Raw genomic sequence first — 122,398 nt, 5'->3', positions numbered from 1 at the left:
CCACAAAAAACATAGCCACGGGCAAGAAAGGATGGAGCTCAAATGGTCTCCTTTCCCATCTCTTCTGAGTAAATTCTCTAAAATCTGGAATAGCAAAAAGCAATAGCTAAATAGACACTACTATCATCTCTACTCACAGCTTACTTTAGACCTGATCCCTGGATTTATCGGCCACCGTCAGAGAGGGAGGTAGGGCTGGACTAAAGGCCAGTTGGTACAATATGACTTCTGAGAAAGCCCAGTTGGTGTTTCCTGCCTGACTCACTCACCTTCCACCTGAAGTCCTGGTGGCACTGATGCTCCAAGGAAATCACTGCCAATATTTCTTTTTTCTTCCTAAACGCATAAACCTAGGGATCTGAGGTAAAGGATGCTCCCTGGAAAGTCCTCAGGATTTCCCTCCCCTCTCGGCTCTCCCAAGTCCATATTGCTAAACTGGCAGCAAGATGCTTCATATTGCAAAAGATATTGAAATGCTATCCCACGGCTTGGGGGCGGGGGGCGGGGAATGGAGGCGATAAAAAGGTGTAAATGCATTTATCTACTTTGTCAACTTCTTTGCTTCCTCAGAGCCAAGGTAGGTGTCACACCAGGAAATGACATTGTCTCTTTGCATGGCAGCTAAGCATACAGCTTTGTGCTCAGACATGCTGGGTTCGAATGCCACCAGATCCACTAGTTGTGTGACCTTGGGCAAGTTATTCATCTCTTGGTGTCTACACGTCCACATCTGAGGAGCTGGGACGAATAAAAACCCACCTCAGAGGGTGATGTGAGAATTCCATGGAATCAGGTGTGTTAACGTACTTAGCAAAGTGTCCGGTGCACGAATGGTCCTCTCATCTCAGATGGTACAAAGGAGACACGCCATGCCTGCACTGTGCAGGCGCCCAAGGCACACAGTGCTCACTGGACAGGTGTACGTGGGCCCGGAAACTAAGAGGAAAAGATCTCCCTGCCATCTCTCTTTCACATACTCATCCCCCAAAAATTCTTGTGACAATAGTAGAGATTAAATCTGTGGTAAGAGAAACCCAAGAGATTTGCGCGCTCCAGGTACCTTGCCTTTCATGTCAACACTGCAGCCAGTGTTTTAGTGTAGAAGACGTTCATATTGTCACTAGTAAGTGAGCCTAACTTGTGCTAGTGTATTAACTACGTCTTTTATTTTCTGTGCTCTGATGCTTTGACATCTGCGTCTTGTTGACCCTAGAGGGACCGCCCCTCACAGGATTAGCCAGTTCCTAGAGAGAGTGAACAACTTACCTGTCAGTGCATTTTTCAAATACAAACCAACTAATTCAGAGCCTGCACCCCATCCGCCTCCTTCAGCCATTCTCTATGTGCCCTAATCCACAGGGTCAGGTACTAGACAACCAGGAACAGCCCCTGTACCCTCAAGCCCACTGAAACTATTGAAATCAGCCAATGCCAAGCCTGCTCATCTTGCCTCACTGTTCCTCCCTGTGGAAACCACAATAAAGTCTCTTGTCCACATTTATCCCCTTGTTCTCTCTGCCTCCTAACTCACCCTGGTGGTCTCCCACGTGGCCCTGCCTGGCACGGCCTGTTCCCTCCCCTTGGGAACTGTGAGTAACAAACTATCTTCCCAGTGACAATCATCTCCTGCTCTGCTGGCCTCACCATAACTAAGTAATAATAACACCTACATTAAAATAGCTGGGCACTGAGAGTTTAAATGAGAAAAAGACAGCTCCTTGGGACATTAAGCACCTGGCCAGCCAGTCAGCCACCCTGAGCTAATTTCTAAAGGGCACAACAGCATCAATAAACTGACTCACAAGTATACTAGGGTCATCTCAGGATTCCCTACCTGGCAGAATGTAAACCCGCCCCACTTCCTCCAAAGCAGACAGAACCCTGAAGTAGAGCTGAGAGCCACCGCAAGCACTGAGGCTTGTCACCGTGTGCACATGCTCACCACACAAGACTGAGAGACACCAAAAGTTAGAAAAGACCTCAGAAATGTGGATTGATCATGCATGGCCTGGTGCTTCCTACTAGGACAAATAATTTCTGTTTCTATCTAATATTTCAGTCTTTTAATGATAATCAAGAAGTCTTTCTGTTGAAAAAGACTCCAGAAGAGAAAGTCAAAGAGAGACAGGGAGAAGACAAAAGAGGAGCAGTAGGAAGAGGGAGAAAGGATAAAAGAAAGAAGGAAGGCTAAAAGAGGAATTAGGGAAGATTAGGAAATAGCTTGGTAAATGAAACCGAGGAGACATAACTAAAGCTCACATTGAACAAAATTATTGTGTTACTTTGGTAGAGCTGTCATAACAAAATACCACAAATTTGGTAACTTAAACAATAGAAAGGTATTTTTTCACAATTCTAGAAGCGAGAAGTCCAAGATAAATGTGCCGGAAGATGTGCTTTCTCCCAAGAGCTCTCTTTGGCTTGCAGGTGACCTCTTTCTCGCTATGTCCTCACACAGTCTTCTCCCTGCGTCTGCACATCCCTGGCGATCCTCTTATAAGAAGAGAAAGTTTGTGTGTCCAAAAATCCTCTTCTTATAAAGACCCCAGTTAGATTGGATTAAGGCCCACTGAGATGGCTCGTTTTAACTTAACCACCTCTTTAAAGGCCCTACTCCAAATGCAGTCTCATTCTGATGTACTGGGGCTTAGGGCTCAAAGACATGAATTTTGAGAAGACATAATTCGACCCATAACGATTAGTAACTTTAATCCCTAGGCAAGTCCACATATTGCCAGAGGCCTGGGTTTGATTCCAGCTTCAGCCATTTACAAACTGTATGGCTTTTCGACAAATTCTTTACCCTCTCAGTGCCTCATTTTCCTGACCTGTAAAAATAGAGATAATAATATCTACCTTTTAGAGATTTTTATGACAATTAAAAAGGCATGTAGAGCAGTGACGGGCACTTGTTCGGCTTAGAAAATGTTACTCTCATTATAAGTATTATTATTTCAATGAAATTTATTCTGTCCTCAGTGAGTTGTATCACTTATACTGTCCAAAATGAGTAAAAGCAACACTGTGAAATGAAAGACAACTGCAAATAAGCCAAAATGTCCACTTATATCAGAAATATATTATCTTCTTTTAAACATAAAAAAAGATAAAATGTTAAGTAATAGAAAATCACTTTTCCTGCATTCATTTAATACACGTCTAACAACACGTAAAGAATATCAGCCCAGGCGGAGCAATGTTATTAGCCCTTCGCAGGATCTCACAGTCTCAGCCCAGAGAACACGTGGGACCATTGTATCCAAAAGCCTTAGGGACATTCACTAGTCCAACCAAGCAAGGTGTTTGGCATAACATCAAGGAAGCTGAACTAGAATGCATATGTAACTAACGAATTAACTGTACTGGACATAATTAGGAAAGCAATGGGATACAAGGGGGGGGGGGCAATGGAGAGGCAGTGAGCATGGAACCTAAATAATAAAAGCATTTGAGAAAGAGAATCTGTGGGTCTTTATCCAGAGCCACCGAAGGTACAGATATTGAATCTGTAGATATAAGTTCCCCCATCACTAGAGAGTTCTGCTTTGTTTGTAGGGCCCAGATGTCTCGTCTGAGCTCACCCTAGCCACAAAAGCAGCTCCAGTGTTTCCAGGCTTTCTGATATTCAAAAAAATATTTAAATTCTCTGTATTTCAGTTTCTTCAACTGTAAATTAAAAATGATGATACCTTCTTTACAAGGCTGTTGCGAAAATTAACAAAAAGGAACAGAAAGTACTCAGCGATGGCAAGTATTTTTATCATTATTATTGTTATTTAATTATTATTCATTTCTCTTTGCCCCATTTCCACATCAAGAAACAACTCTGGATTATTTTAATTTAGTTTACACAAACACTGATACCATGACATAGAGCACCCTGTACATCAGACACAAATATTCTGGTCTCTGTCACGACTTAGTAAATTAGCTTTCTGATGTGCATACTAAACTCCTGTGACTTTGTTTAGGTCAATCAGACTAATCGGTTTGGGAACACGAGTAAAACTAAACTTAAATATATGTAAAATTGGGGATCAGACCAGAACGTCATCCTGTGGTCCTGCCATCATCCTGTGGCTGGTCACCAGGCTGCCCTGATAGCACTTCCCTTTCTTAGTCCTCTGCTTTTAACAAATGAATCATGGAAGGTCGAAGGTTTGAGGTAAAGCCGTTATGGTTTTTTTCATCTCCACTCATAACACTCAGAATATTTGGTGAGACCAGGCGAAGGAAATGATCATAATTGCTTTTATTTTAAAGTGTAGCTTATCATTTGATTCTGATATCAACTTTGTGGATGTAGAGAGGACAGTGAATCGCTGTCTTTTTTAAAATATATAAATAAAAACTAAAATATTGAGAAATTAAAATCTTGCTCCAAAAGATACAAACATCCAGTTATAAAATAAAAAGTCATGGAGATGTAAATAGAGCGAGGAGACTATAGTTAATGATGCCGTATTGCATATTAAAATTGCTAAGAGAGTAGATTTTAAAAGTTCTCATCACAGGGGAAAAAAATTATAACTATGTATGGTGATGAATGTTAACTAGATTTACTGTGGTGATTATTTTGCAATAGACACAAATATCGGATCATTGTCCACCTATAACACAGGTGCTCCAGGCCAGGAACTTGCACCTGGGCCTTGGATATTCTGAAAAAAAACCACCAGGAGAGCCCGCAGAGTGAGACATGCTTTTTATTACTCACAGTACAAGGAGGCTTCAGCACTTGGCCAAGAGTGGGATTACCTCATCCCGGGGAACAAGACTCTTTCCTCTAAGATGAGAGCCAGACATGCTGCCTAGCTAGTGGTGGGGAGGACGGAACCAGCCATGTCGTTGAAAGGAGCAGGAAGATAATGTCCATGGAAATGGCCGAAGGGGCAGACAGTGCCCATGGGAGCAATAGGAAGTGTCCTTGGGGGCAAGCACGGCCCCAGGAATGCTTTGCTCATTGTCTTCTCTGGGGCTACTGACCCAGCAGTCCTCTTTGCCTCCTGTGGTACTTGGAGGGGCTATGTTTGAATTAACCCCACAACATCCGAAACTAATACAATGTTACATGCCAATTATAACCTCAGCAAAGATAAATAAATAAATAAGTCTTTCCCCAAATCGTTCAGTAGTTATCAGATAGTCAGAATTTAAATAGAGCATTCCACCATAACCTCTTGCAAAATAATACAGGATCATATTTATACAAGATTTAGCCTACCTTTTGAGTACTCCCTTTTTAGAGGAAATCTTTCCTTTGCAATCGTTTCTGGTACTGCAGTAAAACATTTTAATGGCCATTGACACTTCATATGGTAAAACAGAGGAGGGAGGGCAACATATGTTACAGTAAATTGGAAAAATTAGGCTGAACTCTTGACATTAAGAAGTTGTTCTGGAAATGTCTGGGTACTTCCTACTGAACCAATCTTCCCACAAATAACCACTATACACTCTGGATGAAATATAAAAACAACTACCCGAAGATACTAAGGAACAAACAAAAGCAGAAAGATACTGACAGGGGCTCGACACAAGGGAAGAGGGAAGGCGACTGGGCGAGTGTCCAATTTATGTGGTTTCTAAACCGAGGGGAGGTCCCGATCTGTACCATGTGGCTAAAGCTGGAATTTAAAAAAATATCGTTTTCAAGTTTGACTGAATTAAAGAATAAGAGAACTGAGACTGGGAAGAGCTAGCAGCTGGAAAATGAGGATGAAAATCTCAAATGAGGGCCAGAGAACCAAATTCTGTGTATAAACGTGGCCCAGAACCTTAACCAACCACTGTTACACTGGAGTGAAACAGGGAAGGCAGACTTTGCACTGGGGGTTCAAGTTAATTCCCTGCCAGATCAAAACAGCAATGCTTTTTGTAGTAAAATAGCAGAATCCACAATCTACATAATATCTCACCGAAAATATCCCAGACACATTCCAAAATTGTTTGACATCCAAAAAAAAAAAAAAAACCAAAAACAGAAAAGCGTTTCTATTTTAAAGTATGTTGCTGTCTATGGTCATGCCACCCTGAACAAGCCCAATCCTGTCTGATCTCGGAAGCTAAGCAGGGTCGGGCCTGGTTAGTACTTGGATGGGAGATGACCCAGGAAGACCAGGTGCTGTAAGCGTAAAAATTAAAAAATAAGGGATTGTAAACTGACAAGGTCCTTGCAATCTGTGAGATCAACCAAGGGTTGCCTCACCTAAAAAAATAATAAAATAAAAAATAAATAAAGTAGGTTGCTTACTGTAAAAAAAATTAAAAAGACCATCAGCAGATACTATCTTTGAGATGATCCAGACATAGACAAAGATTTTAAATCAATTGTTATGACTACACTCTAGGACATAAAAGAAAATATGCTCATAATTTCATAATTAATGCAAAGAGAGAGAATCTAGGCAAAGAAATTGAAACTATTTTTAAAAAGAACAAAATGGAAATTCTATGACTGAAAAGGATCATATTTGAAATTAAACATTCACTGGATGAGCTTAGGAGCAGGTTAAGATGTCAGAATAAAAAAGAAAAATAGAAATTATCCAATGTGAAAAAACAGAAAAGAAATATTTTTAAAAGTCAACAGAACCTCAGGGAGCTATGAGGTCCCCAGTTGAAAGAAGGATTTAGAAAGTCTTCAACACCAGTGGTCATACATAATTGTTCCAAGATCATCTGTTAGCTAAATGTCCCAAAGATGGAATTATCCCTCATTCACTTGTGGACAAAAACTCTGAATGACCTTATTAAATATAATGCATGCAACCCCAAAATTTCCAGTAGTATTAAGAAATCTGGTCATAATGGCAAGATAAGCTTGATAATGCAGACTATGTGAAAGTAAAGAATATATTATTTCTTGGAAATACACAAAGCTTCAAGAACTAAAAGCCCTCTGAAAGATATGGACTAAAAAGTCTCATTGATGCAGAAGACAAACTGAGTTATAAAAAAAACGGCTCAGCCTTTTATAGAGGCTTGCATTTAAAACCTTGGACAGCCAGTGGACACTGGGTCCTGAGCAAGAATCATTTGCTTGACAACCAGATTCTGCAACCTCAGCTAGTCGGAGGAGGTATTCTTTTTCTGTTAGGTCTTGTAAAATTACCCTGAAACTTTAAGAAGACAATCCCAGAAAAAGAAATAAATTGAACTATGGCATTGGTGTGTCCGTAACTGGAATGAGTAAGTGTAATCGGTCTTGAAAATTTTGCTATACTTTTGTGTATTTTTTTCTACTTTGTAAGGTATTTGGAGCATAGGTAAATGAGATTTGTAATGTTATTTAATGTTTAGAAGAGTTTGGTTAAATAAATTTGTGATCAAAGCTTAAGCATTAGAGTAATTTAATTTGTTGAATGTGTAAGTTTTGATTTATTCATCGTAAGTAGTATGTAAATAATTAGAGGAATATTAACATTTACATGATTACTGTAAAATGTTTGAAGGAATGTTAATCATTTTTTTAAATTATAAAATTAACATTAAATAAAATATAGGGTCCCTTTCAGTATCTTTACTCTGTCTCACTGTCTCTCTCACTGTCTCTCTCACTCTCTGTCTCTGAGAGGAGACCTCACTCTCTGTGGAGTGTTATCCCTTTTCTAATAAACTTTCCTTTTGCCTCTAGAAAAAAAAATAAAATAAAATAAAATATAAATAGTTGCTCGTGTTATTTACTGTTTGAGGTACTTTTTTTTGTTCATGGAGAAGAATCCAGTCAAAAAGTTTTCATAAAGTTCTGTAGCAAATGTGGACAAAACCCAAAAGGAAATGGATATTTTATGCACATTTCTACATCACTGTATACTACTCAAATTCCGACTTAAGAGAGTTTTAACTTTAGTGTTCTAAGTTTCATTTTCAAAGGATCCAATTTAATCTTGTTTTGATGTGAGAATAACATAATATTGTCTCAACAACTAGAGTTACAGATCAAGGAAAAGGATAATTTTTGCATCCCTGGCTGAGATTCATGCTCCACCAGAAACACATTTGATGTTCGCTCATTTTTCTTTTGAATGGTCATGTCTAGCTCATCTGTCAAGCTGGCAAGGGGCCCACACACAAGGTAATAACCAGATTTCAGTGAAAATAGATACCAAAACAAAAAGGTCAAAAAGGTGGATCTGTCAAACTGGCTGCAAATGTTATTTCTTCCTACACATACCTGTTTTTTATATAATTATTTTACTCTATTTATCTGTTTTTAGAATGCTGTAATTAGTTAATTAGCAGTATCTAAAAATGACTGATAAGTGAGACATTTCTTTTTAGCATCAAAAACATAAATTTTAAGATGACTTATTTACATATATGAATTTACTGGAATCATTATTCTTTTTGATGGTCAAATTGCCCTCTGTAGATGCCTTCTGTGTCTTTTAGAAATGACACTAGTAATCTTTTAAATGGTGAAAATATACACAGCATGAAATTTACCATTTTAACTATTTTTTAAATTTATGTATTTTTATAGTGAAATTTGTTAACAAAACCCTGTACTTTTCAGTTGTACACTTTAATAGTAATGCATATGCATATTTGCACCCACAGTTGGATTTCTTTCTGTCACCACATATTTGACCCCCTTTACCCCATTTATTTCCCTTCTCCTCTCTCCCCCAGCCTTGATAATCACTAGTCTACAGTCCATGTCCATGAGTCTATTGGTTTGTCTTGATTATTTGTTACTTTTAGGTTTATATCCCACATATAAGTGATATCATGTGATTTTCAACTTTTTCTGTCTGGCTTATTTTGCTTAGCATGATTATCTTGAGTTCCATCCATGTTGTCGCAAATGGCAGTATTTCATCTCTTCTTATGGCTAAGTACTATTCCATTGTATAAATATACCACAGCGTCTTTACCTTTCTTATTTTTAAGTGTCTAGTTCAGGGGCATTAAGTATATTTATGTTGTTGCGCAACAATCACCACCATCCTTCTGCAGAGTCCTTTTCATCTTTCCAAACCCAAACTCTGTACCCATTAAACACTAACTCCCAACCCTCTACCCCCAGCACCTTGCAACCACCATTCTACTTCTGTCTCTGAATTTGACTATTCTAGGTACCTTCTATAAGTAGAATCACAGAGTATTTGTCTTTTCAGGACTGGTTTATTTTACTTAGCATGTCTTCAAAGTTAGTGCATGTTGCAGCATGTATCAGAATTCCATTGCTTTTTGAGGCTGAATAATATTCCACTGTATGTCTATACCACATTTTGTTTATCCTTTCATTTATTGATGGATACTTGGGTTGCTTCTACCTTTAAGCAATTGCGAATGATATTGCTATGAATCGTACATGGTGGTACAAGTATCTGTTGTTGTCCCTACATTCAATTCTTTTAAGGACAAACCCAGAGGTGGAATTGCTGAATTATATGGTAATTCTGTTTAATATTTTAAGGAATCGCCGTACTGTTCTTCATAGCAGCTATACCATTTTACACTCCCACCAGCAATGCACGCGGGTTCCAGTTTCTCCACATCCTCACCAGCCCTTGTTATTTTCTGTTTCGTTTGTTTTTGTTTAAAAGAATAGACATCCTAAAAGGTGGCTTTTGCATTCCTAGCTGAAGTTCATACCTCATGAGAAAAATGTTTGATGTCTGATGATTTCTTTTGGCTGCCCACATCTAAGCTCATCTGTCAGGCTGCCAAAGGGCCCCCACATAAGGGAATGGGGAGCGAGTGTTCCCTGGGTGTGGGGTTTCCTTTTGTTGGCATCAAAATTCTTAGAATTAGATAGAAGTGATGGGTGCACGACACTGCGAATGGACCGAAAGCCACTTAATAGTACATTTTAAAATAGCTAATGATTATATTTGTATTACGTTTGTCAATATTACCTCAATTAAAACAAAAAAAAATCAGTGGAATGAGGCAAAAAATAATAAGTCACTGATGGATGAGAAAGAGACCTCTTGAGAAAAAAGTATATCAAGCAGGAAGTGTGAGGATACAGAGAAAAGCGACCCAGGTGCACTAAAGTGTCAGACCTATTTTGTCCTATTTCACACTGAGATGAGAAGGATATCAGGATAGTAAATAACTTTCAAGATCTTTCCAAATTCTTCTCAGTTTAATTTTAGATATTTGGGACCAAAAGGGGATCTGAAAATCAAAACAACCAGTAACTGTATAGACCTCAAAAGCAGACTGTTAAAAAATAATAATAATCAGCAGGATGTAATGTGAGTCTTTCTCAGATCCAGGCCATTTGTTTCGTCCCCAACGTGCGACTGAACCCTAGTAGCTTCCACATGAAATTCCTCACTCAGAATCTGATCAGCTTCCCCTACCAAGGAATCAAAGTAATTAAGCAAAAATATGTATCATTTTTGCCTAACAAATTGGCAAAATCTAAAGATTACTTATATTTGATGTTGGTAATGAGCAGCATGCTTTCATGTTGTGATGGTATTAGTGCAAACAAGATCAGCTTCTCGAAGAGGAAATCTGGCAATACATAATCAGGTTTTTAATATGCAGGCCCTTTTATCTTAAGGAATTCTGTGAATTTATCCTAAGGAAATACCTAGAAAGTATATAAAGTTATATGTATAAATATGTTCATTATGTTATCTGCAATAGTAAAAAAATGGAAAGCATGGTTTCTCAATTCTCAATAGAAAACTCATTAAATAAATTACAATACAGCCATGAAATGGAATGTTTCTATGAAGATTTAAAAATAATCATGAAGATCAATATTCACTATAAAGAAAAATGTCCACATGTTACATTTAATAAAAACGATTATAAAACAGCATGTATAATGCGATCACATTTTTTATGTATGCCTGAAAAAATATAGCAAAGTGCACATCGAAATGTTAATAAGATTTCTCTCTGAGTGGTGGCAATTTTCATTTTTATTTTACACCTTTTCTGCATTGTCTGGGTTTATTTTTATTAATGTGTTATTTTTATTATAAGAAAAAATAAAGTTATGTTTCTTTTGAGAAACAGTCTAGTAAAGAAAAAATAAAAGTAAAAAAAAAATTTTAAGACTTACAAGACAAAGATACTGATGGGCTTGGTTTGAGACGGATGTCTACGCTGATTCCATGAGCTCTGGCCCTTTCATTCCTGCACTGCCAATCAGGTCTCCTCTCGAAGAAGGGGGATTATTCGTCATGAGCCAGACAGCCTCCCCAATCGTTGTGTATTATGCAACTTCACCAAGTTTATCAACACCCTGAAGGCAACTCCTAGACCTCTAGGATTTAGACTAGGTATTCCAATTGCACCTACACATTAGAAATGCTTAGAAGCTATAAAAGAGAAACTCCTACCACCAACACACCTGCCTTTACCAAGATCCTGCTTTAACTAGTTGTGGGGAAGGCCCAGGCCTGTTGTATTGTTTAACACTCTAGGTGACTGCAATATGCAACCAGGGCTGAGAAATAATGGCCTAGGCCTAGAGCGAGAAATTTTTGCTCTGGCATTAGCCTCTGTATAATCCAGAAGAGAGGTTTTTGAAAAATGGGGAACAAGTTAGAAATGCAAATTTCTTGGCTTCAATCCAGACCTTCTTATTTAGTAGATTTGGGGTAGGGTCCAGGAATCTGAATTTTTAACAAGCACATCCCAGGTAATTCTGACAAAGGTGATAGAAGACCTACCTCGCTTAAAAAAAAAAAAAAAAAAGACTTTTTAACAAAGGATCGCAAGTGAAAGGTTTGGCATGCCTCAAGCTAGGCAGTCTCAAAAAAAGGACAAAGCCATCAGATGTATTTGTACTGAGAAAGCTAATACCGAAGAGCATTTAGATTTCAAGAAGCTACTCTAACAGAGGTTGTAACAACGCTGGCCATAGAATGACACAGAAGGGAAGTTTTGTTTAGTTTATTTATTAAGCAAGTGCATAATTTAAGTCTACTAAAGCCAGCTGTCCCCAGACTATAGCAAATTCCTACTTAACATCATGGATAGATTCTTGGAAACTGTGGCTTTAAGCAAAACGACGTGCAACAAAACCAACTTTACCATAGGCTGACTGATATAAACAAGAGTTAAGTTCCTGTGGCAAATTTCTGGTCATGAGAACAAATTTCTAAATCAAGACTCAAAATACTTTAATACTACTACACAATGAAATAAATGTGAGCTATACATGCATTTAAGAAAGATGAATAAACACAAGCAAGAGAGTGATTTTCTAAGTTGCTTATTCCAGTTCAGGGGAGCGGGTGGCAGGAGACTGAGCCTCTCCAGGCATCTCAGGGCTCTGGGCGAGACTCCAGGTGAGACCCTGTCCGGACAGGATGCCCTGCCATCGCAGGGCCACTCACACCCGCACTCACCTACGCTGGGACAACGTAGCCACACCCATTCGCCTCATGCCTAGTCACCTCACATGCACATCTTTGGGATGTGGGAGGAAGCTGGAGTCCCTGGAGAAAACCCCACGGACACGGGGAACATGTACACTCTGCATAGACAGTGGTCCCGCCGTGAACAGATTTTTTTTTCTCATCAATGTCGTAACCAAACGCGGTGCATGAATCACATCATTGGGAGACCTGCAGGACCAGTGCGAGAGGAAAGGGGTCGTACTCACCAGAGCACTGCACTCTGGATGCAGACACCGGCTTCCCTCTCACAAATGCTCAAAAGAGAGTGGCTGCCCACTCTTTAGACTCTCGCCCTTCATCTTCAGATGTCTAAGAAGCTAAAAGAGAAAGCAACACTCCTACGGTCTGATAGGAAAATCAAAACGATGTTATGAAATAGATGAGGAGTTAAGTTAGAAACTCCATTTCTTGGGATACTCTTTCAGATTTTCTCAATGCTCTCTGAATCCTCTTAGGGAAAAAAAATTTTAAGAGAAAATTATGGGACATTGCCTCACCGATATTCAACCAAACTCCTTTTAGGACCCATCGAGAGCACTCAAGAAGGAATGACGGAAGACGTAGTGAAAGAAGTAAGGGATCTACAAAGTATGCAATAAATCCAGAAGATTTAGGATTGATGAAAACAACAGACTATACATATTTACATGTATTTACCAGTAAATGGAATGATAGGCCACCCTTGGGTATAAATGATCACGGAGTCAAAGCGTTGAGATGGCAGAAAGTGAAGACCTGACAAAAATAGGACAGGAAACCAGGTAGCTCTGACACTTAAAGGAATTCTGGGCTTCTGAGCTCAGGGCTTAGAGATCATCCTCTTCAGCCAACTGCCTTTTGCTCAAGAGGCACCTCTGACGTGGCCAGCCAGAGGGCAGATGAGAGCCAGGGAAGAGGAAGCCAGAGGGAGCTGCTCAGAACTAATACTTCTATCTTTCAGATGTGTCCGCCTGTATTCCCAGAATGGCAAAAGATTAAGACTTAGCAGATGTTCTGTGGGAGAATCTAAATTATGCATTTGTCTGGACTCCCCTTGCGCTGTCTCTTTCTGAAAACTAAGCATAGATTCAGGAAGAACTTGCTGGATTTAAAGGATGGGCATTTAAAAAACGATTTATTTGAATCACATGAACTGAAAATGTGTGCATTGTTCAAGTACTGGCCGAAGCAAAAAAGAAGCCAAAGCAAGTATAGAGATTATGTTTTCCTCGCTTACATATTTTCCCTCCTTAATTATCCCCGACATTTTGAAATGAAGATTAAAAAGAAAAATAAAGATTTTGCCTCATTTTTTCTCACCAGAACACTCTCACCCCACCGTTTGTTCCTGAGAAGAAATAGCATTCTGCAGAGGCAACGAAAGAGACTTTAGAGCATCAATCAACTTCCAGAAAAAGGCATCACATGGTTCTTTTACAGACCTTCCCAATGTTTGCTGATGTAATTCAGTTCCTTCATTAGGGAAAGACTTCACCACAAGTGCCATAAATTTGTCCCACTGTAGGGCAGAGCGGGCTTAAGATAAAAGTAAGTCGTCTGTGGCATGCCAGTCCTCCTTTCTCTGATAGAATGAAGAGCGAGGGGAATGTGGTTATGTTTACTTCATGTGTGTGTCCTTCCGATCTGCTCACTGCCACAAACATTTTGTCCCCACCACACTGCAGCTCTGCAGGAAAAATTTGGCGGAATCAGCTGCGAGTCCAGAGCTGGCTCATTTGCATTCCTCCCAAAACAAGATACTCAAGCATCAAATTTAAAATCCAAAAATAATAGAAATCCTCAGCACAATACCACAAACTGTGTTGGGCCTTTTCCTGGTCTCCTCTATGCAGTAGGGAAGTCACAGTTAGCCCATCTGGGCTGATAGTGAAGGAATGTGTCCTTGTGGCTAGATATCTAACAGGTGTATCTCTCAGTCCTGGGCTCAATACCAACTCTGCCACTTCCAGGGTGTGACCTTGGGGACATCGCTTATTCTATGTCAACCTCAGGTCTCTCATCTGTAAAAGAGGATTATGAACAGATCACAGCAATTTCAATGTGAGGATTAAATAAGGTCACATGTGTTAAGCTGTTGTCATGGTGCCTAGAACAATAAAACTGCTCAATAAATCATAGTTTTCAGTGCATTATTACTGTTAGTTTATCATTAGCATTATCACTAGCCAGAGAATGGCATTTTCTAGAAAGAGTTTCCACCCAAAGGAGCATAGGGGGTGTTATCTCTATCCCATCTAGGTCCCAACAAGAAACACATGACACACTCAAATGGGGGTTGAAAAGAGACTAGTGAAAGGGACCTTGGGTTAGATATGAAAATGCTTAAAAATAAAGAAGCTGGTAATAAATGGAAAAGTGAGGAACTTCGAGATCCCCATGAAGTAAAAATAGGAATTAGGAAAATGTCTGCATGATGGATGACAAGAGAGTGTGATCGGGGTATGAAAGAGCAAAATATAAGAGGAAAAGGTAAAGATGTTCTAAGTTAGAGGACGATTGTGATCACTGGAGCAGTTGCCTGATGGAAAGGTGAAAGTGAAGGTCAAAGTCAAAGAAGTGGTGTCGGCTAAGACAGAGTCTGCAAACTGCTCTAAGTGCTGAGATGCCACAGCGAACTCATTGGTGCCGTACTCAAGGCGAGCACAGAGACGCTGGACATCTCTCAGGCACCATGCGCATTACTAGCTTAAAATAGTTTGCAGTTTCAACAGTAGATCACACTATTTACCTTTAATGGCATCATATCTTTGCAATTATTGAGACAGAAAGTAAACACCACACAGACTCTGAGTCCAAGGTCTGAGATGTTGTGTGTCACCCAACAGAACCACACACTCCATTTGTAAGTAATTATTTAAGAATAAAACTAAAATAGTATTTTTTCTCTTGGTTTATGTGTAGTATTTTTTTCGAATGGCTAAGTTGTTCAGGTACGAATATATATTAAGTTATTTAAACCTAACTATTTGATGAATGAAATTGTTAGGTATTTCTTTCAGCCTAGGTGCACCATAAAAAATTTATCGAGAAGATAAGGATGCCATGACCTGAGAAAGTTTGGAACCTCAGTGCTAACATGGTTTAAGGACAACAAAAATAAAATCTTTTTCTTTTCAACAAGTGGTGTTATTTAGATATACAATGCAAAGAAGCTGGACCTGTACCTTCCCTCATATGTAAAAATTAACTCAAAATGGATTAAAGACCTGAAACTATAAAACCTTTAGAAGAAAACTCCATATGGATGTTGGATTTGGCAATGATTTCTTGGATATAACACCAAAAGCACAGGCAACAAATGAAAAAAATAAAATAAATTGAATGTCTTCAAAATTAAAACCTATTATGCATTAAAAGACACTATTAAGAGAGTGAAAATGCCTTTCACTCTCCACAGAAAGGAATAAAATATTTGCAAATCATATATCTGATAGAGGATCAATATCTAAAATATATAAAGAACTCCTAAAACTTAAAAACAAAAAAATAAACAATGTATTTCAAAAATGGACAAAGTACTTTACAGTCATTTTTCCAAAGAAGATATGAAAATGGCCAATAAGCACATGAAAAGATGTTTATCATTAGTCATTAGGGAAATGTAAATCAAAACCACAATAAGATACTGCTTTATACCCATTAGGATGGCTACTATCAAAAAACTAATTATTGGCAAAGATATGGAGAAATCGGAACCCCTGTGAATTGCTGATGGGAAAGTAAAATGGTATAGGCATGATGAAAAAAAATTATGGTGGTTCCCCCCAAAAATTAAACCTAGAATTATCATATGATCCAGCAATTCCACTTCCAGGTATATACCCAAAAGAAATGAAAGAAGGAATTTATATATAGATATTTTCACATCAGTGTAAATAGCAGCCTTATTCACAATAACCAAAAAATGGAAACAGCCCAAATGTCCATAAACAGATAACTGGATAAACAAAATGTGGTATATACATACAACGGAATGTTAAACAGCCTTTAAAAAGAATGAAGTTACGCTACGACATGAATAAAATGAAGACATATGTTAAATGAAGTAAGCCAGACACAAAAAGACAAATATTGCATTTTACCTTTATGCAGCACCTACAATAGTCAAACTCATAGAGACACAAGGTAAAACAGTGGTCCTCACAGACCAAGGGGATGGATAATAATGGGAAGTTATCGTTTAATGGGTACAGAGTGTCAGTTGGGGATGATGAAAAAGTTTTTGAGATCAATGGTGGTGATGGTTGCATGAAAATGTGAATAGCTCAATGCCACTGGATTGTATGTGCAAGGAAAATTAAAATGCGATGTTTTATGTAATGTATATTTTGCCATGATTTTTTTTTAAAAACTTTCAAAAAATTATAGGATACAACATTTGACAACCATCACATAAGAAGTAATATATGCATCGATGGCTACTAATACTAGTGGGTTAAAGTCTAATGAAGAATAAGAATATCAAAGTACCTCCCTATAAGATACTTATTAATTAATTATAGAAGGAAAACAGTGACTGTAGAGTGGAGAAACCAGGCAGACATCATCTTAACCAAGTGATCAAGTTGACCTCAGCAGTATTCAGACAAGCAAACCCTCCTGATAGCTGCACTGAAAAGAACACAACAGCATTTCATTTCAGCAGTACTCCTGCCAAAAAAGTCTAAATTTAATTATGAAAAATATCACAATTCAAAAATATTCCCAATTCAGCTGGCTCTCGACAAGACATCCCTTCTTTCACTATGAGGTCGGGCAGCTTCAGGTTTATCTGATTTACCGCCCATCATTTGTTTCTGTTTCTGTATACTTCTCACCCTGCCATTCTTAGCCTGTCAGCTTAGCTCCCCTGTGGTTGCAAGGCAGTGGCTGTGGTTCCTATGTTACATTCCAGGTGTAACAATGGGCAAAGGAGACAAGAAGCTATTTCTTCTGCTATTTATCACTTTTAAGCAGTAAGGAAATGTTTTCCAGGAGGCCTCAATACTTACCCTCGAGGTCTTTGGTCCAAAATGGGTCAATGCCAACCCCTAAACAAATCCTTGGCAAGGGGAAGGAGATAGTCTACCATCCAGCAGCTCTCTGGGTGCCGTGTGGGGAAGGGAGGTTGCCCAAACCAACGTATGACTCTTCAGCAAGGAAGAAACAAGAATGGCTATTTCCGGATGCACAGTGGACCTACAGGGTCAAGGCCAGCTGCAACTTGCAATATTAAATGATTCATTCAAAGGACATTGTAGGGGATCCGCAATGGGTGGAGATTTGCAGGAGGAGATTGTAAATTTCATCTGGAGGTCCCGAAGACAGCAGCAGTAAAGACACGTGAATGAGGCTATAATCATAAGAAAGAACCTGAAAAGAGGCTTTTATTTTTGTTTGGTTGAAAAGGGCAAATAATAGCCTCGAAGTAGTAACAGGCATGGCAATGCGAAGTGCATAAAGAATTTTATAACCCATCTTTTTCATAAAGACTTACATCTTCAATGTTAGTGAGTAGGAAAGGGAGAAGAGAGAATACATGCTCTAATGATGTGATGGGTAGATGAGGAAGATGAAGTTTTTCCAGGAGAAAATGAATGGAATATGTCTTTTATGTAGTATTATCATTTTTTGTTAACACTCTCTGGGATTCACATTGTCCCTGTTTAGCTCATTAGAGTGCTTTATCACCTTGAGGATCAAGAAACTTAATCAATACCATGCTTGTCTCAATTTAAGGCCAATTATTCTTTTTCAGTCTTAAACACACATGAAATACAACTGTTCATTTCCAAAGGTTATTCCACACAAATTTCACAAAATCTATTTAATTGTATCCTGGAACACTTAAAAGATACCTCTTTATAGCATCTTATAATGGCAGTACCAATCAATAAAAATGAACAATTCCTAGATTCGATTTGCAGAAAACTCAATACAATACGCTTTCCAGCGAGGGTCTCTTTGTTATGCCTGGGATATTCAAGGTTAAGTATAGTCCTGAGCATTGATCTTTAGGGAAATCAAGTTCTTTTGATTTATCAATAAAGAAAAACTTTTTGGAACTGATTCTAATGTCCTAGCTAGTAGAAAATGTTGCTTGGAATTTATATACATTGGTGCATTTTTACAAATCAATTAAATTGCTTTTTTATATGAACTCAAATGATTTTTATCACAAGAAAATGTTTTAATCTTTTCATACACTTTAATTCGTTTGTTCATTTATTCCATAGCCATTAATAACATGGCAAGTATCCTGAAAGGAACCAAAAGACACAACAGTCAGTGATATAAACCATTGCTGATTAATAATATTAACAATATGTGACATGTATCCAGCACCAGCACTGTACCAGATGAGTTACGTCTATTTCGTTGTGTTTGTTTGTTTGTTTGTTTGTTTGGCTTAAGTGATGCAAGTTACCCAACTATTATAGCTAAGAAGTGGAAGAGGCGACATTCAAACTCAGTTTGGCTGTCTCTAAAACCCAAGTTCTTAACCACAGTGCTATAATGCTTCTGGCAGAAAATGTGTGTTAAGGAATTACACGTGTGACAAATGACATAGAAAGGAAGCCTAAGGCACCCACCCAACCTTGCAGGGGGATGGACAAGACCAACATGACCATGACATTTCAGTGAAACAAGAGTTAGCCAACAGAAGCCGAAGGAACAGAGGTGATGCAGCTAAGCAGAGGAAAAGAAGGGGCAAGGTGCAGAGAAACTAAAAGAAAAATAAATAAAACCTGTATGGCGGAAAGTGAGTGGTGGGAGGAGGGAGCAAGGGGCGTATTGTAAGATGCAGGCTGATTTGTGAAACTTGTTACTAACACAGCACTTTATCTATACAGAAGGGCACATAACCCTACCATCTAAACACAGATTTCCTATATTCTATTTTATTGCATAGTTTCCTTTAGTTTTACCTGAATATATTCAATTTTTTAAATTATAAATTGAATATGAGTAAATTGGTTTTTTCCATTTTTAACATATTAAAGAGAGACACATCTTGGGTTACTAGACTGTTTCTTTTAATAAAATATTCTTTATCAGATGTTTTCTACTTCTTCATTAAGGTTCATTGTGAAGTTAGGTCCTGACTGGTTTTGCAAAAGCATTTGAATAAGAAGGGGATTCTAGCATTCCAGCTACTTGACAGGCATAGACCTATCACGAGTGGATACATTCCACTCTATAAACCACACTTTGACAACTGGTTGGCAGGGTGGGGCCCAGCTCCTGTCAGTGGCTCCTAGAACAACAGTGCAATCCATCTTTGCTGTCCATAGCCAATGCTTCCATTTTCAAGAGATAAGTCCTTGAAGGCATTTACTTCTAGTAGACAGCTGTTAAATCAAAACTAAAAATAGAATACAGATATAGAAGCGAACTTTTACATCAATGAAAACAAAAAACCTCCTGGAGAACACTCGCAGTTTCTTCGTCGGTACAGGCAGCCACCCACATACCTTAACTTTGAGGAAAGAATGATGGTTCTTGCATTTACAAAAGCAGAAACATGCACTGAAGAAATCACTTCTGCAGAATTTCAGCCTTTTTCTTCAGTTTTCTTGTGTTTCCTAAGGCTTAATTTTTTTAAACTCATGAAAAAGCAGGAAGGTAGGGACCACACATGAACCATGATGCCTTCACGTTATGTTGACGCCATTCCTCCCTTTGCCAGTTGCACGTGAGCTGATAACCGCTGAGGAATCACACATGTTGGTGGAACAGGCTGTGCCTACTTTATAAGATTGTTGTGAGGATTCACCAGGTGTTGGCTGTTATTATTAAATCTGGATCCTCACTTATTTATAATATTTAAAATGAAGGCTTGTCAGGCCACACTTGGAGATTCCCCTGGCCTCAGAAAGGGGCCTGGCGCTACAAGAGATGGGATAGCTGCCGAGTAAAGTGATACTCACTGAACTGCAGACAGACAGTTATGAATGAGTATCATTAGGGGAACCTGCCATGCCTGTGGAGCGGGCCGAGCTGTGGGGACCAGCGAAGAAGAGCCTTCTGCTATGATGGGGCTTGTCATGTCTCATTAGTTAGTTATAGATTATATGCCTAGTCATTTTTTAATGTATCTGCTTAATCTCTATCCTGGAGATATCACTTTTAGATAATTTTTCTCCTCTTAACTACCACCACAGATTTCCATGCAGACCAAAAACACAGAATTGCCACTAATTAATTAATGCTTAGTTCGCTGGGAAGGTGGATGTTTACTTCAGAAATGCACTTGTCCTCTTTGGCCTTTGGGCAAAGTTCTTATAGTTCAAATTTTTAAATAGTTATGCATCATCATGTAGTTAATACTTACCCTTTGAAGACTGAATAATATTTTCTGTTCTTGGGTCTTCAGCAGAATACTGGATCCTATTATGACTCCCTAGTCAAGGGAGATGTAAAGAATGTTCATGTGTCTCAGGTCCGGCAAACTAACTAAGTTCTTAGAGTTTATCTGCAAGCCTCTTGTGTAGAAATGAACTATTGTCACACAGTTGACTGTCCAATGAGTTCTTGAGTGTCCATCAGTAAAAAAGATGGTTTAACAAAATAAAGGGTACACATGCTGTGGAATATTACACATCTCTTAGAAAGGATGAGTTAGATCTATTTCTATTCATTGGGAGGGGTGTTCAGATATGATTTTTGTGTTCTTAAATCAGGTTTTAAGATACTGTTTATAATCAGATCCTATTTGGGCATAAACAAAATACATATCCACACATGCACGTACACGGATAGCATTCCCATCTACACACACATACATTTGAATGAGTTTGTACACACATGACAAAAGAGAGGAAGGTGTTCATTGCACACCAGGCAGCTGACAAGACGAAACTCAGAGGCTCATGAAAATGTAAGAGGATATGAAGGAGAAAATCCATTTTTTTCACTTTGGATGAATTTGCTCATTACAAAGGAAGTGCTTTAATTTTGTGTTTTTAGAAATCTACTAAATAGAATTTAAAAGGAAAAAATTGTTCTAACCAAAAACTAAAAGCCCTTCCCTAGAGACTTCTATTTTCCTATTACATCTCCATTACAAAATTTTAAAAACTTCTCAGAAAGAAGGGGGTGCGATCTAAACCATCCAATGCTATGTATGTGTTTCTTGATTCGTACAAATGGGCTCACTAGTCTGGCCTCCTGTTGAGGGCTCCCAGCTCCTAGGACAGCACCTTCCTGTCTGGGTTTTACTTTTTACCTCATTTTCCCCTGGGCTCCATTGACAGCAGCTTCCTCATTTACCCCATAGCTCTCAGTAACCTCGTGGTAACTGACTTTATCCCCAAACCTCTGGGTCCTGAATTAAGAACTAGACTTGATTTCTCCCCCTTATTCAGAATTGCACAAGATCACGTGCCTTAGTTAATCGGTCTTCCCCCAGAGCAAAGAAAAACTCTTATTTCTGGGGATGGCCTTCCTCAAAGTTTCCAAATTGCGGGCTCCTCCTCCTTAAGTCTGAGTGTTTGCCAAGAGAAGTGGACCAAGGCTGCAAATCCATAGTCAACGATATGCATTTCCATCTTGTGATTTCATCAAGGTGGTGTGGCAAAGGGCGCTTTCTGCATCCCACTGCCCCTTCTTCTGCAGAAATAGAAACCTCAGTGTGTAGCTGAGCACATTGCCACCAGCCTCTCTTGCAACTAGATGTAGTTATATGAGCATGTATTGGCCACTGAGATATAAACTAAAGCAGTATGTGAAAAATTCCAGGTAGTCTTGCAAGGGTTGGGGAAGAGCCGTCTTCTGCCACCCCTACCCCCATCCCCGCCTTCCTATGGCCTGGACTGCAGTACATGGCTAGACCTTGAGCCACATCATGGACCATGATCTGATTCACACAGCAGCAGGAGATAAGATTTGAAGAATCCAGAGCATGGATTTCTGTTAAGCGAAAGAAAGATTAACTTTTCTGACACATGTAGCCAAATGTTCAATTCATACATTGAGGTTTTAAATTTTGTAGTGATTCATTGCTTATTTTTTTGAAGCTTAGAACTAGAGTAATTTTAATTTTGCAAAAATGAATCTATTTTCAATGAGGAATGCCTATAAATTCTGTTGTTGAGAAAAGTTACCTGATTTCCCTAAAGACCTATTATTCTGCATTCAATACTTTATGTTGACTTATAAAGTAAATCAAGAAATGCAAGAGTGATAAAACCATTAACAGAATGCAGAATTATTGTACAAATGACAAGAAATGAGTTGAGATGATTAATATATAGACATATGATGGTCCCTTTTGGTTAGCCCGTGTGACTCTCCAAAACTGCTTTAGTTTCACAAAAGAAATGCAGTGAGATTGGGAAAAGCCCAAGTCTTCTTGGGCTCTGAGCTACTGGTGCTCACATTAGACTGCCTGTCCTTATCCAGCCAGTTAGTACTCACCTATATTATTCTTGGTCTACTTAATATTACTAAGTCTCATCTTTCTCACTGCTCAGACCTTTGTACCAGAAGTGTAGCTTTATATATCACTGCTCCCCAGATGTATAAATTTATACCATCAAAACTATATGCTCTGGAAGATAGGATTTGTTTGGAAGTGAGAGAGAAACTCCTTACCTCTTCCCTGGAATTCCAGAACAGGATAGAAGCCTTAGACCAGTCACATTCAGTAGTCCTGGTCAGAGTAAGTCCAGCGAGAGTTGTTGGCTTATAATCTATATCTTGCTTTTAGCCCTGATCCTCTAGAAAGCAGAGCCAGAGGCAAGAATTAAGATGTTAATACTTTATTTGGGAAATACAAGCCCAGGGCAGTGAGGGTGAAGTAAAAAGAGAAGTGAGGCAAGTAGAATTGTGATGCAGTGTAATGGGATGTGTTAGCCTCACTGCTTGAGCTACTGTTTTACATTCAGTGGCAGGGAAAAACAGTTGCTCGGCACATGTTTATTCATCATCCATGATTTTCCAGAAGGGTTACAAAGAGGCACTGCATCTCAGAGTAGCCCGGAGCAGAAAGGAGGGAATGCATGCGCCCAGCTTCCACTTATCTCTTGGGTCCCCCTTGCCAGTATTAGCCTCAAGAAAAGCAAACTCTCACATGCCCAGGTAGCATCATCACACCAATTGTCGACCACTCAAAAAGGCAAGTCCCGCACTCTTCTGGGTCAGTTTTTAACAAAGTCCAAAGGTGAAAGGGCAACATGATGTAGGCAGCATGCCAACAAGGTGGGAGAAAGAAGAAGCTATTGAGGGAGTTCCCGGGGAGGGCAAGGTTTCCATCCTGTCATAGAGCCACGTGCCAACTGGGTATGCTTAGAATACCTGTACCATTGGAGAGTTGTTTTTTTTTTTTTAATTTTGTTTTTAAAAATTATAAAGGAGTTCTGGTCAAGATAATGTTGTGAGGTCAAGCTTTGGTCCTCAGTTCCGAACCAAGCAGTGACAGAGGTTAAAAATATTAAGACAAATTCGTCCTCTATGAGCCTAGACATAAAAGAATAACACTCAATAGTCCCTACTGGAAAAAAAATTTTAAAGACTAAAGAAGCTATGTAGTATATGTAGTAAATATGTGTAATTTTTGTTTTCTTTTGTTTTGGCTACCTGGAAGCTAAACACATTATCTATTTTGGAGAAAGCCAAAGTCGTGGAAATAGGGTGCTCCCAATAAAGCAGCAAACGTGACGGGACGGTTGTAATTTCTTCCCAACTACTTCACAGCTAAGGTGTGGCCACATGTCCTGACTTAGCCAATTGGACTTTCAATCTTGAGAGAGACAGAATGATGAAGCAGAGATTATTCCTGGCAAGGTTGGTAGAGCCGAGAGTCCTGGGACACAGAGCAGGAGCCCAATTTCATAAGTAAGTCCCCTTGGTGACTGCAAATTTTCCAACCCCAGGAGTCTAAGCTTTCCATTGGTTATATAAACTATCTAATATTCCCACATAAATTTTCTGCTTAAGTTAACCAGGATTAGTTTACATTGTCTGCGACCTAGAACACTGAGTGGTTCAGTGTACTCAAGCAAAAAACAAAAGTGAACCCAGAAGGACGTACAGGATTCAAGAAACAGTTGTAAGGAAAATGACATGTTGCTTAGAATGACCCCTGGTTTCCCATACATCCCCAACTCCAACAGTAAACAGCAGAGAGGAGCTGTGTGCGCTCAGACTAAATGAATTTCTTTGTCACATGCAGTCAAAAGTGGAGCCCACACACTGGGATATGATCACACAGAAAAGATAGACAAAGGAGAGGGCAATGTGAAGATGGAAGTAAAGAGATTGGAGTCATGTGGGGCCACAAGCCAAGGACACTAGAAACCACCAGCTGGAGGAGGCAAAGGCCAGGTTCTTCCCTTGTGTGGCTTTGCCAACACCTTGATTTTGGACTTCTGATCTTCAGAACTGCGAGAGAATAAATATTTGTTGTTTTAAGCCACCAAGTTTGTGGTAATTCATAATGGCAGCCCTAAGAAGCTAATAGACCTAGAAAACCCTAGGTATTTACTCAACTGAAATAAAAACCTATGTTCACCTGAAACTCTTTACAAAAAAATTTACAAGTAGTTTTATTCATAATATCCAGAAACTGGAAAAATCCCAAATGTCCCTCCACTGGGAAGTGGTTAAACACACTGTAGTACATCCATACAATGGAATAATGCTCAGCAAGAAGAAGGAATGAACCATATATGTGATGACATGAATGAATCTCAAATGTATACAAGTGCAAAAAGCCAGACCCAAAACGCTATATAAGGTATGATTTTGCTGACGTGACATTCTGCAAAAGGCAGATCTTTAGGGATGGAGAGGAGAATAGTAGTTACAAGGAACTGGAATTGGAGGAGGATTGACTACAAATCTGACACATAGAAGAAATTTTGGGATAGATGATGCAATAGTTCTATATCTGGACTCTGGTGGTAAATACACAGTGATGCATTCAAAAGCCATGGAACTGTACATCCAAAAGAGCGAATTATTTTAAATTTAAAAAAAAAAGCACTCTGATATATCATCATTCTGGAACTGGGCACCAGGCACAAAGTAATGAGGAATGTCACTCAAACACTCATCAAGGTAAACCTCGTTTCACTTCAGAAGGACATCGAGGATGAGGATACATTATTTTCATTTTCATTTGATGCCATCAATCAAAAATATTTATTAAAGGATAAAATCTGTATGAGGTATGCTAATAGTGGACAAAAGATGCTTAAAAGAAATAGTTCTTGCTCTTAAGGCACTAAAGCCCTAAATAAAATGAATATAGAACAGAACACAATTTTGACAAATTGAAGAAATGTGGCATCGAAACTTGCTCCTGGTTTATTTTTCCCTTCCCTTGTGCATATAATAACTATTGTTTCTTTTTCTTTTCTTTTTAATGAAATGGTGCATTTTGCAGTACTCAAAAACAAAGAGCTCAAAAGCACCAGAGTAAAGAATGGAAGAGAGATTTTATAAAATAGGAAGATTCAAGTAAAGGGGGGTGGGGGAAAATAACTCCGTCTCGAAATGGATAGGACTCAGTACAATGTGAAAATTCTGCTGAGGATCTCATTTAACCAAAAAGAAATAAACAAACAAAATGCAGTTTATAAATCTTGACTTGCCTTGAAGTTAATTATATCCTATGTTCCGTAGTTAATGTATTACAAAGAATTGTTATTCTAACTCAATTGTGAACAATAAAAACTGGTTGGAAAGGTGAAAGCTAAGCAAAGAAATTCTGAGCATAGACTTTCTTGACTTTAGATGAAAACAGGCATTTCTGTATTGGAGATTCTTTAAAAAAAAAAAAAGTGGCTTGAAAAGAATGAGGGAACCAAAATCTAGGTTCTTCCAATATCAGCATAAAATATGAAGAAATGCAAGGGTGTGTATCAAAACCTATGTAGTTATATAATTTGCCCTCTGATAATCTCACATTTTAATAGATCACTTATGAAAGATAGTAGAAATGGCAAATGTCCAAGAACAAGTTTCAAAATGACACATTGGCATTCCAGAAAGTGGTGGTAAGAACAATAATTAGTCAGGGTCCTCCAAAGAACAGAACCAACAGGAGACATATATGTATGTAAAGAAATTTATTGCTAGAAATTGGTTCCTATGATTTTGATTCTTATGATATGTCATCTACCAGCTGGAGAACCAGGAAAGCTGGTGGTGCAAGTTCCAGTTCTAGTGAAGACTGACGTTCCAGCTCCAAAACAAGCAGAAGGAGTGAATTCTTTCCTACCCTACCTTTTGTTCTATTCGGGCCTCCAAGGAATTGGATAAGGCCCACCCACATTGGGGATGACAAGTGGCTTTACTCAGTCTACCCATTCAAATGTTGATCGTACCCAGAAACACCCTCCCAGACTCAACCAGAATAATGTTTAACCAAATATCTGGGCGGGCACTTTGTGGCCCAGTCAAGTTGACACATAAGATTAACCATCACAGACAATGAAAGAGCCTTTTAAACAAGAAGAGGAGTCTCATGCTTAAGGCTGGTGGCCCAGGAAGGAGCAGTGTGTGTAAGTAGAAAGGAGACATACTCTGGGACAGAGATAAATGGGGATGGGAGGGGGAGAGTGGGTAGGAGGATTCTCCCCTCTGTTCCAGACTGGCGACATGACCTTAGGCAAATTCCTTAATCTCAGGAGACCTAAATTTCTATTTCTCTACACAAATGTGACCATTTCATATACTTCGTAATAGAGGTAATAATTTCTACCTCATAGGATTCTTAGAATTAAGCCGTCTATAAAGGATTTAGCACATGAAAGTACCCATGAAGTAAGTAGTAAACATTTTATGACAGAGCATTAAACAACAAATTAAAAATCTTTAATAACTAAGCTAAATATTTAGTAGCAAGCAAACACACTCATATTTAATTTAGATTTGTTCTTCATTGGAAAATACCTGAAAACTAGCAAAGTATTGAAAGCGTAAGTAGGTAGATACGAGCTGGAGGGAAAACGGCAATGGGGGTTCACGAGGTCCCAAGACCAGTTTAGCAGTAAAATGTACACAGTAAGAGATCCAGCGGCTCCCGGTGACTCCCTCATTTACTCACTTCACAAGCCAGATTGAAAGCAAGACATCTGGAGGCATCTGACACCTCCCTCGTTCCCCCACAGTTAGTTAACTACAGACGATCATTTTATGACCTTACTCTGGAGTCACCCAACCAGTACAGGAGAAATTAGTTAATCGAGCATGCGCCTACACCCTCAAAGTTCCCACGGCGCTGGCGTGTGACTGCTCACCTACAGGCACACACTGCGCATGTTCAGCCAGGAGCAGGCGGTTCAGAGCGAGGCGCAGGGAACTGATGTCATTCAAGACAAGAGGAACAGAAGGAGAACAAAGAAACCCAATTACCCACATAAACCTGACCTCAACTTCTCAACTTCTCAGGCTACTCAGTTCTCGATCCAACTGCCTGCTTGGACTTCTCTCAAGAGTACTTCACGTTGCTTGCTTTATTTAGTAAAATCACCTCTGTTTGCTACTCTTTGTCCTGCTAATCTTTGTCTTTCTTCCCCAAGGGTCAGACATCCACACAAATCTTTCATGGAGGATCCAAGGACCCAGCCCTGAATTCGTACATAACACAGACATAAAAGCGCTAGTAACAGAATGAATAAGCTTTCTTCAAAAGACTTGATGCTTAGGATGTTTGTCAAAAACCTTGAAATTTAAAGCTCTTGCACGTGACCACCACACCACACTACTCCAATGTCAGAGAGAAAGGGAAGTAGCATATAAAAAATTATGTTATAGCATTCAATCCCCTTATTAGTCAGGATGTGTAAGCTGCAAAGTAATAAAAAGTTCAGCAATTTATGTAGTTCTGAACAAGGGAGAAAGTAACTGATTCTTATCACTGGAAGTCCAGATGTAGAATGACATTGAAGGTTAACTTAATCTGATGACTCCATCTTTTTGTCCCGACAAATCTCTCTATTTGGCCTCCTCTGATGTTGACTTCTCTCCAGGATGGGAGGGTCAAACTAACAACAGATCCAGGGCCCACATCCATGTGCAATAAATCCAGATAAAAAGAGAAAGTGTCATTTCCAAGAGCTTACTCAGAAAAATTAGAATTTTCTTGAAGTTTCACCTCACCTCTAATTCTTCTCAAGTCAAAAATATGAAGAAATCAAGGGATTGAGATTACCTGTAGACCAATTGGGCCATCCCTGGAATTGTAAGTGAGGTCAGCATCCCCTGAGACATGCAGACTTCCTAGAGAAGGGTAAAATGAGGGTTTTGTAGTAAGAAGAAAGAAAGAATGGACACTGTGTAGACAATCAACAATGTCTGGTCAAAGCAATAAATTCACCTCTCATTCTCCTTTTTCAGATGACCAACTCTTTGTTAAAAAGATCTGTGATTTTTATATTTATTATAAATTTACTATGAGCCACATGATGGTTAACGCAATCTTGAGCTCATTAATAAGAATATGCAGATCAAAAGAAGAAATAGTTTCGTTGTATTCAAAACGAGTTCAGTCGTGTTGGTACTAATGGTATCAACTCCAGATGTGACATTTTAAAAGGAATATTAAACAAGGATCATAGAAGATGTGGAAGTATAACATAGTCATAAGAGTGGATATTTAGCAGGTTTAAATCTCAATTCTGCTAGTGTCCTCCTGTGTGAACTTCAGCAACTTCCATAAATTCTAATCTTTAGTTTCTCATCTGTAAAATGGGGCTTTTAATAATACTTACCTTGCAGTTGCTAGAAAAATTAAGTAAGACCAAATTCTGCAAATTCCTGGGAATGTAATGATTACTTGGTTATTATGGTCTCTAGACTCTAGTTTCTGCTGAATTTGTTTAGTTCAAGAATTGCCTAGAAGGCCTCATAAAGCTTACTTGCGCTGCCTTTAACCCACCTGGATGTAAATCCTAGTCATGTTCCTTGATTTCCACAGAAAACAAACAACTCCCTCATCCTCAACCCCAAAACCTCACTTACACCAGGCCCTTTAGTGGTCTTACTAATGTTTTGAGAAGATGGACAGAATTTATTTCTATAGAACCTTAAAACTAAAATTAAGTATTGGGCATTCTTGTTTTCCTTTATAATAAAATAAATATATTATCAATACAGAAGGATAGAAAGGAAAAAGTAAAAATTTTCCTTTCACCATTCCCATTTCCCAAAAGTAACCATTATAAATAATATTTTTTGTGTATTTTTTCCAGAAATGTTGCATAACAAACAAAACTTCTTCCAGCCCTGTGCTGAATATTTCGACCAAATTCCATCTGAGATCAGACCATCTTCGGCAAATCTAAGATCTCAACTTAGAAAAGGCAACAGATAAAGGTCCACAGACGAACTTCGCTGCTAAGAGGCAAACCCCGAGATTTTGCTGGAGTTTACATGGGATGGCGGAGTGGGATGGATAGGTGGAGGAACTCGTGTTCTCCCTTAGAGAGGTGGACCTGTTGGATAGTGGCCAACAGGACTGCCAGCAGGACTCAGGGAGCAGCTGGGTGCTGCCAGTTCCTTGGGTGGGGACAGGAAAACCACCTGAGGAGCCAGTGCTAGAGCCCATTTGCAAAAACCGGTCTACACTTGTCCAGAGTTGGTCCAAGGGCTCAGTGTGACCAGAGGTGAGCAGGGAGGACCCAACGGGTGGGTCCAGAGGCACAGTCCAGCCCAGGGAGGAACATGCTAACCTGTGGGACAAGTGGGTTGTCAGGTACCAAATTAAGTGTTAACAGGGACGCTAAAACAGTGACAGATGGAAGGAAAAAAGAAGGGTGTAGTTTGTGAAAGGTAAATGATACTGAAAATATTTTCTAGAACCCAAGGCCCAGTTTGGTTCTGTTCTCAGGCCAGTGTAGGACAGGTGTAAGCCTGGCTAGTGCAAGCCAGGAGTGAGCCATGGAGTCTTTGAGCCATGGAGCTGGACAAGTCAGGTCCACCTAAAGCAACTGAAATTTGAAATTTGAAAATAAAAATAATAAACAAGACACATGTGCAGATTGATTTGTCCTAAAGCAGCAGCATGTACCCATGCCCCAGACTAATAGTCACCTTGGCCCAGCAGTAAGTGCTTAATAAATATTCATTGAATGAGTGTTTAAAAGTGTCATCCAGATGGAATGGACTATGTTCACTCATCCTAACCCCCTTGGCTGCCCTCCTTGGACCTTTATCATTTGGCTTGCTTGAAAGCGATGGTCCTGTCTTAAAGGCATCCAGGTTCAGAAGGGTCAGCCACTTTGTTCCAAGGGCTGTCACTTTTTGCTAGCAAATCCTATCCTGTGCCATTGACTGCCAACCCCTGCCCCCCAATCACCCCTTGTGTGCATTTTACACCTTTCTCCACCCTGATCTATACCTTAGGAAGCCCTGCTGATTGCTCCCCAGGCTTCTGGCTGCTCGTTGCCATTGAGCTGGGTCAGCAGGAGGCATCGACAGGCAATTGGAGGGTGGAGGAGAGAGTAGGTAGTCTTTCCTTGCTCATTCTCTGCCTCTGTACCTTATTGGCTCACCCAGCATCCTATTCTCCAAGGTCCATCTCACCCTAGGGTTGGAAACACCATGTGTCACGGCCCTGCCCCCAGCCCTGCCCCTTCAGCCCTCAAGGTAGTGACGGGGTAGCAGGCAGTGCCTACTAGCGGTGGTCTCAAGCATCACCATCCCATTTCGTTTCCATAACCTCACCCACAGCTCTGCAGGTAATCTCACATGGAAGTCTTTGCTTTGGAATTATTTGCACTAAAATCTGTGTCCTTAGTAACCCTGAAAAATGCAGCTCCTCTTGTCACTCATAGATGAAAAGTGCACAGGTCAAGGTCCCTGGATTATGTGTGAAGCCAGAGCAATGCTGCTAAAAAGACTGAAAACAGCCTGAGAGTGAATTGGAAATTGGCGAGATTAGACACTTTGCTTAAAAAATAAGGATTTTAAACCTTATATTATATTAAGGCCTATAAATTTGTTAATTTAAACTTACATCAAAGTTTCTCATATGAGAAGAACTTTATTTTTCATTTCCACATTTAAACAAATAATTTATTTTAAAGACTGAAACGTAATGCTTTTGTCCTTTTATTTGACGAACATTGTTAGTATGTATTGTGTCAAAACTTTTGTCTGAAACAAGCACCATAAGTTTCACATAGTTTACCTCCTTTTCCCCTACTTTGTGTCTCTTAATTGTTTTATAGATCACACCCTACTCTTCCATTAACCTTTTGAGAACCAAGGAAAAGTATCTGGGTGAGGAAATGAGACAGCCCTACGCAGATTCCAAAATTTGGTGTTTTTAATTCTGTAATTTTACAATGTTTATTTTAAAATTTATGAGTGTGGTAATGGTGATGTGACAGTACATTTTTCTAAAAGACTCGATTATTAACTCTGTGCTCAATGAACAGGGATCTAGAAAGCATTCTCTTTTAGTTTAGGAATACCATGACATTCTTTCTATTCCAGAATCGAATATTTTTCTTCACATCGAGTTCCTCTGATCTCTGTTGTCTTACATTTTTCTATTCGCTCATGTGTCATTCCCTTTAAAAGTTGCCCTGACTTTTTATCCACTTGCACCTTTCCATTACCAAATTTGTTTCCAGTCCTCTAGGAAAAATCGAAATATCTTTCTAGTTATTACATCCTAAATATCTTGTCTGGTCAAACCATTTGTAAAAGTAGAAGAGCAGGAAAATGTGGTTCCTCAGAAAATTAAACATAGAATTCACATATGATCCAGCAATACCATTTCTGGTATAATCTCTGAGGAATTGGAAATAGGGTCTTGAAGAAATATTTGTATACCATGTTCACGGTAGCATTATTCACAATCACTAAAATAGGAAACGACCCAAGCAACTATCAACAGATGAATGGATAAAGAACATTTGGTCTATACATACAATAAAATATTATTCGGCCTTAAAAAGGAAGGAAATTCTGACACACGCTACAATGTTAATGAACCTTGAGGACATTGTTAAGTGAAAGAAGTCAATCACAAAAGGACAAATGCTGTATGATTTCACTTATGTGAGGTGCTTAAGAGTAGCCAAATTCATAGAGACAGAAAATAGAATGGTGGTGGTTAGGAACTGGGGGGGAACTTCAGTTTGGGATGATGAAGAGTTCTGGAGATGGGTGGGACAACAATGTGACTGTCCTTAACAATGCAGAACAGTGCACTTAAAAATGGTCGAGATGGTAAATTTTATGTTCAGTATATTTTACAATTAAAAAAAAAAGGGGGGAGTGCAGAGGAAGGTTCCTCAAACCTGGTAACAGACTATTTGCTGTGGATGGTTACTTTTCTTAGAGGACTGGGCTTTCTTGATTGACAGCTAAGACGGACAGGACTCAGTGACTCATCATTTGCTTTCTGCACGTTTGTTCCCCAAATTCAGTTGGTTATAATGATATTAATGAACTTCTGGGCATGTGCATAATATTATAATGATGGTATAATAAGGCTCAGGTGAGTGGAAGGTCGTTGGGGTCATCATTACGCAGGTGCAAGTGACTGGCTGAAACTAGCACCCAATTTTCTGCTTGTTTCCTTGTATGAGTTACTTTTAACCAAAAAATGCCATTTTGGCTTAATTGTGGACAGACTAGGGCAGACCCTTTCTAGAATAGGATGACCTCAGTGTCTTTGCAGGTGGACCCAAAACCCCTATCTAACTTTCCTGCCTAACCTTTTTCTGAACCACTTTTTTATCAGCGGATGTTGAGGGACGGGCATTCTCCTGTATCTGCTTCCTGCTGAGGAGGGCCATAGCCTATTGGGGTTTCATGGAGCTCTTGGGTCTTGGGTTTCCTGCTGAAGTGCTGCCTATGTCCCTAGACAAGGAAAAAGATAAAAACTTGTTATTTGAATCATATATCTAGTTTATGTTTCTATCATTAATTTGCCCATCAAGCGGGTAAAGGAAAATAGGCTTGGTTAATATATTTTGTAAAAGGAAAAAAAGAGAGAAAAAACTTGCATTAAAGGTCCCCTCTGTTCTCGGACTCTAAGGGCCCTGAAGACATTCCTGCCTTATAATGGGCCAAGGAGAATGCTGAGTTTCAATGATCGTTATCAATAGCCAGAGTCACCTGTTTCAAAGTAATTCTCTAATTTTGAGGGAGAAGGTCTTTCTCCAAAGAAAGAAGGAAAAAAAGACTTAACATGTTTCCTAAAAAGATTAAAAATTTTGCAAATGATGCCCCGTATTACCTCTGTGGCCCTGCATGGTATGGTGCCCCTCTCCTCTTGGGATTTATGAGTCACGAACTATCTTTTCAATGGCAATTGTCTTCAAAACAAATTGCCTCGCCATACTTAAATAATAAAACTACAAACGAATTTGACCTAATTACTTACATAGAACACTTCACACAAGACTGAAAGAGTTAAAATTCATTGTGATTGTTCATGGAACATTTAGCAAATATTGACCATATGCTGCACCATAAAGCAATTTTCAAATAATTGAAGTCATTCAAGTATGCTCACAGTGAAATTAAGCTAGAAATCAACTAAAAACAAACAACTAAGGGAAAATCCTTAAATGTTTGGAAATTAAGCAATATACTTTTAAGTTACCAAGCAATATACTTCTATGTTACCCTAGCTTCAAAAACAAAAATTAAGGAAACAAAGAAGAAAGCACAATAAAATTAGATATATTTTGAATTGAAGAATAAAAGAATGACATTAAAACTAAGATGCAGTTAAAGTAGTGCTTAGAAAGAAATTTATGACTATTTTTTTATGGAGGCATAATTGGCACATATCATTGTATTAGTTTCAGGTGTACCATATAACAATTTAATATTCGTATACACTGCAAAATGATCATCACAATAAGTCTAGTGATTGTCACCATATATAGTTACAAAATTTTTTCTTGTGATAAGAACTTTTAAGATTTACTCTTAGGAACATTCAAATATAAATGCATATATTAGAAATTTTTAAAGTCTAAAAAATCAACAATTTAAATATTCACCTCAAGAAGTTATAAAAACAATAAATTAAACTGTAATAGATAAAGGTAAATAATAAACATATGAGCAGAAATTATTGAAAAAGAAAGTAAACATAAATAGGAAGAAAATCACTCAGGTGGTGTCAGAGAATTAGAGAACTGGCATTGGAACTGTGTCGGAAAAAGACATCAAATAATTATGTTAAGTGAAATAAGCCAAATAGAGAAGGACAAATACTGTTCGATTCCACTTACGTAAGGTACCTAGAGTAGGCAAATTCATTGAGATAAAGTAGAATGGTGGTTGCCAGGGGGCTGGTGGAGTGGGGAATGAAAAGTTATTGTTTAACAGATAGTTTCTGTTCAAGATGATGAAAAAGTTCTGGAAACAGATAGTGCTGATGTTTCCACAATATTGTGAATGTACTTAATGCAGTACACTTAAAAAGAGCTAAAATGGTAAATTTTGTTATATATATTTTACGATTAAAGTAACAAAAATATAAGGTTTATGTGGGGAAGGGGGTGTTGAAAAGTTCTTTTAGTAGAACAACTAATAAATGTAGAATAATGGAGTTAGAAAATCATACTTTTGAAACCCTCATAGTAATCATTAATTCAAGATAGTCAATTCAAAGGATGCTAAAGCTAGTGGGTTTGTTTAGAAACAAATATTTACATAGCCTCAAAGTATCTCTCCAAAATTCATCCATGACAAAGGAAAAAGGAACAGAGCAGAAACCTGGTGGGCGCCATTTTAACCAAGTGATCAGTTACTACAATAACTAGTGACACAAACCAACATTATGTGCCTCCTGATTTGACACACTGGAAAAAGCACAGCATCATTTATGTAGTGTTTATGAAATAATGCATACTAAGATAAAGATTTTATATTAAGCAAGACAGGAAGCCCTGCTGTTAGTCTGAACATCAGAGAAGAACAACAAAAAGGTTTTAAGTAAAGCAGTAAAACTTTAAGTACTGTAAAAAAAAAAAAAAAAAAAAACCATAGCTTTTGCTACATTGATAATAAATATTGCTTATTCTTCAGTTCTTAAAACCTAATAGTCACCCAAAAACATTATTCTCATTCATTTTATGATCATGTACTCATTCATTCTAGAAATATTTATCAATTTTGAACAAACACTGCTCACTGCTAGAAGAAAACAAAGCTGCAAATAATCATTAATGGACTCTTCATTGAAATTAAAACATATTTAATCACATTGGAAAGTAAGGTTTTATAATTGTGGCTGAGATACGTGAACATGACTGCTGGTGAGAAAATCGGTTTAAAATAAGAAAACGCCACATATGCAATTTAATAAGAAAATGAACTGCAATTCAGCTTTACTTTTATTTTTATGTTGCTTAATATACATTACACATATCATACATACATACTTGGTATACAATACAAAAATATATACAAAAATTCAGGTAATTTAATATCTAAAAAAACGGGAGAGATACTGCATTTGATTTCTGGTACTATTCTGTTTAAATACTTTTTAAATTCAGATTTCAAGGAGACAACAAATCAAAAGCCATTAATTTTTAAGAAAGCTTTGTGTTCACATAAATTCATCACTCAAGTATATTTTTATTGAAACAATAAACCATTTGACTGGTTGTAAAGCCAAACTGAATAGCCATGAAATTGAGCAAAAGGAGAGCTTTCTATAACTCTGCTTTCATCGGCCTAGAATCAGCTTTTGACATAAGAAATGCAAAGCATGACAGTGATTTTTTTACCTTACAATGATATTTAACTTTACACTATTAATGCCATATTATAGGGTTGACAATATACAGCACACACTATATTGTTTGTCTGTAGATTCTCATTAAAAATATAATATTAAAAAACAATTAGAAATTTTACTTTTCCTAATTTCTTTTTTACTCAATTTGAAAAACAGTACACCTTTTTCATTATGCTTGGCAACCTGACATCATACCCGAAGGAATAATTTAAATATGTTATGGACAAAATATGTACACAAACTTATAAAAGACCTTGGCATTGTTTAATTCATTCAGTTATAATTTCAATTTTAAAGTTATTAATCACAGAAAATATAGAGAATTTAAAATAATATTCTTCACCACAGTATGAACATGTTTTTTAAAAAAGTAAATTGTTGAGGCACAAAAACATGAGGTGACTTGCTCAAGGTCATGAAAGGAATGAAGGGCACATATGAGCAGTTTTTCCCTAACTTAAGTGTCTGTACAAAACCCTAGGTTATACCATCTTGCAAAATTAGCTCAGTGCAACAGATATAGTAATTAGATGCATTATTTAGGAATGTTTATTTAACTAGACTGCTGTTATTAATAAACCTAACTCTAATAATCTATGTTTATCATACATTACTAGAAATTTATAAAAAGAAATGTGAGCATTTTCTGAATAATTAGGCATGAAAGGAATTATCGTTTAAAATTTGACACAATTACAAAAACAAAATTGACAATACAATTTTAAACAAGTTCAGAGAAAGATGCTTACTAACATGATTTTTACAAAAATACTTATTATAGAACCTACAAAATTTAGAAGACAGTACTATAGACACAAACATTAATAGAAATGTATTCAATCATTTCTAGTTGATGTTTTGTTTCTTATGAAAACGTTCTAACAAAGCACTCATAATGTTTCCGGGTATTCTTTGGTGCTTATCAATCAAAGCTTGAACAGCATTCTTTGTCTGTTAAGAAAACAAAAGAAAAGCCATTATTCTTTTAGTTCTCAATACAGATCATTGCTTTTGTAAAGATTTTAATGTACTACTACCCTCAAGAAGTCTTCTTTAATTTTGTACCTATCTCTCCTCAGAATTAATGAGCTCCTCCTCAATTCACCCAGAGTATATTTCTTATACTTATTTCATTATGCTTGGATCACAGTATTGTCCACAAGTCTATTTTCTACACCAGACTGTAAGCTCCTTAGGGTAGACCTTAGTTTTTCTCCAGCATTGAGCACAACGAAGCTTTGCACACAATACTTTTTAAAAGAACTGAAGAAAACAAACAGAAGAAAAAAAGTAGCAGGAAATTTTCTAGCAGGCAAATGGAAGTGTCACTCCTTTCCATCCATTAATAAACTTCTGTGCATTTCTCTTCATCACCTTACACACCAAACAACTGCATCAGGCAATACAAAAGAAAAAAGTGAGAAAAACTATGAATGAATGAGGTGATATACTTTATTACCTAAATTTCTAGACAGTTTAAAAGAAATTTAAATTGAGTCATAGCAATGGAAAAACTCAGTATATATCAAGAAATGTAAAACTATTCATTTCCCATTAAATTCATGAATTTCAATAATTTTTACTTTGAACTCGGTGACCGCTATCTAAAAAAAAAATGTTTTATGCACATAAATAGTGCACACATATGCATCCATACAACCTTCTTTTTAGATACTAACCTTACAATGAGCCTTCTTTTTACAATTTTGGAACTTCATCCCTTTTTAAATATAATTAATAAAATTTACCCCAAATATTTTAAAAATATGCTTCTCTAAACCACAAGTTTTCACATCTGTGAAGTGAGAACTATTTCATACAGTTATTATAAGAATTAAATGAAATGGAAACCATGCCTTCAGGTACTTAGCCTAGTGGCTAACACATAGGCTGTGTTCTGTTAAGTATCTTTTTAAAATTTTATTCACAGATTCAAAAAGATATCAGATGCTTTGGAAGCTATAATATTAGTAAAACAAGTCTCAAATCTCAAGGAGCTCATAACTTAAAAAGCATAATAAAGTACAAAGTAATTAAAATGTTAAGATCATTTGTGAGATGTATCATCTGAGACATGAAAGGAAAGTATTTAGAAGTTCAGACTTGTGAGTCCACGTGGTGGGCAATGACCAGGGAAGGGTGTATGAACGGGGTACTGTTTGGTCTGGGTCCCCAATGATCAGTAAAATTTCAGTAACAGTGAAGGAAGAAGCATGAGGAAAAGACCCAGGAAAACAATTGAAGGAATGGCGAATTATCAAGTCTGGCTGGAGTTTCAGGTGTGTGTTTATAGCAGGGTGGTATAAGGCTTCACAATTAGGATTCAATTGAATAATGAATGGAGTTAAATACCAGTGAAAAAGTGCAGAGGTATAGTATGAATTGAGGTGTCAAGGAAGGACTGAGGTGAAGAAATATCAGGGCCATGTATTAAGAAAATACAAGTATTTCAGAGATCACCAATGACCTTCTGTCACTAAATCCAACGGACATTCTTTTAATCTTACTTGACCTCTCAATCACCATTAATCTTGTCTCTGTAACTCTCACACTAGAGGAAAAGCTAAGTTTTCTTTTCTCAGCCTGCTCCCTTTCACTCTTCTTTAGTAGATTTATAATCCTAAAATCAGGCACTGACTTCTTCAAAGGTTTGGTAATCTTACCCATTTCCACAGCTTTAATTACCATTCATTTGCTGATGGCTCCCAAATTTATATCTCCAGCCCACTCAGTTTCAGCTAGGAATGTTCAATGTGACTTCCCTTGAATGTCTTAAAGGCACCTCAAACTCAACCTTCTTAAGACTACACTAACATTCTTTCCCCCTCATACTGCGTCCTTTCCCAAGTTCCCTGTTTCAGCCAATGACACTGCCCTGAATCTAGCCAAGAAAGTCAAAACCAAAGAGTCACCTTCACAACTCCTATTGCTCATTCACAGTAGCCAGTCAGGCCACTGGCAGCGTCCACTACTACCACCTCCCAATGCCATCCACATCTATCCGCTTCTCTCCATCTTCTCTCCACTTTAATTATACACGGATATGTAAATACGCCTGTATTTATAAGCATATGTGGATGTAGTATGAGAATGTAGAGAGAGGCACAGACAGAACCAGGCATTACAAACATGGACACACAATAACAGAGAGATTAAGACAGAGAACTTTGAGGGAATGTCCCCAGTGTTCTCTTCGGCATTAGTACAGTATATTTTAATTTAGATTTAGATAGTGTTTACAAAATGGTTCTCCACAAACACTGAATGGTCTATCATCCACTTTTAAAATGAGGTTTCACTGCTACATTAATTTGGATGCTAGTAATTCTGAATTTGTGATAATCCAGGGATCCTTATGCTATAGTTTATGTCTATATTATTAACAATGAAGATTAGAAAATCATAACGATGCATTCACAAAAGGAAAATTTCAAGTATTCTTTATTTCAAGTATACTTTAGTTCAATAATGACAATTAGGATAAAAATATGGATATGGCAATTATATATTTAAGTAAATTCCCTCAAGAAATTCTACTAAACCACTGTAGTAGACTACTACTACATAGCAAAGTACATAAAGTAACTGGAAACAAAACTGAGGTATTTCAGGGCTCCAAAGGTTTTTCCTGTCTTACTTAGTCTGAATTAGTAACGTGTGTGTGTGTGTGTGTGTGTGTGTGTGTATGTTATGTGCATGTATATATAACACATAATATATGTATAAAATATCTGACTTCACCAGTGATTTGAGTATGAAAAATCAAGTCATTGGAACTATCAATAATACATTTTCCTTAACTGAGAAAGATAAAGGAACAGGAATCGTTTAATTTTAGACCTGGAAGAAACCTCTGATAATCAGGCCAGGCTCCCTCTCCACCCCCACTTCCCCATTACCTTCTATTTTGACCATAAAAAAAGACAGTATCTGTAAAAAAGTGTTCCTAACTAGCTCTGACCCACTTAAATCCTAATAGATAGGCAGGAAAAAAATGTAAAAAGAACAAAACAGAATTCAGTTCTATCCTAAAGGAGAATGCATTTGTTAGGGAGCAGCAAAGAAATGTGCTCTATTAACAATAAAGTGTGTGTGGGCAGCAGCAGTGTCACAGGTGAGGCCTCAGCCTGGCGCAGCGCTCCAGCAGCCACCTCAGGAAGGCATCGTCTCAGGATGAGAGATGAGTCATGCTTTGTGGAGAGTGTGTCCTAATCCTCAAAATCAGTGTCACGGGGTTTTACTTTCAGGATAAAAGAGAATAAACTATGAGAGGACTTAATGAATAATTGGAGGTAAGTTTTCTAGGAATGAAGGTCATAGACAAGGCATATAATACACCATTAGTGTTACCTTTGTGAAAATTCCTACTGAGAAGCAGCTTTGAACAGTCTTGTCCAATATAACACTATAGCTGGTTCGGCCACGCATCCTTGTCTAAATGTCTGACCTTCCTGAGTTCCAGTATGGTAGAGTGTTCCTTCCCTCCGCCTATAAGGCCCTCTCTTCCGGGCCATCCCTGTAGGAGGAATCCAGGTCTTGCTGCACTAGAGTCCAGTGTGGCCGCTTTGGCCAATAAAATGTCAGTGGGAGTAAGCGACCCACTTCTAAAGAAGCTTTCAAGGCCATCTCATGGTTCTGTTCCTGACTTTCTTTTGCTAGGCAAATGGCAACATCTCATATAAGGTTCTTTCAGCCTGAGTCCCAGACAGATAACACATGGACCTCAGGGGAAACATCACATGAACAAAAAGTAAGTTTTACTGTCCTAATCTTCCAAGATTCTGTGCTTTTTTTGCTACCACAGCAAAACCCAGCAAGGTTGAATAAATCATCAATTTTTCTCATCAATAAGACAGTGATAATACAAATTAAAACCACAGTGAGATATCACCTCACACCTGTTGGAATGGCCATCATTAATAAATCAACAAACAAGTGCTGGCCATGATGTGGAGAAAAGGGAACCCTCGTGCACTGTTTATGGGATTGCAAACTGGCGAAACCACTGTGGAAAACAGTATGGAGGTTCCTCAAAAAATTAAAAATAGAACTACCATATGATCCAGTAATTCCATTTCTAGGTATTTACCCAAAGAAATCCAAAACACTAATTCGAAAAGATATATGCACCTCTATGTTTATTGCAGCACTATTTACAATAGCTAAGATATGAAAACAGCCTAAGTGTACATCAATAGACAACTGGATAAAGAAAGTGTGGTAGATATATACAAGGGACTATTACTCGGCCATAAAAAAGAATGAAATCTTACTATTTGCAACAACATGGATAGACCTGGAAGATACTATGCTAAGTAAAATAAGTCAGACAAAAAAAAATACCATATGATCTTTTATATGTAGAATCTAAAGAACAAAATAAACAAACAAAACAAACAGACAAATAGATGCAGGGAACAAGATGATGGTTGCCAGATGGGAGCGGGGTTGGGAGCGGGTGAAAAAGGTAAAGGAATTAAGAAGTATAAATTGGTAGCTACAAAATAGTCGCAGGGATGTTCCCTGGAGGGAATATAGTTAGTAATATTGTAATAATCACGTATAGTGCCAGGTGGGTACTAGACTAGTCAGGTAGATCACTTTGTAAATTATATTAATGTGTAACCACTATGCAGTACACCTGAAACTAAGATAAAATAATACTGAATGTCAACTGTAATTGAACAATCACAAAAGGGGTCGGGGGAGAATGAAGGGGAATAAGAGGTTCAAACTTCTGGGTATAAAACAAACAAGTCATGGGGATATGGTATACGGCATATAATACAATACTGTATGTTAGCTATATTTTAATAAAAATCTTTTAAAAAAGAATTACCATCAGCCTTGGTAAGGTATAATTGCTAATTAAATATATCGGTTTGAATGAGATTGTACTATTTAAATAATATTGATCTTTTTTTTTCTTCTTGTATTATAGTAAATCATTGTGAGAAGGAAAAAAACAATGATAATAATAAGGTCTACCCTAGAGGGTTGATGCGAGGATTAAATCAGACTACACATGGAAAAAAAGTAAAATTATCTTTGTACACAGATGATATGATTTTACATGTAGAAAACTCCAAAGATTTAACAGAAACCTGTTAGAACTAATAAATGAATTCAGCAAAGTTTCAAGATATAAAATCTGCACACAAAAATCAGTTGTGTTTGTACACACTAACAATAACACTGAAAAAAGAAAATGAGAAAACAATCCCATTTACAACAGCATCAGAAAGAACAACATACTTAGTTATAAACTTAATCTGAGAAAATCTTATACATTGAAAACTATAAAACAATGCTGAAAGAAATTAAAGAAGACACAAATAAATGGAGAGATACCCTGTGTTCATGGATTAGAAGATTTAATATTAAGATGATCATACTATTCGAACTGGTGTACACTTCAAGGCACTCCCTATCAAAATCCCAACAGCATTTTTTTGCAGAAATAGCAAAAAACATCCTAAAATATATCCAAAGAAATTCAAAACAGGATCTTGAAGACATATTTGCATACCCGGGTTCACTTAAGATTATTCAAAACAGCCAAGAAACTGGAAGCAACCCAAATGTCCATCAATGAATGAACAGATGAGTGGATAAACAAAATGTGGTGTGTGTGTGTGTATATACACACACACACACACACCCATGGGATAGTATTCAGTCTTAAAAATAAAAGGAAATCCTGCTACACGGTACAATATGGATAAACCTTGAGGACATTATGCTAAGTTAAATAAGTCCATCACAAAAAGACAAATACTGCATGATTCCACTCATATAAAGTTTCTAAAGTAGTCAAACTCATAGCAACAGAAAGTAGAATGGTGGTTGTCACAGGCTTGGGGGTGGAATAAATGAGGTGCTGGTATATGATCTCACTTATATGCAAATCTGAAAAAAGCTGAACTCATGGAAACAGAGTAGAATGGTAGTTGCCAGAGGCTGAGGGATGGGGGATGAGGAGACATTAGTCAAGCGTACAAACTTCCAGTTATAAGATGAATAAGTTTTGAGGATCTAATGTACAGTATGGTAACTATAGTTAACACTGCCATAGTACATATTTACAAACTGCTAGGAGAGTAGATCTTAAATATCTCACAGCAAAAAAAGGTAATTGTGTGAGGTGATGGAGGTGTTAACTAACTTTATTGTGATAATCATTTCGCAACATATAGATACGTCATATCTTCACACTGTACACCTTAATTTATATAATGTATACATTGATTATATCTAAATAAAGCTAGAGGTGGGGAAGAATCTTGCATAGCCCATAATTAAGAACAAAAATAAAGTGTTGAGGATGTACGTGAAGGAAGGAGGGAGGGAGGGAAGAAAGGAAGGAAGAAAGGGAAGGGTAGTTGGTGTTCAGTGGGTACAGATTCACATTTGCAGGATGAAAAGGTTCTAGAGATTGGTTGCATAACAATATGAATATAAACTACAGAACCATACACTTGAAAATGGTTAAACTGATCAATTTTATGTGTTTTTTACCACAATTTAAAAAACTTTTTTAAAAATCAGAAAAAGCCAGTATAAAAGTCATAACACATTCATCTCATTTTCTAAATGATTCAAAAATATGACATTTATTGCTTTTTATGTAGTTTCATACTCTCTGAAAGTATAATTGCAAGCCGAGTGGTCATTTCTCATCTCATCTTCCTTGATGTCTTTACGGAAACAAACATTATTGATTATTCTTATGTTTTAAAAAACCTCACCTGCTGACTTCTCTCACTGACTTCAAACTTATGGAAGTACCTCTCTGCTACTTCCCCTTCAGTTGGCTTTGGTTGTTTCCCATGGCCCACTCCCTAAATCTTACATCTTCTACAGTCTGGCCTCAGTCCTCTTCTTTCTCTTTCTAACCTGCCTTGTAAAGCTCATGGCTTCAGTAATTGTCTCAGTGCAGGTGACTTCTAAAATTTCATTGCCAATTCTGACTTCTCTTCCCAAACTCCAGCAAAATATTTCCCAAAACCTACGTGTAAAAATATATACATAGATATCCTGCAGATATCTATATAGAATTAGTTTTCAAGTCTGGTGCATTCAGTCTGTAAAATCTCTTAATTCTATACTTTGCTCTCAAGTACATAAGGAAATCACTATCTAATCCATTTATTTATCAAATGTTTATTGAGATCTAAATATCTAACACTGTGCTAGGAACTAGAAACACAAAAATTCATAAACCTCTGGTCTTAAATAGTACACTTTTATTTATATAATTCTAAGTAATCACAATCGCTAGCATCATCTTCACAAACCACTGCAGAGGAAGAGATTATGTATCTGCTTGCTTTGACCAAAGGAAATCGAGTGGGAGTGATATGAGCCAATTCTAAACAGAGGTCTATCCTATTTGAAATGTATTTGATAGACAAATTCCTAAGTTTGATATGTAAGGGCCCAAAAATGTAGCTCCTACTTACTTTTCCAGTTTCATCTACCAACTGTACCCCCTAAAGTAATGATTCCAAGTTTATTCCATAGCTATTCAAGGAAAAACAGGAAGAAGGTTTTGGTCAGATGAGACTGGAAAATACTCTTTGGAACAAAGTTAAATAGACCTCTTTACTGCAGGGCTTCTTAGAATCTTTAATACGTGTTTTGCAAAATTCCTGGAGAATTTATTAGGCAGTCTTTCTCAACCCTGCTATTCCAATCACATCACACTGTTCAACACTATTGGTGCATGCAATCGCCTTAGTTCCTGACATTGTTTCTTTGCTAGTACTCTCCCTCCAGCCCCAAGTCTACCTGTCCAAGTCATGCCCATCTTTTAAGACCCACCATAAATGCCCTCATTCTAGAAACCTTTCCTATTTTTTCCTTCACAAAGCAGTCTCTTTCCACTTTGATCTTCTACTGGTCTCACTCAAATTAGCCTCTGTAGTACTTCTAGTGATCTTTCTAAATGCGACCTATTATATCTTTCATCTACTTTCAATAGCTCCCCTGGCTAGCAGTAAACAAAATCAATTACAGGCCATCGTAGTCCAAAACTTCCTAAGTTTCTGGCCTCATCTACGATACCCCATCTGCTACAGCAGACCACCTTCAGATCCCCAAAGATTTCATTCATGCTGTTTCACGTTGCCACCCCTTCATAAGTTCGGATTTCTCCACCTCGTTACTCTTTGTCCACCTAATCCCATCTTGTCTTTCAAAATTGAATTCAAGCACCACCTCCCTCAAGGTGGAATCCCTGATGTAATTTAGATAACCTTCCTCTGTGCTTCCATAATACACTAACACAGCAGTTCTCTAACCAGTGGAGATTGTGCACCCCAGGCAACACACGCCAATGTCTAGAGACATTTTTTAATTGTCATATTTTAGAATGGCCAGCTCTTCGTTGTGGAGGGCTGTACTGTGCATCGTAGGATGTTTACTACCACCGCTGGCCTCCACTCACTAGATGGTAGTGGCACTGCCGCCTCCCAAGTCCTGTCTGTTCTGACAATAAAAAATGTCTCCAGACACTCCCAAATGTCCCCTGGGGAGAAAATCACCACTGATCTAGAACATGCTTGTAAAATAAATTAGCAAATTAATTTTTAATATACTAATTGAAAGTAAAAATCTATCCAAGGACTAAGAAGGAAAGAATAATTTACCTTTTCGGCTAATTCTTCTGCTGTTATCTTTGGATCGTATGGAATGGGATCACCTAAGTAGGTGCATAACTTCACTGGAAAACCTCCATACATTGGAGCAAATGGATAGCGGAATTTTTCATAAAGCCACCTAAATAGCCCTGTTTCAAAGTAAACAAAATTGCTTTAATTGGTTAATTATTCTGAGCATGTAATCGTAACCTTTCAAATTAATTATGTAAGAGAAGAAGGTGGCAAACAATATCACCTCCTGGAAATTAGCATTTTTTAAAAAAAAAGATGAGCTTTTCATCAATTGTAACAAATGAACAAGATGTTAATGATAGAAGAAATGGGGTGGGGGTTGACGAGGGGGTTAATGAGAACTCTCTGTACTTGCTGCTCAATTTTTCTGTGAACTTAAAAGTGCTCAAAAAGATAAGGTCTATTAATTTTTTAAAAAAGCATGACCTTTTAAAAATGAGAATTTTAAAAGGCAAGCCAATTACTACTGTTGCAAAACAAAGGGTAATGGCTAAAACCAAAAACTAGAAGCTAAAAAGTCTAGAGACTCACAAATACGTAAGTGATTTACATGAATAAAAAAAAAATGGAGCATAAAATAAATTCACATAAATGTGAGACTAAAATTCATCAATAAGCTAGATAAAGTCTAAAAACACTATTATAAATGAGGATAAATGCAACAAAGCAAAAATTACAAATGCTAATGAACAAGTATAAAATTTGGCAAGATTAAATTTGATAATAATATAAACTGATGGACTATAAGACTAACTTTTTAAAAAAATAAATCCAAGAAAAGCAATCAACATGGAATACATAAATTATGACTCATACTGGAAGTTTAAAACACTGTTTACATATGCAAACATGGAATACACCATAAGATCCAAAGTAATACTCAAAAAAAAATCACCCGACACTAAATTTTTTAGTTAATCAACTATTAAAGTCAAAAAAAGTTTAAAAAGCAGTCAAAAAGTACTTTAAAACCACTTTGCAATTAAAAGAGACAAAAATTAGGAGTAATTTCTGCTGTGCAACTTATTCCGAAGAAATGATCTGACATAAAATCAGAAGAAATAACTCCACAACAAAAGTTAAACATCACATCAACTTGCCTTTCCAATTTCAATTAAAAAAAAAAAAAAGACCTAAGAAACATAATGGAATATCAATGATATAGCACATTGGACATAAAAGAAGCAACAGAAGTTTAAAGCTCTGTAAGAGAGGATTTGTATGAAGATAGAAACACTGACAACATAGTACTAAGCATATAAAATAAAATCGACCAAATATAATATATAACACATAGGGCATAAAACCAAACTATGAAAATTTTAAAACAAAACAACAGAGACATTGCAAAGAAAAGCACATCTAATTGTTATCATTCCTATACTAGATTCATAGCTTATTTTGTTACCAATAAATTAAAGGTTGGTATAAAGAACTTTTAATGTCAATGTGTGTACCATGGTTCAAAATCTTTTTAAAACAAATTTAAAAAGTAACAGAAATAAACTAAGGAAAATTATTTCTCCTTAGGTTATCGTAATTTAATATCATATTGTCAGCCATTTTTAAAGCTGTAACTTCTTCAGGGGTGAACGGGAAGACAAGGTTATATGTAAATTTGTCCTAATCATGTTTTAATATAGTAAATTAGATAATTACTCTATAATAGTAAAAGGCCCATAACAAATAAGCTTCAGTATGTATATGAGATTTAACAAAAACCTACATCTAATAACTGCCATTACTCAGAATCAGTTATCATTTAGACTTTAAATAGAAAAATATCTAAATAGAAAAACATCTAAATTTTGAACCCTTATAGGGTTCAAAAGCCCAAATATTTAAAATATTACATTACAAATACTACATTATAATTAGAAAAACCATATGAACCAGAACTTACTTGTTCCTCCAAGTGATCTAAATCCTTCTCGAATATTTTGTGTAAACATAGGAATAATGGGCTAAAGAGAGAATTTGAATTAAAAAGTAAATATATTAATCCATTCAATGCCTCCATTGAGTCACTAATGTAAACTTTTGAGAGCCCATTTAAGATTATAAAAACAAGGTATTTTTTAAAATAAAGGTATACTTTTTTCACCGCTGTGATTTATCAGACTAAACTTGATCTGTAGAAATATAAATTGGAAACACTACCCTCTAGTGGTAGTATATAATACTTCATTTATCAACTTTCCTATCATTCCACATAAACCCTTGATACTCAAAAATTACAGTAATCATTAATTTCATAAATAAAATGAATGTGGAAAATTAAATTGGTTTTAGTGGGCTACTGAATAATATGCTCACTGAAGAAAACACTCAAGACAGATTCTCTCCACTGGGAAATTTATATAAATTTAAACGACAGGTTTTGCCAAGATGCTGCCATGGAATTGGTAAATCATCTTTTTGTGAGCTTATTAAATATAAAATTGTTCAAAATCAATGAAAAGTAAGTATAAGACTTATGAAAAAAAGGAAAATCGTGTAAGTTAAAGAATTCTTCATATCATTAGTTTTAAAGTATTTCTGCTCACAAGTTCATAGTTATTTTTCCACAAATACCAATAATTAATTTTTTAAATGGAGACCGTAACTATATGTCATAAAACAATAAATTAAATAGCAAGAGATCATGTCAGGAGGTTATGACAGTAAAATTGAAGTAGATTAAAAAGTGAACACTTTAAAACTCAAAAGATATACCAAATTAAATGATGATTTAGAATAGATAAAATTGGAGGAGGATATGAGTGTCACTTTACTTATAATCTGCCATCAGTATTTGCTTAATACAGAATTACCTGCCTTCGTGAGCAGGATTTAAGATATTTAAATAAGCTAATATTTAAAAAGTCATTCCTACTCAGTTTTGGAAAACAGTAAAATGTGGTGGACTGAAGGAGAGACTATAGGTGTACCTTTCTTCATAAAACTTATTACTTTATATAAAACAAACTGATCACTTATTTATTATATCTCTCCCCTCCCCCCAGAAGGAAGGCTCCTAATCACACTGACACTGTTTTGTTCACTGCTATATCCCCAGCACCTAGAACACTGCCAGGAATAGACCAGGTGCTAAAAAAAAGCATGATGGATGAAGTAAAGAAGGCATGAATAAACACAACAATGTGTCTAATGAATTAGTTTATATTCTCTGACTACAAAGGGCCAGAAATAGGCAGCAACAATCTTAAACCAGTTAGAAAAAAGAGATGTCAAGTAAAGAAAAGCAGTCAGTGAAGAATTTAAAATTTGATGGTGTTAAGTCATAAAGCAAACACAGAAGGCAAAGTACATTGACACTTTTGTAAAAACTTCAGATTATGACCTAGGAAACCACAACTAACTTTGTAGAATAAAATGACAGCTGAAGTCCTACTGTTTTAAGTAGTTATAATGTTAGAGAACTGAAAACACCCAAGAAGGAACAGAAACTTTTTTCAGCTCATGTATACACTCTCTCGCCTTCTCAGATCAGCACTGCTGGGTTTATGTCTACTGACTTGCATGAACTCCAAAGTTTATACTGCAGTACACATTATATAATAACTCTTCAGATTACATACTGTACTCTAAATAGCTAACTGTCCAGAAGCTGGACATTTCTAGAACCTACTAAACAGCAGAAAACTTACTCTAGCAGGCTCAGTACTCCAGGCTATATTTTGGGCACATTGTTTCTAAATTTGCATTCAAGCGGTAGTCAAAGCTACAAGCATGTCCTTATTACAACTTGATGTTGTAGTATACTTATTCATTCCTTTCCTTGTGCACACTTTGTATACAAGGTCTTTGCATAAGTAGCCGAGTATTAAATTCTGTTTACATGCATACATGTGTCTCTGTAGGTATGTGTGCACACATGTGTGCAAGAGAGAATGTACATTTTATTAAAACTATTCTTGGAGAATCACTTAACATGGGTTTAGAATCTTAACAACCACTAAAAAAGTGGGAACCACTGAATAACTTACTTACCATATCTAAGTCTTTGTTCTTCATGTTAAAATGGAGATAATTATCCTATCTCAAAGGTTTTTTATAGATTGATATAAAATATATAAACAATTTTATTTAAACAAATACTATTTTCTTTTACATCTGTTGTTTTCCAACTTAATAAAATGCGCTATTTTTTCCTCAACTTATTTAGATATAAAGTTACCTAAAAATTATTATTGAAGTTTTAATTCTCAATTCACAAAATAATTTATATTATGTTAAAAAGCTATAACTTTCGGGTGAACCTTAATATTTTCTTCCAATATTTTGTGAACTTGAATTAATGATCTAGATTTTGCACTCCAATTTGTTACTATGTCACCATTTAAATATAGTTAAGCCTGCAACAACAGTCTTAAACGTTTACTCTAAATTTATGATAACTCTGTGAAGCCTATGAAGGGGTTATCCAGATGGGGCAATCCAGACGGGGCACCACGTGACTGAAAGATTTCCCTCACACATCTGGAAGGCCCCTCTAATCTTAAGGTCAGCAGACTCACTGTGAAATGCAGTCAGCGACGGCAACAGTGCCAGTTGCCCGCAGTCCTGAACTGTGTGCTCTGCTCTGCTTCTGCCTTGCTGTGTGACCTGATCCCTCCATCCCTTCATCTCTCTGTGTCTGAGTTTCCTCATCTGCAACATTGGAATAATTACATATGTCACCTACTTACTGTATAGCAGTACCAACATAAAGCCTTTAAAAGCACTCAAAAGGTTGGGGAGGTACGAGATTTATCGAATTTACAATGCTATTTTGTAAATCAGCAATGTTAAACATTTTTATTGGTTTATAAAGTTGAAAAGGCTCTATATTAAATTTTTTCAAGGTTTATATAAAAACCTTAACTAGATTATCTTAATAAATTATCTGGAAATGCTTTCAAGGATTAGAATAAAAGTTCCTTTCTCTACATAATGTCTTTCAGGCCTTATTCCAGGCAATGTTCCTTAAAACTGTAAACTTAAGGAAAAGGAATCCCATGGTGAATTTATGTAATTCCAAATCTATGTATATTATTTTTATCTTAAAGCTTAGGAGAAATAATTCTCTCAAAATATAAACCTGAAAGTTGAACTATTTTTGACCAGATTTTAGCTTTTATCATTGCTTTAAAATACATTACATTGATTACCCTTAATTTTGTACAATTGTGTGTATAGCCTTTAACATTATATATTAGTCTTATAGTCCAAAATTTTGTTTTCTACATCAGTGCTTAAGACTTTTTGGAAAATAAAATACACTATAAATTAATTTTCTATATCACTAATACTATTAACATAAAACTTAATTCAAAGCCTCCCTTCCAGTAGTGTTTAACACTGTGTTAAAAAATCAATTTAATTCAATAAATACAAATAGCCTACTAGGTTCTAGTCACTGTACCACAGACTCAGAATATAAAGATAGTCTTGTCCTCAGAGAGTTTATAATCTACTTTAGGACAGTAATGTTTAAATTTTTACACTGTCTATTATTAAGCACTTTGGCAAGTATATTAACCTTCACATTAGGACCACACTATTAAAGTACTACAGCAATAACTTACTTCTCAGAGTTACATACACATATGTAAGGGGAGAACAGAGCTCAATTCATCGTATTTTATGGTAACTCTGCAATTAAAAAATAAAGAGAAAATTTCCATTCTTCTTCAAATATTGGTCTTGGGTTAGAATGAATGATCATCCATAATTTTTTTCTTTGTAATCAACAAGTCTGTATTTGCAAGATGAACAGGCAAGTTAAGGCTGCAGACTGGTCTCTTTATGTGGCATCAATGGACGCACAAAAAAACTTCAGTGTGAAAGTACTGGCAGCTGTCTCTAACTAATTGGCCTGGAAAATGAACACCACCTTGTCAAAGATACTACGATTTCTTTTTCTGATAGACAATCTAAAATGAAAACAAACAAAACAAAGAATAAACATTCCATAAGTAATAAATAAGTGTTTCATATGATAAAGTACAATATGGAGATCAAAGGGTTGAGAAATACTCTCCAAAGCAAAAGAAAAGGACAAAATGGCATTCACCTTCTTCAGTCTACTAAATAGAATAATTAGTGAATCCCAGAGGAACATTTAATATTATTGACAAATTCATTTCAAAAAGATCTAAATTATTTCATGTCTATTTCTCATCTTTAGTCATATGATTAGATAGTTGATCACATTTGCTGATAAAAAAATGATAGGAGTCATATATTATTTGAGTTCTACTGTTATATAAATAGTTACTAATAAAAGAATTGCAATGAAACCAATCAATACCTATCGGCGAAATATTCCAACTCAATTCCAACTCAAAAGGATTAAAATACACAGAAGTGGATGATTACTCATGAAAAAAATGTGTAACTGAAGGAATACAAAGAATTTTATAAATCTAATTAATATAAGCTGGAGTTCGAAATGTAAAATAAAATTTTTCTGGATATTTGCCAAATTTCCAGATAAATTTATTTTTAGACAGCTTCCCATCTGAAAGGAACATTTCTCTATTGTTACCTCATAAGAGTTATATACACTAATTTTTAAAATACTACAGATAGTATCTAAATTTTTATATACTGTGTCACTGTTTAAGCATTTATTGTAAATTCAACCTAGCTTTACTTTAATAATTAGTTTTATACAACTCACCACTTTTGCATCAATTGCAACCTGAGCGAAGCCTTTACGATTACCCCATATAATGTTGTAGGTCTCATCACTGAAAAGGGCTTCTCGAACACCACCTGGCGAAATAGCTAACAAGTGACCGCTCCTCAGAATTTCAACACATTTTTCTCTTGGTCCATGTAGAGCACAAAATACATCAAGTAATAGACTAAACCCTGTAAGAAACATCAGCATGAAAATATATCTTAAGAACTTCCTGTCTAATTCTTCAAGAGCATCTTCAAGAGCAAACATCTTCACAATCTACATAATTTGCTATCTATATTTAAATCGGTAAATTCTTTTTCACTTTTTAAAATCAATAAGAACTCTTAAGGTTAACATAAGATTAATATTGCTGGAAAAGCAACAGCTATGTCTTATTGATCAACTAATATTGATGATGTCCTTAGCAAACACCTGCAACTCTGGCTACTTTACATATTCAAACTTTTAATTAACTTACAAAAACCTTGGAAAACAAAGATGCTTATCCTCATTTTACATATGAGGAAAAGTTGGCTCAGAAAGTAAGTAGCTTATTCAAAGTCGCAGACCTAGAAAATGGCAGGGCAGAGATTCCATCCAGTATGTCTAGTCCAAAGTTCTTTTCAATGACTCTCATGGCTAAACACTGTCTACAGTATTTATCGGAGCAATCAGAAATGGTAGCCCATCAGCAATCACAAATCTAATCTTCCATTAACCCTATAAGAAAGAGAATCACTCAACAGAATGTAAATCTATCTGACTATGCTTAGCTATCAAAATTGCCAAGCTGTCATCAAATCTACTGAAATTAAAGGTTAGATGATGCTAATTCCACAATTAAATTTTTGACATAAATAATAACAGTAAAATCATTAAAAGCTTTTAGTAAAGTGAGTGTGAGATTCAGGAGCAATTCATTCCAGGTCTTACTATTATATTGTTTGTCAAACTACAACTGCTTATAGGTGCAAAAAATAATCCTGTCAGGTAGCTAAATATTTTACTACATCCTAAACTGGAACTTTAGAGGACTAATGTTAGTATACACAATTTCTTGAAAATGGTAAATATGGAAATGAGCAGTGAAAACTGTGTAGACTAACCAAACTTCTCACAGGTTTTCAGATTTGAAGCAAGATTAGAAATATTATTAAGGTCGAAATAATTTTCATTCTACATTTCATTAAAAGCTCAATGATTTAACTTGACGCATTCTCACAATCAATAAGGGAGGTTTCATAAATTATAAGACTATAAAAATCATGAAGTAGGAAAAATTTTTTAAAGCCAAATGCTAAAAAATAATATTCACATTCTATTATGCATAAAGAGAAAAGTAATGGAAGCAACCTAATGTTCCGTACGAGAAAAGTAGGTGTAAATATTTTAGTCATACATTAAAACTATTCTTAATTTAAAAAAGAAACTTTTTTTATAAAACATGATAAAATATTAATGCTAACATTAATTTTATTTAAAGAACAAAATTATTTGCATAATGTGAAAGTATGCAAATTAAAAATGAAGTAAAATAAATCAAAATGCTGACTGATTATGTTGGTGTAGTAAGATTACAATGATCTTCTTTTCTCTAGTTTCCAAACTCATTATAAAGTGATGATATTACTTTCAAAACAAAAACATCTTATAGCTAATTTAGTTTATATACAAAATACAAATGACTTTTTAGTAACATAAGAATATCCAAAACATTAACCATGTCTATGAAAGACTCTGAGTAAATTGTTATTTAATTCACTGCTTCATGTTTGTCTGGGCGATGGGTCGCTTTTGTTTTATTATTCCAGAGAACAAAACTATAAACTTTTTGGCTTGCTTCTGGTGACTTAGTGACAGAAAAAAAATAAGATTTAAGCTTAATGACTTTATTTTAGAATGATTTATTTAAAACTGTATTGTGTTTGAAACCATTTGGTTAATGAATCTTTTTAAAAAGGTACAAAGCCTTTATGAACAGATTAAAAAGAATTTAGTCCTCAATCTTAAGAGTAATTACCAGCCAAGCCAAACATGAGACACAATAGACTCTTTCTACCAATATATAAATTGGCAAAAGTTATATAATTTATTTTTTTAAGTGAAAGTACAGGATTTAACTTCAAAAAGTTATGACTAATTACCTGTTAATAAAGAAAAAAATAACAATATTTTGGCCATAATGTTTTTCTACTTAGATATTAGCTAAGCAGGATAATTAGATGCTCCCAACCTGGAGTTCCAAGTGTGTTACCTAAAAATAACACTGGAGAGCCCCAAAATAAAAACTATCACATAATTTGATTGTGTTAATTAAACATTATTATATCACTACAGTGAAAATTTACCTGGAATTTTAAAGACAAAATGATCAGCTACCACTCGGCACGTTCTGCCTTTATGGATAAAAATTTTAGCCATGAAGTAGTAAAAATCTATTGGAATAGCTCCATGATAAAAAATTATAAGTGCTGGTCCTTCTTCTGGTATTTTTTCCATTCCATGAACTTCATAACCTGTTAGACAAAACACAAATACTTAAAATATATTTACTAGTTATTTATACTAAAGAAACACAGTCTTTCGGGGAATTGACCAAAAAAGTCTACATATTAAGGATAATGTGAGCCACGTTTCTCAGTGTTGAAGGTGGTTGCAAATATAGAGCAGGAGAAAACTACAGTAAACTCAGTAGTTATGAGAGCTTCACTCCCACACTACGAACAAGAAAAAGCAGCATGTCAGAAAGGTGAGATCGACCTCTCAATCAGGTGACCTGAGCTCCAAAAGGTGACCAGCCCCGCTAATGAGAAAGAAAAAACTGAGTATGGGAGGAAGTGGTAGGTGCCCTAAAGGTGGCGCAAGGAAAACTGAAATATTAACAAATACGTAAAAGGACGAATGTGGGAGAGCACTGAGTGTATAGAGTCCCTTGGCACCCCAGATGCAGAGTCCACACCTACTCACCAACATTGCTGCACAAGCCTCAGGTGGTGCTCTCAAGAAACATTAGGGGCAGGGCAGGCAAGAGACCCAAGAGAGCCCCTGATAATGGTACAGAGAACAAAACCCTACTCACTTCCCGGAAACTTCTCTTGTAAAAGTAAATTGACACTGGGAAAGGTGCAGGAACCCCCTCCACCCCATTCTAAGGAAGAAGTGTACACAAAAGGCATCTGATGCTAGGAAGGACAGCGCTCCATTTCCCCCCTCCTCTCTCCTGCCTAGCCCCACCCCCGGCTCAGGCAAAACTCCACCATTACTACAGGAGGGGAGAAGCCAAAACATCTGCCACTGGGAGGTATGGCGCAGGCCCAGGCTGCTGAAATGACACAAAGCACAGATCTGCTACCACTGGGAGGAAGGCAGGAAACTTGCTCCCAAACCCAAACCACCTACACACGGCACAGTCTCCCTGCCACACGGGAGAGTGAAAGGAGCGCTGAGAGAGCATCAGGCTTGAACCGGGGCGCACGGGGCCTGTGGAAGAACCTGGCTGAACAAGGAGTATCAAGGAGTGCCCGCGTCACCTGCACCCTCGCCACAAGCCACACACGGAGTTGCAAGCAACGACAACCTTTCCCTGGGGGAGAGGCAGGAGCACGGGGAGAGCCCCTCCGTAGCACAGGTATACAGGATTGAGGCTGTAGTGGGAACATCAACGAAACCCTGCTGGCACTCCAGTTAGCAGTAGATTTTAAAGTGCTGAACTTAAGGTAACTATAGCTACAATAAAATCCGACCCTAGTTCAATTGCTGAGTAGACTGAATTAACCTCACCCCACTCACTAACGGTTTAACAGAAAAAGGACAATTTTCAGCGATAAATTCTATTTACTTCATTCTCTACTGTTCTTTTACAAACAATGCCCAGAATTCATTTTTAAAAATTTATGGAATATATAAAACGGCAAGAAAAAAATATTATCCATCAAGAGATTGTTTAATCAAGAGAACCAGGCAGTAACTTTAAAATAACTACGTTAATATGTTAAAATATCTAGTGGGAAAAGTGGATACATAATCATATTAGAAATTTCAGTAGATAGAAGGAAGTTATAAAACAAAGCAATGAGTCAAATGAAAAAGCTGCAAACTTGCATGAGATCTAAGGGTTAAATGTTAATAATAATCACTGTTAATTCCCTGATTTTAATGGTTTTATTGATGTTAAGTAGAATATTTTTGCTTGTAGGAAATATACACTAAAAGTGTTAAACAGAGAGTAATGTAGGCACACTCACATGATTTAGAAAAATAAGTTATTTGTATAATACTTGGAATATTAATTTTTTTGAAGACTACAAATAAAAAAATAATTTGCCTTCTATGGAAAAATCATAGAAGCTCAGAGACTTTTCTGTAAGATCAGAGAATCATAGAATCTATAAGATAAAAAGAACCTTCAGGTTCCAACATAACAAACAATATTAGAATTTAAAACTATTTTTGGTTGTTAAGGTTATCCAAGAAAATGCACATCTCTGAAACATCAAGCACACTTTATTGAATCTGCTAGCTTCTAAAAAACAATCTGGACCCTTCTGTGTAAATTCGATATCGAGTAATTGCAAAAGAGTACAAGATTCTATTCATTACAAGCAGGTTATGAAGGGGGTGAGAAAATGAACAGATAAAGGGGAGTGGGTGAAAAGGGCAGGGGTAGGAGACATCAAATAAGTTAAAACTTCCCTAAAAAATAACACAACCTAGAGTACAATTTAACAGACATTCTATAAAAATTCATTGCTAAAAATAGGAAAAACTCTTAACTCATGACCTGATGCAAAATAAAACACCATTTAAAGTGCTATATACATGTGGATAACTTAAAAATGCTGTCAATTAAAAACAAACCTATTTCATTCCTAAATTATTCTTTAGAAATTCCTATTTTATTTAAAAACAAAAATGATATTATTGACTCTAACTACTACATTCAGGGGGAAAAACTGTGATCAGAGATTTGAACTGGATATCAAGAATACACCTCTCTGGTTAATATAAATAAAATTAGAGACTCGTGCCATTCTTTATCTGTTCTTCCTGCCACATTGTAAACCCCATTCCAAGTCACCATAGGCAGGAACAAGGGTTTCAGCAAGAGAAGCAAATGACAAGATAAAAAGGGTGGTGGAGATGGGGCTGGGAATGATCTCTGGAGGCTTCCTTCTAACTTAACCCTAATTCAAGGCTGGCTTCCTGGCCATACATTTTTTTTTCCTCCTCCAGCCAGAGATTAATCTGCCTAGGTCCTCTGCACTACTACCAAACACCAAGACATTTCTTACAGCGACTGTGCTGTTGGTGTATTGTGGAGATTATAAAAGATTTAAGTAAGATCCACTTATGTTTCAGGAAAATACTTTGGGTATTTTATCACAGGAGTTGGGAACTGATACTCTGGAGAGCAGGTGAAATGTGATCATGTTTCTAGTCATAAGATCTACTTTTCCTTCTCATTTCACCATTATCAGGCCATGGCCTCTGTTGATTCTGGCAAAAAGAAAAAAGCCTACTGAATAACCAACAGGTCCAAGAAATCAAGAAAAATAAAAAGATACCTTGAGACAAATGAAAATGGAAATGCAACACACCAAAACATGGAATGCAGCAAAAGCAATCCAAGAAGGAACTTCATAGCAATAAATGCCTACCTTAAGAAACCAGAAAAATTTCAAAGAACCTAACTTTATACCTCAAGGGAAGGCCAAAGTTAGTAAGAGGAAAGAAATAACAAAGATCAGAGTGGAGATAAATGAAGTAGACACTAGCAAGCCAATAGAAAAGATCAATAAGAACAAGATCTGGTTCTTTGAAAAGATAAAATTAACAAACCTTTAGCCAGACTCACCAAGAAAAAAGGGCTCGAATAAATAAAATCATAAATGAAAGAGGCTACCTCTCAACTGATACCACAGAAATACAATTATTAGAGACTATTATGAACAATTATATGCCAACGAACTGGACTACCTATAATAACTGGATAAATCCCAAGAAACTTACTAAGGCTAAATCAGAAAGAAACAAAAAATCTGAATAGTAATAACATTGAATCTGTAATCAAAAACCTCTAAGACTAGACAGCTTCACCGGTGAATTCTACCACTCAAAGAAGAATACCAATCTTTTTCAAACTCTTCCAAAAAAAAAAAAAAAAAAAGGAGGAAGAAACCCTTCAGAACTCATGTTTTCAGGCAAACATTACCCTGATTTCAAAGACACAAGAAAAAAAAATTACAGGCCAATATCCTTAAGGAATATAGATGGAAAAACCCCCAACAAAATATTAGCAAATAAATTAAAAGGATCATATACCACAGGCGAGTGGGGCTTATTCCAGAAATGCGAGAATGGTTCAACATTCGTGAATGAACATAACCGCATTATCAAAATGAAGAATAAAAATCATATGATCATCTCTACAAATGTTGAAAAAGCATTTAACAAAATTCAACATCCATGTATGACAAAACTCTCAACAAAGAGTATATAGAGGGAATGTACCTCAACATAATAAAAGCCACATGTGAAAAGGCCACAGCTAACATACTCAATGGTGAAAAACTAAAAGCAATTCCACTTCCAGGCATTTATCTGAAAAATTAAATCTTGCCATCTGCAACAATATGGATGTACCTAGAGGGTATTCTTTCAAGTGAAATAAGTCAGACAGAGAAAAACAAACATTGTATGATCTCTTATATGTGGAATTTAAAAAATAAACAAACCAAACCAAGCTCATAGATACAGGACAGAATGGTGGTTGCCGGAGGCGGGGAGGGGGAGGGGGACGGACGATGTGAAATTAGTAAAAGGGGTAAAAGGTACAAATTTCAGTTATTAAATAAATAAGTCATGAGGACGTAATATACAGAATGGTGACTATAAAAAATAATTATGCACTGCATATTTGAAAGCTTCTAAGAGAGTAACTCTCAAAAGTCCTCATTATAAAAAAAATTTTGTAACTATATATGGTGATGCATGTTAACTGCACTTACTGTGGTGATAAGTTCCCATATATGCAAATATTAAATCATTGTTGTATACCTGAAACTGTTATATGTCAATTATACCTCAATAAAATAGAAAAAAATATAAATATATAAACTTAGATGTTTTTGTTATTTTTCATGTCATAAAAGAAACATCATAAAATTGTTTTGGAAATCTTTCTCGAAGGAAGGAAGGAAGGAAGGAAGGAAGGAAGGAAGGAAGGAAGGAAGGAAGGAAGGAAGGAAGGAAGGAAGGGAGGGAGGGAGGGAAGGAAACGAGACAGAAAAGAAAGAAGGAAGGACAAAAGCAAGAGAAGAAAGAAAAGAAAGCATTCAGAAGTCAAGAGCAGAATTAAGTTCAAAGAAAAAGGAAGGTAAAAAGGAAATATCCAGTGGCTACAGCAGAAAAGAAAAGGAAGTTCCTACAGCCATATTGCCCCACACAGAACAGCAGTCCCAAGAAGCACTGCCACTCAAATGTAAGAGACAAAAGGGAAATCTAAGGAATGAAAATCTGAAACTGTTAGTTTTTTCCTTAAGTTTTTATTCCTGTTACGCTAAGAAACAAGCATTCAAACAGTAAGATTTCAATATAAATTTTACTTCAGGAAATTCATTTTAAATTATATCTTTACCAAAAAGATTAAGTGTGCTGTGATTCTAGTATTAAAGAAATAAACTACTTAGTAATATTTCAAATGAACTCAAAAGAATGCTATTAAAAATTAAATTTAATGATATTTATCTACACATTATGGTAAATTGACAATGCATCCTTTTAGGTCTTCCTTGAGAAAGCAAATAAACTAAGCTACCTAAAAAGTCCAAATGCCTGAGCATAGCATTCAAGGTCCTCCAAAACCTAGGTTCAGTCTAGCTTTCCAGGTTCATCATTCAACATACTTCTTACCCACAAATGACTCATGTAGTCCTGAATCCACCCTGCATTTTATTTAGTACTGGTATATGTTAACATAAATGCTACCCTACTGTTAAAAGTTATGAATCTTACTTTTTCTGTTCAACAGTGTATCTTGGGAGATCCTGACAGGCATATGTAGTGATCATATTCTTCTTAATGGCTATAAAGTATTCTGTAATAAATTCCTATTACAGTTAATTGAGCCATTTCTATTCAGGGACAACTGGATTGTTTCCAATTTTTCTCCAATATCACTGCAATGAACATCCCTTATATGCATCCTTGTTGTCTGAACATGTAACTATATCACTAGAATAGGTACTAAGAAGGGCAGCTATTGGTCGTACAATGCTCCCATTTTAAATACTACCACCAAATTGTCCTCCTGACTGGCTGTACAATACTTTCTCACATGCATTGATTGAGAGTTCCCATTTCTCCATTCTCATCCTTTAATGTTATCTAATTTTGTAATTTTTGCCAATCTTTTGAGTAAAAATGTATCTTGATATTGTTTTAATTCACATTTTCCTAATTACTAGTGGGCTTATGCATGTTATACTTATTGGCCATTTGTTTGGTCCTTTTTTAAGTTGGATTCATTTTATACTAATTTAGTATTTTCTGTCATAAATGACTTGTGCTAATGTGACCCATCTTCTCACACATCTTTTAGTTGTCTTTTTTGAATAGATTTTGTCTTTTCCTGCTGATCTGGAAAACTACTTTATCATTTACTAAATTCACATGTTTCTGGACTTTTTAACCTGTTTAATCTATTTGTGATAATCTTTCCCTATACCAATACCCGAATTTTAATTATTAAAGATGTTAATGTTTTTTAATACGATAAAGAAAATACTTCCTCTTTTGTTTTGGTATTATTCTTGCTTATTTACTCTTCTATAAGAATTTTAGAAGTTGCATAAAAATATCAGAATTGAATGAACTAGGAGTGTGGCCTATAAAGTGACGATAATGTGTGGGCTATATGGTGACATCTTAACTGTGATAGGAATTTATTATGAAGTACTTTATAGCCATTAAGAAGAATATGATCATTACATATGCCTGTCAAGATCTCCAAGATACATTGTTGAATGGCAAAAGTAAGATTCATAACTTTTAGACTTTCTGCTTTCTCAACTCTTCTCTATACACTTTCACCATAAAGTTCTTACATTTTTTTGTTAAATTTAATCTTAAATAGAATTTTTATTTTCCTTTTTTAAAATGATTATTAGTGGTATATGCATGAGTGGTTACTAATTTTGTGCCCATTCTTTTTTTTGCTAACCAATCTTATTAGTACTGATAAGGCTGTAGTTGACTCGCTCGGTTCTTTCGGGTGTCTCCTTTTTCTATTCTTTATACTTATTTCTGGAACCTCCAAAACAATGTTATAGTAGTGGTGAGAACATCCTTGTCCTGTTCCATACTTACTGGAATTCCTTTACTACTTCTCTACTTCTCCATTATGGATCATGTTTTTTGAAGATTTCTGACACATTCCCTTTATTAGTCAAGGCAGAATTTCTCAGTCATCACTTGCTAAGATTTGTTTCATAAATATTAAATTATGTAAAATTATTTCCTATGAGATTGACCTACAAATCTCCTTTTTGGGTGTGCTTTCCTTAGCAAGGTATCCTTGCCTTGCCAAATAAATGTAGCTCCACATTTTTTTCTACACACTGAAACAGTTTAAGATGTTAACTTGTTTCTTAAAAGTTTGATATAACTTGCGGACTCCTGGTCCTTCGTTCCCATTAATTTTATGATTGATTAGTGGTCTTTTCTGTTTCTCTCTTCTTCGTAAATCAATTTTGATAATTTCTATTCTCCTACAAAACTGTCCATCTTATTTAGTTTTTAAATACAGTGGTGTGAAATATTTAATCAAATAGTGTTCCTACTCATTTGTCAAAGCCTTATTCAAAAGCTACCTCCTCTCTGAATAGTGCTTTTATTTTTGCCCATAACAACTGTTCTCGGTTAGTCCTCACAGAAACTATAAACTGATGAGGACACTTAAGTGAGTAAATTCCATATAACCTACTCAAGGTCACACAGTGGTGAGACCAGGATGAAAACCCACATCTAACTCCAAAGTCTGTGTTCTGCCCCACATCACAGCTCCTACTACAGGTATGTCCATGCTAACCTTCACCTGTGATACTTCGAATGCTGGTTACAACCTATTAGTGAATTGTGAAATCACTTTAGTGAGTTATGACCAACATTTTCCTTTTTAAATAAAAGAGAGTAGACTAGAAAATAGAGTAGATCATACATACAAAATATATTTACTTTTTGGTGAAACACTATACACATATATGTAACTAGGTGGCAAAATATGTTTCTTAAACAAAGAAAAATAGGCAAAAATTTGATAGAATAAAACTATATTTTAAAATAGTAGGGACCTTGAATATAGTATTTTGAATTGAACTTAACAATGATCAAGAAACATATGATGTATTTTAGGGCCTTCCATAGTATTAGAGAAAGATGCTCTATAATTATGATAGCTAACATTTACAAACATGTGCTGCATAATGACATTTCAGTCAACAACGGACCACATATATGATAGTTGTCCCATAAGATTATAATGGAGCTGAAAAAGTCCTATTGCCTAGTGACGATATACTCATCATGTCACAGCACAACACATTATTCCCATGTTTGTGGTGATGCTGGTGTAAACGAACCTACTGCACTCCCAGTCATATAAAAATTAGGCACATGCAATTATGTACAGTACATAATACTTGATAATAATAAATGAATATGATACTGGTTTATATATTTACCATACTAACTTCTTATCATTATTTTAGAGTATACTCTACTTATTTAAAAAGTCTGCTGTAAAACAATATGCCATGTTCCGCTGGCATAAGCCTCATATATTTCGTGTTTATCATGTCTCTTAATTTCAACATTTTCTCTTGTGGTTGATTTAAACTCATTGTTGTTTTACAGAGTAATCTGCTGTACAGGGTTGTAGCCTAGGAGCAACAGGTTACAATGCCATATAGATATATCCTAAGGGTGTAGTAGGCCATACCATCTAGGTTTGCCTAAGTACACTCTATAATGTTCACACAATGATGAAATCACCTAATAATGTATTTCTCACAACATATATATATCGTCATTAAGCAGCGCATGACTGTATTGAACATTTAGCATGTAATAGAAATTATGCTAAATACTTTACATGAAATTTCACTAAATCCTTACAACAATCCATTTTAAAGAAAAGGAAAATAAGGTTCAGTAAAGTTAAGCATCTCATTTGAGAAGGGTTATTTACATAGTTTTAAAGTAGTTCCAAGATATTTATCAATTAAAAAATAAACAATAGCAACTTAATGGCAGAGAAACCTGGCAGACACCTCTTTAAGCACATGTTCAAAGTTACTGTCACCAGTAATAAGACATATTAACATCAAGAACCTCTGATCTAAGGCATTTGAGAAGAAACACATCATGTTTTGTGGTATTCTTGTCAAAAATGTATAACTTCAATCTAATTATGAAAAACATCAGATCTAAATTGAGAGATAGTCTATAAAATAACTGAGTAGTATTCTCTAAAAAAGTGAAGGTCAAAAGACCAAAACGAACAAATAAAAAATTAATAACCCCCATAGGTTGGAAGAGACTTAACAATTAAATGCAATATTTGGATCCTGGTAAAAAGATACTAGTGAGTAAACTGGTAAGATTTGAATAAGATCTATAGTTTAGTTAATACCACTGTACCATTGATAAATTTGATAATTTGAGAAATGGTTATATAACATTAGGGAAAGCTGGATGAAAACAGAACCTCTCAGGACCATTTTAGCAACTTTTCTGGGTTTTTTTTTTTCAAAATGAAGTTTTTAAAAATCATAATTGTTACGAAAGGAAGGAGGAGGAGTAAGAGAGTAAGGGGCAAGGAAAGAAGGAAGAGAAAAGGAAGAAAGGGGAAAGGAGTAAAAGATGTCAGATAACCTGCAAAGGTCACCCAGCCAGACACTGGGGAGAGCCCGGTTTTGAATTCAGACAGTCAGACTGAGGAGTCTTTCACTGCAGGAAATAGAGAGGACGATAAAGGAAACTTTCACCCAACAGAAATAGACAGGTGATATTCTCTTAATACCACAAGTTGATTTTCCCATAAAAATTTTGGTACATATAGTTTAACTGATAAGACCCTTTTAGTGAATAAAACATAACCATTTCTTTAAAAAATCATAATAAAATATAAAGTAAAAGTAAGTTGAATTTTTGCTATTATAGTCCTTTCTTTAAAAAAATCACTCATATAATATAAATGATAATCATATGATCACACATTTTAATCAAAACAGTCCATTTTTCCAAAATTTTGTATTGCCAGTGAAGTGAACAGGTTATGCTGGTGTTAGGTAAGCATAATTATCATTTTCAGAAAATAAATAAAATTATTTTGTAAAACAAAAACAAAATCACAATAATATGTATACACACAATAAAATAAGATAAAACAAACAATTAAAAACCGCCAAATAAAATATCACTTACTTCCCTAAACTGAAAGGTATGGTTCTGATTACTTTCACAGCTGTCCTAAAATAATTTTCAGGGAAAATAAATATTAAGAGTCCAGCTTTTTAAACCATCACTCATATTTTCTAGGAATTTAAAAAAAAAGAAAGTCAAATTTTTATAGTTTAAAGGCGATAAGTAACTTGAGGGTAGGGATTTCACTGATCCATCATCACCAAGCAAACTACCTAGAAATGTAGGTATTTAAAGAAACATCAAATTAATGTTTCTTGATAGCATAAGCATTATATGGTACCGCACATAAGAATCAGAAAATCTTCTGAAAAATGAGTGTATTTACATTATATAGAGTATGAGGATAAATTTTAACTTCAAATCAGAAAACAATGTATAGATCCTTATACAGATACTTACAGTAAACAATTATAGATAAATGACAGTTAAATAGATAACTGACTAAATTAGTTATAGGATTTACAGAGTTCTATGTAGTCAGTAGAAGTCACTAAGAAGGCTGAGTGACATGAAAAATACTAGTCTGCCCACACATAAAAAATGATAAACACACCACAATTTTAACAAAACTCAATTGCAATGTAAATTTTTGGTGACTATGTTTTCCTTTATTTATTTTAATTTGACACTTTTCATAATTTAACATTTATATTAGTTTAAAAATTCTTTTGAAGATTCTTTAAAGAGCTTGAATTCAAACTGATTTGACACCAATACGAAATCCAAATATGCACACAAATGCCTTTGATAAATGTCACTAAAGAACAGGGTAAAGAAAATCTTTTTTTAAAAAGTACCATTTATCCTAATAAAATGCTATCATAACAAAACATTAAAACAGGCTATGTATATATATTTTTTTTCTTACTTCCTGAGTCATAAATGCGTATTTTAAAATGCCTCAATAAATAAATAATAAAAATACTTTCAAATTATACATTCTGCTACAAAATAAGTTTACTGCTTGAATTTATGCTACTTAAACAAGGTCTCCTAGAATATAAATAAATTAAAATTCTTTACAATGTATATTATCCTGAAATATAGGGGGTGTATATGTGAGAGGAAGATATATATTCCCAATGAGTGTTATAAACAATGCCACTGAATTTTTGTATCACTGTTTTAAAGACAATGAACGATAGCAGTCTACATAGATGCATTCTCTGTAGATGCGCACACGTGGAATGCTAAAGCATCATCTTGCCTCAAGTAAAACAACCATGAGAGAGTATGAGTATGTATTGACCAGCAAGAGCATTAGTATAAATGAGTAAATATTAAGAATTCAATACATCAAAGACATAGGATTTCTGTTTGCAAACCTGCTGAACACCACTACTTTTGGCACTGAATCCCCAACCTGGGACAAACTTACCACACAACACAGATCACAAAAGCACAGGCCTTAGAGCCTGATTTCTGAGGCTGCATTCTGGCTCTTCTTTCTAGCTTCCTAGTGTGCTTTGGGCAAATAGCAACCTCTCTGTTCCTGTTTCCTCATGGGAAAACTGTAAAATGGAGGTAATACATAAAATCTGTCTATTATGCTATAAAGTTTAAAATAATTAATGCATGCTAAGCATTTTACAGTGTATGGCATAGTCAAGTGCTCAAAAAAGATTTGTAAGAATGTATGTAGCATTAAAATGACAACACGTTAGCCTAATAAGCATGACACTGGTGATCTTTGCTAATAGTAGCCTTATACTTCAGTGACCTATATCCTTGTCTTTTATTTTTTTAAGGTATAGTTGACATACAATATTATATTAGTTTCAGGTGTACAACATAATGTGATCCAACAGTTACATTCCTTATGGTGTGCTCACCACCTCAAGCATCTATTTCAAAATCTGTGCTTCCCTCCATGTCTGTGAAACCACTTTGAAGCTCAACAAAATGATACAGGAGGCACATCCCTGTTACAAGCCTACTGAATTGTCTGTATTTCCATATAGTCCAAAACAAGAGAGAGCAACAAATAAGGTAAAAATTGGTAGAGAAAAATACCAAGTCCTTGAAAATATGCCATGAGAGGGCAATTTGCATGATGGCCAAATGAACTACCAGTCATTAAATGTAGAACATCACATTCTCTGAAATAACAAAGAAAAGAATAAATATTCTGGAGAAAAATTTATTGCTATCTCATTTATTGAGAAAGATATAATAATCTCTGAAATAAATCATATTGAAAAAAGGTATATTTTGGTATACAAGTTACATTTAACATTCATTTTTTAAAAACTTCAATACTGAGAAAGTCAAATTTATTATGAACAAAATGGAAATAAATGCTAAATAATTAAAGTATTTTCAGTTTTCTATGTGGTTTGAAAGTCTTTCAATCTTTCAGATGTCTTAAATATAAATTTTTCTATTTTAGCTTTTAGTAAAAGTCTACACTATAGAGTAGTTCTTTTTTTAATGGACGGTAATGTATAAAATCCCATTTTAAGAAAGACATACATATCACAATGTATGAAAACAGATAACAAGAAATAGTAAATATCCCTTCCAGTATATTTTCAGTATCTTCTCAATCAATAAAATAGAATGATGATAGTTTCCGTGCCACACACACAAACAGCAACACATGGAGATCCAAGTAATCTTGCTTACCGTGCCAAACTGCTGCATGTCCATCCCACAGAGTTGCCACCGTCTTCCTTGCACCATCCCATAAATTATGAGAATAGGCTTCTTTTAATACATTCTTCCTCTTATAAATGTGTAAGAAAATAATAGTAAGGTAGAGAAGAAAAATAGTAAAGTAAGGAAGTATTAAAAGTATTAGTGGTGTAAAAACCCACAAGAGATAGCTTGCAAAATTCAAATAGTCCTCCAATTGCTCCACGCCAAACCATTCTTCAAATAAGTGAATCAGACAGGTCATATAGGGCAGAGAATCCTGTCCTATACCACAGGTTTGATTTTTGTCTATCATTTTTCCTTAGGTGAAAATGACAGATTCAGTCTCTTTCTTCATTGTCATGTAGGTCTTCAATTCTGCCACTAGAAGGGAAAAATAATCTCATGTTATTCTTTTCACAGCTAAAAAGTTAAACGTTTTATCTACATAAACACTACATGGAGTCACTTTTTAATATCAAAAACAAGTAGACTGTTGCAGATTTAAATGTGAAAATTATAAGGTTTCGTTTGTCTGCTCATGGAGTGTGTCAGGTTTAGCTTTTGAAATAACTCACAAGCTAAGATTGAGAGAGGAAAATAAAGCTGATAAAATTTCAGACTGATCTTAATAGTCTGACTTACATCTTAAGTGTATCACACTAAACGTTTGTATCTTAAACTAGGTAATGCTGAGGTGACACTTCTTCACAAAAGAAACATCAATATCTGACTCAATAAAAGTAACCCAAATCTTTAGAAAATTACGACATACATTTATGGATACTGTCTTTTTAAATCACATTTACAGAAAAGCTCTCTGCTCTTTGACATTATGTAGTAAAAAAAAAATGTATTAATATCATTTTTATCTTATAGTTACTAAAATTTCTCTTTAATCTTAAATGACTGAAAATATAACCATACAATTAGTTTATGTCACTTTCTAAACCAGTCACTAAAACTTACCACAAGTTAGTTATATAACTTGTCCCAAGCTTGACTGTATGTATTCTGGAAAACATGGTATAAAATGGAAGAAAAAAATATGATTAAAAAAAAAGATAATCATTAATACCTGGAATTAGAATTTTCATAAAACAGCAAGAGACATGCACAAATGTGTAACAAATATGAATACAGCCCACACTAGTGTATCACAATTAAAAATTATATTTCATACTACCAACACTTTAGTGAGGGCACCTCTATATACATTGTTCAGTTCTACTATATAAAGTCCCACCTGAGACTTTATTTAATTCAGAAGTATAAAAAAACCTTGCTTCCTCGAAGGAAAAGTATGAAATTAATTATGTGTAACTACGTCTTTTTTTAGTAACTTTGCCAGATAATAAGCTGATGGTCAAACATGAAATTCAGTGATAAAATATATTAGCCCTTATGATCACGTTCTCCTATATAAGATTTCTTTCTTCCATTCCTATTTTCTCTGGTTATGATTCTATTCTTAGAGATAATTTATCATTAGTTCATATAACATAATCTTAATGAAAATGATCTCAAATCCTCTGTGGGTGAGGTAGGAAGTAAATACAAGAAAGGGATGGAGGAGAGAGAGCCAGAAATACAGAAGTAATTATATGTTGTGTTTAATGCCAAGATTATCTTGCTGACTGGCTTATTTGTAGGGCACGCACTTGTTCTTCCAAAGATGTAGGAATTAGTCTAATTTCCTTGTAAGCACCTACTTGTGAGAAACCTGGCCTGTCAAGGTGATAGAAGTGAATGTAATACACATGAAGCCTGGGCTTTATTTACGTTACATTCTAATCAATCTATCTAGAGAGTCGAGCTACTATAATTTACCAATGTTTGAGCATTTAGAATGCAATACAGCAAAACATTTGATTTTTTAAATAGAGCTGTCCCCACTAGGATGGCTATAACCAAAATAATAATAATAATAGTAACAACAACAACAAATGTTGATGATGTCGTGGAGAAATTAGAACCGTCACACATTGCTGGTGGGAACATAAAATGGTGCAGCCACTGTGGAAATCGGTTCGGCAGCTCCTCAAAAAGCTAAACAGAGTTAAAATACGACCCAGCAATTCTACTCGTAGGTCTATAGCCAAGGGGACTGAAAACACATGTTCGCACAAAAATTTGTATACAAATGTTGACAGCAGCATTATTCATAATAGTCAAAAAGTGGAAACAAACCAAATGTCCATCGACTGATGAATGGGCAAATAAAAGGCACTATATGTCATGTAACAGAGCATTACTCAACCATGAAAAAGAATGAAGTATTAGTTCATGTTACAATATTCATGAACCTTGAAAACAATATACTAAGTTAAAAAAAAAAAAGACACGAAAGGCCACATTTTTTTATGATTCCATTTATACTAATCTACAGGGACAGAAAGATTAGTGGTTGCCAGGGGCTGGGGGAGTGGCCCAGGGGCTGGGAGAAGTGACTGCTGATGGAAGCAGAGGTGTCTTTGGGGGGCAATGCAAATGTTCTGGAATTAGACAGTAATGATGGTTGTACAACCTTGTGAATACAGGGAAAACCACTGGTTACACATTTTAAAATGTTGAACGTTATAGTGAATTATATCTCAAAAGAAAAAGAGCTTTCAAATATTGTTAATAAATTAAAATTTAAGATAGTCTCTCAAATACGTTAAAAAGCTTTTCCTAGACCTTAAAGTCAATCATTTTGATGAGCTGACCCTTACTGCTCAATGTAATTGCCTCCAACAATCTAGTCTTATTTCTACTTTTTAATAGGATTATAAAATCTTGTGATTTTAAAACCTTCTTTAGCACTTCCCCCAATGAAAATTGGTAATAGAACTACACTTCTTATCCTTAACCATATTCTGATATACTATATTATACATACTTAACACACACAGTAAAGGGAAGAGGGGCAGTGCATAGGCAGACATCCAGTGAGAGAAGTTACACGGAAACCTTTCTGCGATCTAGCAGTCCCTTAACTGTGCCCCAGTGCTGCAAGCAAAAACTTCCACAAATGGTCATTCTTGATCTTGATTTAAACCCTTCCAGAACAGAAAACTCAAAAAGTATCCTATTTCATCTTCAAAACCATCCATCAAACTACTAAAAAGATCTCATACTTAACCTCACTGAAACTTTTCCTACCAGACCTAGCTCTGTACTGTAGAACCTCTTTATCCTACGACCTCTTAAGTTTCAGGACAGCTATCATGAACTGCATTTCTAGTCAGACTCCTTTCCTTTCAACATTTCCTCAGATCTTGATCTCATAACCTTTCACCACTCAGGTCACTCCCTGTGATTGAGTCCAGTTATCTTGATATTGAAAGGAGCATGTACAATAACCCATCTGTGCCATAGAGGAAAATATACAGCATGGTAAGAACACAGAGATCCACAGCGGACAAGGCAGTAGGAGGGGGCAGGGAGTCACTATGTTACACCGGGTAGTCTGGGAAGGCCTCTCTAAAAGTACATTTGAACAGAGAGCTGAGGAAGTGAGGAAGCAAACCATGTGGGGATTTGGAAGAGAGTTCAGGGCTAAAAGACCAGTATTAGAAACAAGGAGCAGCAAGGCAGGAAAGCTGAGGGAGAGTATAGGGAGAGCAGTCAGAAAAGGGCAGAGAGAGGCAGCACCATAGAACTTTGCAGGCCAGCTTTCATCCAAGGTAGATGACGAAGGCATCGGAAGAGTGAGATCGCTTGACTTGGATTTTAAATGACTATGTGTTGAAAACATACTAGACAAGGAACAAACGGGAAGTTATTGCAACAATTGAGATGAGTGATGAAAGTGATTCAGACAAGTGTGGCAGAATGAAGGTCATAAGAGTTGATCAGTTTCTGGATATATTTTGAAAATAAAGTCAATAGAATATGTTGGTGAATGGATGTAGAATGTGAGAGAGAAAAGTCTGAGATAACAACACAGTTTTTTGGCAACATAGGTTTGTATCCTGGGAAGTTCTGCCACTTACTGTGTGACCTACACAAGTTACTTAATATCTCTATACCTGAGCTTCTCCATCTGTAAAATGGGAGTAATAACAGTATCTACCTAATAAGACTTGTGAATATTCTTTGGAAAAAAAAAAAAAAAAGCTTAGACAGGCGCTTAGACACTGCATAAGCAATAAATAAGTATTGCTATCATCATCATCATGCTTGCCATCATTTGCTTGCTTGTGAAAAGATGGAGTTGTAGGAATAACAGGTTTGGGAGCGGGATGAAGATCAGAAACTCAGTTTTGAACAATGTTAAGATTCTACTGGACATCCGAGCGAAGACGTTAAACAGCCAGCTGGATAAAGCAGAGTTTAGCAAGATCAGGGCTAGAGAAATGTATCTTGGAATTGGCGGAACTGGCGACATATGAACAGTACTGAAAATTGTGAAACTAAAGATTCTTCTAGAGGGTGAATATAAAATAGTTTCCAGAACTGACCTTTGGGGCACTCAACCTTTTAGAAGCTGGAAAGACAGTGAAGAACCAGCATCCCCATTCTAGCAGTGGTAACCTGGATGTCAAAGTAATAGGTGTAGCTAAAAGGAGTATTCGACTGTTTCAAATGATGCTCAGAGGTCTAGTAAAATAAGAAATGATAACCTATCATTGGATTTTTACAACAAAGAGGCACTGACAACCCCTAATTAGAACCATTTTGAAACTAGAGATGAAAGTTAGGTGGTAAGTTAAAAAAAAAAAGGGGGGGGGAGTAAAAGAATTGAAAACAACAAATATAAACAACTCTTCAGAGGAATACCATTGCAAAAGGGGATTGAGAGATGGGTATCTAGAGGGGAATGCAGATCAAGTTTGCTGTTGTTTTAAGATGAAAGAAAATATAGCAGTTTTTAATACCAATGATAATGCATCCGTGGGAAAGTGAGAAATGGATGATGAAGAAGAGGAGATCATTGTTGGGGCTTATCCTTGACTAGGCCAGGAGGGATAGAATACAGCATACAAGAAAGAGGATAGCCCAGAGAAGACTTACAGCATTAGGCTAAAACTTCACTTACTCAACAAATATTTATCAAACAAGTAGTTTGTGTTTGACACTATACAAAACACTTGGGATTCTAAGAGTGAACAAAACTGATAGTTATATGAGAAAACATAAGTAAAGCACTTTGAATACGCCTGGCACATATGAAACACCTACCAAATGCGGGCTAAATACAGATAGATCTGAACTTGTGTTCATCCAAATCTTTGACAAAAATGTGGACCAAAACAGTGCCCTAAAACTTGCGACTAGAGAGCAAACAAAGGAGTATGAATAAAGCTTACTTTTGATAATGAGAAAAATGGTGTTAGAATTCAATGAATGCAACTTCTTAAAACAGAAAGCCAAGTTGACTTGCCCAGTTACTAAATTAATTCAGTGAAAATCCAAGAGCCAAAATTGACACTTAGTTCTCTTACTGCCTACTCTTGTTTTCATTACACTTTCTTTAATCTCTCTGACAAAAAGGCTGAAAATATTAAAATTGCAATTTCTTGTTCCCTCTACTTCTGCCTGGCCCTTCTCCTGCTGCAATTTACCACAGGCTATACCTGACTCTTGACCACTTATTTTATTCCACTAAAGACTGTAATTGTTAAAAGATGTTTGGGAGGAGATATATTTTAGTTACCAAAATTCCATGTTATTTCCTATCCAAAAAATCTACAATAAAATATGGTTCTATGCATCACATATAAGGTACCTTAATTTTCCTATCTGTAACTAATATAACCGCAAGAAAAATTGACAAGCTGAAATCTCACCACGTTGATATTGATGGTGAGGAACATTTACTACAACTGACTTTATAGCTATTTAAAATCAAAATATTTCAAAAACTAATAAATCAGAATACAGGATTTTTTGTATTTGTCTGTCTGTTTTCTACAAAACCGTAATGAAATAAATAAATTTTTAAATACTCATTACCAGTACTTTTACCACCACATGAAGGATATGCTGAAAATGCCAATTAAAAGAAATACTCACTGAAATATAAATTAATTTTCCCTTTTCCTTTTTGCATATTTAATAATGGTTTAACTGGGGTGTTAGTACTCAGTTTTAGTGAATAAGCACTCTATTTCAAACAATCAATAAAGCTGTAGTTTATCAGTTAAAAGACATCTGGGAATTCCAATCTTTTAAAAAATATTTTAGATTTCAAGCTTCAAACTATAGATTCTGATATAAATACCCTTTCAAGGTTATTTATTCATTTATTTATTTATTTAAATCCTAGAATGCCCTTCAACTTCTGGTCAAAAGCTTCCACTCTGATAATTACTGTTATATTTGTATTGTCTTAACTTATCCTCATCCCAAAAATGTTGCACATCTACAACAGTGTATCTAACTGTGCAGCACTTATCTTCTCAAGTCACTAAAATGAGCGTATGTCATCAAAGGCAGCAGTATATGCGAATAAACATTTCATTTGAAAATGATCTCTCCACTCACTAGTAAATGAAGCCAAAATACTAGCGAGTGTTCCAAATGTCTGGATTTTACCTTGGTTTTTAAATATTCTAAACAAATACAAATGCCATTTCAGCATTATTAGCACAAACCAAGTACTCACTGCTCCAACAACCTTTGCACCTGAACGAATTTCTTTGAAGAAGCTGCTTGCGTAATCTCAACCAATAACTCAGACCAAAAATTGCTTTTTAAAAATCTAGCAGTGGTGTTCCAGTTTTCGACATCCTGGTTATGTGCACAAGTATTTTTCTTATTAATCGGACACTTGAGGCTGCAAACTCGGGGTCCCGAGACAAACTAGACGCGTACAAAGGACCTACCCATTCAAACTAATAATAGTAGATATGGGAGGTTGGATTTAGTCCTTTCATTTACGATTTCACTGAGTCCTTTCAGCTGCCTTAGAGAACAAGTACTAGTAAGCATCCCTATTTTACAGATCATCACAATGATGCTCAGAAAAGTTAAGTCGCTTGCCGGGGTCACACACAGTTAAAAGGGCAAAAACCAGGATTCCAAGCCTGATTTGCCTGGATGCGAGAGCACTCTTAACCACTTCCCATGCAGCCTCCCAACTACACACTCTCGTGATCACCCCATAATTTCTTTTTAGCTTTTATACACAACAGGGTCGATTCAGATCCCAGGATCAAAAGGTTACTGGGCAAACTCAGGGGCCTCTAGTGAGGTTGGAGACTTTGCCCCACCATTCAGAAGCAAAACATGCCGCCGAATTGGGGGTTTCTGAGCGCGAGGGGAGATGCGAGACGAAGGGAATGAGCTCGTTGTGCCCCAGGCCCCGTCCACTCCGGTGCCCGAGCCGAACGCCGGGTCTGACCGGATGCCGAGCCCGCGGGTGCCGGCGGGAGACTCGCGCGCCGTCAGGCAGACCGGACGCGCGGCCTCGGCGGCGCGCAGCCAGCGAGACTGACGCGCCCCCGGACGAGGAGGAGCGCGGGGAGACCAAAGCAGGGTCCGACGCACCTCGGGCGGGAGAGAGCAGAGGAGGCTCGCCCTCGCCCTCGAGCAGCGGTGGCAGCTCTTCGGAAGCTCAGCAGCGAAGGGAAGCGTTGAAATACGATCAGCCGACTTTCCGAGCAGCCGGGGAGGAAAAAGCCAAAAAGCGGCTGCAGCACGGGAGGCGTTGAGTGTGACACTTCCCGTCGCCCCGCCCCTTCCTGTGGCCTCCCGGAGCTACTTCCCGTGCCGGCTTCCTAGCTTCCTCCGGTCGCCGCAACTCGCTTCAGACTGGAGTGATCCCGGATTCCTTCCTAACCCATCACCCCTAGACGAGCCGGCGAGTCCTCCTTTCGGTCTCCAGTAACCCAGCGGAGGCCTGGGAGGCCGGACCCGTGCATTTTACCGCAGCTCGGCTTTCTCCGAGGTGGTAACATGTGCTGCGAGAAGTGGAGCCAAGTGGCCGAAATGTTTCTCTTTATCGAAGACCTCGAGGAGGATTGTAAGATCCTTTGCCTCTGCTCCAGGGCATTTTTGGAGTGAGTAAAAACGTGTTCCTCTTCCTTTCTAGCATGACCATTTCCCAGAAATGTACGTGTTGCAGACTAGTTGTAATTGATCCCTGGAACCACGGCCAGGGTATTTGACCCTTGGGCAAGGTGTTGTTTAAGAAAAAGGGTAAAAAGCCCTCAGACTTTACAGAGTGGTCGCCTACTGCTGTTACGTGAAGGAATACATTTATTTTGTAAGCTGTTATGAAAAAAAAAATGTGCTAGCTAGTATATGTCATTATATATTTAGAGATTAAGGTGACATTTAAAAATTGGGAAAGTGAAGTGTTAAATGAAATCTCTAATGGATGTGACATCACAAGGTGAAGGTTTAAAAGACGAGTAACTTGTTTTGGTTAACGTCTTTTTAAAACCTAAGACTTATTCAAGCACATTAATAGAACTTGTAATTACCTGAGGTAAGAGGTTAAACTATAATTACATTCGTTTTTGAGCTGTTTTTATTTTTTGGAAAATATTTTTTGGGGGTTAAAATTGCTGAGCAGGAAACTAGTTTGTGGATGGGGGAAAAACTGCCTAAAGAATTGTATTTTAGGGATGGTTTTCTTTATATTAGATGTGTGAGTTCAGCTACTTAAATCTTTTTTCCATTTCTAAAACAAGTATATTTACCATAATTATCTCACATGCTTATTATTAGATTCAACCTGTGGAAGTGAATTTTATGAGATGCTTTTAATATAGCTAAATGTAGTAGAATTTAACTTTGAAGGAATTCTTAGCATTCATCATGTGATTTTTGTAGAGTAATCTGAAAATTAATCCGAAAAGAAATTAAACGTTATGTTAAATTTAATGTGAACGTATTTTGTATTCATGTATTCATTCACCGAATACTTTTTGTGCTCCTTTGTATTAGGTACTAGGAAATACTGAGAGTACAAGATATAGCTGATCTCTACTTTCTAGCAAAAGAGATCAACGATAAGACAACTTACGTAATTTTTTGGTTAATTAAAGTTGTAAGTGCAATGGGAGAGAAGTATGGGATGCTATGATAGCAAAATTAACAGATCGCAATGATTTCTTTAAGGAAGTAGCATTTGAAAAGAGATCTGAAGGGTGAGTAGAAATAAACTGGGGTATGTTTCTGTGGGAGGAAGCATTCTGCTAGCAGAACTGTGTCAAAGCCTTGTGGAGGCAAAAGAAATCCTATGAAACCGAAACAAAATGACTGGGAAAGAAAGATGGGCCGATGAAGTAGGCAGAGTTAAAACATTAAGCATTTTGTGGAAGACTGGATCATTTTTAAATGATCATTACATTTTTAAAGATTAGCAACAGATTTTGGTGGTTTGGATAAGGATTGGTGGCAGGGGAAATAGAGAAAGGAGAACATATAGGAGAGAAGTTGAGTTTAAGGGATTGTATTGGATGTGGGGGGATGAAGGAAAGGTAGAGAATGGGAAAGTAGAGACTAGGTCAAGGATAACTCCTTGATTTCTGACTTATATTGCTGCCTTTTACTGAGATAGGGGTGACTAGTGAGCCATGGGTTTTCATTTTGGTACAGCAGTAAGAAGATAATCAACTTTGTACATTTTTATTTCGGAATACCTATAAGATATCCATAGGTAAGACTCATAGATAGTTAAATGTATTGGTTTGGAACTCTGGAGAAGTCTGGGCTGGTCTTTAAAATTTCAGCCATTCTAGTATAGATAGATATAGATAGTAATCGAAGCCATTAATTTAGCACTTATGAGGGGATTGGAGTAGGATCCATCTTTGAAGAAATAACACATTTTTTAAAGATTAAAAGAGGAGGAGAGATGGATTAACTGAGAAACAGGTAGAAGACAAACTCAAGTACACTGTCACCAAATGTTTAATGAAAGAGTACATTGAAAAGCTACTTCATCATCACGCAAAATGAGGACTAAAATATATACACTGTAATTAGGGGAAAAAATTTAAATCTACCATATTAATGACTTGCTAAGTGCCTGGCACTAATTATTTTATACTTCATACTTTTTCACTTCCATTTAAGCATTCTACTTGAGTCTCAGTATGGCCTAAATAAAAATCACACAGCCAGGTAAGTGGCAGCCCTGGAGGTCTGTGTGATGCCCATAGCCTTTTCACTTTCCTGCTAATTAGTCTAGAACATACAATTTTATTGAATTTTTCCAATTAAAGTATTTAAGTGATCTGAAGTCATTAGAACACTGGTGACCCATTAAAATACTTTAACAAAATGTATTTTAGTTGAGATAGAGAACTATTCTAGAAACTGAAGAGCCTTTATTTACCTCTGATCATACCCATGTGACAGTGTCTGGTGGTGATCTCTAGTTTTTGATATATAGAACACAAAAATCATTTGACATATTTTTTTCCCATAAGTCCCTTAGCCAGAATTTAAAATAGTACTGTTCTTCGAGACAATAGCTAACCAGCTTCACAGCCCAGCTCTACCAATATTAGCCATGTGGCCTTAAACAAGTCACAGAACATTTTTATGAATACATTTCAGCACTTTGAGAAAGGATTTCCTTTTCCTTTTACCTCTTGAAACTAAGTCCTTTTGCAGTAGAGAAATTGCTACTTCAGAAATTTCCAAGAACCATTTATTCAGCTTGTATTTTGCCCACCCACGCCTCAGGTACAGTGATAACAAGATGACTTAGGTATGGTGATGTTTATCGTATTTAAAGGTATGATGATGAGATTCTTAGGGCTTTTAAAGGAGCAGTATCTTAGAGGAGTGGCTACCGGCAGGTCTGATCTCCAGCTTTACAATTCAATTCAGCAGTTAAGGTTTATTTACTTCTTTCAGTGTTCCAGGTCCAGATATTCATCCAGAATCATTATACTCTGTGGGGCGAGTTACACTGATCAAACTCAAAAGATCGCTTTATAGAGGACACTTAGCAAGTATAATGGTAGATTCTTCAAATACCGGGGCATCAGGAAAACATTTTGCTTGGTGCTCAATGCTTTTAGAGATTATTAAAAGATGCCCTAAGTGTGAAACAGAGTTTTCATAAAAATTTAAGAGCTAGCATTCTCTCCCTTGTTACTAATCTTATGTATCAGATTATCGGTAACCTTGAGATATAATAGTAATAACCTTGAACACCTGTTTCACCTCTCACACTTGAATAAGTATCTTTCTGCTTCTTCCTCTGGACTTGGCCTGTCCTAATGGATTGGCCCGTTCTCCAGAAGTCATGTAGGCTAGCACTATTGGGGGCAGGTGACAAGCTCACTAGAAAAGAGTACTTGGCTGTATGTTGGATGTGCAGGCCAAAAAGAGTCAGCTTGCATATGTTACCAGCCAAAGCTACATAATTAGTTCTTAGCCTGCAGCCGATTTGAGTCTTAGTGCTATCTTCATGAAGCCTCTTTTCCAAGAAGAAAAAAGAAAAGAAAGGGACTAATAAGTTATGAAACATAAAAAGTTGAGAAGTCTCATATCATACCTGTTGAAAACAATGTGACTGGATTTCAATTAAATCAACTTTATTTAAAACACGATTACCATATAAATAACCAGTTATATTAAATTTAGTATTTTTGAACTAAAGTGTGCTTCATTTTCATTATAGATATTCTTAGAAGCTCTATTTCACTTTTAGAAACTACATTTTAAGTTCAAAATAGATAAACAGGAAAGAATAGCTTTTTTTCTTTAGGTCATTTAATGCTCAGATCAATTATAACCCTTTAGAACAAAAGGAGCTTGAAGATCTTGGAATCGTTGCCAGGAGGCATTGAGAAGTTCCTGGGAGTGAGAGACATGCTGGAAGTTCAGAGACTTGAAAGTGTAACCCTGACTTTCCACATAGGGAAAGATGTGTTTTAAAATCTAAAAACAGATTTGATTGTTGGCAAAATTCTATAATATATTATTAAACTGAAAGATCAGTACCAAGCAGCAGAAAACAGAAAATTAGCATCAGCATGGGTGCCAAGTAACTTCTCCGTAATTGAGTTGATTTTCATACTATATAAGATTATTTGTACACCTCCCCTCAAAGGCAGGAAATAGAATGTGCTACCAAAGCACATTTATACTTCTTTCCCTCGCCCCTGATTACTTTCCCACTATGAGTCATCACCTACTTTACATCTTATAAAGTATCAAAAAATAGGAGGATATGAAATATATCGAGTATACAATTTTATGTTGTTGAATATATCTTAGCTCCATTAGAAAAGTAGTATTAACTATTACTTGCAGGTGGTCTTATTGTGGCAGTTATGATGTCTACTACTAGGAAGATGATAGCAACCTCCCTTCCCCTTTTTTTAAGTGTTCCATTAGGTTTGTTTTGGTTATATTATTTCCAATCTTAGTAGATAAAGAAAAAAATTTAGAGGTAGGTATGTAAAGAAAAATTTACCCATTCACGGTTTTTAAAAATCATTGAGACTGAATTATTTTATCTTGATTTATATTTCAGTTTGATAAAATATATAAATAAGAACTTCATTTTATGTTAGTGCCTAAACAACCTTTGCTTGGACCATGAATATCTCATTTACCAGTCAAGCTATGGATAATTTGGGCTATTTGCAGGTAGACTGGGGATTTGCCTATGGATTTATATATGCGATAAATCTTTCCACTTTTATACTCACTTACAGCAAATATAGAGAACTTTCCATTGTTTATCATAAGGATTGGATTCTTCCCTCAATACCCAGAATTATTAGTAGTTATAATTATAAATGCTTGCTACATAGTATATAGTAAATGTTTTACAGATAGTGTCAACTCTGTGACAACCCATAAGATATGTATTATCACCACCTCTGTATTACAGATGAGGAAAATGTATTAACAGATTGCTTTCTTTTCCTTAACCTTTTTATTCATTAATCTATGTTCCCTTGAACTTATTTTGTCTCTAAATTTAGTTCAATTTTTTTCAATACTGACTGTTTAATTTGCTTCACAGAGATCGAAAATTGTGCAATTTGGGATTAAAAGGCTACTATGTTAAAGGCAATGGCAGCAATACAGGTAATACTGTATAAAACTATATATAATGCTTTTTTGCTAAAATTAACCATGATACTATACTAATTTCTTAGCATCAAATATTATAAATGGCAAGTAATCCTGTAGTCATAAAGTCCTTATTGTTTACTATAACATGGTTCCAAAGTCCTTATCAAAGCAGATACTATCTTTACTATAGCTCCTCCTGTATGGACTTGAGATACCTCTTTTGCCCATGTACATTCCTTCCCGAGTTGTTGCCATTAGATAAAAGAAACCTGAAAATTGAAGCTCTGAGAAGTAGAGAGCATATAGTTTCAAGATAAACTGAAGCACGTTAAAAAATTTTTTTTCAAGAGTTTATTTGAACATATATTGATTCAAATCAGGCAGCCCCAGATTGAAGGTGGTTGGGGTGCCCTGCCAGCAGGAGCTATGGGCGGGTGAGGGGGGTTATAAAGAAGATGCAGAAGCAAAACAAGGAAATTTTGATTGGACATAGTTTAAGCAGTTAAGGCAACTGGGAAAGCCTAGTTGGCTGTTAGCGATTGAGTGTTAAGTTTTACTTTCTCAAGTTGTACATTGATTCTGGCTTAAGATTTGAGTTGTTTGGGTAGGTTACTATGGCATTAGAGCCATGGCAATCTAATGGCCTCCTTATTTAAATACTTTTAAGACTTGTTTAGATAAATGATTCAAGACAAATTCCAAGTGAACATTCATGGTCTTTTGCCTGAAATAAAGAGGCCACAATCTGGGTTAAGTGTACCAAATAACAAATAGAATTTGTTCTAAACTTTGAGCCTCACCTAGTTACCTGAAAACCACCTTGGTCTCTCTCACATTTCCCTACCAGGACCCCATTTGTCCTTTCCACACAGATCTTTTATGTTTCTTTAGACAGGAAAAACTGCAGCATGAATTATAGGCTAAAACCAGCACAAGTAGTGTGTCAATTACCCTTGAAAATCCATTAACTGTTTTCTTCAATTGCACACTAGATGAAATGTTGGGTTGGTGTTCCAGTGTTATGTAGTACAAATAAGATTTCTTTTGACACTAGGCTTCCAACGAACATAAGAAATGCATACCATGAGAAAAGCATAAAACTTAGCTGATTCTTTTTTCCTATCTTGCTCTCTCCTGAGCTTTCATTGAGGAACGGTGAATGGAACTCCCTATTTAGATAGGTATCTCTTTCTCTCTTTTAGTAAAATTTGTGCACATAAGATTTCTTTTTTTTTCAGTTTCCATTTTTGCTGTATAAGATTCACTGTTCTGTTGCCCAAGATCATTTAGGTAGAGTGCTGCTCAGCCCTAATTAAGTCTGCTAATATATAAAATTATTTTATCTCACATTCAGACTGTTAATAGCGCACTTGAATGGCATTTGTCCAATTAGTGGTATGGTCTAATTTTTGATAACCATATTAGGATGAAATAAGACTTGTTTTGTCGTAATAAAACAGATTTTCTCTAAGACCTAGAATCAGGGCTCTTGAAAGGATATTCCAGTTCAGTAGATTTCAGACTTGTAATAGCAGAAGACTTTCATTAAATCAACTCTCCCATAAAGTCCCAGGGTGTAAATCCAGTTCTTATTGAAACACCCATGAGAGGCCTAAAGATGTACCTCTCAATTGTCTTATTAACAGCTCCTAAAAAAAACTCCACATAGCATCATTTTTAATTCACTGATCTAGTTCAGTTTTATTGCACATAAGAGATGTGACAAGGGAAATGTTTTTTATGGTTACTCTCCTGTGTTCCTTCTTAATCCCAGCACTGCAGATGTGCTCGGTAAGTTTAGGCTGAATGGGCAGCTGGATGGATGGTGGTGGCAGGCAGAGCCAGACCAGACATTTTCTCTTGATTCTTAGTCGGCCGTGGTTTTACTAGTCCATAGTACCATCAATTATTTTCTTTTTTCTTTTTTTTTTTTTCTTCCCCTTAAAAATTTTAACATTTATATGTCTTTACTTTTGGTAAGTCATGTAATAGCTCTGGGTCTCAGCTTCTCTGTTAAAATGATAAAACCTGCATCTAAATTTTCTCTAAAAATAAGCTAACAAATGCTATCTATAGGAGACCAAGCCACAGAAGAAGAAGGGAGTCGTTCCCATGGCACTGCACAATCATGTGATAGCAAAGACATAGGCCTGGATGAAAGTACACTTGATTCTGAGGCTGAACTCATGAGAAGTATGGGACTGCCGCTTCAGTTTGGTGGGAAGTCTGCACACAAGAATTTTGAGGTAAGTATTAATTTACTTTTATTATTTCTGTTTCTTATTTTCTTCATAAAATGTCACATACAGTTTTTTTTTTAGCCCAAATCTAATGCATTTGTGAATTAGAGGACCCCACCTCTTTTTCAATATACATATTTATAATTAACTTAAACTGGAAGTTGCGATATGTGCCATGTGTGATTTTTCTTCTCCTCTTGGAAACTTAGGAAGATTCCCTTGTTTGTGTAACCAAAGACCCAGGTCAGAGAAGGGGGTGTGATTGAGGGTATTTTGTTTAATTTAATGTCAAAATAGATTTTGGTTTTACTTTATCTTTCAGTTTATGAAGTGCATTTATATTCAACTATTTATCTTATACAGGTGACTATGAATACTAGAAATAAAGTTAAAATGAAAAAGAAAAAACATCAAAAGAAGTACTTAAATGAAATTATCCGAGAATCTTGGAGACAAGAATATGAAGATGACATTTTGTCTTCAGATGATCCATCTTCAATTGAACAGCATGAGAACACCAAAACATATGAACTTCAAATCGAAAAAGACATTGAAACTGAAAATCTTCCTACTGAAGATACCTTGACTCCAAAGCTAGAAATTACAGAGAAATGGGAAAAGTACTGGAAGGAATATGGAGTAGGACTATTATGGCAAAGCTGGCAAGAAAACCACCCAGATCAAACACTGTGTTCTGAACCATGGAACGTTCCTGGTATAAAGGAAGAATGGGAACAACATTATAGTCAACTTTATTGGCATTACTTGGAACAATTTCAGTATTGGGATGCTCAGGGTTGGACTTTTGATGCCTCGCAAAGCTGCAATACAAATACTTGTGACTCTAAAACAGAAGTTGACAACGAGGAAGATGAAAACTGCATGAAAGCAGACTTACTGTCTTTTCCGTCTTCATCAATTGGTAGCATAAGCTCTAGTTCAAGTGATAAAGATCATAATGAAATACAGAATGGAATTAGTAACCTAAGTCTAAATTCAGAGAAAGTAGAACAGAGCCAGTTAGATTCCTCTTTACGTTCCAATGGACATCCGTGGCTCAGTGAAGTTGACAGCAGAAGGGAATGCCCTGCTTCTGGCCAAAGTGAACCATGTAATGGAGCAACCAAGGAAAGCAACCTGTCTGGAAACAGAGACACAAACCAACCAGCTCAGGGTAAGATTGAACAAGATTTATCCTACTCAGTAATCATTAACTAAAGGACTCTATTTAGCAAAATAACATCAATCCTTTATGGTAGAGTTAAATAACACCAACTACATTTTATAGTATGAATGAAGAATGAAATTAATTAGTCCTTATTTTTATATCACAAGTCGTTTATTACCCTTTTATATAAATAAAAAAAAATTGCGCAGAGTTTTCAGAAGTATGCCTTCCTTTTACACCTTGGTGACCAATGAATTATAACTTGGAAATCCCTTGAGAAATCTAATTTAGAGTGAGTTTGGAATGTCCAAGCAAGTGGAGGCACGTTAAAGAGTGATTGAGAGCAGACATTTGACATTAGGCACATCTGAGTAGGAATCATTTCTGGAATTCAATTGAGACAAGTGAAGTCTTGCTCTGTAGGGAATCTCAACAGGGCCTGATAATATTAATTTTTGACTGGAAGGGTTGATTTCAAGATTCTCAAAATATTCATTCTAAGGAACTTGATTGACTCCTGCCTGAGTGATTAAAAAAAAAAAAAAAAAAATGCCGTACAAACTGATACCGCTGTCAGAATTAAGGAAAGCCAGTGTTAAGAGAAGGTGGAATAGGGTGGCTAAGGATGCGCTTGCTAGGGAGAAGGGCACTGATGGCACCAAGAAAACAGGAGAGGAGGAAATTTTCATAACTTTTGGATTTTTCCTGAAGCGCACTAACATGCTACCTTGGCATCCTTGCTGAAAGTCTGGTTCTTAGGCACTTCTCAGCCTTATTCCTATATGAAGCAAATGGTTTGGCCTTTTACTTAATAGGTTTACTTTACTCATCTCAGGTCACAGACAATACTTCATCTAGTTGAAAGTTTCCTTTAGAGAGTTACTAACGAGCTCTGTCTACTTTTTTATTTCTCTTTTCTCTTATAATGGAGCTTAGTTTGAGTATGTTATTCTCATTCCTTTCTATTTTGCTGTTATTGTTATATTTTATGTGATTATTTTATATTAGCCTTTTGATATTCTTCAATATTCTCTTGATTACTTTCTGTACTTATTTAGACAGTAAAACTGGAAATATGTATATTAGTCAGTGCATTGGCCCCTATTTACTTCTTTGTGTTAATATATTTAATAATCTTCCTACTTTTTTCCTTCATCAAACATAGTAAAAGTACTGTCTTCTATTGCCCGTTCCCTTAATTATGTATATAATTGGCCATTTCTGTAATTAGCTCCACCGTGACAGCCATTAGGATCAATTTGAGAATTCTAGACTTTGATTTTTTTTCTATTCTCCCTCGAGATCAAAACGTAAGGTATTTAGGGCATTTCTCTCTCTTTTCTACTGTTTGTGGTTGGATGCTCTCCTAAAATAGTCTGTCTTCACACAGTCAGAGCTTCCCACCATCTATATTACAGATACTTTTCCACTTCTAGTCCCACCCACCTACTTTTTCCAGTCTGAGGAAATCCGGAACACAGACAGACATGTATCTCAGTTGATGCTGCAACAGGTTAAAAATACTCTTTTTAAATGGTGGTGTTTATCTTTCTGTTACTTGCCTTATTCATTTAAGAGCTATATTAGAGACAAATAAATGCATTTGCTTCTTCAAAAACAAAAAATTTTAATTAGTGTTATGCTGCCTTTAGAGTCATTTAGATGAAAATTCCATCAAAACGTGATAACAGCTATGACAAAGGTAACTTTATGGTTTAATACGTGTAGTTTTGGACAGCTATCAGGAATAAGTAGTTTTAGTTCACTTTTTAAAGTAGTTACATCATAGTTACATCAAACTCTGCATGTAGATATAAGATTAGGTAAATGTGGTGTGGCAGTTTGTCTGATGCACATACAGTTAATTACAGGAAAGGCACCAAAGTATTTCAGTCACCTTTGCAAATGGCAGAAGAGTTTTGAAACTAAGGGAGAAAATCCACTGTAATATCTCTGCCTCTAGATTCACAGGAGTCTTCAAACACAATCAAAGAAAGACCACACCCCAATGGTATTGATGGAGAAGAAAGTGAAGATGATCCACCTGAACGTAAGCCAAGCAAACTTAAGAGGAGGTAAGTTGCATGTTACCTTTCTCTCTAGAATGTATTAGCATAAGCGCTCTATCCATGAGTGCTTGTTACATTACGACACTGTTAATCCTGTGAGAAGAAACAAGGCATACTAGGAAGACAGTGGGCTTTGGAGCATGGTCAAATCCCACCTCTGCATCTTACTTGGTCACGATTTTTTTTATCTATAAAATGGAACCAGTACCCTTTTTGTGACATTATTGGAAAGACTGGAACTAGCATATAATACATCTGACACTTAGTAGCTATCAATGGATGATAGCTAGTAACTAGTAATATGTAAGTAGGTAGGGCTTCTCTTTCTTAAGGAAGTTCTAAGTTTTTTTTTCAAAAGTCTGGGTATATATTATCATAGAATTTTGTTGATAAAATAAACATCAACATCAAACATCAAATATCAAATCTAATGCTCTCATTCTATAAGTGTGAATGCTGAGACAGAACAAGGATAAATCCCTTGCCCAGGGTTACATAGCAACAATGTCAACTCCATACCTATAGTCCAGGCCAGCTTTCAGAGACAGCACTCTTTCTAGTATACCATTAATACATGTAATTAAATAAAGAATAATGTAAGGTAGGATATAGCCAAATGCTAATGGTATAAAATACAAGAAAAGGATGGACATTACAGAATTTGGATGTTAGCTGGAAACATTTCATTTCTATGACAAAGTATGAGTGCTCCACATAAGACTTTTATGTTCTATACAGGTTGTAAAAAAACAGTGAGCAAGCTCTAGAGGCTCAGCAGCTAAGTATGTAAAAGCATACCTCTGCTCTGTTCCTTCTGCATGGTAGACTTTGCTCATTAACTCCTCCATTAGTTCCCGCTAGTTCCCTGATGCAGACAGTGGATGTACTTAAATTCCTGGGACCCAGTATGTTCTCCATAAATGTTCAGTGAGTGTAATTAATTTGTCAAAATGAACTCTCACCACATTTGTTTACTTGTTACTGTCACCCAGGTAGTAGGGAGCATTAGAAGTTATCCCCAATAGACAGATGATCCTGGGTTACTTAATATCACTGTATCACAGCCATATTTTTCTTAATATTTTTTCTTTTGTAATGTTTTGGTTGGGTAGATACTTCTCAAATGTTTCCTTGTTTGTTTTTCTGAAAAAAACAAACAAACAAACAAGATATGTCTCTAGCAGATTAGTTTAAGGCTACAGCTTTTACTGGTGTTTTTCCAAAGGAAAATGTTCCATGTTCCATGTTCAGGAATAGAGATAATTACTTGACATGGTTTAAGATTAAAGTGTTTATTATTGTGTGCCAGTCACTTCTAGGTACTCTGTCTCATTTGGAAAATCCTAAATGAAGTACTCTTTTTCCTGTCTTTCCGGATTTGTAAACTATGGTTGAATGTTGTGATGGGAAAGTTTGCATAGGTTGGTTTATATGTACTTTTGATATTTGCCTGAACTGGTGGGCTCTGGAGGTAATGTGTCATCATTGTTTACCTTTTTGTTTTTTTGTTTAGCCATGAACTGGACATCGAAGAAAACCCAGATTCAGACTTTGATGACAATGGTTCCCTTCTAGGATTCAAGCATGGCTCAGGACAAAAGTAATTAATTATACATAAATACTGTTGCCCTTAAACCTTACTTTAAGCTTTAGCCAACCTAAAGCTCTCTATCTGATATCTATCTGATATTCAGATAGCTAATAATGATTAGATATTTTATAGCGTTTGAGATATTACAATTAAATACTAACCTCTCTTGTTACCAAGAATCGTGGCGATATCACCATACATTTGATGTATTCACATATATTAACTCAGTTGTGCTTCATAGCAATCCAGTGTTGCTATTCTAATTTCAGTGATAAAGCAGCTGCAGCTCACAGAGATTTTGACTTGGTCACGATCACATCATTTCCTGGAGAGAGGGTTCAAGCTCAGTTCTTGAGACTTTTAAACATGGTTCTCTCCTCACCTAGGGTCTCACATACCTCTAAAGTATATCCTGAACAAGCCTGAAAAGTTTGAATCTACAGTAACCTTTTTTCTTTTTTATTATGAAAGTAGTAAAACTCAAAACAGAAGTAACAAAGAGTGAAACTCTTTCCTTCAAATCATTCTCCAGAGATAGGCATATATCCTTCCTAATTTATTCATGTGTGTTTTTATAATTGTGTACATATACATACATCTTATTCCTTTTTTATAAAAATGCAAAAATGGAATCATACTGTACATAGTTGCTTTTATCCCTTAACAGTGTACCATGAACACCATGCCTTATCAGTACATTTACCTGATTCTTTGAGCGGAGCTATATGTTTAATTGACCATTTCGTATGTACAGCTAGGTTGCTTCCTAAGACCTAAGAATATGCCTTTGAGGTATCCCAGGTTATTGCATGTACCAGTAGCTCATCCTTCTTATTGCTAAATAGTATTCCATTGTATGGGTGTACCTTAATTTGCCCAGTCATTTACCTGTCAGAGGACATTTGGACTGTGTGTGGTATTTTGCTATTACATATAAAGCTGCTGTGAACTTTTCTGTAGAGAAAGTATGAATTCTCTGGGATTAAATGCCCACACATTAAATATAAGGAAACCTAAGAGCTTATGCATATGACATGAAGACAAGACTAAACTCTGTACTTAAGACACACTGAAGACCTATCATTATGTCAGCTTGCACCTTGATTTAAATCAAGGTTAAGGTCTTTGATGCTTCTAGGCATTGAGACATTATTTTGTTAGTTGTGAAACTTTAATGGATATCTATACATTGTGAGGTCATCAAGCAAAGGACATAGGTTGATCTAATTTGAATCCAAGTTAGTTCAGAAATACATGCTCATAATTAAGGCTAAATATCTCAAAGATTAGTAATATAAAGGGTTTTCTTGATATTGCCACATTTAAATTCCTGGCAGAATTTATTTCTACCCACGTGTAATTTTACTGAGAAATTACTTAAATAGCTCTTGTTAGAATACACTCATAGATTGGTTGTGTTACCTGGGATTCAACTTAATTATTCTCTCCCTATTTAGACCACCCAGTTCTACTTAAAAGGGTAGGATAAGATACACTTTAGGAACAGGTTTTTAATATGGCTAGAAGATATCACCTGACATTTAAAACCAAACTGTTTAAGAGTTTATAAGTGCTAAATTGTATGTTACACTCTAAATATCTAATAATCTGTAGGAGAGACAGTTAAAGAAAGCTTCATAGCAGATATATATCTCTTAGAACTGAAAAAGTATCGATGGTTACATTAAAAGACATTCTCTAATTACTTTGATAATAGAGGTTTTCTTTTCTGGTGAGTTCAGATTGATTTAGGTAACGAATTTAGTGACCACTTTTAAAGTAATGCAAACATATCCAGATATGTGTTAAGGAGCTTTGGGATCACATCACCATGAGGAAAAATTATAATTCTCCAACTGCAATAGGGTTATATTTTCCTGATGTTTCTTTATTACGTGTTTACTATGTCGTTTGTACTTTCTGCTGTATATAAAGTATGTTGATATCCCCAACTTGGGTGTTTTGCATTTACTTGAGAATTAACGTACAGGCTAGGCCTTACACTTCTGGATTTTGAACTATAATTTTCATGATTTAGAAAAATGAAAGTAAAATAACAGCTTCGAATAGAAAAATACTGAAAATCATTAGTTTTATTTTCTTTTTACATAAGGAAACAAACTCATAGAACTTAAGATTTAAGTCAACTTCTTTTGATTTGGTCATAGATATGGTGGAATTTCAAATTTCAGTCATAGGCGGGTCGGGTATCTACAGAAGAATATCAAGTATAAGTCAAAGTTCTTGGACATGAGAAGACAAATAAATATGAAAAATAAACACATTTTCTTTACTGAAGAGTCAGAAAAAACATGTTTCAAGAAAAGCAAAGCTTTGAGTAAGGTATGCATAAATTTTGTTTCAATTTACAAGTAGAATTTCATTTTGTAAGCTTGATGCCTTAAAATTGTTGTTTTCAAATGAGAACCCCATTTCTACCAGATATAAGGATATCATAATTCTTTTCTACTTGATTGATAAAGGAAGGTTGCGTGAACTAAATTGAAAACGATTAAGTTGGGAGTAGTATGAAAAGAGGATGTTAGAAACTACAAAGTAGCAGTGTCTAGGCAGATACCTAGGTAAATTGCCTTGTTTCTGAAGTAACATACAATGGAAATTTCTCATCTGTGTTAGGCTAAACAGGATGCTAGAATTCCAATGTCCAAAACAGCTTTTATTGTAATCCTTAATTTTGAGGTTATCTAACGGCAATCAATTCTTCTTTGCACTAACAAGTTCATCCTGTTGACATAAGGCTCAAGGCTAGTTTAGTGATTCACATTGTTAACTGGAATATTCATATCCCCACTTCTGTACTTTACTGTACCTGCCCTTCAACTACCTGAGAGACAGGAGGAATTAAAATTGCTTTTGCTTGGTTTGATGAGTGATCCTTCTCTCTTGTACAAAAAAGCACCTGCTACTGAGCAGAACTTTTTTATCAGTCACATCTCCAGCAGCAGACTCCATGATGACTTTGTTTTTCCCCTTGTGTACATTATCCTCCCTAACTTGACTATTCTTCCAAAATATGCTAAAAATTTATAGCTGGTTTTATTTTTATTATATTTCAGATCATTTGGTCCTAGTGATATTTTAATATTTTACTGGTCCTAGTTGTATCTGGAACAGATTTCCCAGTATCAGTTCAGACATCCTATAGGACTTTATATAATGTGCTGGATGTGATAGTCATTCATGTTGCTGTTGTGTCCTTGGATATTCGATTGATGTACAGGCATAGTCCCCTCAAAAGATTCTTGGTGGTTGCCCATCTCTGTCTACCACTCTTATTCTAACTTCCTAACTTCCTTCCCTCTTCAGAAGGTCATGAAGACCTGTTACAAAGTCAGAGAAAGACAAATGCCATCTGGTTTCACTTACATGTAGAATCTAAAGAAAAAAATGAACAAACAAACAAACTCATGGATAAATTGATGGCTGGCTACCAGATGGGACAGGGATTGGGGTGTTGAAAAAGAACGATTAAGAAGTACAAATCTATAGTTACTTATACCAGTTGTCATGGGTATGTAAAGTATAGCATGAGGAATATGTTCAATAATATTGTAATAACTGTGTATGGTGTCATATGGGTCCTAGATTTGTTGGGGTCACTTTGAAAGTTATATAAATGTCTAATCACTATGTTGTACACCTGAAACTTATATGATATTGTATGCCAACTGAATTTGAAAAAAAATTTGTTAAAAAAATTTTTTTATAGATTACGAGGAAATACATATAATCTGACCCTGAGTCTTGTTAACATTTCATCGAAGAAACCTAGTTTTTAGTAATCATTTTACTGGCTCTACTGCTTCATTAAAAGGTAGCTCACATTTTTTCCAAGATAGCCTTTATTCTTATGGACAGGTTGCCACATCTCTTTAGATTTCATCTTTGGTGCTGAGTACCATTTAACATAGATTATAATCTTGGGCATTGCAAAAAGCTCTATATAATTGGGAAAACTAAAATTAATGACTGAACAATAGGTAGATTTGTAATGGTAATATCACATTATACAGTTATATTGTTAGAAGCCTTCATAGAAAGCTACTAGAAGGATTTAGCCTTATCCTCTTATTGTCAGTTGATAACAGGAAGGTCATAGTCTTGTATTTAATCTGATATCTTCCTTTTAAAGAAATCTTTGATAAGGTCATGGGGTGTCCAGATAATAAAGTATAATTAGTTTGGAATTACTTACTCACATTAGCTTGTATGATACAGTGTACATATTTGAGCTAATAATTGTGACACAGCTTGTCAGTCAGGTCACAAATGGTAAAGCAGGTGGGAATATTCTGTGTAATTGAAATTGATCCATGCTTGTAACATCTTTTAATTTCAGGTAGAAAAATTCCTAAAATGGGTTAACGAACCAGTGGATGAGGAAGCTTCGCAGGAGTCAATTTCTCATAACAACGTACAAGACACTTGCACAAGCAGTGATTCAGAGGAACAAGAAATGTCTGTTCCAAAAGATGATGACCCACTGGTGAAGAGCATTCCAGAACCTGAAAAGTGTTACACCGTAGCATCAGCTGTTGAACTTGAAACAGAAAAAAATGAAGGAGACAGCATAGTAGCAGCCGTTGCAGATACGAATTGTGCTGCTGAGGATGAGCCAGACTCTCATGAGGTAGAAACTGAGGGTAAGACTAACTGCTTCCACTTGCAAATGGATTTAGATAAATGCCTTTTTTAGAATATATTTTTCCATTTTCACTCAGGAGTCTTCTATACCTAAGAATTTACTGTTATTTATTTTTAAGTTGCAAGAAGGCATATTAACTATGACTGTGCTAATGGCTATGATTTGGCATCCAGAGCATATTGATAATGGCTGAGCAAGCATGATGAAATCAAAGGTAAAGCATATGGCAAAACTGTTTGAGTACCTTTCTCTATGCCATTAAAATTGGTCTCTGCCACCTAGCTCTGTTCCGAAGGCCAATGGTGGCCAGTCCATTTTATCTCTATTGAAATTTCATATAGCCACAGTTTTTGTTTCAATCATTCTTTTTTATTTTTTTTTTTTATTTTTTTTATTTTTTGTAGTTGTGGGTAGTGGTAATTTGTGTTTTGGGTGCGACATTGACATAAAAAAAGTATTTACAGTAGTTAGCTATAATAAGTAGAGAATAGAGTAGCATTTTCATTTTATGCCTTTTTGTACTATTTGAATTTATTTTACACCAAATGTTCTTTTATAATTTAAAAATAAGATTCAATGGAACATTGAAGCTTTTATAAGGTAGAAAATTTTATTTGAAATAGTATTCATTTTTATTGATGATTTATTTCAGACTTGCCCTAATGGAACAATTATATTATTTGTGATGATTTCTTAAGTTAGTGTTGAGGAAAATACCTCATTTAAGTCTTGATCATTTTTCTTTGTGCATATGCATGTGTGGACCTGTGATATCTATATCACGTACTTCTTTGCCTTTCTATACAGCATATATACGGTAGTTAAATTTTTCATTGTGCAATAATTTTTTATTGTACAATTTATTTATATACAACTAATGTTCACATGACACTTTTAGGTTTCTAAAATGCTTTCACGTGCCTTTTTCACATTTAACCTGTAAAATGGCCTAATGAGGTAAGTGGAATTAACTCCCTACTGTAAATATAGAAATTAAAGCTCAGAGAAATTAAGGAGTTTGCCTGAGGTCGCAAAGCCAGTGAGTGGCATGGCTAGGACACAGTATCAAGTTGTTTGAGTCATTCTTAAATTCCATTCTTCCACCCTTGTTACAGCATTTGTAGTTTTCACCTGGGGCGATATCACCATCTCAGAGACAATTGAAAGATGTTAGTTGTTAGGATGACCTGAGGAATTCTTGTATTTAGTACTTTGGATTACTTAACATTAAGTCGCATACAGGATGGTCTTACACAGTTAGGGTTGTTCATGCAGAACGTCAGTGTTCCCTCTTCTGAGAAACTCTTGCCCCACTTTGCTATTGAAGACACCTATAACTCTGCAATAATCAGATGACTATATTAAGACAAGGTCCTATCCTTGAAGATCATTTAAATGTAATAGAGTTTTATTTATCAACATCACTTTTTTGTCATTATTTAGCTATGACAGCACTCTCATCTTATAATCTGCTTGAAACTGAAACTAAATAACCAAACCAATAAAAATCATTTGTCTAAGAAGAAGTCAGCCTCTGAATGGCATCCTTCTCTATTAAATGGAGCTAGTGACCCCTGTTTCAATTTTTCAGAGGCCCCGTGACTTCTAGGTCATGGCTGGTTCCGAGAATTGACATAGCTGGGAGTTAGAACTTAATTAGTCCATGGAAATTTTTATTGTAAAAAAGAGAAGGTAAATGTTTAGATTTCTATAGTTCACCAACTATGGCAGTGTCTTAAGAACTTTTATAACTGCAATAGTACCTCCACAGATTCCTAGCAGTCCTGCGAAGTAGGTAAGTAAAATATACGCATTCATTCATTCTTTCTGATAAATTAAAAATTGGAGCTTAGATAGCCTCAATAACTTTTCCAAGCCCAGACAACCAATAAGTAGCAAACTAGAGGCTGTAATCTGAAGTCAGTGCTATTTCCATTATGCTCTCCTCCTTCTCTAGGTGTGTCATTGCACACATGTTCTGGTGCCCAAACCCAAACTGTAATTATTTGATGTGGCAGCACTTTAGATAAATTCATCTGTGTTGTTCTTTTTTCATAGTGAACATCTGTATATTCTTTTATCGTAGCTGAAATTAAAAAGAAGAAGAAAAAGAAGAAGAGGGACAAAAAGGTAATTGGTCTGCCTCCTGAGATAGCTGCTGTTCCTAAGCTGGCAAAGTACTGGGCCCAGAGATACAGGCTCTTCTCTCGTTTTGATGATGGGATTAAATTGGACAGAGGTAAGGTATATATGTATTTTTTAACTTTATTTTGAAATAAGTCCAAACTTATGGAAAAGGTGTGAGAGTAGTAGAAAAATTTTCATATCCCCTTTACCCAGATTCAGATATTCTTTAACGTTTTCGACACATTTACTTTATCATTCTGTGTGTGTATGTGTGTGTTTCTGATCCAGTTATCAGCTAATACCTGCCCTTTAATACTTCAGTGTGTATTTTCTAAGAGCAAGGATACTTTTATGTAACTGGTAAAATTATAAATTTAACATTGTTACAATATTATAATCTACAGTCCCTACTCTGGTTTTATCAGTCACGGTATGTCCTTCATCATGGCATTTTTTTTTCTTCTAGTATAGGATCATGTATTGCATTTAGTTTTCATGTTTCTTTAGTTTCCGTTCTTTAGTTTCCGTCCGGAATACTTACTCAGCCTTTATTGTTGTTCGTGACTGACATTTTCCAAAGAGTAGCAACCAGTTGTTCTCTACAGTGTCTCAGTTAGGGTCTACATGTGTTTTTAAAACTTCAGATTCGGGTTTAATCTGTACTTAGAGCATCTTAGGATAGATAGCAAAAGGAATGGATAGTTTTTTGTTTTGTTTTGTTTTGTTTTTTAGGAACTCATAGACAATTAAGCAACGTTTGATAAATACTAGTGCAGAAAGAAATAATTAAGTGAATTAATACTGGAAACTGAACTCTTTCTCAAGTTTTCCTGCTGTGCTTGAACAGCTTACTTAAGTCAGTTCTGCAAATTGATGCTTATTTTCATATTAAGGCTAATTAAATTAGACATAATTGGGAAACTCAGCGGTGTTTGGAGAGTTAGCCAATTAGAGCAGCTAACTTTCCATTTTCCATAGTGGGTAAGTTAATACTTCTGACATAAAAATCGTAATTGCATTCAGTTATTGAAGATATACTACAGTAGAATCAGGCCAGAATTGGGGTGGTTACTTCTATGGAAACTGGGAATGGGAATGGTACTACTTTTTCTTACATGCTTTGTAGAACTTTTCTTCGAAAGGTTATTTATAGTTTTTTGAGAAGAGAAACTAAGTTTTTTAAGTGTCTATCATATAGTAATATTTGCTATGTTTATGCTTGGCTTGGCTTCTTGAAATTGAACATCTTAATAGAAATACTCTTCTTTTGCAGAGGGCTGGTTTTCAGTTACACCTGAGAAAATCGCTGAACACATTGCTGGCCGGGTCAGTGAATCCTTCAAGTGTGACATTGTGGTAGATGCATTTTGTGGAGTTGGAGGAAATTGCATTCAGTTTGCATTAACTGGAAAGAGAGGTAATTAACCACCAATGGAAGAAAAGTAATTTGTTTTCAGTTTATTCAGTAAATGTTCCATTTTGTCTTAGCTTATCTTTGCTGAAATTTAATATATAATTAATAATTTAATGCAAATATAAAATAATAGCATATGTTAAGCATATACTTTGTATCATTACACGTATAAGTACTTAATATGTATTAATTTATTTAGTCAACAGTCTTGTGAAATTTATCTTTTACTATCTGCATTTCACAGATAAACTAAAATAATAAGATGAAGTAACTCGCTTCAAATTACACAGACCTTGCTTAAGGGAGCCATGATTACAATATTATATAAAACTAAAAGTATTAAAATGGGAAACTATTCCTTAGAAGGAAACAGGAGGAGCTTGGGAGTCCCAGCCTTGCAGCCATCTTCATGACATTGGACATCGTTTAACCTTAATTTAAAGGAAACTTTAACTTGAGACACTAAAAGTCTTTTATGTATTAGATTATCCTTGTAATAACTTAACTTTGGAATCACAAAGAAGAAAACCTCTATTACTGTGTATCTGCCAGGAACTGTGTCAAGTAGGCAGTGCATGTGCTGTTTCTCAGGGAAAAGAAGGCCTTATGAAATGTAACAGTCAGCCCAAACTGACATAGCCGAGTCGTGAACCCAGGGCTTTTATTCAGTGTCTTCTGAATCTGATATACCTGTTTTTTCTCCATTCTTTTTGAAGTGTAGTATAGTGTGTTATGTTAGAGACGTCACTTGTTAGTCACACTTCGAAGACACCTTTTTCCCCCAATTTTTATATTCCGTGTTTAGCTTACATTTCAGTAAATTTCAGTTGAGTCTCATTAACTTATATGAAGTTTTTTATGTTAAATAGGAAAGCATATGATTCTGAAAAGGATAACGTAAGAGCTAAAAAATGATGAAGTGAAGCTTAACATTGATGCTAAGACCAGTGCTGATGCACTGTGGCCCTATTTAATCCCTCCCATGCTCTAGAACATGAGATTTGCTGACTTTATATGGCCTCCTAAAAGCCTGGATGAAAGCTGCTTTCATACTTTCTGGAAGAGTATTTTCTTGTCTTCCCTGAATTCACTATTTACCTTTATTTCCACTAGACTTACTTCTACTCAGTTGCCATCTACACATACACCCAACTTAATGATTAGAGAATCTACAAATCTTTGCATTTTGCTGCTGTTAAAGATTTTTTGCCTCTTCTGTATTCCAGTAGTTCTTTATCCGCGCTACTCAGTAGTTTTCTGTGACGACAGGAATCTTATTTATCTGCACTGTCAGTCAGGTAGCCACTGTCTACAAATGGCCGTTGAGCATTTGAAATGTGGTTGTGTGACCGAGGATCTAAATTCTTAATGTCATTTAATTTTAATCAATTTAAAGGTAATAGCTACATGTGGCCAGTGACTACTGTTTTTGGACAGTGAAGTTCTATATAGTATCATCCAGCATTTGTCAGCATTTCATTTATCTGATACATCAAATGTTTCCATTCAGTCAGGCCTGAAAACAAAGTCTGCCTCCAAGGGAAGTGTACGTGAAAACATGAGGATTAACTGAATATATTTGATATTGAAAGTCATTTTTTCCACTGAATTTTTGGTATTGTCAGCATGTCTTTCCATCTGTCTCTGTACTATAAATGTAGCAAATTGAGCAACTGAAAAGGACATTTTCATCTTTTCTCTTTTAAATATGAATATTAGTTTATTTAGAACAGAAAAATAGCATTGTAAATGAATGATTTTGCAACATGTAATTGGTGCTTGTATTCATTGTTCAAGTGATTTATTTCATGCATTATTTCTCAAAAATGTTAGCAAATTTTGAGCCAACATTTTCTGAGAAACAGCTATGTTTCCTTGAAGTCTATGGTGTATGCATCAGAGTTCCACTTATCCCTTCTAGATATAAAATATTGCCACTAACACACTTGCACACATACAGGTGCACTTAGCGCAAGACATGAGTGAGCTAAATTTAACTTAGATTTGCATTGCTAATTATGAAATTGCAATAAATTAAATGAAGTCCCATTTGGTGAAAACATAACATTGTCTATTCCATCTACCTAATATGTCTCATTAAACATCATCAGCAGATGTTTTTACATTTCATAAGTTGGCTATATTAGTTTGTCAAATTTGTTTTATTTTGCTTTTCTGTAGAAGTTGTCAAATTTGTCTTCCTTTGGAGGTTGCCTCATTTTGAGGAAATTGGTCTTTTCTGAAATCTTAGCATTTATAGGCTTTACTGACGATCTTGGGCCTTTCCAGTTTGCTGCTCCTGCTGTGCACTGCACAGAGCACAGTGCTGATCACATACTCGGCTTTGGGTAGACGTGTGGCGGCCACTCCCGCTGTTTGCTTTGGTGAAATGTCTGAGTGAAAGAACCCTGAAAGCCAGATCCTTTGGTCACATTTCCTTGGTACAACATAAGTGAATCTTTGTAATATGGATTTAAAATTCTACTTAAATTCTCTATCTCTGGTATATGAGGGCAAATTTCACTTAGTTTTCGAAAAGATTCTTGTACAGAAAATAGACCAATCAGAAGATGAACTGTTGTTCTATATAACTACTAGTCAGTATCATTTGACTCATCTTTCCTGTTCTCATTTTTAGTGATTGCCATTGATATTGATCCTGTTAAGATTGATCTTGCTCGCAACAATGCTGAAGTTTATGGGATAGCAGACAAGATAGAGTTCATCTGTGGAGATTTCCTGCTGCTGGCTCCTGATTTAAAGGCCGACGTTGTGTTCCTCAGCCCTCCATGGGGAGGGCCGGACTACGCTACCGCAGACATCTTTGACATTAGGACGATGATGTCTCCTGATGGATATCCTTTGGAAGTACCGAAAGTTTGCACAGTGGTTGTAGAGAAGAAGGGATGTGTGTGTGTACACGCACTCACGCATGTGTGTGTGTTTGAGAGAGAAAAAATAGTGGAGAGGAGCTAATAGCACTTGAGAGATTCTAGTATGTTTTACATAAAAAGCAGGTATGTAAAAATTAACTGGTGATGGATCTCCAAAAGTTATAGCAAATGTAGAGTCTTATTTCATTTGGATACTATCCAGTTTTACCATTACATAACAAGAACTAGAAAGCATTAATTGTTTGAAATTACTGTCTGGAATTTGGTAATTTCTTCAGGAAATTCTGTCCCTAGAGTCTGGGTGACTATCCCTTAACTTTTCTTCAACTGACACTGACCTATGCTAATTCTCTCTGTATCTTCAAAATTTTCCTGTTACTCTTCCGTGATACTGAAGCAAGCCCTTATTTCAGAAAAAATAGCGTTTATGTTATTTGTCATTTCTTTATCCCTACTTGAATCATCTTTTTGACTCTAGCAGGAAACATGTTTCTAAATTGCTAATTAAAATTTAGAGTGTAGACTACAATCGAGAGTTATTTGCCTTTATTCTTTACTGGAAAGAAGTGGCGCTGTGCTTTCCTGTTATTTCTATTTTCACAATAACTGGAAAAAGGCAGAAAGAGAAAGTATTGCTGACTCTTGGTTGCCTACTACTAGGATAAATGAAAAATGGTCTTAACTTGTAATCTCTGATTATTAGGGACACTATGCTGCTGAATTACAAAATCTACAACTTAATTTTCTTTAAGTTCCATTAAATGAATAATAAGAACTTTATTTCTGATCAGAAATTAACTGCTGTTTTTGTAATTTTTCCTTAACTGCTGTCCACCTTTGAAATTTTCAGACTTTCCCAGAAGATTACTAATAATATTGTTTATTTTCTTCCAAGAAATGCTGATATTGACCAGGTAAGCCATTACTGAAGAACTTCTATGAGCCTCTTGTATAACTGTTAGATATAACGGGCAGAAAAAGATCAAGATATTTCTGTAACTAAGAATATGTTTATGAGAAGTCTCTGGCTTTTTGACTATTACTAGAAAACTAAAAGTGTTTGGTATTTAAATCCATGCCCATTTCATCCTCTTCCTCTCCAAAATTCCTGGTAAACGTAAACAGAGCACTCTGGGCTTTTAATGATATGTCCTGAAAGGGTGATTGAATGTGTTTTGTCAAATGTACACCTAAATTTAGCCAAGATCTTTTTACTGAAACCTACCTTGAGGTATTAGGTATGCCTGAAAATAGTAGCCTAAATAGAAATGTACAGACAGATAAAACCTTAATTTGGCCAGGATCAGTTTCAACTGATATATAGTCTTGGGATATATAGTCTTGATTAACATTAAAATATCCTTATTCCTTTCTTACCATAAACATTTATTTTAATTGTGTTATTTTTTTCCTCAATAGAATTGGATCTGATATAATAACTGTCCCATACTGATTCATTAATGTCTTTATTTCAGCCTTTCTTTGATTTTTTTTGAATAAACACTTATTATATACTGCTTTGTGCTAAGCATTCTGTTGAAATTTTTTTTGTATTTCATATTCTAAATTTTACTACAATGTTGCTAGGTGTGAGTTTTTCCTCTCCTATTTGATACTCTGAGAACTGAAACTTATTTCTGAGCTTTTTCATCTTACTCTGGAGAAATGATCTCCATTATTTGTTCACCTGTGTTCTTCTTACCATCTTTTTTTCTGGTGTATCTAGTGCATGGATATTAGTCTTCCATAACTATTTTCTGGTATTTTGTCTACTTTTTCCTTCTGCAAGATTATCCCAGTCTAGTCTTCTAGCTAGTTCATTCCTTGGGTATGTACATTCTATTATCCTATCTGTTATGATTTTTTTAGTTCAGCTATTCTTTATACTTAATATTTCTGCATATTTTTGCTTTCGTTTGCATTCTAATATTATAAGAAGTTTAAATTCTTAATCCATTTTATCCTTTCTGCTTTTGGTACAATTTATAATCCACTTTCTTTTTCTTCCATGGAGTATTTGTAATCCTCAAATGTCTTGTGTTACTGGCTATTTGCTGTTCTCAGGTATTGCAAAAGGATTAAGGACATGTCAGAATCCAGTGAGTGTCAAACTGGATGCACTTTAGAACCACTAGGTATAATTGTAAAAAACTGTGACTATACAAGCCCCACCTCAGAAATTGGTCCAATCAGTTTTTTTTTTTTTTTTTTTTTTTAAGTTCCCTGGGTCATTGTAATGTATAGCCTGCTGGGTTGAGAACCAGACAAAGCCTGTTGTCAGTCGCAATGATAACTTCAAGGGATGAAGTTATCAGGCACCATAAGATTGCATTTATCACAAAACACCATCTCAAGACGTAGCTGCCCCCCTGTGTGGAGGGGCTGGGCAAAAGCAGTACTGTTTAATCTTCAAGTATCATTCATTGGCTCTAGGGCTTTGGAGAGGGAAGAGTGAGAAAGCAGCTGTCAGGGTTAGTTCCTACCTGTTTCTCTCAGCTTCACAGCAGAACTTTTTTTTTTAACTGCCCTAACTTTAATGCCTGCATACAGAGCAGAGTTCTCAGTATCTGCAGGTGAGGCTGCACACACTGGTCAGACAAGGCAACAGCAATGGATCGGAAGGAGCAAGAGCAGAATTTCAAATTTCTTGTTTTCTTTCGTCCTGTTTTATCTTCTCAGAGGCACCACCCTCCATCCTGCACACACGCGTGCGCACACACGCACACACCATCCTAGGCCCTCCTAATTTTTTGTTTTTGCAGGAAGTTGTTCCTTCTAGTGTCTCCAGAGCTATCTTGTGTGCGTCAGGGGTCGTGCTAGTTCAGCATCTTCCTAGGGATCACAAGATAGGTGCATAAGTAATAATAATGGTGGATGCAACCTTCTTATAAGAAAGGATTAAAGGCGCTGGCTTTTGGGTGGATAATATAGAGTGTAAACTGGACTTTAAAGATTTCATTGTAGGCGTTGAGGTGGAGGTGACAAAGAATATCAATGACATGGAACTAGGGCTATGTGAATAACATCCAGGTAATAGGCTAAAAAAGAGATATTAAAAAAAGAAAGATAGTAAACTCCATACAGACTGGAGTTGAGTCTCAGCCCTGCCACTTTTTAGCTTTCTAGTGGCGGTTTTGAGGAAAAAATGCAATAAGCGAGTAAAGCATTTATCACAGTACCTCTAGCCCATAAATCTTCAATAAAGTCTTGGTGTCTGTTACTTAGAAGATCCTATTATATGATACAGTTGTTGTTGAAAGAATGTAAATGTTACTAAGATTTCGAAGGTCAATATGGAAAGATAACATGTTTTCTCTAAAGAACAGAGACAGCTTTAATATTTGTGAAATGAGAGAATTTAATTTATAAACATAATCCCAGATTATAGATTTTTCTTTTTCTTACCAGAAACCAGATATACTACTTGTCCAGACATACTCACTCTCATTTTAATATGGAACCCTGTGGCTGCAAATTAGAATCACTTGAGTGGTTCTGTTTTTTAATTATGGTAAAACGTACATAAGAGTATTCACCATAAATCTTTTTTAAGGAGACAATACAGCGGCGTTAAATACTTTTACATGGTTGTGCAATCAGCACTACCATTTCTGAACTTTTTCTTCCCAAACCGAAACTCTATACCCATTAAACACTAACTCCTCATTACCCACCTCACAACCTGCACTTAGCAACCACCATTCTACTTTCTGTTTCTATAAATTTAATTCTAGTTTCTTCATATAAATGGAATCATACAACATTTATCTTTTTGTGACTAGCTTATTTCACTTAACATAATCTCCTAAAGTTTCATTCATGTTATAGCATATATCGGAATTTCCTTTTTAAGGCTGAATAATATTCCACTGCATGTATATACCACATCTTGTTTATACATTTATTCATAAGTGGACATTTTGGGTCGTTTCTAGCTTGGTGCTATTAATAATGATGCTGTAAACATGTCAAATAATCTGTTCAAGTCCCTGCTTTTAGCTCGTTGAGGTATATATTCAGAAGTAGAATTGCCGGATCACATGGAAATTCTATGTTTAGTTTTTGAGGAATCACCATACTGTTCTCCATAGCAGCTGAATCATTTTACATTCCCACCAGCAACTCACAAGTGCTCCATTTTCTCCACTTTCTCACTAACCCTTGTTATTTTCTGGTGATGGTGGTTTGATAACAGCCATCCTAATGATATGAAATGGTACCTCACTTTAGTTCTAATTTGCATTTCCCTAATGACTAGTGATGTTGACTATCTTTTCATGTGCATAATTCTAGATACATGCTTTGCCAGTATTTTCTCCCATTCCATGGGTTGGTTTTTTTGTTCTTTCAATAGTGCTCTTTGCTGCACAAACGTTTTTAATTTTGGTGAAGTTCAACTTACCTACCTGTGCTTTTGATGTCATATCCAAGAAATCATTGACAAATTCAGTATCATTTTCCCCTATGTTTTCTTCAAAGTGTTTTATAGTTTCAGTTAAGTAACTTTTTAAAACTACTGATACCTTAGTCCACTAGGAAAGATTCTGATTTATTTTCTGGAATGAGGCCCAAGGGTAAAATTTTTTTAAAACGTCCCAAGTGATTGTAATGTGCCTCCAGAGTTGAGATTCTCTGGGCTAAAAGAAAAGTAAATAAAAATTAACAAGGCTGAGCTCTTACTCTGTGATTTGGAAGGAGACGAAATTAGATCTGCTGGCTGTCATCTGTTTATAAGCCGTTGTTTCTAAACATTTGGCCTCCCAAATATGACATACTATATCAGTTTAAAGGAAAATCACTAGCCCCTTCATCCATTTTTATAACAAATTTGATGTTCAACCTAATACTGCTACTCTTATTTGTGACCCAGATCTGCATTCTAGACTCCCACATAAGGTCGAGCCTATTTGTTCCATAATTCTTATTTTTCTCATATGTAAATAGCTTCATAGCTAGTCTCATAAGAGGCTCTACGATCCTTATATTAAATATGAGATGGGCTTATATGGGTACTTGAATGATAATAGGAAATTCACTATTTATTGTAAAAATTACAGCGAATAAATTTTTTCTAGTTAAAGTAACACTGGCCCAAGGAGAAAGTTAACTTATTTTCTTTAACGTGTGTTTTTGACTTACTTCAGATACCTGCCAGAATTACAGTTGGCAGTGCATTCACATATTCTGCCTCCAGGGGGAGTGATGACACTAGAAAATAATAAAATCAAAAAGGAAACTTGAGACTTCAAGTGCATTATATTGGTTGGTATTAGAATCAAATTACAGTGAGAAATCAACTTGTCTTTTTAAAATGGAGAAAATATATAAGATTTTTCAAATGAGAGAAGAGACAGTACTTCAGGGTTGAGAGAGAGCAGAGTTACAGAGACATCTACTTTCATTAAGAAATATTTAGAATTTCACAACAACCTGAACTTATAAATGGGTTGGGTTCCTCAAGTGTATGAGCCTCATGTTTAAAACTCAAGCTTTATTTTTCCCATAGAAATGTCTATAATTTCCCATACAAGGAAATTTGTACTCCAAGTGATGTTTATATTTAGGGTAGTTACACTGAGTATGGGCATTATAAATATAACTTGTCTGTCAATCTTTCCTTATAGGAAATGAGTTTAATTGTCTTTGTAGCTAGTAATATATTTTTCTACATCCCCTATTACCGCAATCTCTTAGTTCCTTTTTCTGTTTGGGGGTATTCCACAACATGTATCTTTTTTAATCTAAACTTTCACTATCAAACTCAAGAACTGAATAATTTAGAAAAACTTTTTTGTTATAGGCTCTTTGGAGGAAAGTTATATCTCACTCTCTGAAATCACTGTAGAAACTTGGGAACTGATTAGATTCAATTCAGAGAGCCCAGGATAAATGTATTTCATCTACCTGATGGCTGTATCTTGCTCAATTTTTCTTCATTTCTTTCCTTTGGCAACTGTAAAATTGTAGCCAATACATCTGTCATGCTTTCCAACCATTGAAAGCTCTTCCTTTAAGTAAGAGTATGTAATATGGGTAGAGGTCTCTGAGCAGAGCAGAATGGTTTAGTCTCCCTAAGGAAGCTCCACAGCAGTGACTGTCAGGCACCGTCTTTGTAGACCCCCGGGGATGGAACCTCTAGCAGCAGGCAGACACGGGGCAGGGCTGGTGAGAGGAGCAGCTCCTGGGGGGTTTGATATAGCACCTCCTTATCCTTTTTTTGGTTTCATGGCTAAACTGTCTAGTCTCAGAAAATTCATAGTCTTTATGCTCTTCAAGTCATATTAATTTAAATTACTTTTCTATATAATTTGTTCATGCCAGTGCAGAGAGCAGGACAACATTGAGCACCATCTCCAAGAATCATATGGACAAATTAACTGGGAAGTCCTGCGCCATGTACTTGCTGGCACTTGTCTAGTAAACACACACCTCCTTTTATGACTTCCCCCAGGTAGATAACAATTAGGCTGAACCTCACCTGTTTTATTTCCTGATAAAGCGGGAAAATATTTACAAATTGACCTAATAGCATTAGGTAGAACTTATCCTGCGGTTAAGTTGTATCTTTAAGTATAGAAATTGATGTTAGACTTAATCAAGAGAGATCTCATCTTTCTGCTTGGTAGAGTTCTTGAGGCTCTATTATTGGAGCTAATATATAGTGTCTAGGAAGGGAAAAGTTCCTAATTGCAGCAATCATTATACTTCTAATAGTTTAAGAAGGAGGGCTTATTTATAGATAACATTTCTTAAACTAACCATGTAAAAAAAATAATACAATTTTATGCATTTGAATAATTAAAACTATTTTAAATATGGAAACTATTAGATAATGTTATTATTTTGAGATACATTTTAAATACAACTAAATTTGGTTCATTAGCATTTTGCATTTGCCTTTAGCTGAATGCAATTAAAATTTACCAGTAATTTCTTTGTAAATATTAGTTCTGAGCTATTATAGTATTTGTTTATTTAATTAAAAACTAAAGCCTTATTGCTTTCTAAATATTAGGATTGATAAGAAATTTGTGTCAAATTGTTCCAGATGTAATGGCCATATGGAAATCTGGTGTAATGGCAGCACCATCATGTAGCCAAAACCATATCCATGTGATCAGTATGATGAAGCCATCCCAGCAGGTGGAGGATTGTTAGTCCAGGTTTAGACACCAGAAGCAGGAGACAGTAAAAAGAGAGCTAAGAACTAGGGTCGACTTCTGGTACGTGTACAAATAATAAATTCTAAAACTGCTTAACCTGAAAATACCCAACCTTTAAAACTTAGAGCACTCAAAAGTACATTCCTCCTGCAGAGGACCAGTACACTAACATACAACATAGGAACTGAATAAATGTTTCTTGTCTTAATGGCATAGAGTTTGTAGCATTCTCTACCCATTTTCATTGATCATCCTAACTCTAGAGTAAACAGATCAGCTTATGAACCTGATTCTGTTGTGAGTGAACTGAGAAGTTTACTGATTTGCCTTGCCATTCTGGCTCACAGTGGCAGAGTTGAGTGCCTTGCTGTCTCCACTGACAAGATACAGAGGAAAGATACAAAGGAACAGAGTCATCCCTTATCACAGAGTTAGCCCACCGTGAGATTGGGAGTAGGGGATAGAAGTTGTGACAAGAGAAGCAAAAGGAATTATATAGAATTTTGGCTGAATAGCATTTCTGTTCCTGGCTGGTGAGAAAGACAACAGAGGTCTAAAATCTCACAAAATGAAAGGCAGTTGCTGCTGAGCCTTATCTGTCCTGAGTATTCTCTTCTAGTAACTGGTACCACATTTTTAGACCAACTCCGTTCTTAGTGAAATCCCCTGGTCAATCATACATTGCAATTAAGGATGCAGTTGATCAGCTCCTAATGTGTATTAGCCAACTTTTCACTTGGAAAGTTTGCCACTGAACGATTAGGACAGTATTCGTGCCCATACTGCATGTATTATCATTTTCCAGAGGGCTGTGAAACTGGTGTGGGAAGGCACAAATGCTTCTGAACATAAGATTGTTTTCTTCACTTCTTTGAGTAAGTTTTTTCAGTAAATGACTTAGCTAAAAATAAAGGATGCCACACGTAAGGCCATGTACAAGACCTTTGCTAAAGCCAAAGGTGTCCCAACTCTCTGATCTGTTGTGGTTCATAACTTGTTGAATTTAAGAATAATCTTCATGTCTCCAGTATCTCTTTCTGAGAACAGGTAAGGGACAAAGCTTACTGATCTGATTATTGATTGGTAGCTTTCTCCTAAGAAACTAATGTTAGTAAGCTTTTGATGCTCAGGAGAATCTTTGACTTGTCACCAGTGTGCCCCTGTTGACATGTTAGCTTTTTAAAATCATATTTGTTTTAATCAATAAGTAAATATTTAAGATTTATTCACTTAAGCATAGAAATCTCATTTCTGTTTACCATGTACAGAGAAATGGAAAATTTTAATAAATATTTTTAAGTTTGAGTGTTGCCTGATCTTCTACTGATAAAAAATATTATCTTCTTATCTCCCGGAGAACTGTTCATTAGAAATATTTTTACCCAACTTACTTTTATTTCTGTGTAGTTATTAATTAGCTATAACAAAAGAAACATGAGGACAAAGGAAATCATGGGTAAGGTACTTGCCAGTGTGACATTAGGTTTCTAATCACAGCCAGTGTTTCAGATGCTTGCCGCTCCTGTCTGTAGGCCCCATAAAAAATACTCATAATTTACACCTGGCGTAATTTGCTTGTAATAAAAGGACATTTTTTTCAATGCTCTAATTTTTCTGCCTCTTTCCTGTAAAGTGTTCCTGTCTTTAATATTTAATATGTATTTTTCCATTAGCATCTAGTTTGGAAGTTATTTTCTCGCATTTGTTCAGTTACTATACATTTTTACTTTAAATCAATTTGCTTTTGAAGAGTAATGCAGTTTTGAATGTTTATTTGGCTCTTCTGTTCCCTACCTGTTATTGTAGTTATCACCTGCATCATGATCTTTACCCGTTTCTCCTTTCCTCATCCCCAGTGCTATAACCAGGAGCCAAGTGTGCATATGGGGCTTACCCTGCCATTATATTTTGACATAGGTTCACCTTTTCCTCCAGCGTCAGGAGCAATTCTTGTTTTATTTGTTCATTATCTGGCCTTCCCAGCTAGAATGTAAGATGCATGAATACAGAGAGTTGGTTTGTTTTTTTTTGTTTTGTTTTGTTTTGTTTTTTTGCTACACTCCATGACCTAGAACAAACACCTATAAGCACGCACTAAATAATTGTTGAATAAGTATAATTTATTGACCAATTTTTAACAGGCCTCAAAAAATTCCTATGTAACCACATCATTATTCCTTTTTCTATCCAAAGCACCTAAATTCAGGTAACCCTTTCAATAGTAGAGAGAGAGAGAGAGAGAGAGAGAGAGAGAGAGAGAGAGAGAGAGAGAGAGAGAGAGAAAGAGAGAAAGAGAGAAAGAGAGAGAAAAGAAACTACCCTACCTTCTCAGAGATTTGTTTTACTGTAAATTTTTTATGACTTACAAAAAATTTTTGGAGAAATAGGTAGCATTCCCATTTTGGGGAGAAATAGGTAGTAGTGCCATTTTTCAGATTTAGAAAGCCAAAGCCTATCTTAATGTCTTTCCAAATTGATACAGCAAATTATTGGTAGAGCTAGTATTAAAATTTCTTCTGATTTTGCTTTTTTTTTTTTTTTCCTGCTAGACTCCACCTAGCAGGTGCTTTGCCCTTGTCTCAGCTCTGCTCTGGTTTTCTTAACCCTTCTTGTTCTCTCCTTTCTTTCTCCTCCCCTCTTTCCCCACCCCACCCCCAAGAAAACTTCAGTTTGCCAGTCTCAGTTTCTGTAAATCAATCATTGTTTAAGAAATGGGAGAAATACTGCACTTAAGTTATATCTTAACCTGTAGAAAAATTACTGTGAAACCATTTATTTTAGATACACTAGTCAAAATGCTTTTCATTAGGTAAAGACAAAATTCTTCATTTTGCCCTTCCTTGTGAAAATTCAGCCTGACTGTTAGATAAAAATCAGACTGCTAAAGGTACCAAAACAGAAAGCAAAACAATTATTTCTAATAATTGCCACTCTGAGACTACTTGGCTATTTTTAATTTCTAGTTTTACTTTAATTATTACTTTTTTTTAGCATAATAGATACTGTTTGACTTCCGTTGTCATCTATTGCTATTGATAAAAGCACAGCCAGCTCTTTTTTTTGTCCCTTTTTGGGTGAGAGTGATGTTGACATTGTTATTGCCTTTTTTTTTTTTTTTTAAGGATGTGCGATAGAATGACCTGTTGTTTCTGTCCTATTTCTGTATCTGTGACTTCTTTTCTAAGAGGAAAGTGAAATGTTTTAAAATAAATACTCATTGGCAATACACAGTAAACCTTTCCTCTTGCCAGATGCTGGTATAGCATGTGTGATACCACTGAGATTAGATCTCTCAGCCTCCAAACCAAACTAGGTAAACACCTCTCTTTACAAGATACATAACGACAGTTTTTCCGATTACAGTTAGAGAATTAATTTCAAAAAATGCATGTCTCCTCTTGTTTGTCCCTATCCCCGGCGGGGTATCCCTATCTCCAACATTCAGTGTCTGCAGTCTGTGACTTCCAGGGCTTCCTGCTGCATTCCTCTCTCTCTTAGTCCTCACTAGTGTCTTGATAAATTGATCTCTGATGATGTCATCCTGAGTGAGAAGGTAATATATTTGCTAGTTAGTAGACCTGAGAGGTTGGATGAAAAATGTTGGACTAAAACAAGACTTTGTATGAGAACTTGATGTAAAGGTAAAGCGTCGCTGGGTGGACGCTTTTGATGTTAACTCTGTGGAGGTGGAAAGGGGACAGCACTTTGAACTTCCTAATAAAGCGATTGATCACTGTGTTCCAGCAGACCTCAAAAAGCAATGTATTTTACCACAGTGAAAAAAAGGAGCGGGTTTAAAAATAACATACATGCAGAGCAACAGGTGGAGGAGATGATCCAGGTTGAGAGAATGAACAGCAGAAGAGATCAGAGAAGGAAAAAAGTTGGTAGTGGAGACTAGTACTCGCAGGAGTGGGATCCTTCCTGTCTCTCACTCTCTGAAGTTTGATTCCTAGTATCATGTGGCAGGTACTCAGTAAATGTTGTTGAAGGAATGAGAGGGTAAGATGCAGCAGGTAAGATGAACAGGACAAAAGTATTCAGGAAAGTGAGTTAATCTTTACATTTTTATCTTAAGCCTAATTTCGGGGAAGGGTGTGTTTGTTTTCTTTTCCTCTGAGTTCTTTAGCTTCTGCATTGGAGAAATTAGGTCCTGTACCATAACATAGTAGTATGGTCTTAACCCATAATATAGTGCATAATACCTACCCAGAGTGAACATTTGAGATGCCTCATTGTTGGGAGGACTTGAATAAAAAGCTGGAGTCATCTTATTATTTGGCGAAATGTTTGAGTGAAATATTTATTTTGAAATCATGTTTATGTATGTGTGACTTTCTTCTGTTCCTTTTTTTTAGGTGGCGTCCTTAGCTGGGCCCGGAGGGCAAGTAGAAATAGAACAAAACTTTCTTAATAATAAATTGAAGACAATCACTGCTTATTTTGGGGACCTGATCCGAAGACCAGCCTCAGAATCATAATCGTGAGGTGGTAAAAGGACAAAAAGATCCTGCAGTGATCAGAACATTATTCCAGTGAGACAGTTGGAATAACTATGTGGATTGAACATTAGGGATAGTAAGTGTCTGACGTGGAAAAGGAAACTTTCTCCTATGCTAATGTCAGTCAGCATGTGTGTGTATATATGTACATATGTCTGTTATCTTTTTAAAATTTTGTATATTTTGGTTTAACATCTGTGTGTGTATATAAAAAAACAACTACTGCGTTTTTATAATACAGAGAGATACAAAGAAAACAGTAAATGAATTGTAGTCCATCCACCCATTTAACTTGTTGAAATAAATGTTATACCTTTAAGGATAGAAACAAAGAGTACAGAAAAGTACAAAAATAAAAAATAAAAGTCTCCCATTCCCTTCCTCTACCCTTCATTCATCTATCTAAAGATAACCACAGCTAACATCTTATGATTCCTTTGGAGGACAGAAAGGAACTGCAGTAGACTCTCAGCCACTTTTTCCCCTCATTGATGCACTGTTCAGTACTTCTCCCCTCGATTTTTTTTTTATGAATCTATCTTGGAGACCTTTCCATGTTAGTACATACAGATCTACTTTGTTCCTTTTAGTGGCTATCTTGTGTTTCGCCTGAGTATGCCATAATTTAACCAGTTCCCTATGGACTGACATTTGAGCTGTTTGGGATATTTTTTTAAATAATATTTTTTATTTTTCAGTTATAGTTGGCATACAATATTATATTAGTTTCAGGTGCACAGCATAGTGACAGACATCTATATAACTCACAAAGTGGTCACCCCGATAAATCTAGTGCCCTTCTGACGCCGTACATAGTTATTACAATATTAGTGACTCTATTCCTTGTATTTTTTATCTTCATGACTGTTTTGTAACAGATTTGTACATCTTAATCCCTTCCCCCTTTTTCAGTGATCCCCCAACTTCCCTCCCACGTGATAGCTATCAAAATGTCTCTGTATCTATAAATTTGTTTCCTTTTTTTGTTGTTGTTTATTTTGTTCTTTAGATTCCACATATATATGTACTCATATGCCATTTGTCTTCCTCTGTCTTACTTACTTCACTCAGCATACTGCCTTGTAGGTCCATCATGAAATATCCTCTTCCATCCCCTTACTTTTGATCTGTGTGTGTCTTTTAATCTGAAGTGAGTCTCTGGTAAGCAACATATGTGAGTGTCTTGTTTTCTTATTCATTCGGGCACTCTATCTTTTGATTGAAACATTTATTCTTTTTCATTTGAAGTACTTGTTGATAGATATGTAGTTATTGCCCTTCTTGATTAAGATTTTGATACATGTTTTTTTCTTAAAGAAGTCCCTCCAGCATTTCCTATAATACTGGCTCGGTGGTGATGATCTTGTCTGAGAAACTCTTCATCTGTCCTTCGATTCTAAATGATAACTTTGCTGGGTAAAGTAATCTTAGTTGTAGGTCCTGGGTTTTCATTACTTTGAACATTTTATGCCAAGCCCTTCTGGCCTGCAAAGTTTCTGTTGAGAAATCAACTGACAGTCTTATGGGAGCGCCCTCGTATGTAACTAATTGCTTTTCTTTTGCTGCTTTTAAGATTCTCTCTTTGAATTTAACCATTGGCATTTTAATTATCATGTGTCTTGGTGTGGGCCTCTTTTGGTTCCTCCTGTTTGAGACTCAACTTCTTGAGCTTGTATGTCTTATTTCCCTCACCAAGTTAGGGAAGTTTTCTGTCATTATTTCTTCAAATAGGTTTTCAGTTCCTTGCTCTTTCACTTCTCCTTCTGGTATCCCTATCAAGTGTTGTTATGCTTGATGTTGTCTTAGAGGCTTCTTCAACTATCTTCATTTTTTTGGATTTTTTTTTTCTTGTTGCTGTTCTGATTGGATGTCCTCTGCTACCCCATTCTCTACGTCACTGTTTCGATCCTTCGTTTTATCCATTCTTCTGATTCCCTCTAATGTACTCTTCATCCCAGGTATTATATTGTTCATTTCTGACTGGCTCCCTGTTTTACATCTCCATTTTTTAGGTTTTTTTTATCTCTTTGTTAAAGTTCTCCCTGAGTTCATCTGCCATTTCCCTAATTTCCTTGAGTATTGTTATAACCAGTGTTTTGAACTCTGTATCTGTTATATTTGTTGTTTCCATTTTGGTGAATTTTTTTTCTGGAGCTTGGTTCTGTTCTTTCATGTGGGACATGCTTCTTTGTGTCCCCATTTTGGCTGCCTCCCTGCGTCTGTTTCTATGTATTAGGTAGGGCTCTGAAGTCTCCTGATCTTAGTATAGTGGCTTTATGTTGTAGGTGTGCTGTGGGCCCTTTGACACAGTCCTGGGAGGGATCCAGCTGCAGGCCAAGTTCAGCCACAGCCTGTGTACCTTTAGGGCCACCTGGTAAGAGTCACCAAGAAATCCACACATGGCTGCCACCAATGCTGGACTTATAGGTGCCTCAAGGGGCCAAGTCTGAAACCGAAGCCAGCTGCCACCAGTGTGGGGGTTGGGGCTCCTTAGCAAAAGGGGACACTGAAGCTAGATGCTGCTGCTTTGGGCTTTGTGAGTCTTTGAGAAATTTTAGGAAAGTTTGCAGCAGGAGCCAAGATAGCTTGTTTTTATGGGATAAATCACCGGAAGTGGCTTGGGTGGGCCCACAAGCTAGGAGAGGTGGAGTCTCGGAATCCCCTGGGCAGAGGGACCTGTGTTATCCCAGTTGATGGCACCTGTGTCTGCTGAGAGCGGGGAGGGCTCAACAAAGGAACAGTAGCTTCTGCCTGCACCTCTGTGTGGGAGCAAGCTGCTCCAACGCTGGAGCTCAGAGGGAGCAAGACCATTGGCAAGTAAGGTTGGGTGTGGGCCCTGTAAGAGGTAGGTATCCGATCCCACAGCCCTCCGTCTCACTCAGCCTCTGAGGTTGTGGGGACTTCTCTTCCCAGCACAGGACCCCTGGGCTGGGGAGCCCATGTGCGGCCAGGACGTCTCGCTCCTCAGGTGGGGGAGGTGGCTCTGCTGCCAAGATAACCCTCCCAATAGCCACGTGTGGTTGTGGAACCAGGCCATTTCGTCTCTGCCCCTCCTACCATTTTGAAGTGACCTATTATTTGAGGTGACCTAGTTGTAGAGCTTCTCTTCTGCCAGACCTCTGGTTACTCTGCGTACTGGTTGCTCTGTAGTTTTGTTTTAATTTTGGTGTGGTCGCTGGAGGAGACGTGTACATCCTCTACCTTCTACACCATCTTGAATCTCCTCTATCCTTGCTTGGGTTTTTTGCAATTATCCCCTTTTCTGTACTGTGATTTGCGTACATGTTTCCCTCCACCCTCTTCAGCCCTGGGCATCATCAGCCATTTTAATTTTTGCTGTCTTATGTTTGAGGAAAAGTGGCATCTTTTTGTTTATATGTGTTTCTGTAATTATAAATGAGATTTGAGCATATTTCTGTACATTTTTATCTTTCTAAAATAGTTTTGCCCCTTTAAACTGACTATCCTATCTTTTATCAATTTTTCTTTTGGATTTTTTTTTATTTGTGTGAATTTCTTCTAAATTAAGGACCCCATTGTTTTCAGTAAGTATTGCAAATATTTTTTTTGTTTGTTGTTGGCTTTTAGACTTATTTTGTGATTTGGGGGTTTGAGGAACATACATAAGTTTTTAAATTTTATGTACGCAGACTTACTAGTCTTTTCTCTGTTGCTTCTGGGCTTATGTCCTTTGGAAAGTATCTTTTCCAATCCCAGAATATAAATACATTTATTCAAGCCTTTTTCTGGAACTTTCTCGTTTTCATGTCTTTGTTCCACTTGGAATTTGCTTTTTAACATCTATTTTATACAGTTAATGTTTTTTAAAATTTCTGCTGCAAAAACAATGTGAAATATATTTTGTAATATGGTTTATATTCTTTTTTCTATTAAAATGGAAATGAAAGGAGGAAGAATATGTGTTGCTTCATTATTCATCTAAAAATTATGTTGTCATTTTTACAAATAAGTAAAAAAGAGACATAGGATTCTGTCTATTGGGAATCTGGGACCTTTAATAATATGAGGATTTTAAACAAACAAATGAGCTGGGAGGTAGCTGGAGGAATTAGAATAAACTAGAGGAATTTCCAGCGAGTACTGGAAAAAATAACTGTTAAATAAAAAACACCTTTGTTGGAAAATGGAGAAGCAATGTGAATTTTAGTCTCTCAAAACTTTTCAACATATACCTGTTTGCCCTACAACAGTGGCAATTGCACTGGTCATTAATGATTAAATTAATTTTTTTATTAGTTTGCAGCATTAAAATCTGTTGGTGTTCTCAATTTTTATGCCTCGTCATGTAACATTAATGTATATATCATAAACTTGTCACTATTTTAAAAATAATGGCAGCATTGATCATGACTTTACTTAGTCACTTGGGGTGGAGGGGTAAAAGTTTTCCAAAATCAATTATATTTCGTTTTTGTCACTTAATCTGTCATGCATATGCTTTTTCCACAATACAATTTCTTACTTGTATATTCTTAATAGTAAAACTAATTTGTCTTCTTGAACATGCATGACTTTATATGAGTAGAACAGAAAGCCTGACCAAGAGTTAAATATTCCTGCCCACGAATCACACACAGATATTACTGACTTACAGACTGTTTATAGATTATTAATGCTCAAAAGAACTTTAGTCTACTATGTGACCCCTATGTTCAAATAAAATCTTACAAAGAAGCCAGATATGCAAAACAGTTAAAAATTAAACCCTTGGAGCTGCTTATGATAAAACGAGTGAGGAAGCTAGCAATCCTGTTCTAGTCCAACTGTCTTTGTTTTCTTGTTACATTGCAAAACTTTTTAAAGCCATTTTTACAAAATGAATATTTTAACAATTCACAAAGTGAACAATTCAAACAGTGAATACCCCTTACTCCACCCCCGGCCGGCCGTGAGCCCTTGCTCTCCGTCCCCACCTCTCACATTTCCAGTCGCCTTCCCAAAGGCAAGGACACTAACACTGGTATCTATCCTTAAGATTTTTCCCTTTGCCAAAAGAGCTTGTGAGCCCACAGCGCAGTGGGATGGGAGTTATATTACCTTGACATTTGATTTTGTTTGTAATGCAATGTGTCTAACAAAATTTTCCACATTGATACATATACATCTGCACTATCATTTTTAACTGTCACATAGTACAAGTGTATAAGAATATTCTGACCACTACTCAACTACCCAGATTTTGCAATTGCAGATAGTACTGCAGTGTATATTTCTAAGTAGAGTGGGTTCCTAAAAGTAACATTTTTAGGTCAAAAGTAATTTATTTTTTTATTTGGTATATCATGCTGCCCTCCGAAAAGATTCTCACCAACTGCATGAAAGCGGCCAGTTTTTCCACACCTTCAAAACATTGCATATTTTCACATATTGTTACTAATCTGATTGGCAATAATTTTAATTTGAATGTCCTGATTACTACTAAGATATGAGTAAGTTTTTATGTATTATCCAAATGCATGCGTTAGTCATCTAATATTTTCATGTAATGAATAGCTAATTGCTACAGTTTTATATTAAAAGAACTAAATTTTCTGCATTAATTTGAAATCTAATTGTGTGTGTGTGTGAGAGAGAGAGAGAGAGACAGAGACAGAGACAGAGACACTGCTGTTTCTGGAATTCTTTTTCCATTGATTGTTTGTCCATTCTGTACCATATATTTTTGATGACCACCGTTTTCATTCTGTGCGTGGATACTTGTGAATTCCCCCATCATTAGTCTTCAAAATTTTCTTGGCTCCTCTTCTGCATTTTTACTTTTTCAGATGAGCTTGAATTTATCAAGTTCTATTTTAAAAATCCTTTGGGATTTAAATTTTTGAGTTTAGGAAGAGTAATATCTTCACAGCATTGACTCTATCCAAAGACTTGTATGTCCCTTCATTATTCTGACATTTTATGTCTTTCAGTAAAGCTTCACATTTTAGTTGCACAGTAGTCTTCATTTATTCATGGTTTCTGTAGTACGAAAATGTTAAATGGAAGATTCCAGAAATAGTTGATAGGCTTAAAGTCGCTCAGCGTTCTGAGCAGCATTAACTCTTGCTCCATCCCCCTACACCCCACCTGATGCATGAATCATCCCTTTGTCCAATGTTTCCACGCTGTGTACGCCACCTACCTGTCAGTCACTTAGTAGCCATCTCAGCAATGAGGTTATTTCTTGTGGTATCGCAGTGCTTGTGTTCAAGTCACCCATATTCTACTTACTAATGGCCCTAAACCGCAAGAGTGGTGATGCTGGCAATTCAGATACACCAGAGAAGCCATAAAGTGCTTCCTTTAAATAAAAAGGTGAAAATTCTCAATAAGAAAAAAAAAAAATGTATGCTGAAGTTGCTAAGTTCTACAATAACAAAGTTTCTATTCACAAAATTGTGAAAAAGGAAAAAGAAATTCACACTAATTTTGCTGTTGCACCTCAAACTGCAAAAGTTACGACACTGTGCATGGTAAGTGATTAGTTAAGATGGAAAAGGCATTAAATCTGTGAGTATTAGACATCAACAGGATGTCTACGTTGTTTGAGTGTCTGTGTCTGTGTCTGTGAGTCTACGTGTCTGTGTGACTGTGTACCATCCAAGGTTTTAGGAATCCACTGGGAGTCTTGGAATATATCCCCTGTGGATAAAGGGAGACTACAGTATAAATCTTGCATATTTTTTTTGTCAAGTTCATTGCTTGTTATTTCACACTTTTTGTTTGATTTTGAATGGAATCTTTTTTGTTGTTACATTTTCTAAAACGTATATTGTTTGTATGTAGCAGTGCTTTTAGTTTCTTATATCCTATCACCTTACTGAAATCATTTTAATAGTTCTAATAGGTTTTCAGTAGATTCACTTTGATTTTCTAAATAGGCAGTCATGACAGCCACATATGAGTTTTTCTCTCTGTTAATATATATATATATATATGCCTCTGAATTCTTCATTTTTGCCTATTGCATTGGTTAAGACTGCCAAGAATGTTATGATAATGGTGCTTGTCCCTTGCTTTTTATTTTACTATAAAAGGTTAGAAGATGTCTATGAAATGTTAATGTAGCTTGCATTAAAGTTAAAGATATTTTCTTTCCTAGAGTTTTTTGTTATTTAATTGTACAAAATTATTTTTAAAATTTCAAATTATTCAACCGTTATCTGCATTTTATCATTAAATTCTGCTTTATCATAATGTATTATTTTAGTTTTCTACTGGAATTCTTGATAAGTTTATTTTGTTTATTTGTTTATGTCTGATTTTTGTGCACCTTGCCTAGTATTGGTATCAGAGTTAGACTACTCTGGCAGAATGCTTTGGAAAGTCTTCCATTTTTTTGTGTGACCTAAAAAACTAGTATTATCTGTTCATTGAACCCTTGGTAGAACTCTAGGAAAATTAAACATGATAACTTTTTAAGCAAGACATTTCGATTGTAGCATTTTTTTTTAAATTACCTTTTTGTTTATTTTTGTAATGTCTTCGTAAGTTTTTTAATAATTTATAATCTCTTGGAAAATATCCATTCTCTTAGATTTTGGTCAATTGATATAAAGTTAGTACATTATCTTGTGATATTTGCTTTCATTTTTTAATTTTATGTTTTAATAATTTCTATCATAAAAAGGTTGGAAACCTAGCACAAAAAAAATTCATATACAGTTCACTCATCGTCCCAAATACTAACATTTATCTCAGCCTACTCAGAAGTGAGCTCAGATGAATTCTGGAGGAATCTGACATGGGTTCGTCTCCCAGCCTCGCTGCTCTCCCTCCACTCAGCTCATCCCGCCACCCAGCCCTGACCCCACTGGTCTTAGTTCCTGGCTTCTGCACAGGCTGCTCCCTTCGCTGGACTCTCCCCCCAACACTGAACTTCTCCTGACTAAAACCAGCTCAGCCTTCAGGTCTCTGTTCACACACCACTTCTTCAGAAGGTCTTCCTTGCCTTTCCACCCCATTTCCAGTTCTCCGTGAGCTCAGTCCCTCGCTCCCCCAAGCTGCATGACTTCCTCTGCTACTCACCTGCAGACCCTTCACACAGCCTATGACAGGTGATAGACCACTTCTTTGAGCAGAAAACCTCTGCTAAAATGTAAAATAACCTGTATTAACCACAGGCTTTCATGTCTTCAGCTAGAATAATTATGTTGTCGTCGTCCTCTGTACTTTCCTGGAAAGATGGCAAAAAATTCTTCCTACAGGTTACTCCAGTCAGTGCATGGTATTTATATTGTCATCTAATTTTTCAGTTTAGAGAAATTGACCCACAATTACACAATCAGTTATTTTCAAAATCAGCACATATGATTCTTTAATCTCTTCTGAATCCTTGTGTTTCTTATCTTCTGCCCTGAGCACTTAGGAACTTCCTCTCTCTGCTCATGCTCACTTATCCAGTGATTTCTCCTCACTGCCTGTGAAAAAGCAACTCACCCTGCGTTACAAAACACTGCATGTGCCCCAAATACTCTTTGGCCAGTAAAGTCTTTACATGAACATTTTCACCACATTGGAAAAATTCATTTCCAACAGAGCTCTTAAAGGTGAATTCACTTTTCCTAGTCTATTGATGAAAACAATGATAAATTAATGAGATTTGCATCTCCATGTGATCAATTAAAGTGCTAATTTTGAGCTCACTTTCTAGCCTTGGTCTGTCTGATTTTTTTACTGCTTATGTATGAAAGGCAAATTTTAAAGATCAAATTTTACTATTTACTAATTTTCAAATGATTATAAAATTTACATTAAAGTTATTTTAATTTATTTTTTGAATAATTTTTTGCTTTTGAGTTATGGACACCTGCCATATGACAAATTTTAAAAATTGCTTCTCTCATCTCTCACTCATCCTAGAGGAAAATAACCTACTCCAGTTGAAAGGAGCCATAAATCACTGCAAAATGTGTAATCAAAACTCAATATTCGGGCACTTAGAAAAAACCAAAACCTATAGAGCAGTCTATATCCTTCCAGAGAACATTTATAGTAGCAAGTGTGTGGTGTAGCAACTAATCCATGTGTGTGGTGTTTCTTGGTTTAGCCGCGGACGCTCACATAACTGACTATCTCAGGTGGTCAGCCAAGCAGTCCCAGGAGGATGTTTGGCAGCTGTGGTCATCTCTTACACATGAGCAGAGACTGGGAGAGTTTCAGTGACTCTGTGGCCAGACCTGCCCGTACCATTTCCAGGGTCACACCAAGAGTGCCAGTGGAGGCCCACGCACTGTGTGCCTTTCCATATATCGGTGTTGGTGGTATGCGCGCCCTCTAAAGCATGGGGCGTGGGGTTCAGCTCTAAGAGCAGATTCGTTACTAAGAGCTAGAACCACAACTTCAATTTGGGTCTTTTGAACTCAGGTCCAGCACTCAGTCCCTGAAGCAGAGTCCCATCGTAGGCAGGAGGCAAGGTTCTCAAGTCAACACTTGAATTAAAATATCCTAAGTCAATCAATGATAATAGCAAGTTTGATTTGTGGTGTTGTAATTTAAGCTGTGACTTGAAATTCTCTAAATTGCCATATCAAGTATAATACATGTGGTTTTGTGTTAATAACCCAAGGATATTATTAGTGGTTGCTAATTTACCAGTCATTCCTAAAGGATCCTGAATCTTCCTGCCATGTGATTTGAGTAGATAGACTGTAACTTCTGTTCTAAGGGTGAGCCCTGATTAGTCAAAGCCGATCAGTATAGTTCCCTTTTCCCTATCATGACTGGATCAGAAGTAGACCCTTAATCTAAGTCACTTCAATATGCAGGAAGGTAAGATTTGTTATATATGGTTGAGAAGATGTAAACTAGAAGCAATAGCTCCTGGGGTAGAGCAGCCATCTTAGTGCCATGAGTAAACCACAGCAACAAATCTCTGGGTCCGGTTGTACCTTAAACCACAAAGCTGATGAACTCTACGTTAGTAATTGGTTCCCTTCATTATTAAAGTCAATTGGGTCAGAATTTTTGTTTCTTCGAACTGAAGGCAGCCCAATTAAAACAACAAATACATACATCAAGTTCCTATCTATAAGACTGTGCCCATCAACAGTAAAGAACTAAAAACAGCTATAAGGGATCGCTTTAATTACTTCTACCAATATAGAAAGAGTCCAGAAAAACACAGATAAAATGTAAAATGTGTGAGAAAATAGAAAGGCCCACTAAGGGGGAAGGGATTTCTACCTCTTTCACCTTACTACACTCTTACAAAAATGATTTTTATGTCTTTAATGACTTCCCATTCTTCTCTCTATGAGACTTATCCTTCTTTGCCACTATTTCCCTGCCCCAAAGTCTATGTATCTAACCTCCCCACCTAGATTTTGGGGGCCTTTCTTTTCCACGTGAATAAAAAATTAGTTTTTAAATGAAAAAAACAAAAGGAAGAAAAGAGGGACATATGGATAACTTCTGACTCATGTACATAGTTCTTGGAGCTTAATTTATATATCTAAATATAGTATGATTCAATTTATGTCAGTGCCTAGAATAGTCAAATTCATAGAAACAAAGTAGAATAGTGGTTACTAGGGGGTGCAGGGGAGGAATGGGGGAATTTCTGTTCAATGAGTACAGCATTTATGTTGGGGACAATTTAAAAGTTCTGAGGATAGATAGTGCTATTGATCACACAACAATGTGAATGTACTTGATGCCACTAAACATACATTTTAAAATAGTAAATTTAATGTATATTTCACAATAAAAATGCAAAAGTACATATATAGACGTCGTATACATCAATATGTAGCATTTATTAAATAATTATACAACTATAATCTTCAACGTGGCCTTACCTATGTCACTTCCTCATTAAGTCACTTGCCAGCTGAAACTTTGATTATTACAGGAAGCTGACTAGAGAAAATGAATGACATGAGCATAAGTCATCATCAGGTTTGGGAAACAGCTCCAAGGGTTTGACTCCAACTGTGGTAAAACAAAATAACACAGTGCTCATGATGGGCAGAGACTCCTCTATATGCTCTGTAACTCATTTAACATAAGAGGTATGAAGTGTTTTGCTCATTTTTGCAGATCCAGAAACTGAAGTACTGGGAGACTAAGTAATTTGTCCAAGTTCAAAGAGCTAGTAAGTGAAGTAGCCAGGATTCAAACCCAGATGCTCTGGCTCCAGAATTACTGCACTCTTCTGCCTAAATGAGACTTCACAAACTGGGGACTATGCCTTAGAGCCATGAGGATACAGAGAGGAGTCTAAAAATGGAGCCTCCCCCTCTGTGCCTTGGTTGCTCTATCTGAAAAACCAAGATACTAATGATACCTATTTCATACTGTGATCATGAGAATTATGTGAGTTTGTAAAGTGCTCTGTGTGTCTGGCATGTGGTGAGAACCAGGTAGTATTAGCATTATTAAGGGAAAATGAGGGATCCAGGAAAGTTGTCGTGATTAAAAACTCAACAAATTGAGAATAGAAGGAATGCATCTTGACATGAGAAGGGCTATGTATGACAAGCCCACAACTAACATCATACTCAACAGTGAAAAACTGAAAGCTTTTCTTCTAACCAAGAACAAGACCAAGATGCCCACTCTCACTATTTTTATTCAACATAGTACTGGAAGTGCTAGCCAGAGCAATTAGTCAAGAAGAAGAAATAACAGGCATTCAAATCAGAAATGGGGGAAGTGAAACTGTCTCTATTTGCAGGTGTCATGATATTATATATAGAAAATCCTAAAGACTCCACCAAAAAAAAAAAAAATGTTAGGACTAATTTAGTAAAGTCGCAGGATGCAAAATCGATATGCAAAAATCAATTGCATTTCTATTCACTAATAATAAACTATCAGAAAGGATAATTGAGAAAACAATTCCATTTACAAATGCATCAAAAAGAATAAAATACCTAGGAATAAATTTAACCAAAGTGGAAAGGACCTCTATACACTAAAAACTAGAAGACATTGATAAAAGAAATTGAAGACACAAATTGAAAGATATTCCATGTTATGGATTGGAATTAGTATTGTCAAAATGCCATACTACACAAAGCAAT

General features: G+C 36.1%; 2 protein-coding genes and 1 pseudogene across 6 annotated transcripts; 2 read left to right on the top strand and 1 right to left on the bottom strand.

The window, feature by feature from the left end:
- Window positions 1-6,014: 6,014 nt before the first annotated feature.
- On the top strand, window positions 6,015-6,133 carry LOC118612222 (annotated as a pseudogene).
- Window positions 6,134-35,524: 29,391 nt separating this feature from the next.
- On the bottom strand, window positions 35,525-75,173 carry TMEM68 (transmembrane protein 68). 5 transcript variants are annotated; one of them, XR_001594581.2, is made up of 9 exons: window positions 75,031-75,173; window positions 68,524-68,568; window positions 67,546-67,938; window positions 54,786-54,953; window positions 52,432-52,625; window positions 50,285-50,417; window positions 45,741-45,880; window positions 37,156-37,480; window positions 36,941-37,041 (listed from the first exon to the last, which is right to left on the bottom strand). XR_001594581.2 is itself a non-coding variant. In XM_016126194.2 (8 exons), the coding sequence occupies exons 3-8, from the start codon at window positions 67,868-67,870 to the stop codon at window positions 36,937-36,939; spliced, it is 1,065 nt and encodes a 354-aa protein (XP_015981680.1). In that variant the 5' UTR covers window positions 67,871-67,938; window positions 68,524-68,568; window positions 75,031-75,171; the 3' UTR covers window positions 35,525-36,936. The 5 variants fall into 5 exon arrangements, 4 of the variants coding, with proteins under 4 accessions (XP_015981680.1, XP_015981681.1, XP_015981683.1 ...); XM_016126194.2 differs by lacking the exon at window positions 37,156-37,480 and having other exon boundaries at window positions 35,525-37,041; window positions 75,031-75,171; XM_016126195.2 differs by lacking the exons at window positions 37,156-37,480; window positions 50,285-50,417 and adding an exon at window positions 47,668-47,728 and having other exon boundaries at window positions 35,525-37,041; window positions 75,031-75,169.
- Window positions 75,174-75,196: 23 nt separating this feature from the next.
- On the top strand, window positions 75,197-110,658 carry TGS1 (trimethylguanosine synthase 1). Its single transcript, XM_016126193.2, has 13 exons — window positions 75,197-75,542; window positions 80,486-80,550; window positions 82,615-82,784; window positions 83,142-83,952; window positions 85,910-86,021; window positions 87,529-87,615; window positions 89,775-89,949; window positions 91,967-92,270; window positions 94,359-94,511; window positions 95,673-95,816; window positions 98,452-98,668; window positions 99,543-99,621; window positions 110,229-110,658. The coding sequence occupies exons 1-13, from the start codon at window positions 75,439-75,441 to the stop codon at window positions 110,349-110,351; spliced, it is 2,544 nt and encodes an 847-aa protein (XP_015981679.2). The 5' UTR covers window positions 75,197-75,438; the 3' UTR covers window positions 110,352-110,658.
- Window positions 110,659-122,398: the final 11,740 nt, after the last annotated feature.

The sequence above is a fragment of the Rousettus aegyptiacus genome, unplaced genomic scaffold (genome assembly GCF_014176215.1).
Source record: "Rousettus aegyptiacus isolate mRouAeg1 unplaced genomic scaffold, mRouAeg1.p scaffold_m13_p_15, whole genome shotgun sequence".
Taxonomy (NCBI): Eukaryota; Metazoa; Chordata; class Mammalia; order Chiroptera; family Pteropodidae; genus Rousettus; species Rousettus aegyptiacus.
This window is presented reverse-complemented; position numbering and strand designations above follow the sequence as displayed.

Coding starts and splice junctions, on each gene's coding strand:
- TMEM68 (XM_016126194.2), bottom strand. CDS start 67,870: ATGATAGACAAAAATCAAACCTGTGGTATAGGACAGGATTCTCTGCCC. Junction 54,954..67,545: donor ACATGCAGCAGTTTGGCACG/GTAAGCAAGATT, acceptor TTTGTCTAACAG/GTTATGAAGTTCATGGAATG. Junction 52,626..54,785: donor TTTTGTCTTTAAAATTCCAG/GTAAATTTTCAC, acceptor TGTTTCTTACAG/GGTTTAGTCTATTACTTGAT.
- TGS1 (XM_016126193.2), top strand. CDS start 75,439: ATGTGCTGCGAGAAGTGGAGCCAAGTGGCCGAAATGTTTCTCTTTATC. Junction 83,953..85,909: donor CACAAACCAACCAGCTCAGG/GTAAGATTGAAC, acceptor CTCTGCCTCTAG/ATTCACAGGAGTCTTCAAAC. Junction 87,616..89,774: donor AAGCATGGCTCAGGACAAAA/GTAATTAATTAT, acceptor ATTTGGTCATAG/ATATGGTGGAATTTCAAATT.